This window comes from Mytilus edulis, chromosome 9 (genome assembly GCF_963676685.1).
Source record: "Mytilus edulis chromosome 9, xbMytEdul2.2, whole genome shotgun sequence".
Classification (NCBI taxonomy): domain Eukaryota; kingdom Metazoa; phylum Mollusca; class Bivalvia; order Mytilida; family Mytilidae; genus Mytilus; species Mytilus edulis.
In genome coordinates, this window is record NC_092352.1 from 52810464 (window position 1) to 52954642 (window position 144179).

Below are 144179 nucleotides of genomic sequence, written 5' to 3' on the forward strand. Positions count from 1 at the left end.
AATAGCTAAACAAAATGCAGAGACTTTGAAGAATATTAATGAACGACATGAAAGCAACCAAGAGAGACATACAAGAATAACAATAAACTACACGAATACCACCAGGACCTCAAACTTCGGTCGATGTTAACCTAACGCTGGCGGGAATTTCTATGACAGCAGAAATTAAGAAACAGCTACCCCGAAAGGACAGAGAAATAGTACGAAAATCTGCAACTAATCTTAAGGAAACTTAATATGGTGTTTAAGAACGATTTACGAAAGATGTCAATAATATAAGATGTCATAACACAAAAGCCTTTTTTTTCAAACGGGGAATGATTTTCGGGTTGCTGTCACGGATGCACTTGGTATACAGTGAACAAGAAGTCATATACTAAAACATTATTGTGAAACTATTATTTCATTCGACATTTAGATAGTTAATAAATAAATGTGATATATTTGTTAACAAGAAATATAACTTGATAATATAAACAGTGTTGCTTGTGAAAACTTTATTTTCAAGTGCAGAAATAGAAATAAAACTTAGAACTAAAAATCTGGTAGTATTGCTATAGTTTGCAAAATTATACAGAACGTTGCATATCTGTAATAGAACCAGACAGTCTATTAAGGTTTGAACATTTTTTTCGGAAAGGAAATATAAGAAAGAACATATTTTAATCAAAATAGTTCCTTCGCATAGCTTTATCTTTGACAATAGGTGAAAAATTTGGGTAGTTTTTTGTATCAAATGAAAGCATGGGGACTTGGGATCACTGTTCAACTCTTTTTTAGAGTTTCTCTTGAATAATATAATAAAAGGTGGGCATAGTTACCCTGTTGTTCAGAAAACAATTACCTCTCTTTGTAGTATAAACCTGCAGGGAACCAGTAAGCACAAATATGCAATCAAATATATGTTGAATTTCAGCATAAATCATGATAAGGAAAATTTTTGCATGACTACCTCAATATTTTGTGCTTTTTTTTTTTTTTTTTTTTCATTTTCTAGAATATAACATTTGCCATAATTTAAATACCCTTTGAAATAACAACGCAATCATTGTTGACGCCTTTCCCGATATTTTCGTACAATTGTTAATCTAACTAATGAAATTTCCGATATAAATGTAATTCTATTTCCAGATCAAATGTGTACGTGTTCTTGATAATGAACATTTAAAGGTCTGTTAAAAAATCCTGACACTATTGTTAATAAGTAAAATTGGTTGACTTTTGTAGAAAAAGTAATATGTTTATCTCAATAAATGGTATTTTTGGGAAAGATAGTATTTGTAGAATGACTTATAAAAAGTTAAGTTGATTATATGATATGGACTTGTTATATCATTGAGAGTATGCTCAATTTTTCATTTACAAAAGTTTGAAATGTTCCCATTTCTATTTCCCTTACCTCAACCTGTTTAAACGTGGAGTCAAATTTTATACAAAAATATGGTAAATAGAACTATCGGATTTTAGTAATCTTTTAGATGGAAAATGATTAAGAAATAATACAGTCTAGATATAATGCCAAACAAAACGCATTACAATGGGAATTCGATAAGGTAGTGTTTGATCTATGAAATTTTGATTGAAATCTGCAGAAACTTTTTCGGAATCGTCAGCAATATATCCCTTGAAAGACATTTAAAAAGCAGCGGTTTGAATGCGATTGATTAAAGTAAAATGAAAATATTTAGAAAAGAGAAAATACTTTGAAAAAAAATAGTTCAAATATATTTAAAGAAACATTAACTGTCAGTGAACTTTTTGCAATGAAACAATGGATAATGGTATTGTAAAGTTCAAAACATTTGATTTCTATACAATTGAAACTGACAATAAATGTGCTAAAAAAAATGATATTTTCAAAAGGTTGACTGCTAAAAAGTTTTAATTTAATATTGATAATCATGATTTAAAGAAAGTAAATGAATATGACTATCTTTAAATTGTATATTTCGAAAAGTTTTCTAATTTTAAAGGCAAAACAATATTTTCAAGAAAAAGCTACAAAAGCAATATATAGGTTATTACCAAATGATGAAAATAAAACCTAATCTTTTTCCTGAATGTCAATGATAAATTATCGGCATTCATTTGGGAACGAGCTGTGCACCTCTCCTGGTCAACCTCTTCTTAATTTCGTATGAGTACGAGGTCCTTCAGAAGCCAGATTATTTAATTTCTAGTTAAGATATATTGACAATCCTTACATTTCTGATTGGGCTAAATTAATATATCCTTCCGAACTAGATATAAAATCAAAACTATTTCTTCTCATTTTTATAAATTTCCTGTTTACAAAACTTTGAATTTATTGAAAAACTAAGGATTTTCTTATCCCAGGAATAGATTACCTTAGCCGTATTTGGCACAACTTTTTGGAATTTTGGACCCTCAATGCTCTTCAACTTCGTACTTATTTGGCTTTATAAATATTTGATATGAGCGTCACTGATGAGTCTTATGTAGACGAAACGCGCGTCTGGCGTACTAAATTATAATCCTGGTACATTTGATAACTATTTACACCACTGGGTCGATGCCACTGCTGGTGGACGTTTCGTCCCCGAGGGTATCACCAACCCAGTAGTCAGCACTTCGGTGTTGACATGAATATCAATTATGTGGTCATTTTTATAAATTTCCTGTTTACAAAACTTTGAATTTTGTTGAAAAACTAAGGATTTTCTTATCCCAGGAATAGATTACCTTAGCCGTATTTGGCACAACTTTTTGGAATTTTGAACCCTCAATGCTCTTCAACTTCGTACTTATTTGGCTTTATAAATATTTGATATGAGCGTCACTGATGAGTCTTATATAGACGAAACGCGCGTCTGGCGTACTAAATTATAATCCTGGTACATTTGATAACTATCATGTTTAGACTAAAAATCTTGAATTTGACATAAGCGGTCACCTCAATTCAAGAATCGACGACAATCAAGTAGCAATATACCAACTTAACCTACACATAGAACATGTTGGATAGATATTTCCCAACTCATGTTGTATTGGAGACACGGGGGGGTCTCAACATGGGATTTTGGGTACAGGTGTGCAGCTGGGATTTTAAAAACACCCCCCATTCATATATTGAATAATTGTGAAATCCCAACCTATACATATATTTCACAGCGAAATCATAACCCATTCATATATTTATCACCCATTGATATATCACAATCGGTCCATTACTACCTATTGATATATTTCCTCGGTAAAATTGCACCCCATTGATATATTTGACGGATCAAAAAAGGGACCCATTCCAGCGGCACATATGTATATACCTTTATATAGGAAGAGACCCCCCCCCCCCCCCCCCCGTGATTGGAGAGTTTTCAGCTGATACTCAGACTATGTAAAATGTCTTCAGTGTCTGACCATGATTATGTCAAATAACGTCTCGTCCTTTTTGTAAAAACGTTCATCAGAAGATACCAAGCTTAAGACCTTGTTGATAAATATTCCGTATCAACTTCACAAATAATACATGATGGTCTTGATATATAGATTCTTAGTAATTACGTTGTTTATCATCGTAAACCCGTGTTATATTGTTCTTTTATTTGTCTTTATAAACTATTACTTTTACTGTTTTTGTTATAACCATTTGATGTGACTCGTCATGGTATTATTGTGCCATGGTAAAATTTGTGTATTAATTCATTGTTTTTCGATTTTGCTAATCTGTATTGTCTTATAAACCTTTTTGCTTTTCCACTTTTACATATTTGTTTGTTTTAATGTGATTAAGATTATAACACAATATGTTGATTGCTTTACCCCTATTATGGACATTTTAACCGGTTATGTCTATTCGCATTGTTCAAACATTGTTATCAATATCATGGAATTTCATGTGACTTTTATTCAAGTGAGAGGTTTAATCTACTATTTACTACAGAAGAAATTGTTAGTACAAAGTCAGGAATATGACAGTTGTTATCCTCTCCTTTGATGTGTTTGAGCTTTTGATTTTGCCATTCTATTCGGAATTTTTGTTTTGAATCTTCCACGGAGTTCAGTTATTTTGCTATTTTACTTTAAACCTATACTATTGTATGGATCTGAAATTTGGTGTCTTAAACTTGGAATTAGTTGAAAGATTGCATTTGCGATTTTTCAAATGTTATGCTTTATTTTAAACAGTCGATATATGGAGAGCTGAAATGAGATAACCCATTTCAGGCTCGAGTTCGTATGGTAAAATTTAGTTTTTCAAGGAAAAAATCGTCTTTTACAAGGAAGAAATCTGTAATCTTCGAAACCCTTTTAAATATTCGATTTATCATAAATTTGAGAGAAATAGTTTATGTTTCATTTAAACAAATGTCAAATATTTGAAATATAGAGATTCATTTTGTCTTTTGCAAACCTTATGTGTAAAACAATTTTATACAAGAATTGGATGAAAAAGATCTTGTCTACCCCTAAATAGGGAACCGAAAGATACCAAAAAGAACATTTAAACTCATTAATCGAAAAAAAGTAAGCTGACAACGTAAGGCTGAAAAAGAAAAACCAACAGTCAAACAATAACACACACAACTAAAGACTAAGCAACATCACCCCCCCCACACACACACACACACACACACACACACACACACACACAACCTAGGTCGATCTCGGGTGCACCGGAAACGGAAGTAGATCCTGCTCTACATGTGGCACCCGTTGTGTTGCTCATGTTATTACAAACCCGATAGCAAGTCTAATTCGGTAGTTCCCATTCGTGGAAAAGGGGACGGGATTGTTGATTGATACATTGGTACATACAATCTATCATCGTGAAACGGATAATCCATAAAGGCAAACCAACTTGTTATGGCGTCCGTTAGATTTACAAAGGAATTATTGTAACTTCATTACATGGAACTTTTTGTGAACAGCAAGCCTTTCACAAGTAAATCTTCTAATGGTAAATTCAAGTCCTGGAATATCGTAACAACTGGGAGTTATATACTCTGTATCGTGCGCTGATGGCATACTGCTACATAGAAATGGAAAGTTCACAATTGGGAAGCTGGAATCATCTCTTTCGTCGTTTAGTTTTGTATGCAACCGACCCTAATTGTCAATTCCGAGATGTAAAACAAGACATGAGGCACACTGTGTCTGTTATATACTTTATCTCAAGGTCGATCGGATATATGATGCGTTCCAAGTTTTGGATTTATTTAACGTGAGAACATCATCTATATAGCAGAAAGTAAAGTTAAAAGAAACTGCTTACTTTTCTTTCTGCCTAAGCAGTTCCAGTATGAAGTCAGCCACATGTGAATAAATTAATAAGCGGCAAAAAGAGGGGCATATTTGGTTCCCATGGGAAATCATATTGCATGTCCTCTAAACATAACAAATCTTGTCAATTAAGAAATCAAGCAACTTGATAATATCTTTTGCAGATAATTGAATGTGGGACTCATCTCATCCTGAGACATGCTACTCTAGGTTGGTCATTGTTGTTTATGAAACAAAGCAGGACCAGCTCTTTTAATTTTCTTTTAGCATGGAATATGGAATACTTGTGTTATTGGACGTTACATACTACTATTGCTTTTATCATGTGTGTCTAACTGAAGAAAATGTATATGTTAAAGAATATTTAAAACAAATTTTCAATTTGAAGAATATATTTTTTTACCATTTAATTCAGTAAGCAAGTTTGGAAAAATTAAATGTGTGGACAGGGAGTTGGCATATATGTAGGACTCAAATCTATGGCGGGTTCTAAATGTATGGCAGATTCCTAATCTATGGAAAATGTGACGTTATAAACGCTAAACAATTCAAATCTATAGCAGATTTTAACAAAATCTATAGCAGATTTTAACAAAATCTATGGCATATTTAGGAATTAGTAATCGTCTGGGAAAAGAGGAAAATATAACCTCACAATAAAATAACGCCATATATGTCTTTGCCAATTTCCGCCCATATTTTGGCTTTCCAAATTTTCATGAACTCCTGTGTTTAAAATACTCAGGAAAACACTTTCTGCTTTCCCTCTATAACAATTTGCCTATGATTTAAAGGAAGATTTGATCTTTTATCCATAGGAGGGACAATAATTTGATGTAACTTTCGAATCCCGCAATCAAGAAAGGCACAGCTGTTTTAGTAGTGGATATTTCGGAAATGTTATTTTTAAAATGTTTTAGTTAGTGCGACTGGCAAAGTATATAATGTGAGAAAAATGAAATTACAGGTTACCATTTTGACTTAAATCGTCACCAATTAAAAAAAATATTAACGCTGAAATACATATTCTGTGAAAAGTCAAACTGTTTTGTTTTCTTTTTTTTAAATGCTTTCTTGTTTGTTAAGTGTTTGTCTAGTTATTTTAATTAATGGATTAAACAGGTACCAAGCACAGATTAGGGAATGCTTTTTTCCGGAAGAGATTATTAAAATCCTGATATCTGTATTATAATATCACTTTAAAGTCATATGAAACGAGTGAGTGGTGAAAAAAATGTTTATCCAATTCTTTTACCAATGCATGTATTATATCATAAACTTAGTCCTCTGTGTGCGATTTTCCCATTTTTTACGCAAATATAACGTATAATCATCATTTTTTTTCTCTCTGTCTGTTATGATTTAACAAATATGGCTGCTCATTAAATGTCGTTTTTGAAGCCGAAGTTTACCGATTGTCACCTTATAGTAAACAAATAACAAAAATCATGGGTATTGAGCGCGTGTTTAACATGTACAATCAGAAAATTGTTTATTTTAATGACAGATCCATGCATATTACGACCACCTGATTTTTACGAGGAGGGTTACGCTCAGGTCACTATGCATACGGAAAATATGTCGGCGAATTGTTTCCTGGAAGGAAGCAATTAAAAATAAGTAAATTTCTTCTAAATGGGGACAAATTAAAGAATTTTCCTCAGAAAAAAGTATATGTACATAAGTTGTATAATGAAAACTATCTATATAATAGTTATTTAAAAAACATCTGCATACTTTTTTTTTTCATTTAAGGTTTCTTATGACTTTAAATTTATACTTTTTTATGGTTGACATCACGATTCGGTTGATTTTTTTTTTTATTTCACAAATGTTTATAGACATGCTCCTGTTATCGTACACTTCAACTTCAAGTCAGTGATTGTATAAATACTCCCTGGTTTGCACAACATCTGCAATAGATTTTGAAACAACAAACATCCACCATAGATTATGAAATTACAAAACTTGCCGTAGATTAGTATTTTAAAAAATCTGCCATAGATTTTGGATGGCATGACGTCATATTTGACATATATTAGGCATCTGCCATAGATTTGGAACCCACAATAGATTTAAGTCCTACATATATGTCACTGGTGCAGACGTACTAACAAATTTTTTTTTTGTGACTGTATCTTACGTTTTTTTGTTAGATCCTTTACTTTAGATTATTCAGCTGATCTGTAACAATAGAATCTGCATGCCTTATATATCATGTACTGTATTACGACGCTAGATTAAAACTGACGAGGAAATGTAACACCCGGCCACCGAAAGCTTTATTATTGTAAAGCCAAGGTGGTCGAATGGTCTAGCGTGTCAAATATAGTGCAGGCTATATGGTGTCACGATATCTCAGTAGCATGAGTTCAAATCCCGGCAAGGGAAGAACACAAAATTTGCGAAAACAAATTTACAGATCTAACATTGTTTAGACGAGTTGTATGTATATATGAGTTTATCTTACCGACTATCTTCACATGTGGTATTTTGACTAGTGGCCTATCAAAGTGATCAATTCTTCAAAATACTTAGTATTAAGATCCTACTTTCACATTTGTCTATTATACACAAAACAAATGCCAACAATAACAACTGTTTAGTTTCAAATTTCTTTTATGAATTTATTTTAATCGTTCATTACATGTATCAATTTCTTCATCTGTTGAAAACTTCCAGATTTCTATTTTTAAAGGAAAGTGACTCGTTAAAGCCAACAGTAACAACTTGTTAGCTTTAATTATGTTTTATGAATTTATTTCAACCTTTCGTCATCAATTTCTTCGTCTGCCGAACCCTTTCAGATTTTTCCTCAACAGCGTGTTGTTTTTATAAAGGGTTGAGCCATCTTTTTTGTTTTGAAAGGGAAGTAACTCCTTACTAAGCCATATGGTAACTTAACATGTATGGTTGCTAACCCTATATTTTTTAGGACACCCTATATCAAATATACATAATCACCACGTATAGTCCTTTAACCAATCATATATCAAGCTAGATTGTATTATCCCCGTGGCTCAGCTGAAGCGGAGATGAGTATCATTGTATATATTATGTTTTGCAAATCTTAAGACAATGAACTTAATACATGTTAACTGGAATTTTGATGTAAAAATGCAAACACCTTAATATTAAGTAACTAAACTGTTTTGCTCAATGTATATATATATATATATACAACTTGTCTAAACATAAACCCAACAATGTTAGATCTGTAAATTTGCTTTCGCAAATTTTTGGTTCTTCCCTCGCTGGGATTCGAACCCATGCTACTGTGATATCGTGACACCAAATCGCCTGCACTGCAGCCGTCCCGCTAGACCACACGACCACCTGGGCTCTCAAAAAAGAGCTTTCGGTGGGCATGTGTTACCTTTCCACGTCAGTTTTAATCTAGCGGCGTACTACAGTACATGATATATAAGGCATGAAGATGTTATTGTTACAGATCAGCTAAATTATCTATAGTAAAGGATCCTACAAATTAATGTAAGATACAGTCACAGAAAATAATTATATTCATAAGTACGTCTGAGTCAGTGACAACCCTACAACAGATGTATCCATCGGATCGCCATCAATGATGGTGATACATGGCTGTGTACATAATGTATATACAACTCGTCTAAACATCAACCCAACAATGTTAGATCTGTAAATTTGCTTTCGCAAATTTTTGGTTCTTCCCTCGCTGGGATTCGAACCCATGCTACTGTGATATCGTGACACCAAATCGCCTGCACTGCAGCCGTCCCGCTAGACCACACGACCACCTGGGCTCTCAAAAAATATATATATAGAGTCTATAAGAATCTACCAAAACTGTTAATGGGAAAGTCACCCTCCTTAAGCTTGATAATGTACCATAGATCATTCTTTCGGAAATGTTCTTAATTTGTACATTATATCTTTGTGTTAGTTTCCATAACTATGTCATTAGTTTGTGAGAATAAAATCTTTCAGAAATCAATTGGTTATCGTTGTCGTTATGTTGCTGTTTCATTGGACTTTATTCAATTTCTTTCTTATTCGAAAGTGCAATGGCTGGTTCTTTGAAATGAACCGTGTAACATTATAATTATAGTGATGATGGATCAGGTCCAAACACTGTTAAATTAGATTTATAAGATACCGTGTTTCCTAAATAACTTTCGTCCGCTAGACTTGAAACCAATGGTTTTCTACATGTAGGTCACACATGTGTTAAAACATCCGAGAACATGTCGTTCCCAACATATCATAACAAACCAATGCAGTCAAATGTACTTCAACTTTGCCAGAGTTATTTTCAATCATAACATTTTATGTTTTTCAATTGATGCAACTTAAATTTGCAAGAGTCGTTGGCGAGCTAACCTTTACGACTAATGATTAGATTTCAATTTTCCTAGTTAAAACTTTACATTTCTAGGTAACTTAGATACCTGCATAAAACATGTTTCTCCCAGTTGATGCGATTGATGTCAATTTCAAAAGCTGGCATTTTCTATCATGATTTCCTTGACAAATGGTAACTTACTACAAATGATTTTTTTTGCATCAAGGTTATCCAAGTGGTAAAGTTAAATTCATTCCTTCGAAAGTTTAACTTGCGTCTTTCAGGTGACCACTAGTATGCTCAAATGGTAGTAACCTCAATCTTGTTTCTCTTTTCCTCATTCCGGACGTTAGAGAACGTAACTTTTCATTTGACTTTTACTTTGTATCAGTATCATTCTGGCTTATAACTGCTTGCAGGCAGCAGCAGAAGAAGTTAATACTGTACCGTGATTCTTTGTAAGTAATGGTATATTTTAAGGATAGAATATAACATGTAAACTTTTATATCAATATTCATATTCATGTTCATGAAAATATTAAAGTCCACATAAGAAGACTAATTATGGGAAATATCTCTTACCAGAAAGATCAAAATCTGACATCTTTGCAATATCCGGTCAATATTCTGTCAACATCCGGATTTGGTACCAAGATGACATTAAGAGAAAGTATGATAAGGTCCTTGTTACATCTAAACCTTTTACACCTTTAATTTTCCTTTTCAAATTGAAAAATAAAAATACTAGTAGTTCAAATAACATCCTACAGATGTTCACAAGACATTAGTCATCAGTACCTTTTATTTGTCTCACATATTTGCTTCAAGGCTTCATATTTTGTGTATTAAATGCAAATTTGCTCAAATCCCTCATTTTTTTTTTAATTTTTAATGATGTTAAGTGTTGCTCAATCTCTAGTTTTCTATATTTTGTTTTGTCTACTGCTGTTTGTCATAGTTTTTTTTAATTTTAAATATTCAGCTACAATGCAAACATAACAAATATTTTGTAACTTGTCTTTAAAAAGATAAGAATGTGGTAAAAATATCTTTTACAAAGACGTAGTTGGGAGTTAAATGCGCGAGTGACCCATGACTGTTGTACTACAGTCGTACGAAAGTGGCCCCACAGTGACACGACAGTAACTCGCGCATCCAATGACATGAAAACCTGAAAAATAGGCCTAAACAACTCACAATTGTCGCACGACCGACTTGCGACAAACCCACGACCGTGCATTTACAATTATGCATTATCGCTGAACAAGTACAAATTTTTGTTTAGGGGTCAGCTGAAGTACACCTCACAGTGCAGGATTTTTCTTGCTGTGTTGAAGACCAATTGGTGGCTTTAAGCTGTTTTCTGCTCTTTTGTAGGATTGTTGTCTCTTTGACACATTCCCGATTTCCATTAGGGTTGTTGTCTCTTTGACACTCCCCACTTCCATATAGAGATATGTCTCCTGTTTTGTAATTTTGATGGTATATTTATTATGTTGAAATTAAAATGTCAATACTAACATGTAAACTATGTCACTCATTCAAAGTCAATCAACTAAAATATGCTTATAAAACTGCATAGCAAATACCACATTGTACCAGTGACTTATCATAAAGTAACCTAAAAACAAACTCCCACTTAGTATGAATTATGTAAAAGTTTTAATGTAAAAAACCTATGATGAGGGGGTATGGACATATCAACAAGGAGATATGACTTACAAATGTTAATATACAACTGCATACCAAATATCATTGACTTACCATTAGAAGTTCATTTTAAACTTATGTTACCTTCAATATGTAAATAATACAAAACATTCAATGTCAATAAACCTTGACTGATGAGGGAGCAAAACAATCAACATTGGCTAAGGAGGGAGCCAAACAATGAACAGTGACTTAGGAGGGAGCCAAACAATCTCCATGGAAATGCAGTGTGCCAATGCTAATTCAACTGTGTACCTAATATAATTGACCTACCACTAGTTGTTTCCCAAAAAATTAATCTTATCACCAAAAAATATATTGTTGACAATGCAGTAAGCCTGAATCTCTCTTTTCTTCTACATTGAGACCGTGCATTTACAATTATTTTTTTCTGTCGTGTACCCATCGTGGAACCATTGAGGACATGTCATGGCTGATGTGACCACTCGAATTTTTTTTTTTGACATTTGCACGACAGTGTCATGATAACTATTTTAAAGATCCTCCACAACAAAATATCGTACGATCTGTTGTGACCGGGGCTTAAGGATACACAAGACAGAAGGACTTAACTATGGCATTTTTTTTAATTTTTGAGGATAGATTGTGACACATATTTTTTTTTCTGTTTACACACATGGTGTCTTAGCAAATCTTTCAATCAGTTTAATTGAGGTATGGGGCTGGCATGTCAGTAACTGATAGTAGTCCTTTGTTCATTCATGTATCATTGTCATTTTGTTTAATTTCTTTTGTCACCTATTTTAACATCGGACTCGGACTTCTTTTAAACTGAGTTTTACTGTTCCTATTGATGTGTCTGTAGAGGTAAAAGGGAAGGGTGGTGAACTCACAAAACATGTTTAATCCCACAGCATTTTTGAGCCTGCAGTTCATTTATATTTTTCAGAGTTTAGTATGACACCCATTATCTCTGAACAAGTACATTTTTTGTTTAGGGGTCAGCTGAAGCACACCTCACAGTGCAGGATTTTTCTTGCTGTGTTGAAGACCCATTGGTGGCTTTAAACTGTTTTCTGCTCTTTTGTATGATTGTTGTCTCTTTGACACATTCCCGATTTCCATTAGGGTTGTTGTCTCTTTGACACATTCCCCATTTCCATTCTCAATATTATTTGTTATGAACGTAAAATAAGACACATTTCAAGCATGATATTTATTCTACAGATCAACAATGCATATGTAAAAGTAAAAAAACAAAATCCTTTTAACAGGATTCTTATAAAATATAAAGCATGATAGAATTTAAAATAAAAACAATCACAGCACCAGTCTGGAAAATTGCTACATTTCCCTAAAAATATGACAATAAAATCAATGGTCCCCTTCCTGACTGAAAAAGCAACAGTAAATTTTAAAATTTCCTTTTCAGAAGAATAGAATTTTGCAAGACCTTGACAAAATAAGAATTAACTTTACAAAATAGCTAGATATATATAGCTTAAATAAATTACTTTATTTGATATGCAAATGGATATGGTACAGGCAAAGTATTTTGATCCACAGCACTCATCTGGATAATTGCAAACTTTTCCGTACCAATATAACAAATGGTCCCCATTGTATAAGTGTTCTCCTTTTTTTCATTGACTTATTTCTTGGAAGAGAAAAAAAATAGAGCTTAAAATTCATTTCTCTGAAGACATTTATAATATACCATTACACAGCTTCCAAGCACTAGTTTATGGGGATTAAATACATAAACATTATTTTTTAAGTAAAGCACTAATTCATGTTCAGTTAAATGTGAACTTAACCCTTTTTTGAAATCAAAAACATATGTTTATAAGGAGTTTAAAATTTTTAAAAAATTGAACAAGAACTACAAAATATAATTTTGTTTTTAAAAACCTCATTTGAGCCTATAATGAATCTTTCTTTTTTTTTTACAAAAAAAATGTTTTTAGAATCATGCCAAGAATTAATAATTTGCATTTGCTAGTAAAATGTATCTTCCTTTTTCCATTGTCTATGGTTTTTCCTTTTTTCATTGTCCATTGTTTATGGTTTTACAGCAATTTTCCTTTTTTCTTGTTCTTTTTCTTTTTCTTGGAATTAGAAGCTTCTGTAGACTGGATTGTCACATGACCACTTTCTTGTGAGAGAGCTATAAAGAAAAATAAACATATATGACTAAATATGTAGAATGACATACAATCTCCAGTTTTAAGATATGATAATAAAGTAAAATCTCAACAACAAAAAACAGAACTCCGAGGAAAATTCAAAAAGGAAATCCTTAAATAGTTATCAAATAGTCATCCTTAAACAAATGGCAAATCAAAAGCTCAAACACATCAAACAAATGAGTAACAACTGTCATATTCCTGACTTGGTACAGGCATTTTCTTATGTAGAAAATGGTGGATTGAACCTAGTTTTATAGCTAGCTAAACCTCTCAGACCTAATGGGCAATTAATCAAATTCAATTTTGACCACTGAACCATAAAAATGCTTTTTTTATTCATTAGTTGTTTTTTGGCTTCAACTAGGATACAGTAGCTGTTAGTACTCTAAGATCTGTCCTTTGTACCTTTTGTGATTTTGTAAGTTTTTGGCAGAGGATTAATTAGAAGCCTGCAAATATGTTTAACCACTCACATTCACTATGTGCCTGTTCCAAGTCAGTGGCCTGTAATTCAGTTATTGTGGCTTGTTGGTGTATATAATTTTATTTTTTATTTTATTAAAATGTTTTGTCCACAAATTCTAATTTGAATTGATTTATACATTTATAATTTTAATGTCTTTAAAAGCAGGTTGTGTTGTTGGAAGTCAAGTTTTCACCTATAGTTGCTTAGGTCTATGTCATTTTGTCCCTAATAAAGAGCCTTTATTGGCAATCAAACCATCCTAAATTTTCATTCGATCTACTTATAATGTTAAAAAAAAAACTGTGTTTTTTATTAAAAAATCAACACACAGATTTATGTCTCCTGTTTTGTAATTTTGATGGTATCTTTAGTAAAGTTGCCATGGTTTCATACTTATAAATACAAATATTACATTTAAAAAACTCTCACATAAAAATGTCAAGGTTTTAATAGAAAAAACAACATTATAAACATGCAAGAATCAAAGTGACAAAACAAACTGTTATGGTTTTTTTTTATTGGAAAAGGTCCTTGTAACAATCTTATGTTGAATTAGGGAGAGAACATATTTGTTTTTAGTAAATTGGAGAAAATAGAAAAGTTTAGTTTAAAAACAAATACTGAATTAGATAATCAGAATTAATCAAATACTGTAACTGTTTTTAATAAACTGCAGACACAGAGATGTGTCTCAACTGTATATCATTTTGAAGGTATAATGCAAATGATGAGCTTTCCTGGTGAATGTAAATGAACAAGAGCTTTAATAATAATGATTTTTCAAGCATTTTTTCTAGCACAGAGTCAAGACATCTGCTAGCGGTCACTGACTTTCATTGAAGACCAACAAGAGGAAGCAATTCAAAGGGCAAAACCTCTTTTTTCTTTTTTCATTTTTCTTAATAAACAAGTCCAGTGATCCATTTTGTTAAAGAAGTTGCCATGGTTATATTAAAGCCATTCCTTAGCTTCTGATCATTTTGGATATTCATGATTCCTACAAATCCTAAATTGTTTTGGTAAAGAAAGTTCACCATTTTCAAATGTATAAGATAAAATGAGAGATTTTCAAAAGGAACTACTTTTTAATATCAAAGTTTTGATAAAAAAAAAAATGGGGGAATATTTCAATACAAAAACAATTCAACGAGTAGAAAGCTGTGAAATTGATTCCAAAGGTGACAAATTTGACAAACAATTAGCAATACAAAGATAGTTTGGTAGGATAAAACAAATCAACATCATCAACCCGCAGAGACCCTGGAGGTGTGTTTTATATGTCACAGATTGTGTGGCAATCTCTTGACATGTGTTGCTAATTTGATACTTCCACACAAACTTACAAGCTCCCATGCAGGGATGTGCTTTGGTAATAAGTTCCTCAATTAGATGAACAGGGTCCATTATTTTATGTCCAATTATCTCTTAAACAAAGCAAAACCTAAAATTTACTTTGGTACTGAAAAGAAGGTATTCATACAAGAATATGTATAAAAAAAACACCATTCATGATCTCTCTTCCTCTTGTCCTTTTTTATGTTCAGTGAATCATGAAAACTAGGTCAAAGACCTACTTTGGCATAGAGTAAGTTTCAAGGTAATGTGACAACAAACTACCCAAAACCAACACTTTAAACTTAATCAAACCCAAACATTAACTTGGTCCTACACAAATGTACTGACAGTCTCAGAAAAATACTCCATTACTATCATACATTGGACATAAAAATATTCTGATGGAACAGTTAGTTGGTGATAATCATGCAAATGTTGGTGAAATTTTCAACTTGTTAGCTGGAGGAAAAGGGGATTAAAATTTACCTGTTTAAATGCCATTTACTTTGCCATGAATTGAATCAAAATTCTTAAAACTTTTAAACAACACACATTCCTCCTTTTGCATGCATTTGTTTTATCTTAAATTGAAGAGTGAGATGAATTGAGCTGTGGACATACATTCATAACAATCAATCAAATATAGCAATGTGAGTTAATCATCAAACTACCCAACAAAATAATAAATCCAATAAAGATAGCAGAAGGGTTTTTTTAAATTTTTATTTCATAACATGTGCCTATATCAAGCTAATACAATTGTGACTTCAACTAAATACTAAATAAATCTTTAACCAGCACACACAAATTAACCATAAACATAATTTCTTTATAAACAAAAAAATGACACAGAGATATGTCTCCTGTTTTGTAATTTTAATGGTATATTTATTATGTTGAAATTAAAATGTCAATACTAACATGTAAACTATGTCACTCATTCAAAGTCAATCAACTTAAATATGCTTATAAAACTGCATATCAAATACCAGTGACTTATCATAAAGTAACCTAAAAACAAACTCCCACTTAGTATGAATTATGTAAAAGTTTTAATGTCAAAAACCTATGATGAGGGGGTATGGACATATCAACAAGGAGATATGACTTACAAATGTTAATATACAACTGCATACCAAATATCATTGACTTACCATTAGAAGTTCATTTTAAACTTATGTTACCTTTGATATGTAAATAATACAAAACATTAAATGTCAATAAACCATGACTGATGAGGGAGCAAAACAATCGACATTGGCTAAGGAGGGAGCCAAACAATGAACAGGGACTTAGGAGGGAGCCAAACAATGAACAGTGACTTAGGAGGGAGCCAAACAATCTCCATGGAAATGCAGTGTGCCAATGCTAATTCAACTGTGTACCTAATATAATTGACCTACCAATAGTTGTTTCCCCAAAAATAATTCCCCAGCAATTACATAATAAATTGGTTCATCAAATTTCATTGTTCTAAAATATATTTAATTTAATGAAAATGATAATGATAATGAAATCAAAAAGTGTATTTATTGTCCCTATATTGTTAATAATTCCATGAATTTCTTGAATGTTATGAATCATTCGTATATCTATGCGATGACAGAATGTTAATAAGTTGTATGAGGCACTAATACACATACTCTTAAAGGCTTCAACAGTAAACATAAAAAAAAGCTGCAAAGTTTTAGCAACAAACTTAACAAACGTAGAGCCCATTTTTTAAACAATTTAGTGATATAGCATAATCCTTCCAAGAAGACTTGTCTAAAACCCAGAATCTTATTCCAGTATCAAATATCCTTTCATATCTCAAATTGTAAATTCTAAACAACTGCCATTGTTTTGTTACCATATGTAGGTCACTTTTCAAATACTTTTTCAGCTCTCTACTCAAAACAAACACAGTGAAATGTGAGTGACACAGTTATTTACTGTGTTTTACCATATATAGGTCAATTAACAAATAGTTGTTCATACCTTACCTCAAAACACAATAAAATGTGACTGACCTAGTCATTGCAAATTTTTAAATATATGTAGGTCACATAATAAATATTTTTTTCATATCTGACCTCAATTTATCTCACAACAAAACATCATGATATGTGATCAGTGAGTTACCTTTTTTTTCACAATATGTAGGTCACTTAATCCTTTATTTTAAAATGATATTTTATTTAAGAATTGAATGCTTCTTTTTGTAACTTCATTGGGGTGTAAAAGCGTTGACCTAAGTACATTTTGTATGAAGCATGGAAGCGCTTCATACTAAAAATTTGCGCACAGTCAACGCTTTAACAACCCTATGAAGTTACAAAAAGAAGCATTCAATACACATTTTTTTAGCAATGATTATAAAAAAACGAATTGTATTATTGTTTTATTTAATTCACCTGTGCACTTTATTGTGGGACCACGTGTTATCATGAATGAAAAGTTTTATTGAGCAATGCAATTGCTTACGGAATAACACGTGATGTGCAGTTAGCCAGTCAGAATAAAGTATCATGATAATGAAACATACATCTAATGTAATTATTGAAAAGTGAAATATATTAATGAAACACTGAACTTCGATTTCATTAATGTAAGTACCAAGTAATTTATTTAGGTTAACTAAAAGTTCAATGATAGCCGCATGATTTAGTTTCTTTTTTTACTATTTGAAGGTAATTTGACAATACTGAGTTATCAAAATATCTAGTCCAAATAATTATGACGTCTTGAAAGGCTATTATAATTTTTTTCGTCGAAAAGGCGTCAAAGAAAAAAATTATAATAGCCTTTCAAGACGTCATAATTATTTGGACTACAAAATATCCAGCTTTTGATTTTGTTTGAGATATAAACACAATAAATGTTGAGTGACACGTACAGTTATTGCCATTTTTTTACCATATGTAATTTACTAAGAAAATTGTTTTTTTATATCTCAGCTCAAGTAAGCGACAGTTTTTGTTCACTATTGATAACAACCGTTTTGAGTAGACTCTTTGAAAAAAGAGACAAAAATGATTAGTTCGATGGCAAAAAGGATAAACCAACTGTGTTTGAAATAGACAAAGCATTATACCCCTCTTTAAAAGAAGGCATATAAGATCATATAACAAAACTCTTAAATTTATTCTAAAAAGGGTACCATGACCCTTATAAAATTGACACAGGGGTCATAAAGCACTAATAAAGAAATCTACATGGCTGAAATTTTAATTGTGCTCTTACATAAGTATTCTAGCAATCTAACAGGTCAAAGCTTTGTTTATGGTGTACAATATTGTTCATTGGTAGTTCAAGAAGGCATGCAAAATTATTTCAAAGATATAAGAATAAACAGTGGAAGCAAGATTGTAATTTACAATTACTTTTCATATTAAATCTACTAGGCCATGTATAATGCACTATAATGTCATTTAATTTTGGGAAAAGCATAATCATTCTATTGATAAATATAATCTTACCCTTTACTTTCATAAAATCTAGGAAATAAGATTTCAATTTGATATATATGTCATTGAGTAATACATTTAGAAACAATTCAATGGAGATCAGTAATTTTTATCATTTCAAGAAAGTATGCCATTTGATCAGCGTGAAATATGATAAAGGATCTTTTTTGTAATAACTACTTCTATGAAATTCAAATTGATTTAGTCATTTAATTTCAGAGAACATGAAATTTGAACTTAAAAATTATGTGATAAAATAGGAATTTTTTTCTCGAAAATTATTAGAAAAAAGATTTAAATGTGGTCTCTGAAAAACAATAAATGAGATTGATAATTCATTCTGATTGACCATAAGTTTTGCAGGAAAAGAACACTTAAATTTGCATAGGATATGTGATTGAAAATCATCCCCATATAGTCCCAGCCCTCATACATATAAAATGCATTTAAATGCAGAGGATTTCCTTGTCATCATTCCATAAAGTTTGCAATGGTAGAATGAAATTCAAAACAGTGTGGCTGTGGCCATTGATTGACTGGGACAATTTAGGTGAACGTTTGTATGTAACGACCATTGCTCACTGTGTACTTTTTAAAGACACTTAAACTATGGGGTCACCAAAGGTTCTCAACACCTTAATAAAGTAATTCGAAAAAAATAATCAGAAATAACACGATGTTTTGATTTATAATCAATTATATAAATCAAACCATCAAGGTTAGGCCAATTAAAATTAATTGATAGATTTTCATCCCCGCACGCCCCTCTGAAATCGTCCCGCCCCGATGTTTTTTATTTTGAAAAAAATACGATTTCCGGATTTGTTCATCTCCGTTTCCGGTAACCGTCAAAAATTTTGTTTCCTTCCATACTTCCTGTGTCAAATTTCGGTTTTCGTATTACTTCGAGCAAGGACGTATATTAGATATACGTCCTAGCTTCGAGTAATTAAAAAAGATTCTACAGCTCTATGATGACAAAGTCGTCTACCGAGAATAGAGATAAAAATTTGATTTCAAGAAGGGCATGAAATAATCGGGTTACGAGTAATACGCTGTGTCCAAGATGTCATATCGCGGCATGACACAAATTTCTGTGATGTAGAAAACCGTTGATTCTTTTATTGATAAAATGACTTTGTGGCAGGAATTTTAAATTGTGAATTAAACCCAAAGAGCACGAATCGTGGACCACATTCGTACACAACCATAACTGTATAAATAAAATGACGCAAGGACGAACTTGTTAGATTTATGACAGTATAATTGAGTTCAAGAAGTCGGCAAACATACACTTCGATTTACCCATGGCTTTTTTTGTTGACAAACAGCACAAACACCTTCTATCCCAATACCCTCAATAGAGCCATTAAACATCTTCTCCTCTTTGGTTAAGTTCACGTTTTACATATTAATTATATTTGCATCTATAAGAAGAATCATAAAAGCACCAACCTTTTTGTTTTCAAAACAGTTTCATTTTATTCTGAACTCGTAATTCTTTAGTTGCATATTTGTTTCATTTTATGGAGACAAAAAAATGGTCGTTTAAAAAGACAATAAATTTGGTGAAGGTAGTCCAACTGAAGAGAGCATTCTTCTTTTATGTTTTTGCTGATTAGGTTTCTAAAGCAGCAATTACATGCAGAACAGTGGTTGCCAATTAGAGATTTTCATTCATGTTAAGATTTGAAATATTAAGTACGATCGGGATTCCTTATATATGAATATACCAGCATAATATAAGCTTATTATTACACTTGCATATTTGAAGAACACGTCACAAGAGGGTTTCATAAGAAATAAAAATTAAAAAATAAAATCCTCCCACCCGCCCCATTTTTTTCAAAAATTTGGATGAAAATCTACTAATTAATTTTAGTTGGCCTTATTCCTGATTATTTTTTCGAATTACATGTATTTTATAATTAAACTTTGGTGACCCCACAGTTTAAATGTCTATCGTAGGTACGTCGTGAACAGTGGTCGTTACAGACAAACGTTCACGTAAATTGTCCCAGTCAATGGATGAATTTAATGTGTCAATCAATGGCCACAGCCACACTGTTTTGAATTTCATTCTATATATGACTGTAGGTTCAGAGAAAAAACTTTTATAATGAGCATTCAGCATATATATTTTTATGAAGCATAGAAGGATCAGGTCTCAGATATATGTGGGGTTTTGTTTAAGTGGACAACATTTTCCCATGGAGATGTTATAAATCAAACACTCCTTGCAAAGAAATTAAGACCTTTTTATTTGCCATTTTACACATTTTTTCTTTTTTTACACATTTGTTGTACAGCATTAAAACAATATGAAACGTTTAGCACTCAAAGGTGTGAGCTTCCATTTGTCACATTTTTAACATTTGGTCCATTCCCTCTTAAGACCGGATAGGAGAGTCTTACACATTCAACATGTCTTTATCTATATCACAGTTATCACCTCACTATAAGCAACGTACTATCTGTCTTGTGAAAAATGACATCATAAACAACTTTTAAATTTACCCTATTTTCTTTCTGCATATTTAGTATGTTTAGTAAAAGCTGACAGTAAGACCATGGACCAAGAACTTAATCTTATATGACATCACTGACAAATCCAATGTGTGTCAATTAATTTAAAAAACTAAGAAGAAGAATACAACATTTAAGGTAGCACAATACAAAGATTTTTTCACTCCCAATCAGTCAACTTTAAACTGATGTAATTCATTTCATCCTTCTTTATATTTTATAAATGAGGTACCAAAAGAAAGAAGAAAGATTTATCTTTAAAATTGTGATAATGTCATTATGACATTATTATTATATAATTAATTATTATGTAATTAGTTGCTATATTGTGATGTCCACACTTGAATGAATTTAGCGTCTTTGTTCTTAATAGCATCCCAAAATATTTTATAAATTCTTGTACAACACAGCTTGACCTCCAAAACAGTGTCTCAGATTTCCAAAAACATCAATAGAACAAATTTTACACCCAATTGAATTTAGTGGTCTCTTATGAATTGATGTTGCAAACTTCATTGAAGATTTATGAGAGAATGAAATGCAATAGGAAAAATCTGAGACACTGTTTTGGAGGTCAAACTGTGTTGTGCAAGAATCTATAAAATATTTTGGGATGCTATGAATAACAAAGAAGCTAAATTCATTCAAGTATGGACATCACAATATGGCAACTTATTACATAACAATTTAATTATGTAATAATTATGTCATAATGAAATTATCACAATTTGAAAGATTAATCCTTCTTCTTTCTTTTGGTACCTCATTTATAAGATTTAAAGAAAGATGAGTGGAATTGCATCAGTTTACAGGTGTCTGATTGGGGATGAAAAATCTTTGTATTGTGCTACCTTAATCAGTGTCATTGCATAGTAAAAGATTCCAACCAAGTGTAAAGTAATTTAAAAACTAAAAGGTAAAGTACAACATATAATTGAGGTTATTGTTCAGCAGCAGTTTTCATATAAGAGGGTAGGCGTGAAATGGTGGTTTTTTTATGACATTAATGTCAAATTAGTCAAAATTTTATAGTGATTCATCAGAATATCCTTATCAAGATTTGTCTGAGGTCCTAAATAATTATCAGTTATTGCCATTCATGGAAAAAACTTAAAGTGATTAGTCAAAATCAGTCAATTTTTGTTTTCGTCAAAAAGGAAAATGTGCACTTGATCATCAAAACAGTCTGTACCACAATCTTTTCCAATTAGTAGTCCGAATAGCAATATTCCAGCATTTTTCTTACTGGTATAAACAAAGTTTTGCAAAAACTGACTAGGTTCCATAAAACTTTACTTGTCTGGGGCATTGGACTAGTTGCTGTGTAGACTGCATACAAAATTTCTGTCAACACTTAGAAAGATTTTTTTACTATTATTTGTCATGAAGGACACCCCAAATTTACCCTAAAATAAGTGTCAAATAATTCAAAAACTGATAAGGGGAGGGTTAATTTGCAATATATATTTATTTGGTGCAGCTGTTTTATGTGTGTCAATCAATTAAAAAAAAATAACAGTCAGTATAAGATTTAAATGAGGTCACTTTGCAGTAACAACTATTTTTTCATACATTTAGGTGTAAATTAATGTCATAACTGCATGGGAGGGTTATACATTTATTTGATGTCACTGTTCTACAGCTGTTTTATGTGTGTCAATAAATTAAAAACTAAAAAGGTGTAAATATTTCATAACTGCATGGGAGGGTAATATATTTTTTTATGTCACTGTACTACAGCTGTTTTATGTGTGTCAATCAATTAAAAACTTAGAAGGTGTACATTTCTTTCATAACTGCATGGGAGGGTAATATATTTTTTTATGTCACTGTACAACAGCTGTTTTATGTGTGTCAATCAATTAAAAACTAGAAAGGTCAGTACATCATTTAAATAAGGTCACTGTGCTGTACATGAGTCAAATAAGGATGTCGGCTGATGCTAGCCAAGTCTTAGGAATACTCTGGTTTTATCCATGTAATTATGAGCGCCTTTAAAAATGTTGCATACTAACCAAATCTTTTCTTAATAATATTATATAAGAGATTAATACATGGCCTTTTCCATATCAGCCTGGGTATCATCCCGAGACCCCCATATCAGCCCGAGACGGAGTCGAGGTGCTGATATGGGTCGAGGGATGATACCCAGGCTGATATGGAAAAGGCCATGTATTAATCGCTTTTTCATATACTTCCGACAATAGTTTTATGTATGGCAAATAAACTAATGCAATAACTAAAACAGTCAAACATTTTATAAAGAAAATTAAAATTATGAATCAAATATACTATAGTTGTCCAAGAACAGCATCATTAACTCCTTATATATTTATGGTAACATTTCCTATAGAGGCATTTTGAAACATTGAAAATTTGGAAGAGTTTTACGATCATTACTACTCTATGTTTGTTGTACTATAAAATGATTCATAATTGTCAATGGCATTTGTTAGCAAGTATTAAACTATCCCCACAAAAGTTCCCGTAAATTTTGACGTCGTCATAAAAAAACATCTGACGTCACAATGGAAAAGTAAACAACCGATACCGGAAACACCGGAAGTAACTTGCACGAGAGGCACTATTATGGGTTTTGTGAACGAGATGCACCTGATATGGGTTATCAGCCCGGGTGGGAAATTATGGCTTGTGTACTTCCGCTCATTACACATATTTATTAACCAGTTAGTATAATTATAAGCTTAACTGTCCTATCATTATAATAGGTGTCAATACATTATTTTACCCAAAATAGTCACCCCGGTCCATTATGACTTTTACCCGGTCCATTATGACTCATATCCGGTCCATTATTGATTTGTTGCCAGTCCTTTATGAGCACGTGCAATAACGTGTCAGATTACCCTGATAGCCAGAGGCCAGATGGTGATCTAACACTGACACAACAAAGTCCGAATTGAATAACTATTTTACATCCCAGCTGTTTTAAATTAGACGAATAAACATTTACAATTCATAAAATGTCGTTTAGAACGCCACACAACCATTATAATAAATTATACTTTATATATTACTATATAATGTATACCTTTAATGAGCCGCGAACCGATATGAGTAGATATTAAACAAATGTCAACTTGTCCCACTGGCCAATCGGCTCACACTAGATCGTCACTTTATAAAAAAACCGGCCCACTCTTGTTTACCGACACGCTCTATTAAAAAAAATGTAAAATCAAATTGAACAATCAGTCTGACAACTTACTTACTAAAGAAAAGGGTTTGAACCTCACCGAATAAAGGTCTACAAACTCGCCCCACTTATAAAAACATCTCGCTTCCTTTAAGTATTTTTAATTACTGATAGTTGTTATCCAGTAGTCCTGGTGTGTGGTATGTGTCGTGGGTTGATATGTTAAAGGTCTTTTTTTCAATCTGTATTTGTTGTCCTTGTTGAAAAATTTTGTTATCAGTAAATAATTAAGAAAATATACAATTCCATTTTTATTGCCTCAGAACTGGTTAATAAAAGTATTAAGAAATGGGTAATTTAATAATGGACTGGTTATATATCCTCGGTCCGTAATAACGGCCCGCGGATTACTGTAATGGCCCTCGGCGTTGCCTCGGGCCATTACAGCAATCCTTGGGCCGTTATTACAGACCTTGGATATATAACCAGTCCATTATAAAATTACCCATTCATTAATACTATAGCAAAAGCTATCATATCAATGCTAAGTATATGATAAATCAATTTAAATTGAGGATGGAAATGGGGAATGTGTCAGAGAGACAACAACCCAAACAAAGAGCAAACAACAGCCGAAGGCCACCAATGGGTCTTTAAACAAATCATTTTTTTATATCTTCAAAAATTCTTGTTATTTTTCAAAGTTTTGGGAAATAAAGGTTCCAATATTTTATGTATAATAAATCTAGAGAGAATCATATCCCATCAATGTTTTCATAGCTTGATTTATTACAAGCTGTCAACAAATTTTCATTGAAAAGGCCACACAAATGTGGCAAACAAAAAATGCTATATTATGAATCTTAAATGTTTGTAAAACCAATTCTGCAATAATTAAAATAAAAGCAAAATATGTTATGAATTTTTTTTATGCCCTCATTGACAGTATCCATTTTAATATAGATACCGTACTGCGGGTTATTTTTGTGCGGTGTAAATTTTCGCTTATTTTTGCAGATAGAACAAAATCACCAAAATAAATTCCCCCAAATTTTAAAGTGTACATGCAAAGGTATTGATAAAAGTTTTGAATCTGCCAAAACAATAACCGCCAAAATATTTCGTATATTTCTTGAATGAAAATCGTGAAATTTTACACCCACGAAAATAACCGGCTATATGGTACCATTTAGAGCCATTATAAAACTAAAATGATTGTAAGTCAAAATACCTTGTAAGGCCAAAGCAATATCTTTATAAAATAATTGTATATCAAAATACCTTGTAAGGCCAAAGCAATATCTTTATAAAATAATTGTATATCAAAATACCTTGTAAGGCCAAAGCAATGTCTTTATCTTCTTCTTCATATCTGAAAATAGAAATAAGATTGAAATAAAATCATGTTTTTTAACAGCTGTTTTCAAAGGCAAATTGTAAGTTTTAAATATAATCTGTATCAATTACAGAACGAAGTGATGATAACAAGTCTGAAACTGTAAACCTGCGTTATGTGATCCATGATGTTACTGGCACAAGTGATTCATAGAACTTGGATGAGCTTGTTAAATCCAAAGTCAAACCTACAATAACCAGGTCAAGCATGAATCCTCCCTTTCCCCCATACACACAGTCACAGTACAAATTTTTTGGATGAAGTCTACAAAATGGTTTCAACAATTCAGAGTCTTTAGCACAATTAATTGTTGTTCTTGGGATAACAAATCTGTGAATGATATGGAAATTTTTCCTAAAACTTTGAGGTCAAAGATCAAATAACTTCGTGTCCCAATATCCAATGATGTGTTTTGGGACAAATGACCCCTAGTCCCAAGTTTACAAATAGAAACGAAACTGGAATCCTATCTATTGTATCTAAATCTATCTAAAAAAATTAATACATTTTTTTTTTATTTTACAGGGTTTCACCTACACCTTGTGTTTCGCCTGCAATTGCTACTGTAAGGGTAAAATTGCAATGCTGATTATATTTCTTGTGTTGAAGATAAGCTTTCGTCCAATCTTTTTTTAAAACAATAATCAACAGTTTACTAATTGATCATTTCAAAAAAAAAGGAATCCAAGGCTGTCTGTAAATGTTAATTGCAAAAAAAGTCTGTATATCAGTTCATTTGAAAAAATAAAAATTATAAATTTTGCTTCATCTCTTAATCATAAAAAAATCTTGTGCAAAGTAAATAAGTTCTATGAAGGTTAGTCAAGTAATTGATGTCTAACTAACACCAGATCGTATCCATAAAAAGCTAAGTACTTTTATCATAGTTTTTACTAAAAAGATATTTATTTAATCACATGTTATATAAGTAGACTAACACTCTCTAATTTAACACATGTCCTGCAGAATAAAAATTGGCTGTTAAAAGGGTAGCCGATGATATTTAGCACTGTAATAACAATTCAATATTAGGAAAATGACATTATGAAGACAAATTAACACCTTCTCTAAGTTAATATTTTGCATTGTTGAATTTTTTTTCAGTATACAGTTTGGTCTTTTTAACTGATTTTTTTTTTATATTCAAATGCAAAAATAATTAAAAATCCTCAATAGAGGGCAATAACTCTGTTTACTGAATATTTTCAGCTAAAATGTTGACTTATTTTATATGTCTTGTTTTTCTTATCATTTTTGCTAGTAACAGTTGTTCAACAACTTCTATTCTTTCCCCCAAAAATGCAAACATGGAAGAGGACAACAATGAATTAAAACAGACAACAGAAGATGGTCACCAAGAGCCAGCAAAAGTTTATTCTGGCTCTTTGGAACTGATGAGCTCAAAAAGTGTTTTCCTTTCAGAACCTTGTCATTATAATGCTCTCTCCAACTTAGAACGTATGTAAAATAAGACCTACTCTACACAAAATTGCGCTTTTGATGTCATTATTTACTTAAACTAACCCAAAAATTTGTAGAAATGAAACTTCTGGTGAAAGAGAAATATATTTAGACCAATATGAGCCAAAATTCACTTGTCTATGAGTTTGCATTAAAAATTAAGGATTAATGTGCTTCATATAGTATATGAATTTAAGATTCCCAGAAAACCAGGGGTTATTTTGCATTTGTTTTGGTAGTACCCATGTGTTCCGAAGGTCAAATTTTTACTATTAGATTTAAAAGGTAGGTTGAAAATTGGCATGTAGACAGGCGAGATATGCATGATTCAGGATATACCTGGTTTCTATGAAGTTAAACTTAATGTAAAATATTTAGATAGCTGTGAAAATTGCAATATTTGGTTGAACAGATAGGGATTTTTAATTGGTGGTGAAACAAATAATATTCATGTTTGGTGTTTAACACCCCTTTCAGTCCTATTGGCTATTTTGTAGCAGCAGGCTTTAATTGCTTGAGAAAGTGCCTGGAGAGAATCAACTACCTTCAGCAGGAAATCTGGCAATCCTAAGTCAATTAACAGAACTAGAGTACCCCTGCTATGTGTGAAATATTGTAGTGCATTCCTTTTAACGATAAATCCCACCTGTGTTTTCCAGACAAGATTTTTTATAGTAAGGTGTATTACTTTTATGACAAAAATGATAGAAACTTCATATTAAGCTCTTACTCAAAATATTCCATGTAAGTCAAGGGGTTTTGAATTCATTTTGTCAGCTTTGGACTTAACTAATTTTTTACCTTTTTCAACTTGATAAAATCACTACTTTACCTTAAAATTATTTACCTATTATTGTTTTCAGTGTAATTTCACATCCCTTTTTGCTTAAAGATGCATAAATAATGAAAAAAAATAATTTGACAAGTGTATGGAAGAAATATTTGCCAGTAATAATACTGTCCTATTACAGGCTATATTTGTAGACAACAAAAATCAAAGGAGGATAAATGTGTTGGAGCCGTTGTCTTTCAATGCATCATTCTTTCACCTTGTAAATGTAAACATGACATTTCAATCCTTCTGACTCAGATTTAAGCAGTGAGCCAGGGTCTAGGCCTATAAATACTGTAGATTCAATCATTTTCATGGGTTTAAATTTTTGTGGTTCAGGAAAAAATGTGTTCTCCTTAAAACTTAATTTTGGGGATTTAGAAAATTCTCCATATAAACCTATTAAAAAGTTTTTAACATTTGGACTTGTGGTTAATGTGTAATCACAAATTCCACAAATAAGTTTCCCCAGGAACAATAACAAACGAATGGTACATTGAATACAAATATTCTATTTCTTACCTTATTCGATCTTCATCTATACTGTCAACAATTATATTTCTTTGGTTAACAACATCTAGTAACTTCTGTATTAATTGCTCTTCTTCAACTTTATCTTTTTCAGTTTTGTATTTTTCTAGAAAAAAAATAAATAAAATAAACAGATGCTTTCCAAACAGCTTAATTAAAAAAAACAAAACCAATCTTGTACTGCATTGCATATAGAAAGTAAACAAGACCAATATTGTGTCAAGACCTGTGTCGCTGTGTTTAACTGATTGAAATTTCAAACTAAATACAAACAGGAATAGCTGGATGACAGATCTTAAAATTGCTTACTCGACATTATCAACCCACAAATCAATATGATACAAATTTATTTTATGTCTCTGATCAAGGATGTACATATTACTACATAAGTATTGTTTCTAAATTTCATTAACTAATAGAACACACCCGCAAAATCGCAGGCATTTAGAGCTTGTGAGATTTTGTGTCTGGAGAATTTCAGCAAAAGATTTCATATCTGGAGAATTTCAGAAAAGGTATCAAAATTCATAGGTACTTGGAAACAGTTTAAGCCCTCTCACTTGTTTCCAAAGTCCGTTATTGTTTTTCTGTTAAATTCCATTATTTTCGTGTTTCTGTATACTATGAACATACTTATACTATAAGTAAAGTGTATTTGCTGTTAACTATCAATTTCTTCTCCTAGACGATCACTGCTATATTATTTGGAGAGTCTCTATCAACGCAATAATTATTGTCCTGTCCCCCGAATACTCTAATGAAATTTATGTGCAAGTTTAAAACCAGAAGTCCTATTTGACTTAAAAACGAAATAGCGGGCATTTTAAGCTTGGTTGAAAGTATGTTAACTATTTTAGGATGAATTTTTGTAAAAGATTTTATGTCTAGAGAATTTAAGAAATGATATCAAAAGTCATATAGGTACACGGAGAGGGGACAATATTTTTAAGCCCTCTTTTTTTTCAAAGTCGGTTATTAATTTTTTTTCCGTTATATTCCATTATTTTTGAATGTCTGTATACTTTGAACATATGTATCTATATTATAAATATTAAAGAGTATTTAATTTTCTATTAACTATTAGTTCATAGTTTCTTCTCCTTGGCCATCACTGCTATATTATATAGAGAGTCTCTATATGTTATAGTAGTATTTATCATAGTATACATGCAGATAAACGTAAAAATAGTTGTCCTGTCCCCTTCGGACCACATGAAAATTATGTGTAAGTTAAAACCAAGATACAATAATAGAGGTTCTTAGGATCTAATAACCATGATATGGACAACGCCCTGATTGGCTTTTTTATTTATCATTTTTGTTATCTATCATACGATTGGTTCTCAATGTTAAATCTGAAAGTCATGTCTGACATAGAAGTCGGTTTGATAACAGAAACAATATTGAGACACCTTTATTTTCCTTTTTCTCCCAAAATAACCCAAACTGAATAGTCATAAGAATGTGACTATCAATGTTACCTATAGGACACAGATGCATGATGATTAATTTATTTTGGAAGGAAAAGAAGCGACACACAAAATGAGGTCTTCTCGTTTGATAGTATAGAAATGCATAAAATAATTAAAATGGATCAGTATTTATCATTTCACTCATCAGACATTACTTTGGATTCGATTATTTTTGTGGGTTATTATTTTTCGTGAATTGAGGAAAACTAGAATCTTTGTGGATATCTGATTGGTGGTTTTGCCAATCTTTGCATACAAGCCTATAGAAAATTTGTAATTTGTTGAACATGTAAATTTGATTTTCACCCGTACCCACAAAACCCACGAAAATTGGTATCCAACAAATAATAATAAATTCACAGTATAGAATTCATCATTTACATTTAATTTGGAACCTACATTCTTTTGCAATATAAATTTAACCAATTATCACTAGAGGCATGTATTCATACATTTACAATTAACACAGAACATCTTTTGTAGAAAAAATTTAATTTGTATCACTGCATCTGTTAATTTTGAGCGGTAACATCTGTTGTATTGAATAATTTCAATAATTTTAATTAACACATCAGCCAACATTTAAATTTGGCAGATAACATTTGTTGTATCAAATACATACCTGCCAACTGTCACTATGTGCAGGGGATTTCCCCCATGGAGGCTCCCAAATTAAAATTTTTAAAGAGCAATTATGTCCACAATTTTAACAAAACAATTAATTTTACAATGAATTGAGGCATATAAAATTATGAAAAAGCCAAGAAACAAAATCACACTGAATTTGAAGGCTCCCTTGAAGTTTTTTTAGGAGTATGGCAGCCATCTTACACGCAAAACCCCCATGGGCATTTTGAAAACTTGGCAGGTATGCAAATAATTTTGATTTACACCTCAGCATTTGTTTACGGTACATCAATAGCATGTATATTTGGGACATAACAAATGAATTCATTTGATTTATATCTTAGCCTTTGGATCTGTTTTTATATAAAATTTATTAGAAATGCACTAGAAATGAGAATCAATTCTGAAAATTATGGGTACAATTCAGGGCTTCCAAAAAATAGTTCAAATAATTTGAGCCAGCCGGACATTTTATATCTGATCCCAATTTTAATACCTTAAGACTAAGTCACAAAAGGCAATTATGGTAATCAGATGGCCATCCCAATGATTGACATTAGATTAAAAACTAGATGTGTCAAAGCGACACGAATGGCCCTTTTCCAAAAAGTTGAAAAATCTGCAATTTCAATGTAAACACATGTGGACACAAACATGATGGTAGTATCACATATCAAACATCAGCTCAAAATCTGGAGGCGTATAGATTTTTTTTTTCTGTATAACTGTGATTTCAATAATTTATCAAAGTCCAAAGCCCGTAATTTCTGCAAAAAATAGTAGAGCGGAACTAAACTTAAACTTGATCTGTAACTCATCATGGTTAACTCACATACCAAAAATCAGCCCAATATCTGAAGGCGTTTAGAAAAAAACTCTGTATAATGGTTTGTTGCGGAATGACGGAATGACGGAATTACGGAATTTCAGAATTATAGAATTAAGGAATATTGGAATTTCGGACAAGAGTAAAACTATATGGCACCGACAACTTTGTTGCGGGGCCATAAAAAACAGATATTAAACTTTACTTTGATATGAATTTGATGTTCTGACGTAAACTGTTAAATTGGCAGTGCATCATTTGAAGTGTGCACATCAGCTTGCTCATATCTGCCTTAGACTCTTTATTTGTGCAAAAAGACATTGTCAAAAACTTTACATTCGTATATAAAATCACATTTTCCTAATACCAGATGTTGACTTGACAATGGTAAAACATGGACTAGAAACGGACACGAAAAATCTATGTACGTTTACAAAGCACGACTGAGTGAAGAAGCTCCCAATTCACTTTATTTCTTCAACAATACTTGAAATGAACGTTAGATACAGGTTTCAATGATAATTTTAGCATTTTTGAAGAAATGTAGAATGCATAATTAAATTTCCCACGAGCACACATGCACACATGTGTTCTAGTTCATACAATGCAGTTCTGACGATTTTTCATTTAAAACCTTTTTAAATTTTTCATCAAATCATTTTTATAAACGTATTTCTTATAATTTTAATCTTGCCCAGCCTGACTTTTACCAGACATTATACAATTGTCCAGAATATATGACAGTTTTGGACGCCTTGGTACAATTGTATTATTATATATATAAAGTAAAGTATAAAGAGCTGCTGAACTAACGCCTCCTATGTTTTGTGCTGGCAGAGTTCCCTAAGTTCCCCTAGATGGTATTTAGGGTTGTCTGATAAAAATTCAAATACCACTACATTGTCTGACAATAAAAGATGCAGTTTACTTAAAAGTGTTCTTGTCATAGTGATATATACAAATGTAAAACTTGAAATGTTTTGTAATTATCATATGTTTTGTAATGGAGAACCCGTATGTACTTTTAGTTATCTTAATAAAGAATCTAAATCAGTAGCAAGTAAATTTTGGACCTAAAATCTGTTGTATTAAATATGTTGAGATTTAGACCTTAGAACCTGTTTACATCAGTAGTAAGAATAGTTATCATATATCAGTTACAAATATATTTGGGAACAAACACCTACTGTATTAAACACATTTATACCTAGACCGGACATTTGTTAACATCAATAACAAGTATATTTGGGACCTTAAATATCCTATAGTTTGTACTTAATACACTAATATCTACCTTAAGCATCTGTTCACATCAGTACAAATGTAGCATATACTTTTGGGACCTTATATCTTTGTATTAAACACATCTATAACTAGAACAAAGCAACTGTTAACAACAGCAGTGTGTATTTTGGAACCTTACATTGTTGTGTTAAATGAATTTATTCCTAAACCTGAATATCTGTTAATAATAAACACAGTATTATCTTAATTTGGAACCTAGGTTCCTTTTGTTTCATACAATTTAACATCTTCTCTAGCCAAAGGTTACTATCCAGTCCTCTCGTCCCCACCCTCTGCAGATTGAGCCAACATTTGAGATTATAATGCTGCTCCATCACTTTTTAGTACCAGCCTGACATTTTGTATCATTGTCATCTATAAAAAAGAACCTACCATTCTTTAGTAATAATGCCCTCAGCTGTCTGTCGATTTCATTCTGTTCACCTTCCAATTCTTGTGCCCTGGATCTGTAATCAAATATGTAAATTTGATTACAAATTTCAGTGAAAGTTTTCACGCTTTTATTGCGTACAGTGGTATGAAGGTTGTTGTTTGTTGATGTTGTTCATAATTGTTTCTCGTTTCTCAAATAAGACCAATGGTTTTCCTATACGAATGGTTTTACCATTGTCATTTTTTAAGCCCTTTATAGCTTGCTGATGGCCTTACTTTGACCTATAATGGTTTACTTTTTACTACCATAATTATGGCTAAAGGATGGCGATTTGTCTCATCAGCACTCATACCATCTTTTTATATCTATTTAAATCTAATTCAAAGTCATGCATTTAAATGTGGTTAGTAATAATATATATCTTGTTCAAGTATAAAACCTAATGGGAATTTATTTGCATCTTAAAAAGTCTAATTGATTTTACATTTAAATTATCTTAAATGAACCATGGCTTCCTATATTCAATTACGTCTATGTCATTGAAGAGACATAATTATATTGTCGATATGTGCATCTGGTGTAGTGAAATTGTTACAATGTATTGTGTTGTTGCTCTACTAAAAAAAATGAATGACTGACTTTTCATAAAGGTAGTAACTATTCTTCTATGTACAAAGATTACTGTCAAGAGTTAATTCTCTTACTTACAGATATGTCAAGAGTTATTCCCCTTACTTACAAAAAGATCAGATCAGCCTCCTTTCTGACAAGCTCATTTTTATTGTTAACCAATTCAAGAGTTATTTCCCCTACTTACAATAGATCAGATCAGCCTCCTTTCTGACAAGCTCATTCTTATTGTTAACCAATTCAAGAGTTATTTCACTTACTTACAATAGATCAGACCAGCCTCCTTTCTGACAAGCTCATTCTTATTGTTAACCAATTCAAGAGTTATTTCCCCTACATATAATAGATCAGATCAGCCTCCTTTCTGACAAGCTCATTCTTATTGTTAACCAATTCAAGAGTTATTTCCCCTACTTATAATAGATCAGATCAGTCTCCTTTCTGACAAGCTCATTCTTATTGTTAACCAATTCAAGAGTTATTTCCCTTAATTACAAATAGATCAGATCAGCCTCCTTTCTGACAAGCTCATTCTTATTGTTAACCAATTCAAGAGTTATTCCCCTTACTTACAAATAGATCAGATCAGTCTCCTTTCTGACAAGCTCATTCTTATTGTTAACCAATTCTAGAGTTATTTCCCCTACTTATAATAGATCAGATCAGCCTCCTTTCTGACAAGCTCATTCTTATTGTTAACCAATTCAAGAGTTATTTCCCCTTACTTACCAATAGATCAGATCAGCCTCCTTTCTGACAAGCTCATTCTTATTGTTAACCAATTCAAGAGTTATTTACCCTACTTACAAATAGATCAGATCAGCCTCCTTTCTGACAAGCTCATTCTTATTGTTAACCAATTCAAGAGTTATTTCCCCTACTTATAATAGATCAGATCAGCCTCCTTTCTGACAAGCTCATTCTTATTGTTAACCAATTCAAGAGTTATTTCCCCTACTTATAATAGATCAGATCAGCCTCCTTTCTGACAAGCTCATTCTTATTGTTAACCAATTCAAGAGTTATTTCCCCTACTTATAATAGATCAGATCAGTCTCCTTTCTGACAAGCTCATTCTTATTGTTAACCAATTCAAGAGTTATTTCCCCTACTTATAATAGATCAGATCAGCCTATTTTCTGACAAGCTCATTCTTATTGTTAACCAATTCAAGAGTTATTTCCCTTAATTACAAATAGATCAGATCAGCCTCCTTTCTGACAAGCTCATTCTTATTGTTAACCAATTCAAGAGTTATTCCCCTTACTTACAAATAGATCAGATCAGTCTCCTTTCTGACAAGCTCATTCTTATTGTTAACCAATTCTAGAGTTATTTCCCCTACTTATAATAGATCAGATCAGCCTCCTTTCTGACAAGCTCATTCTTATTGTTAACCAATTCAAGAGTTATTTCCCCTTACTTACCAATAGATCAGATCAGCCTCCTTTCTGACAAGCTCATTCTTATTGTTAACCAATTCAAGAGTTATTTACCCTACTTACAAATAGATCAGATCAGCCTCCTTTCTGACAAGCTCATTCTTATTGTTAACCAATTCAAGAGTTATTTCCCCTACTTATAATAGATCAGATCAGCCTCCTTTCTGACAAGCTCATTCTTATTGTTAACCAATTCAAGAGTTATTTCCCCTACTTATAATAGATCAGATCAGCCTCCTTTCTGACAAGCTCATTCTTATTGTTAACCAATTCAAGAGTTATTTCCCCTACTTATAATAGATCAGATCAGTCTCCTTTCTGACAAGCTCATTCTTATTGTTAACCAATTCAAGAGTTATTTCCCCTACTTATAATAGATCAGATCAGCCTCCTTTCTGACAAGCTCATTCTTATTGTTAACCAATTCAAGAGTTATTTCCCCTTACTTACAGATAGATCAGATCAGCCTCCTTTCTGACAAGCTCATTCTTATTGTTAACCAATTCAAGAGTTATTTCACTTACTTACAAATAGATCAGATCAGCCTCCTTTCTGACAAGCTCATTCTTATTGTTAACCAATTCAAGAGTTATTTCCCCTACTTATAATAGATCAGATCAGCCTCCTTTCTGACAAGCTCATTCTTATTGTTAACCAATTCAAGAGTTATTTCCCTTTCTTACAAATAGATCAGATCAGCCTCCTTTCTGACAAGCTCATTCTTATTGTTAACCAATTCTAGAGTTATTTCCCCTACATATAATAGATCAGATCAGCCTCCTTTCTGACAAGCTCATTCTTATTGTTAACCAATTCAAGAGTTATTTCCCCTACTTACAATAGATCAGATCAGCCTCCTTTCTGACAAGCTCATTCTTATTGTTAACCAATTCAAGAGTTATTTCCCCTTACTTACAGATAGATCAGATCAGCCTCCTTTCTGACAAGCTCATTCTTATTGTTAACCAATTCAAAAGTTATTTCCCCTACTTACAAATAGATCAGATCAGCCTCCTTTCTGACAAGCTCATTCTTATTGTTAACCAATTCAAGAGTTATTTCCCCTACTTACAAATAGATCAGACCAGCCTCCTTTCTGACAAGCTCATTCTTATTGTTAACCAATTCAAGAGTTATTTCCCCTTACTTACAGATAGATCAGATCAGCCTCCTTTCTGACAAGCTCATTCTTATTGTTAACCAATTCAAGAGTTATTTCCCCTTACTTACAGATAGATCAGATCAGCCTCCTTTCTGACAAGCTCATTCTTATTGTTAACCAATTCAAGAGTTATTTCACTTACTTACAAATAGATCAGATCAGCCTCCTTTCTGACAAGCTCATTCTTATTGTTAACCAATTCAAGAGTTATTTCCCCTTACTTACAGATAGATCAGATCAGCCTCCTTTCTGACAAGCTCATTCTTATTGTTAACCAATTCAAGAGTTATTTCCCCTACTTACAAATAGATCAGATCAGCCTCCTTTCTGACAAGCTCATTCTTATTGTTAACCAATTCAAGAGTTATTTCCCCTACTTACAAATAGATCAGATCAGCCTCCTTTCTGACAAGCTCATTCTTATTGTTAACCAATTCAAGAGTTATTTCCCCTTACTTACAGATAGATCAGATCAGCCTCCTTTCTGACAAGCTCATTCTTATTGTTAACCAATTCAAGAGTTATTTCACTTACTTACAAATAGATCAGATCAGCCTCCTTTCTGACAAGCTCATTCTTATTGTTAACCAATTCAAGAGTTATTTCCCCTTACTTACAGATAGATCAGATCAGCCTCCTTTCTGACAAGCTCATTCTTATTGTTAACCAATTCAAGAGTTATTTCACTTACTTACAAATAGATCAGATCAGTCTCCCTTCTGACAAGCTCATTCTTATTGTTAACCAATTCAAGAGTTATTTCCCCTACTTACAATAGATCAGATCAGCCTCCTTTCTGACAAGCTCATTCTTATTGTTAACCAATTCAAGAGTTATTTCCCCTACTTATAATAGATCAGATCAGCCTCCTTTCTGACAAGCTCATTCTTATTGTTAACCAATTCAAGAGTTATTTCCCCTTACTTACAGATAGATCAGATCAGCCTCCTTTCTGACAAGCTCATTCCTATTGTTAACCAATTCAAGAGTTATTTCCCCTACTTATAATAGATCAGATCAGCCTCCTTTCTGACAAGCTCATTCTTATTGTTAACCAATTCAAGAGTTATTTCCCCTACTTACAATAGATCAGATCAGCCTCCTTTCTGACAAGCTCATTCTTATTGTTAACCAATTCAAGAGTTATTTCCCCTTACTTACAGATAGATCAGATCAGCCTCCTTTCTGACAAGCTCATTCTTATTGTTAACCAATTCAAGAGTTATTTCACTTACTTACAAATAGATCAGATCAGCCTCCTTTCTGACAAGCTCATTCTTATTGTTAACCAATTCAAGAGTTATTTCCCCTTACTTATAATAGATCAGATCAGCCTCCTTTCTGACAAGCTCATTCTTATTATTAACCAATTCAAGAGTTATTTCCCCTACTTACAATAGATCAGATCAGCCTCCTTTCTGACAAGCTCATTCTTATTGTTAACCAATTCAAGAGTTATTTCCCCTTACTTACAAATAGATCAGATCAGCCTCCTTTCTGACAAGCTCATTCTTATTGTTAACCAATTCAAGAGTTATTTCCCCTACTTACAATAGATCAGATCAGCCTCCTTTCTGACAAGCTCATTTTTATTGTTAACCAATTCAAGAGTTATTTCCCCTACTTATAATAGATCAGATCAGCCTCCTTTCTGACAAGCTCATTCTTATTGTTAACCAATTCAAGAGTTATTTCCCCTACTTACAAATAGATCAGATCAGCCTCCTTTCTGACAAGCTCATTCTTATTGTTAACCAATTCAAGAGTTATTTCACTTACTTACAAATAGATCAGATCAGCCTCCTTTCTGACAAGCTCATTCTTATTGTTAACCAATTCAAGAGTTATTCCCCTTACTTACAGATAGATCAGATCAGCCTCCTTTCTGACAAGCTCATTCTTATTGTTAACCAATTCAAGAGTTATTTCCCTTACTTAAAAATAGATCAGATCAGCCTCCTTTCTGACAAGCTCACTCTTATTGTTAACCAATTCTAGAGTTATTTCCCCTACATATAATAGATCAGATCAGCCTCCTTTCTGACAAGCTCATTCTTATTGTTAAGCAATTCAAGAGTTATTTCCCCTACTTACAATAGATCAGATCAGCCTCCTTTCTGACAAGCTCATTCTTATTGTTAACCAATTCAAGAGTTATTTCCCCTTACTTACAGATAGATCAGATCAGCCTCCTTTCTGACAAGCTCATTCTTATTGTTAACCAATTCAAGAGTTATTTCCCCTTACTTACAGATAGATCAGATCAGCCTCCTTTCTGACAAGCTCATTCTTATTGTTAACCAATTCAAGAGTTATTTCCCTTACTTACAAATAGATCAGATCAGCCTCCTTTCTGACAAGCTCATTCTTATTGTTAACCAATTCAAGAGTTATTTCCCCTACTTACAAATAGATCAGATCAGCCTCCTTTCTGACAAGCTCATTCTTATTGTTAACCAATTCAAGAGTTATTTCCCCTTACTTACAGATAGATCAGATCAGCCTCCTTTCTGACAAGCTCATTCTTATTGTTAACCAATTCAAGAGTTATTTCACTTACTTACAAATAGATCAGATCAGCCTCCTTTCTGACAAGCTCATTCTTATTGTTAACCAATTCAAGAGTTATTTCCCCTTACTTACAGATAGATCAGATCAGCCTCCTTTCTGACAAGCTCATTCTTATTGTTAACCAATTCAAGAGTTATTTCACTTACTTACAAATAGATCAGATCAGCCTCCTTTCTGACAAGCTCATTCTTATTGTTAACCAATTCAAGAGTTATTTCCCCTTACTTACAGATAGATCAGATCAGCCTCCTTTCTGACAAGCTCATTCTTATTGTTAACCAATTCAAGAGTTATTTCCCCTACTTACAAATAGATCAGATCAGCCTCCTTTCTGACAAGCTCATTCTTATTGTTAACCAATTCAAGAGTTATTTCCCCTACTTACAAATAGATCAGATCAGCCTCCTTTCTGACAAGCTCATTCTTATTGTTAACCAATTCAAGAGTTATTTCCCCTTACTTACAGATAGATCAGATCAGCCTCCTTTCTGACAAGCTCATTCTTATTGTTAACCAATTCAAGAGTTATTTCACTTACTTACAAATAGATCAGATCAGCCTCCTTTCTGACAAGCTCATTCTTATTGTTAACCAATTCAAGAGTTATTTCCCCTTACTTACAGATAGATCAGATCAGCCTCCTTTCTGACAAGCTCATTCTTATTGTTAACCAATTCAAAAGTTATTTCACTTACTTACAAATAGATCAGATCAGTCTCCCTTCTGACAAGCTCATTCTTATTGTTAACCAATTCAAGAGTTATTTCCCCTACTTACAATAGATCAGATCAGCCTCCTTTCTGACAAGCTCATTCTTATTGTTAACCAATTCAAGAGTTATTTCCCCTACTTATAATAGATCAGATCAGCCTCCTTTCTGACAAGCTCATTCTTATTGTTAACCAATTCAAGAGTTATTTCCCCTACTTACAATAGATCAGATCAGCCTCCTTTCTGACAAGCTCATTCCTATTGTTAACCAATTCAAGAGTTATTTCCCCTACTTATAATAGATCAGATCAGCCTCCTTTCTGACAAGCTCATTCTTATTGTTAACCAATTCAAGAGTAATTTCCCCTACTTACAATAGATCAGATCAGCCTCCTTTCTGACAAGCTCATTCTTATTGTTAACCAATTCAAGAGTTATTTCCCCTTACTTACAAATAGATCAGATCAGCCTCCTTTCTGACAAGCTCATTCTTATTGTTAACCAATTCAAGAGTTATTTCCCCTACTTACAATAGATCAGATCAGCCTCCTTTCTGACAAGCTCATTCCTATTGTTAACCAATTCAAGAGTTATTTCCCCTACTTATAATAGATCAGATCAGCCTCCTTTCTGACAAGCTCATTCTTATTGTTAACCAATTCAAGAGTTATTTCCCCTACTTACAATAGATCAGATCAGCCTCCTTTCTGACAAGCTCATTCTTATTGTTAACCAATTCAAGAGTTATTTCCCCTTACTTACAAATAGATCAGATCAGCCTCCTTTCTGACAAGCTCATTCTTATTGTTAACCAATTCAAGAGTTATTTCACTTACTTACAAATAGATCAGATCAGCCTCCTTTCTGACAAGCTCATTCTTATTGTTAACCAATTCAAGAGTTATTTCCCCTTACTTACAGATAGATCAGATCAGCCTCCTTTCTGACAAGCTCATTCTTATTGTTAACCAATTCAAGAGTTATTTCACTTACTTACAAATAGATCAGATCAGCCTCCTTTCTGACAAGCTCATTCTTATTGTTAACCAATTCAAGAGTTATTTCCCCTTACTTACAGATAGATCAGATCAGCCTCCTTTCTGACAAGCTCATTCTTATTGTTAACCAATTCAAGAGTTATTTCCCCTACTTACAAATAGATCAGATCAGCCTCCTTTCTGACAAGCTCATTCTTATTGTTAACCAATTCAAGAGTTATTTCCCCTACTTACAAATAGATCAGATCAGCCTCCTTTCTGACAAGCTCATTCTTATTGTTAACCAATTCAAGAGTTATTTCCCCTTACTTACAGATAGATCAGATCAGCCTCCTTTCTGACAAGCTCATTATTATTGTTAACCAATTCAAGAGTTATTTCACTTACTTACAAATAGATCAGATCAGCCTCCTTTCTGACAAGCTCATTCTTATTGTTAACCAATTCAAGAGTTATTTCCCCTTACTTACAGATAGATCAGATCAGCCTCCTTTCTGACAAGCTCATTCTTATTGTTAACCAATTCAAGAGTTATTTCCCCTACTTATAATAGATCAGATCAGCCTCCTTTCTGACAAGCTCATTCTTATTGTTAACCAATTCAAGAGTTATTTCCCCTACTTACAATAGATCAGATCAGCCTCCTTTCTGACAAGCTCATTCCTATTGTTAACCAATTCAAGAGTTATTTCCCCTACTTATAATAGATCAGATCAGCCTCCTTTCTGACAAGTTCATTCTTATTGTTAACCAATTCAAGAGTTATTTCCCCTACTTACAATAGATCAGATCAGCCTCCTTTCTGACAAGCTCATTCTTATTGTTAACCAATTCAAGAGTTATTTCCCCTTACTTACAAATAGATCAGATCAGCCTCCTTTCTGACAAGCTCATTCTTATTGTTAACCAATTCAAAAGTTATTTCCCCTACTTACAATAGATCAGATCAGCCTCCTTTCTGACAAGCTCATTCCTATTGTTAACCAATTCAAGAGTTATTTCCCCTACTTATAATAGATCAGATCAGCCTCCTTTCTGACAAGCTCATTCTTATTGTTAACCAATTCAAGAGTTATTTCCCCTACTTACAATAGATCAGATCAGCCTCCTTTCTGACAAGCTCATTCTTATTGTTAACCAATTCAAGAGTTATTTCCCCTTACTTACAAATAGATCAGATCAGCCTCCTTTCTGACAAGCTCATTCTTATTGTTAACCAATTCAAGAGTTATTTCCCCTACTTACAATAGATCAGATCAGCCTCCTTTCTGACAAGCTCATTTTTATTGTTAACCAATTCAAGAGTTATTTCCCCTACTTATAATAGATCAGATCAGCCTCCTTTCTGACAAGCTCATTCTTATTGTTAACCAATTCAAGAGTTATTTCCCCTACTTACAAATAGATCAGATCAGCCTCCTTTCTGACAAGCTCATTCTTATTGTTAACCAATTCAAGAGTTATTTCACTTACTTACAAATAGATCAGATCAGCCTCCTTTCTGACAAGCTCATTCTTATTGTTAACCAATTCAAGAGTTATTCCCCTTACTTACAGATAGATCAGATCGGCCTCCTTTCTGACAAGCTCATTTTTATTGTTAACCAATTCAAACCATTCTACCATCATCTTGTCATCTTCTTCTTCTTGAACTGAAAAACAAAAAATATTATAATGACTCCAAGAATTATAAAAAATATTTCTTTTATCTCCCCTTAATTGGTCTGTATACTTCAGGATATTATTACTGTCAATGATTTGGCCTATGAAATATATACTGCATTCTGAATAACAATGTTTAAATCATCCAAAAATTATGTAGTATCAACACACTAGATATTAACTTAGATTAAGGTTTTATAAATAAATTTGTCTTTTCAAAGGGAGGTAACTGGATAATTAATTATAATCAAAGATTTCTAAGGTATAAATTCTTTTTTTTTTATGACAAATTTTAAGACTTCATTATTTTATTTTAACCAAAATATTTTGGAGGGGTTGAAAACCATACACTAGAATAGGCAAGAAATATTGGGGTTGTATAACCAGTCACCACAAATACTGATGATTGTGCACACCGATTAATTCACCAACTACCCTTCACCATATGTTTAATAGTACAACGCAATTCAGAATTAATGTTATAAGCTCTGTTTTTATAAGTTAGAATTCATTAGTTTTATTTATTTAATATCAATTATTTTAAAAATTTGAAGGTTTAAAAAAAAGATTTTATATACTGCTATAAGTGTCAATTATTAAAACAAAAGTTCAAGTTTAAAAAATATGAAGTTACATAAAAACTACAATAAAAGAAAATCTATTTAATAAATGACTTCTTGTTATCATCAATAATTGTAAATAAATCTGAACTGCTACAAAAATAAGAAATTAAGTTTAAAACTGTTTACAGGAGTCTTATAAACATAAAAAAAATATAAAATAGTGAAAAATTAAATGATAATATAGATGCAAATATGTATTTTTTCATAAATACATTACTAAACCAAATATAATGTCTATAAATCAATTCCTACATTTTATGAATTTAATCTCTAAACCAAACTAAAATTTCTCTTTTTGCCCATTCCATGCAATAATTTAAAATGTAAAATTTACTGTTAGTGGTTTTCACTGCATACCCACACTGTGAAAGGCTTTTATCTCTTACCCCTGGGAGTAATGTCTAACTCATCTAAGTCTGCAAGGAACATAATAAAGTCAGCATGGTTTGGGTATTGGTGACCTACCAGGAGTTAAGTTCTTCACAAGAAAACATTTATGTCATTATAACCATTAATTGTTGTAGAAATATTGTCCCCTTTTTTAATATTTAAATTCTACTTTTTTAATATCCAAATTCTACAAGTTTTTAGCGAGATCATGGCAATATCATGGCAATATCATGACAATGTCATGGCAATGTCATGGCAATATCATGGCAATGTCATGGCAATGTCATGGCAAAAGGACAAAAATCTCTTCTTGGTAAGAACTTTTCCCTCACATATAGGATTTTTCTTGTTTTGATGCATGGGTATTTAACAATGTATATTTACTAGCAAAAAGCTATATGACTAGAATAGCCAACGGAAATGACTAGCAACAAGCAATAATGAAAACATGAAGTACATAATTAGCTACAATCTAGCTTAAAATTTTCAAATAATTATAATGATCTATTTTAATTCCCTATATTATAACCTTTAAATATAAATCTGTTGAATGAACTTAAACAAGTTCTATAATCACCATTTACAGTATTAATCATGAAAAAATAAGGAAATTTCATCAAATTAATATCAAGGTTTTTCAACGACCCTTTAATTCAATTGTTCAGATGAGAAGTATGGTCCTTAAACAATTCAATGGGAGACTAACTCTGACGGTATCATTGGTTACATTGAACAACACTCATTGTTTAATCAGAAAAAGAGACATACAAAAATATTAGAAAATAAAGTCATGACAGTGAAAAAAGTGACTTGTGAGTCGTGACCCTTCAGCACCTTTCTGGACAACTAGAGCCTCTTAAGATCCTGTGTCGCTCACTTTGGTCTATGTGCATATTAAACAAATTACACAGATGGATTCATGACAAAATTGTGTTTCGGTGATGGTGATGTGTTTGAAGATCTTACTTTACTGAACATTCTTGTTACTTACAATTTTCTCTATCTATAATAAACTTGGCCCTTTCGTTACAGAGGAAAATATTTTCAGAGTTATAAGCCAAAATCTACATTTTACCCCTATGTTCTATTTTTAGTCATGGCAGCCATCTTGGTTGGTTGGCCGGGTCACCGGACACATTTTTAAAACTAGATACTCTAATGATGATTGTGGCCAAGTTTGGGTAAATTTGGCCCAGTAGTTTTAGAGGAGAAGATTTTTGTAAAAGTTAACGACGATGGACAACGACGGATGCAAGTGATGAGAACAGCTCACTTGGCCCTTCGGGCCAGGTGAGCTAAAAAAGTGAAATATCGATATTTCTTTATTTCTTATCAAGACCAGGGATTAACATGAATATTTGTTTTTACCATTTATGTACCCCTACTCAAATTTTCATTTCAAGGTTAAATAAGTATCACATAAAATCAAATCAATTTTATTCAACAACCATTCCATGAGCAAATGATGAGAGCTACCAAAATTCAAAAAAATATATAAATCAGAATTTTTTTTTGAAATGTTTACCAATCGCTCACTGGTATAACTCAATAAGAAATTTACATGGGAAATATGCAGAGCATTCCTTTGCTGTAATGTTGTTCTATTACATAGTTTTGTTCATCCAAATGAAATGTATAAACTTAATTATATTAAAAAGCATAATATGACTGATCTGCTTGTTAAGCTGAATGGCTTTGCATTAAATAAGCTGCAGCTTGGTGATGACCTATTACTTAATTTCTATAAGAACTAGAGATGCTTAATGCTCAAGGCACACAAAGTGCAAGAGTTACAACATTTAAAAAATATCATTGAGTAAATCTTAAAAGTTCTTCCGGATCCATAAATGTCAAAGATCACACAATTTTTACCTTTTGATTCTTGTCAGAAAATTTGTACAATAATAGAACGTTATGAATATTATCAACATTTTAAATATTTATTTTGAATAAACACTGTCTAAATACCACAAACATCTTGAGAATGTATGCTTTTTTAAATTATTCACCTTCTTATTGAAAGTCTAAAGTCAATTCCAAATCAATATCAATAGAAATAAGAACACACCATTTTCTCTTCAATTATAAATACTTCTTAATAAAGAACTTCTGAATTTATTCCTGTTATTTTTACGTGAAATACACTGCTAAGATTTCCAAGAATATGTGGCAATTTCCCCAAGAAAGTTATTCCTAGACATTAACATTAAAATATGAACATTTCTGAACCTTCTGACAAGAAATCTAATCAATTTTGCAGTAATCTCTGATTTTCATTTCTACAAATTATGGGGCTAACGTTACTGTCTAAACTTGCTTTTCATATTGCCCAGAAACTGGACTGATTAAAACCCTTTGTTAGTGAAAGTGACTACATATGTTAGTGAACATCTACTCAAGGTCATTACCATAGCAACCGACATTAAATGAAATGATTGGCTTAAGCCGTGTATTACCCTACTGAATCCCAACAATTCCATGGCATGGTTGACTGTGATCTGTTTCAGCGAAAAAAAGCATAATACACATTTATTAATTTGCATGATATAATGATATAATGATTGTTAATTCATATTCATGTTCTATCTTAGTTCTTCAAAAAATCCAAAGTTATATATAAATGACACATTTTGTAAATTCTAGACCAACTTGCATTTTTTGCAAATGGCAAGAATGAACTGTGAATGTGAGTGGCTAAGTTTTCTGTACAGAAAGTTCCTAATCAGCTACAGAAACAGTGCTCTGTACAGGAAGTTACTTGTTATCTGTACAGGGATTTGCTGTTCATCTGTACAGGTAGTTACTGATTAGCTACAAGAACAATGCTCTGTTCAGGGAGTTACTTGTCGCATGTACAGGGAATTGCTGGTCATCTGTACAGGTAGTTACTGATCATAGGAACAGTGCTCTGTACAGGGAGTTACTTGTCACCTGTACAGGGAATTACTGGTCAGCTGTACAGGTAGTTACTGATCTGCTTCAGGAAAAATTCTACAAGGTATCAGTAAAGTTTTATACAGTATAACTTTGAATTTACATAGAACATGAACATGAATGAACAATATTTTGACTTTTGACTGCTGAAATCTTAAGTATTTCTGAAAATAGATAATTATTAGAAATGCTTCTAAAAATATTTTCTCATTAATGATTTCTTGAAAAACTCAACAATCAAAATGATGAAATACAGCATTAGTTAATACTTCCATCTAATTTCCATGGCAACCAATATTTCATGTAATGTCAGAAATTGGCATTTCCAAAGGGTATCTTTAAATGACACTATTGCAACTTGATGTTCTCAAAAAAAGTATTTATGTAGTATTAAAGTTTTGCTTCAAAATATGAAAGGTTTTGGTCTGACTACTAATGCTGTATTTTGTAACGTGAATTTTGTTAGTTATGATAATGATCTATATACCTTACCTATGTACCACTACAGAGAAAAAAGTTTACTAATAATCTCATGTACTAATCTACAGGTGATAGGACTATTCCAGAAATTTAATATCAACAAGTGATTGTGTTTTTAACATTTTTGTAACGTTTTGTCTGTAAGACAATATATTTAATTCAGTATATTTATTATTATCAAGGATTCCATCCATCTTTTCATATTTCAAATTTCAAAATATTTGTTAAATTTTTCTTATTTGTTGTGACTCTTAAATAACAAATTTCCATATTGAAAATGTGAAAAAAGTCAAACTGTAGAATATTAGTGAGGGAGGTTTTTCTTTATGGCCATCCAGATATTTTAAGATGTCTTAAGGATAAGACAGGAAGAAACTTATATTATGCAGTATCTATAACAAAAATCTTTTTAATCATTTATATTTTTTTGGGGAAAAAGAAGAGATTCTTTTCTACTGCTTTTCAGTTGTATGATTCTAATCATCTACCATGTTTACATATTTTTAGAATAGTCCCAAACAGATATGTGCCTACGTACTGGGAAACAATGTGTATTTCAAGAAGAAAAATTATAACAAACATCCCCTTCAGTCAAATCACAAGATTTTTTCAAGTTCTTTTTCTTAAAGTGATCGACAGTGATTTTAAAACAACTGACTTAAAAAAAATATCATTTCATATAATAATACAAATTATAGTTCTTTTTTTTCTATCAAATTGTATCATATCTTTCAAATGATCTAGTAAAGATCAATGTTTTTAAATGAATTGAAGTATTAAGCATCAAATAGCTCACACATGAAGAAAATCTTGGCTACATGTATATAAAAGCTCTTGCCAAACTGACTATAGCCTATGTTAAATAAATATGTGCAATGATAAAGAGCATTAGTAAATTTACAGAAGATCAAATTTTAAATATTCACTCCTAGTAAAATAGAAACACATTTAGAGACATAGTCTTATATTGACAAATAACAAGTACTTCTAGATAAGTAGGGTTATGTCCCTTTTAACTATTACTTGGGTATTTTCAGAATGAAAAGTTTTTCTATAAACTGCTGTCATTATCTTTTCTATTTAATTTAAATTGTTGCTTAATGAATTTGTTTCATAAAAAAGGTCCTTAAACCACTACATAATAAAATTAGTATGCTGCAATGCATTAAACACTGAAAATCCTCTATGTATCTAATCACATCAAAAAAAACATATAAAAATATCTCAACTAAAAAAATAATTTTGGTCAATCGCTGCAAAACTATATAATCAGAATAAACAACTAGTGTGTTCCCATTCAGTTTTGAATTGTAATCATATCTTGATTTATATGTAAATAATGTAGAAATTTAGTGACACAATTTTCCATGTTATATATATTCCAATATAAATATATTTAGTATTATTGTATAATATCCCAAACATACAATAAAGATGCATATATTAAAGTACAGTACACCACAAAAGTATTAAATTTGTACAAAATGTATATTTTGAGGGTGTTAAAGGTTCTAAAGAGTGACGAAGGCTTCCATAAAAAAATATATTTCAGAAAATTCTAACATTCTTATTGATTATCAATAACTACAATTAATAATCGCCCAAATTTCTTTTTCTTCTATAAATAATCAATTAAATGAAAATCACTAAAAAAATTAACCTTTTCTGATTGAATCTTCAAGTTGACGTCCTCTGATCTCCAGTTCTGTAAGTCGAGAATCTATCTGTGTTAACTGTTTCTGTATCTCAGATGGTGATAATCTTCTCTGGTCTCCCTATCATTAAAATATTATAACTTACATGACATAAGAATTAACAATTTTACTTTAGTACACCCATCTAAGTTTTATAATAGAATCTCCAGACATGCTTAATTAGGTCATTAGTTTTCTCGTTTGAATTGTTTTACGTTTGTCATTTTATGGCTTTTTTAAGCTGACTATGCGGTATGTGCTTTAAACATTGTTGAAGGCTGTACAATGACCTATAGTTGTTAATTTCTGTGTCATTTGGTCTGTTGTGAAGAGTTGTCTTGTGGTATAGCAGGAGCCAGTAGTTCAGTGGTTGTCGTTGGTTCTTATCTGTCATATTTGTTTTCTGTAAATTGTATTGTTAAAAGTTGGGCGGTTAGTTATTGAATTGTTTCTCCTTAATTTCATAACTAAATAAACTTACATCTTTTAAGGGTGGAGGAGGTCTGCTTGGTTTGTGTGGTGAACCTGCTTTGGGACTACCATGGATATATGTTGGTGGTCTAGGTGGTTTTAACTTTTCATCTTTTTCTTCCTCCTTTTTGCCTTGTGAGAAATTAAATTTAACATTCACGGAAATTTTCTTTTTATCTTGTAAATTATCTTCTCCCTTTTCCGTATGACTTGGAACTGCTGGTAAAATCCTTTTCTGAACATTTGCACTTTCCCGTTTATCGTCTGTAATTTTGATATCAACCCTACTTGGTTTTAAAGGAACACTACTTCTATCATTAGGAAGTTTTGTCTCTTCTTTTGGCCTCAGTTGATCTTTGCTAACATCTATTTGTGGCTTTACTTTTTCAGGATCGACATATCCCCCTTTTCTTGCCTCCATTCGTTTTTCAGCTTCTATTTGCCACTGTGGCTTCTGTTCTAATTTAAACTTATCAGATAGTACGTCCACAGTTTTCGGTCTAGGAGACACCTTAGACGTTTCTGTTTTAGGTCTTAAATGTGGATCCTTCTCAAATTGTGTCTTTGAAGTTTCAGAAGTCTTTTTATCAGATAATAAATCTGCTGATTTTGGTCGTACATTTTTATTCTTTTCTAGCTGACGTTTCCATTCAGGAATATCATCATCAGCTTTTGAAACAGTTTTAAGATGAGATTCTTTGTTTCCAGAGTGTTTATTTTGATCACTATCACTGAGAGGCTTTGTCAATATTGCACTTTTCACACGGCCTTTTTGGTCTTTACTGTGATTATCCAGAACCCCAGTTGTGTTTCGTTGATTAAACAAATCTTCACTCGGACTAGTATCACTTGATTTCTGTTTCCTGCGAATATTGGCAAGGTTTGACAACAATCCACCAAGAACTTGTTTGTCATCTTCTTTAGGACTAGGTGTAAACACAACTGCTACCGTTTCATTTCTATTTGTGTCATTTTTAGTTAAATCAATGGCTTCCTCCACACTCATTTGTCGTTTGTCACCGTATTTAGGTTTGGATAAAGGTGGAGAAAAGTTTGATGATCTTTGATGTGTAGTTTTGGGAGAAGTTTTATTCTCCTTAGAACTAGAACTAAATTTTGAACTGTCTGACGATGCACTGGAATCAGAGAATGTGGGGGAGAACTGTTTTGCCCGTGGAGAAATAAACACATTACTTCCTCTATCAGGAGAATTAGAATTTCTTGCAGAGCTTACTTCATTTTTAGCACTAGTCTGCGGAGATTTTCTCCCATGAGATGTCAACAGTTCTGATTTTTCTCCCAAATTAACAGTCACTTTAGAACTTGTACCTACAGCATCTGATTCAGGTGATAATAAATTAGATTTGGTTAGTTGTGGAGGGGGTGGTTGTGATGGTAATGGGGGTGGGGATAAAGGGGATATGTCACTACTTGAAGATAATTTCTGTCCATGATTAGAGGACAAAAAGGAACTTTTGCCAGGAGACTTTTCTCTCTTTTTAGATAAAATTCCATTTAATGGTGATTTCTCTTTTTCCTCTCGCCCAGTTCTAGGAGTTGGCACTGGTTTTAACTTGACCTCACTTATTTCACTGGTGTCCATAGGTTCAACATGGTTAGTTTTTGGTTTCCTTGGTGACGGAATAGGGCTTGATTTTTTAGTATCTACTTTCGTTTCTAGATTCAATTCTGATGGTCTTTCTTTCTTACTTTTAGCAGCATCCTTTGAAATAGATTTATCACTGATTACTGTGATATCTGGTTTATCAATATCCCTACTTGTCGACTTAGAACTGATTTTATCATGATTAGCTGTCCCCTTAGATGGGACTGACTCTTCAGTGTCCATTTTCACAATTTTTCTAGCTTCATTTCTCCGTTGCCAAAAATCAGGTTGTTTGTTGTCAGATTTTGCAGCTTTATTTGTGTCATTTTCACTTTTAACTTTATCACTCTGTTTCTTTGCTTCGTTTTCACTTTTCACTTTGTCGCTTATTTTTTTCAGTTCAGACTTATTGAATACTTTGCTGGTAGGTGAAAGTTCACTATGTCTAAAACAATGGCGATGGAAAAGTTTATTTTTGTCCACATGGCGTTCCATTAAATAAACTTTATCTCCACAGATGTGGCACTTATCTCCCATTGATTGTCGGTCTTTTGACTGAAATTAAATAATTTAATTACAAAACATTAATAATACCTTTTATAACAATTTCAGTTTACAAACAAAAAATACTTCAATGCTGTTTTAACCGTTTCTCAAACACTGATACAACAAAAGTTTTGTTTGTGATTTGCTTAAGAAAAACAAGTTATGAAACTGTTATTTTTCACATTTTTGTCCTTATGATGTTTTTCTAAAACCACACTTTTTACTTGGTATCAATCAGTTGGGTTTTTTTCAGTTCATAATGTGCAAACTTTCAGCTTTCAGTTTATATAGGTTGGCCATTTCTCTCTTTATGGTGTTACATATTATCTTTTATTTGATTATTCTCATTCTTTTGTAAAGCTTATATAACATATAAAATTGAGAAAGGAAATGGGGAATGTGTCAAAGCGACAACAACCCGACCATAGAGCAGAGTTTGTTTTAATCCCAATTTCTTTCAGTTTGGTGTTTTTATTTTGTTTGATAACTCTGTTGTTTATTCTTAAACTTTATTTTGCCCGTCTTATGTTATCATGGGTAAATATATACACATCCTGGTTTGTGGTTTGGTTGTTTGTAAACATTTTTTTGCAACAGTAATAACTTTTCAATTTGAAAGTTGACTTTTATAATTTAAAACAGTTGATCTTAGAAATTATTTGTGTTGATGTTTCATTGATCTGGCAGCTCAGTTTGTTCAAATAAATCTAGAAAAAGAATACTTCTCAAACTTTTATTTCGGTGTAAAAGGGTATATTTTGTAACATATCTCCCACCACCAAGGAAATCTTACAGGTGTTCTAGCATTTTGATGACTGGGTGTTAGTCTCTTGGCCTCAGGTCCACCAGGCTCTACATCAGGTTGGTGTCGTTTTGTAGCAACAGCTTTCTTAATACCAGGACCTCCTACTGCAAAATATTAAAGGGAAATTTATCTCTCCAGAAGAAATATCTGTTTTACAGTAGCCATCTCTACGTTTTTTATGACATGAGTATCAACATACATAGGTCAAAAGTGCTTCACAACTTGTAAATTTCATATATCATATAAAAACAGGTTTTTTTAAAAGCAGTGTTATAAACTTACTTCAGACTAGATTTTTATGGTTATAAGGAAATGTTTATTTATGCAATGTCAGTACTGAAGACTCATTCTTTCTATTCAAATATTGATATTAAGTGTCATTTTCCCCAATATACTTTTAAAAAATTTCAGCTAATGGCATTACATTTGTAATTGCAGACCAGATAGATCACCTTCAGGATCATACATTGACTAGTGGCAAATCATGTTGATTAAATACAAGCTAATATAATCCTACCAAGTTGTTGTTTAATAAAAAGTTTTATTTCAATTAGGAGTCCATGATAAATAAAAGTTATAATTTGATCATTACTTGATTCCCAATTTTTTAAATCAGATATAAAATCAAATATCTTTAAGTGACACAAGCCTATCTTATCAATGATTAATAACAAATAATCATTCAGTTTTTCATGTCTGGTTTGTTTTGTTTTTTTTTTGTTAAAAGACATCATTTGTGGTTTTAATATTCATGTCTTTGACATTTTTCACATTGAGATTGAATAATAATTGACATATTTCATCTAGTAACCAGTAACAACCAGTAAAGACTACGGTATGTATCCACCAGAAGGACAGAAGATACATAAATTAAAAGCTTACATTGGTTGAGAGTTTTTACACCATGTGATATAGATTCTGACATGTAAAATCATATCATATATAAGTACAAAAAAATAGGTTATATAAAAGGAATGTGAAAAAGGGTTTCATTAATTGACCTACCAGATATTCAAAACTCAGTAAACAAAACAAAAAAATTTGAGTTTTTTCAGCAACTAACAAATATATATTAGCATGTTCAGTGGTTGTCTTTTGTTGATGTGGTTCATAAATGTTTTTTTTGTTTCTTGTTTTTCATATAGATTAGACCGTTGTTTTCTAAGTTTGAAAGGTTTTCCTTTTGTATAGCTTGCTGTTCGGTGTGAGCCAAGACTCCGTATTGAAGACCTTTCTTTGACCTATAATCATGATAATGGTTTACTTGTACAAATTTGACTTGAATGGAGAGTTGTCTCATTGGCACTCATACCACATCTTCTTATATATCTATATTCCTTGACAAAGAATTTGCCTCCTTCACATTTACATTATTTTTTACCACACCATGTGACTTATAACAGTATGACCTCTGAACTTACACTGAGGTTTATCATGTAGGTTGTTATAATACTGAGATACATAGGTGACCACACTGAGTCTGTCAGGAACTTTAATGGCCACCATGTCTGGGGCATCAAGGAATGCTGGTATATTTAACTCTCTTTCAGCAACTTCAAAAGCCTGAAAAAATAAATTATTCATTCTTTCAATCAGTGTTTTACAGCTAATTTCCTAATTTTGTGAAGTACAACTTTGGTAGGCTTGCTTGCTCTGTTTGTATAAATGTTTACTCAAGCTTTGTTATAAAGATTGACATCTTTAAACAATACATATTGCGATATTTTAACCTGTATATATTAAATTTAAATTTGTTTGGACCTTATCTTGATTACAATTGTACAATATCCAAACAAAGCAACCAAGCTAACTGAAAGTCTTGCACTACATGCATTAGGAAATTAGCTCTAAAATGAAATATGCTGCACTTTTTGCTGTTTCATGTTTTATTAATAATATCAAAGTAAAAAAATACCTGAGTTTTGCTTTACTTAAGAAACTTTATGTGTAATCTCCATACAATCATTTCATTCATTAAAATCACTGCAAATTAACATATAGATCTAATCATGTTAAATATGCACTTTTTTTTACAAGTAATCAATCTCATTTCAAGCAAAAGGAAAACTTGAACTAATTAAGAAATAAATGATTCAACAATCATTTTTTTCGTTCACATATTTCATGTCTATGTGTCCTGTGGTTATATGAAATGTATAAGGAAATCGACTTTTTTACCATTGAGCCACATTATGTGAATAAACAGCTGCGCCATGAGCGCATGATACGCCCGACGTCTTGTGTGGAAGTTTTATGCAATAATCATAAATAGTTTGTGAGAAAGTTTAAAGCAATAACCATATATTGTTTTTGAGACAAGGAGGGACATGTGAAATCCCCCACCCTATTTTTTTTTAAATAAAATTTTAAATCAAACCAAAAAGTATACAGATCTTTAGATTAATATAACAAAGACTTGTGTAAAGTTTTAAGCAATAATCATAAATTGTTTTTGAGATACGGCACGACATGTAAAAAATCCTCCCCCTTTTTTACAAAATACTCAATATCTCAAAAATGAAATTTTGAATCATCACCAAAAAGTATACAGATCTTTACATTAATATAACAAAGATATGTGTAAATTTTTAAGCAATAATCATAAATGGTTTTTGAGATATGGTGCGACATGTAAAAACCCCCTCCCCCTTTTTTACAAAATACTCAATAACTCAAAAATGAAATTTTGAATCATCACCAAAAAGTATACAGATATTAAGATAAATATAACTAAGAAGTGTTTAAAGTTTTAAGCCATAATCAAGAATCGTTTTTGAGATAGGGTGCGACAAGTGAAAAAAACCACACCCCTGTTTTAGTTACAAAGTGCTGTAACTCAAAAAGTTTAAATCTTAATTTTCACCAAAAAGTATACAGATCATTTGACCATCATAAGAAACAACTATATTAAGTTTCATGAAATTTGGATAAGTCATTCTCAAGTTATGGTGCGACATGTTTACGCCAGACAGACAGACGGACAGACAGACGAACGGACACCGGTCATTTGTATACTATAATACGTCCTGTCAAAATTTTGACGAACGTATAAAAATGTGATGAAACAGATTCATCAACATTGCTTTATATTTCTTGAATACAATTGCAGTGGTGGATCCAGCAGAAGGGTTCTGGAACCCCCTCTTTTTTTTGGTTTTATGATCAATGCATTTGATTGAGGACAGATGGTACCCCTCCCTAATCCGCGGTTGGGACCCCTTCCCCCCCCCCCTTTTTAGAAAATATGGCTATGATCCACCCCTGAATTGTATCTGAAACCAAGAAATTGAACAAGTTTACTTGATGAACATGATTTCATACATTTCAATATAAATGGCATTCTCAATAAATAATGGAGGAAGCCAAGGTGTTTATTAGGAACAACTAATTTTTGGCAACTGAGCTATTACATGTATTAGTCATACCAGGAAAACGTTAGTACCTGACATTTTTCACATGATTTGATGAAATTGTGAACCAATGGACACCTTGTGGTGACATTTCACTGGTGACATTTTCAAAGACCTGTCAGGTTTAAAATGTTGTCCATGCAACTACCATGGCCATTGCATTATCATGTAAATATATTTTCTATTGTTATTACATTCTTTTATGCATTGTACTGTACATAAGGTAATTTTGTATTTTTTGAACATCAAACTCTTGTTGAAATAAATTAAATATATTTTAAAAGAACATGTAAATATGTTAATGAATTAACTCCAGAGAAGCAAAGTGTTTGTAGATATAAGAAGATATGGTTTTAGTGCCAAATAAGGCCCAATGAGACAACTCTCCATCCAAGTCACAATTTATAAACTGTTATCATATTTGTTTGCAAGGTAGAGATAATTTTACACAATGTATCTATAACACTGTTGATAACCATGTTTCAATAAGAGATTAATAAAAAAAACTTCACTAGTTTGGATTTCCTTTCGTTTATCCTACATGTTATATAATATTATAAAAAAAAAATTAATAAACTATCTGGAATACCAAAATATTTTCACAGATATTTTTTTTGTTCTCTTTCTATGTCTATGTCTCGTTTCTTGTTTTTTATATAGATAATAAACTGTTCGTTTTCCTGTTTAAATGGTTTTAAACTAGTAATTTTTTAGTGTCCTTTTTAGCTTGCTGTTTGGTGTGAGCCAAGGCTCTGTGTTGAAGACCGTACTTTGACCTATAATGGTTTACTTTTATATATTGTGACTTGGATGGAGCTCATTGGCACTCATACAACATTTTCTTATATCTATCTACAGCTAGGTGACTTTGTGGTGATTTGTTTTTCATTACTTTTTACATCATTGATGTAATCTAGGGCTCTAGTAGATTATCCCTTAGGTCACAAGGCTGTGTTTAAAAATTGCCTCAAATTGTTGATCATCCCTTAACTTTAACCTAAGAAATATTTAGATCATTCTAAAAGATAACAGGTGCTTTTAAATTAGACATCAGATCACAATGTCCCCAATCAAACCCCTCTTGGGTTGCAGGTCTGATTGAACCATGCTAGTGATACTGCTCTTATGACAGAAGATCAAAACTTGATGTTTTTATATGATACCTATTTGCAAGTAAAGTAAATTGCTCATGTACCAATAAAACGACCATACTTGTCCGTATTTCCATAACTTACCAATTGATTGTTTTCAAATACATTTTCCTTTGACAATGAGTCATAATCTCTGCAATAAAAATTAAAAAAATATTAAAATTATTATAAGGTAACACTTCAACAGGTTTTACTGAAGAAAACAATAACAAGGTTAAGAAAAAGCAAACAATTTGAATTAGGTTTAAACTATCCATTGTTTAATCTCGTATGTCTATAAGAGACACATCAAAGAACCTTATGAAAGTAAGCCTTCACCTTCCATAAAAGAGAAAAGTTTACAGTGAGGGCATAGTTTATTTCAGTTTACTTAAGGAATTATTCATTTCAACTTTTTTTTAGTATTTATGTCCTTGACCTTAAAGTCTTAGACCAAGTGCATACTGAGTCAACAGGGATTTTCCTTTTATTATATAAATATATTTGATCACAATACATCCATAAAAGGTTGACATCCCATATGTTTTATTTGGTTCAGCATCCTTAATTATCTTTTCAACAAATATTTATATATCTAGTTTAAACCTTGACCTTCATAATATGTCACCATATATAAAAGGTTGCAATACGAAACAAAGTATTTGAAAAAGAATCTGAAAAAGAAATTAAGCGACGACCTTGGTCTTTACGTCAAAAACTTTAAAGAGTAAGAGATTAACCTTGACAATGGTAGCGAAACTTTCTTACTTTGCTGCCTATATCAAACACATTCTCTTTCAATCAAAAAGAGCAAAACAAAAAAATGTAATTTTCAGTTCATAAGAAATTTATCGCTTGGTTGATACATTATTTTTTCAAAAACTTATACAAACAAAATAACTTAAATATTTTTGTTTAAATTTCCTTGTGCATAAACTTGTCATTTTGGAGTACTTATATTAAGAGGAACAAGATTATATGCTGCTGTTTACATATGATACCAAGTAGATATATCTAGTCTTTGTCAACAAATAGGCAAAATGTCAACAAGTCATATGACAAAATGTTAACTACTAAATGTCAAAGTTGTCAAAATTATCTAACAGATTGAAAATTAAAGTTTATATTAAAGATTGATGGATGGTAGACATTTATAACAGACAGCTGAGCTTATTTTATTTTATCATAAAGTGCTTCCTGCAGATAATGTCAATCTGTCCCGTACGAAATTATAAGGCGTATTACGCCTGGAAATAAGGCGTAAACCAGGCGTAAGTGGTAGTTACGTGTCTAGATCCAAGCGTAAGGGAGCAGGAAACGTAAATTTGTAGTCCTTACGGGCGTAGAAAAAAACAGTACACCTGGCGTAAATTGAAATAAGCAAGGCGTAAGTTTTCTTACAGGCGTAAATTGAAATAAGCAAGGCGTAAATTTTCTTACGGGCGTAAATAAAAATACCCATAATGCTTTGTTTAGAGGATCATGGGATTTTTTTTCAAAATTTGGCTCTTTGGTTTAAGTTTGCAAGAGTTGGACACATGGCAGCTTCATATATTCAGGGATAATTTGCTTGTTATGTGCTTTTTGGAAGAATCTGAAATTGGAAATACTGAATCAAATAAATAAATGAAAATTGTGAAATAAAAGGAAAGAAGTAATACAGGGTTTAATAATAATACTGTGAGTATAACTTAGTTATTAAGTATTATGTTCTATCAGAATTTTTGAAATCCCAAAACCTTTATCCTTGGATAATAACATTAAAATCTTTTACTTAAAGGTATATTGCAGTATTATCATTTATATTTTAGATCAAATGACAATAATTTTTAAAAACAACTTAGTTAAAATGCTAATTTTATTTCAAGCAAAAAATATTGTCATAATTCTTATTTAAACTTGAGCTTATTTGAGCCATTGTCTGCATAAAATATATCTATTTCTATATTAGCTTCTTCAATGGTTAATATTTCAAGTTTTTTGTCAAACAATAAGAAATAAAAGCAACAGCATAGAAGTATGTATCAAATACACAAAAGTACACAGTAAGGTTAATACACTGAACTAAAATAAGTGTAGTATTATGTAAAGATATGACGTACTCATTTGCATATTACGCCTATTTTTTTGTGAACCAGGCGTACTCATTTAAATATTACGCCTAATTTTACGCCTGGTTTACGCCTTAGTTACGCCTAGTTTACGCCTGGTTGACGCCTGGTTGACGCCTGGACATGCATTTTGAAGACACTGCAATGCCGCCAGGATAAAGTATGATTTTTACGCCTGGTTTCCGTGTCCTATACGGGCGTCACAGTTCGTACAGGGTACTACTATATTATTCAAGATAGGCCATTCTAAGTTTGGAACAACTTAAAAGGATCAATTTTGCACCGCAGGTTACCTAAAGACACTAAATAAAACAACTAAACATGCATGCTAAATGTGATCTGTAAAGACAAATGATTTGTGTTGAAATGATTTGTGTTGAAATGATTTGTGTTGCAGTACTGCTAAAATCTTCAACACTGTTAACTGGAAAACACTTAATTTTCTTTCTAAATACTCAAATTGAAGTATTTTTGAAACATTTGTTGTTTTTTTTTCAATAATTTCTCTAACTATTATTGAAGGGCCTTTCGTGAAAATATTGAGTGGTTTTTGCAGACATTTTTTATCTGAATCACAAGATTCAACAATCACTTTAAATTTAGAAACCTTATAAATGTGCAATTTTATTTACCTTTTCCTAAAACCAAGGATTTGTATATATAGTTTACAAATCCTTGCTAAAACATTTTATAAATTAAGCAAACAAAAATACTCTTTCGGAAATAACCCATTTATCATTTTTATCTCTAAAATATTTACAGTACTTAATTCAAAGTGCATTTACAGGGAAAATAAAAATTCAACTGCATTTTATGGTTTAAAAAGTTTTTAGTCAAAAAATATCTCTAATATACCACCATTAAGAGAAAATCATTGTTGACATTAAATTTGAATGAAAAAAACAAAGTCTAAACATCTCTAAAAAAAAAGTTTGGACCAAATTACGGTAAAAAATTTAATTTTTTTTTTCTATCAAACAAACAACTTAAGACCAAGGTTACCTGTAGTGTTATCTTAAACAAAGCTACTTTTTAAAATCATGCCTAAGTAATTCCCAAGGAGGCAACAGATGGTATCAGGTTCGGTTGTTAATTAATTTATGGTGAATAATTTATAAAGTAAGAAACCTGACAACAGAGGGATTATATACCATTATCTAATGCAGACTGTTCAATTGAGTTACCAGTATCCTGATTATAGGTAACTGTATCTTACTGGGTGGAGCACCTCAGTAAGGTACACATTGGGTAGAGCACCTCAGTAAGGTACACATTGGGTAGAGCACCTCACTAAGGTACACATTGGTTGGAGCACCTCAGTAAGGTACACATTGGGTGGAGCACCTCAGTAAGGTATACATTGGTTTGAGCACCTCAGTAAGGTACACATTGGGTGGAGCACCTCAGTAAGGTACACATTGGGTGGAGCACCTCAGAAAGGTACACATTGGGTGGAGCACCTCAGTAAGGTACACATTGGGTGGAGCACCTCAGTAAGGCACACATTGGGTGGAGCACCTTAGTAAAGTACACACAGGTCGAATAAAACTAGAATTAGGTGAACTAATGTGATCATGTATGGACTCTTTGAAAACAAGAATGTGTCCATAGTACACGGATGCCCCACTCGCACTATCATTTTACATGTTCACTGGACCGTGAAATTGGGGTCAATACTTTAATTTGGCATTAAAATTAGAAAGATCATATCATAGTTAACATGTGTACTAAGTTTCAAGTTGATTGGACTTCAACTTCATCAAAAACTACCTTGACCAAAAACTTTAACCTGAGCTTCACACTATCTTCTTCTTTGTTCAGTGGACCATGAAATTGGGGTCAATACTTTAATTTGACATTAAAATTAGAAAGATCATATCATAGGGAACATGTGTACTAAGTTTCAAATTGATTGGACTTCAACTTCATCAAAAACTACCTCGACCAAAAACTTTAACCTGAAGCGGGACGACAAACGAACGAACGGAGGAACGGAGGCACAGACCAGAAAACATAATGCCCCTCTACTATCGTAGGTGGGGCATAAAAATTTAAACACAATATGCCAAAAAAGAACAATTTTAATCGAGTCTGACATGCCTTTGAAGTAAATGGTAGATTTTGCTCTTATTTGTCTACTATATAAAAAAGAAGATGTGGTATGATTGCCAATGAGACAACTATCCACAAAAGACCAAAATGACACACACATTAACAACTATAGGTCACCATACGGCCTTCAACAATGAGCAAAGCCCATACCGAATAGTCAGCTATAAAAGGCCCTGATAAGATAATGTAAAACAATTCAAACAAGAAAACTAGTTGACTCAATTACAACTTACTCTACCTGTACATGTGTCCTTATATTTTTGTGATCACTATTTGCAACAAAAAATATGCCTTTATCTGATGTAGACTTAACAATTGAACAGTTGTTTATATATTTCGTGTCCTTGATATAAGAAACCAAGAAACCGAATTGTGATATTTTTTATTTTTTCAAAAGGAGTTATATAAACATAAAGCATTTTTTTTTAATATACATATTTTTTTTATCAAATTTAATTAACAATGAGTAAATTTTGTATTGTACATAACTACGTATTTAAAACCTCTGGCGGACCTCAAATCTTTGTTTATCACTTCAAAGCAGGAAACTAGTTGTTATATCTTTACAAGACAGGTGAAACAATAGACTAACTGTACTTCCTTTGAAGACTTTTAAACTTGTCTAAATATTCACCTAACATTTGTTGCACTTTGTACTGCATACCAAATGCATAGACAGTGAAGTGAGAAAAATTTAACAATTTATATGTATATATGCCTCACTTAAGAACATGTAGTCGTCCGACAATCTTACTTTGTAAAAAAAAAATCTAGTCTTTTTAATTTGTTTGTTTATCTTCAAATGTTCCCATTTTTCTTCTTAAAATTAACTTCTTTGTATCTACTGGTATTCTAGATAGTATCAGAATGCAATATATTTAGTAAACATAAAATATACCTGTGCATGTCACAGAAATTGTAGGGTTAACATAAAATGTCCCAGACTTCACTTCACAAGTTATAATTCTTGTTTTTATGTATTTATCATGTTAGACAAATCTGTTGAGACTTTAGTGTTAACCATAAATAAAAAAATTCAGATGAAAAAGTGTGGAGATAAGAGCTCACACATACCCATTTTCAGCTATAAATTTTTTGTCAAATAATAGTATGAAAATCTTTGGCATTTTTTATATTCAAGAAGTTATTTTAAGTGTAACACAATCTACACAAATTATATTCTGACTTCTTTTTCCCTAAATTAGCATAATGTGGATTAATTTATTTTCGTGGGTACCAATTTTTTGTGGATTACAGTAAACTTGCAATATTTGTGGATACATGTATTTAATTTCATGGTTTTGGCAAAGTTTGCATATATTTTTTTTTAAATTGTATATTTGTTGAATATCTAAATTCGTGGTTCCTCTGTACCCACAAAATCCACGAAAATTGGTACCCAATGAATGTAATGAATTCACAGTATTTCAAAATAAGAGTAGCTCTGAACTTATGCTTACATCAAATCTGGTCTGAATTTATGTATAAGAGCACAGAATGCCAGGCCATTCTTCCAAGAAGTTGTCATATCTTTAACTTCCACATCTCTGTAGCCATCAGTCATCTTCTTACACCATAGTTGTAAACTCTTTACTTTCGTCATTGCCATGGCGATTGTCAACTATTAGAGCAAGATGTCACCAAATAGTTCCTGTTAAAATAACAATAGAAACTTGGCCTAAAGCAAAATAAACAATATTTATAAGTTTTCTAGTCAACATGGCTTTCATATACATATTTTAAGTTCGTAAAATTAATTCATGTATATGCAATAATCATAATAATTGCAAATTCAGGACAACAAAAAAAGATGTTGGAATAAATAAAAGTCAGTATATGATCATTTAACATGTGACTAAACCCTAGTTTAGAAATGATATATATGATAAATATAAAATCTGCCTTTCAAAATCAAATTCCCTGAAGGACATATAACATTACAATATTACATAACTATTCATGCAAAATATTTGAATTCAAAAATTTGAAAAATGAAGTTGCTGTACTTCTCTTGATAAGGTATTATTTAAATACTTTACCTATTACATTAAGTTTCATATAAACACCAAGAAATAATAATCCATCATTATTTAGTCCAAATTCATTTGTGCACAAACTATCTTATTAAAATTTCTATAAAAAAATCTTCTAAAAACTATAATGTCTCATAAATTCAGCTCAACTGCATTCCACGTGAATCGTGTCAGTATCAAATTAGGAAACAAGCCCTTTATCTGACCAAATATTTCCTGTTCCACAATGTTTACAAACATACACGAGACTTTGTTATCAAACAAATGATATCATAGTTATCTAACTTTTATTTATAAAGATAAAGTAAATACTCTTGCGTTGGTGTTCAAAAGTGGTAGAAAATATATTAAGTCACACTGACCAAAACTTAAGGACTTCCTAATTCAATGAAATAAAAATTTGTATGAGTCAGGGTACAGTCAGGTCCTTTCACGAAATTATCACAACCAACTTAAAAATAGCCATATAAGCAACAACTTCTACTGAAGTTCATGTCTAAATTAATTAATTTACTTATTATTAATTTAAATACGATGATTATATATATTGTTGTTTTCTATGAAAATCTAATACTTCATTTCCCTAGGACTTTACTTAAGGATGTTTGCTGCTCAGTTTCCAAATAAATAACTTTCCATAAAACAAGTATATATTGATAGGGGATCAATTGAGGAATAAAAAATCAAAAAAAATATAGGGGTCAATGTGCTTGTTTTGAAAATATTAGCCATTGGAATTTTGGCGGGAAGATGTTTCCTCTTGATTTTTCATAGCTTTATCATTGACCACTTAGAGTTCTCAAAAACTACTAAAAAATAAATAAAATTTTATAAAACTTTTACAAATGGCTTATAATTGAACATGTAAAAGATTTTTAAAGAGAAAAATTGGGGTTCATGGGCAAAATTTTTTTAAGGCATTCAAATGGATAAAACCAGAGGATTTCGAAAATCTGACAAAAAATCCAAAACATGACAAGCAAACATCCGTATAAACACGTTGGATAAAGTTTAAGATTATGCTTCTGATTATTTTGTGTGCGATTAAGATTAATCATGAAGACATATATATACAATTGATATTTAAATTGACTATCAGACTGATTCCCTAAGCTTTTGGTCTGAGCAGTAATTCTTAGGTTTCTTTCTAACCAGCATTACTTTTCTTATACAATGTACCTTTTACTAAATATAAGATATGGTGTTGGCCATAATGAGACAACTGTCCATCGATCTAGACAATTAAATGACATAGAAGTTTCTGGGACGTAACTAGGGTTCGAATTCAGGGGAGGCAGGGGTTAGGGGCCGCCGATTGAGGCCCTTTTAGAGAGAGGGGTTAGGGGCGCAGCCCCCCGCTGATTTTTTTCTCGCAGTAAAATGGCTACAAATGACCCTTTTTCCTTCGATTTACTTACTTTAAGAAACATCAGTATTGCTTGAACCTGGAAGCAATTTTTATGCAAAAACAAAGCAAGATCATAGCAAGCAAGATATTTTTTTTGTCGAGGACCTTGAATTTTAATATTGTTGAAAGCTGAACAGACGGTCATGCATATAACTACAACCAGGGACTTTCTAAACTAGTATATATACTTAGTTTAGAAAGTCTGTCTGCTTCAACAAATGGGAGTGTTTTTAACTACTAAGGCATTGACCATAATGTTCTTGTACGATTGGCCAGGAGACGTTAAAAAAATGACACAACAGCTGATTCAGCCGGTAACGAATTTCCAATATAATAAAGGATTCACAATCCAAAAGGAACTTCCTCTGCTTAATGGAGCCCCTAAATAAATGTGAATAGTTAAGTTTTATTCAAAATTGTCAAAAGCAAAGTTTCATATGTGTTTGTACAAATACTGAATAACAGGCGGACGGCCACACGAAAAATAAAATACTGAAACGGTACACTTTCGGTAAAGAATCCAGAAAATGACAGATATATTATGTATCATGATACCACTGTTAAAACTGTAAACTTGTGTTGTTTATTATATAAATTCAAGTTCTTTGTGTACATATTGTCAATATTTCATTTTATTACTTCAAAAAATTTTTGGTATCGAAAATTCAGGAGAGGCAGTTGCCTCCCCTGCCTCATAGGCAGTTATGGCCCTGAGTTTAAAACCAAAGTCACATTACGGTCTTCAACATTGAGCAAATCCCATACCGCATAGTCAGCTATAAATGACCCAAGCATGACAAATGCAAAATAATTCAAAAAGAAAACTAACAGTCTGTCTATAAATAGTTCAACACTGTGTTGCCATATTACTGATTCATAATAAAAAGTAGCACTCTCTCTATTTTTTCTAGAATAAACATTTAAAGGACCTTATTTTTTTTATTTTTATGCCCCACCTACGATAGTAGAGGGGCATTATGTTTTCTGGTCTGTGCGTCCGTCCGTCTGTCCGTTCGTTCGTCTGTCCGTCCGTCTGTCCGTTCGTTCGTCCGTCCGTCTGTCCCGCTTCTGGTTAAAGTTTTTGGTCAAGGTAGTTTTTGATGAAGTTCAAGTCCAATCCACTTCAAACTTAGTACACATGTCCCCTATGATATGATCTTTCTAATTTTAATGCCAAATTAAAGTTTTTACCCCAATTTCACGGTCCACTGAACATGGAAAATGATAGTGCGAGTGGGGCATTCGTGTACTGAGGACACATTCTTGTTTTTATTTTATTTTTAATTTCTTAGTTTCAATCAAAACCTTTGTTACTCAGGCTGCGAAAATGTATGTTATAAAGTATAGACCAAAATTAGTTTAAAAATCAAATTAATTTGTCTAAAAAGTAAAAGTTTGTCTCAACCACTTCCTTATATTTGAAACTGCTGACTAAAGAATTTGATAAATATTAAACATACATGCCAAATTCAACACCAATCATTCAAAATTTTAATCTGTTAAAGATATCGACATAAAAACTTCAAATAGTACCTATACATCTAACAGTATAAGGACTAGTTCTTTATGATAAAAATTGCAGATCAAAAGGTCAAACCTACATAAAGGTGAAATTGACATCGATCTTTGATAATGAGTGAAATTGATTAGAAAATAATCTATTTGACACCAGGTGTTACAAGAGGCCAGCAAATTGTAAATAAAATACAGTAGCTCAAATTTATGTTCTATTTCAAATAGATTCACCCTTACATTGTTAAACGTTTTTTTAAGTAATTAGAATACTTGTGATCTATTACAGTTTTTTAAGTAATTAGAATACTTGAACTATTACAGTTTTTTAAGTAATTAGAATACTTGAGAACTTTTACAGTTTTTTAAACTTAAGAATTATTAAGGCTAAATTTCATACATATTTCGAATAACTTCCATTCATATGAAACTGTCTGAATTATGAAAAGGAATGATAAATGCATATATGTGGGGTCCTGATTATTGTAACATTAACCTATTATGTCTGTTTAGGTAAATGCTCACCCAGTTTTGTCTATATAACTGACCTATAAACAATTGTCACATAAGTGGGAGGTTTTAGCTTGCTGCCTTCAAACAAGTTCTTTATGTTCGTGTCCAGTGGCGGATCCAGAACTTTTCCTAAGGCGGGTGGGGGCACTGACTGACCTAAGGGGAGGCTGCTACAGTCATGCTTCAATGATTCCCTATATAATCAACCAAATTTTCCACAAAAGTGGGGGGGGGGGGGGCCTGACTCCCCTGGATCCGTCTATGTTGTCCCAAATAAGCAGAAACTGCAGTTTAATGTTTAAGTCATTGGTTTATGTTTGTCATATTTGTTTTTGGGAAAGTGTTTATTATAAATTAGGCCATTAGTTGGAATAGAATTCTTTCATAATTTTCCTGTCGGGACCAACTAAATTATAGAGTTTTTTCATTGTTGAAGGCAGCATGATTGCCTTTAAAAAGAACGTCATTTGAACTTTGGTTGATAGTTGTATATTTAGTCCATCATGACAGTTGTTTTTCACTCATTCAATTGGTTTATAACATATGATTCTTTCATTTTGAAAGGACTTAATTCCCCTTTTGAATTTTCCTTCAAGGTTGATATTTCTGATCATGATACTTTATTTCTGTCATCATTCAACCAACAAATAAAGTTAGTACTGCAGGGACTTGTAAAAATATAAAAGGTATATGCATTTACCCCCCCCCCCCCCCCCCCCTCAGATGCTGATCCTTTGCTATAGTTCTTTGCAAAAGAGATTTCCCCAAGCTAAGTATTAAGTGAAAATAATCACTGCATATCATAGATCATCATAAAAAAAGAAAGGTACATTTGTAGTGCTTATAATGACTTCTAACAGTCTTTTAAGGAGAAATGCTGGGTCGTAACATGCAAGTAATCAGTCCCAACAAAGAAATCTTGGACTAAAGAAAAGGTGCCAAAAAATTAAGTTACCAACTTAAAAATTTAACTTTCATTCCTACCTTTATTAACCATGCACCAAACACTTATAATACATTCCAAATGATTCAAACCCAACTATATAATCCTATAACATCCCTAATATGATCACTGAACAAATACAGTACACAATCCAACATCACAACAAGGCCAATAAATCAATAAAACCTTATATCGCATCTTTGATCTTTCTTAAAACCAACCCCCTCAAAAGGTGATAACAAAATGAAACAATTTATATTTAATGAGGTAATTCCTTACTAAAATCAGTGATTTCCCATAGGTAACAAATGAAGATGTTTATTACATACATCTATATACAGGTGTGAATCAGCTGATTTTTTACCTATTTTACTTACATGTAATAAGCTTTGTATTGCAACACCTACACTTCACACGGATTAAAAAAGGTTCTTTTGAATTAAAATCCATTCATTTCTTTATGAAGTTTTGTTTTATGTTTTTTTTGTGTTGGGGGTATATATTATTTTACATATTTATATCTATATTTTGGTTTAACAATCCCATCCAAATTCCTAAGGTAACTGTAGATCTGTATAGACAAAAATAGCATTGGTCTATATAAGTATATGTATATAATCCTACTATTTTTCAATTTTTTAGCTTATTTTGGCTTATATTTTATGTGGATCTAATAGCTTATATAATTTAATACTTTAAATATGTGTCTAGAAGCCAGACAGGAATTTAAATATCAATAAAGTATACTGCATTTTTTTTATAATCTGCATTCCTTTTGCACAAATTGTTGAGTCTTCACATAACTTCAAAAGCCTAATTAATGTTACATAATAACAATTTAGTTCAATTACACCAATTATAAGTAGTCCCACCACAAAAAAAGACTAATTTCTTAATACACTATAAGCGAGTTCTTTTTTTTTAGGAGACAATTTGATCTAAAGTTTAGGGTATTGTTTGTGCAATCCATCCCTCATTAATGATAAGAGACTGGAGAATTTTTTCCAAACACCATTATTTACCCTTAACTTTGAATAATGCATAAAAATTTTTAAAAAAAAATTCCAATAATTTGTATCTATTAGTTTAATATGTAACATGTTATATACATGCCAACATTGCTATTTGATACCATGTAATGTACATTATCTGCACATTTTCACATGAAACAACCATGTGACCATTTAAATTTGTTGCTACATGAAGTAACCCCTTAATTTATTTGTTTTTGTTACAAAAAGACCAATCAATATCCCACATCATGTTGTAGACTTGGTATCCAATATAAAATGGATTAATATATCTACATCATAATTATTTACCTATGTGAGCACTGATTCACAATTGCATTATTGTGAAAAAATCCTATGAATTAATTTTGTTCATATAAAGGGCATGTAACTTTTGTAAACTATATAGCACATTTCACTCCTCACAGAGATCTAGAACCTACTTATAATTAATGCATTGTGTACCAAATTTTTCATTTACACCCTGCTCAAAAAGAATTTCAGAATACTACAATTTGATTTTCTCCAAACTATTTTTAATTGGCCATTTCTATCTGTTATGTTCATACTGTACATCCTTTTCATGAAAAACTGGATAGAAAATTATTATGAAACAGCTTGGCTCCTATAGGACAACAATCCTCCTTATAAAATAATGCAACTGTTAAAAATACCATTGGTCAGACAATAAAGTTGGACTTCCACGTCAAAAGTAACAGTTTGTTTTAAATTGGATAGTAAGCTCTCAGAAAGGACAAAATCTTCTTTAGAAATTAAATTAACTTTTTTTTTCATTTTGAAAATATAAATCATAAATAAGCTTAAAATTACTTACTGTTTGTTGTGTGTACTCTTTGTCTCATTTAGTTACACAAGTATCAATAACACACTTAACATACATGACATATATGCGATTTAAATATTGAACAGGTATTTGGGAACTTTACTGTCTATTATTAACTCGAAGTTTAAATATTGTTGTGTACTTATGAACTATATTGTTTGTTATTTACTTCAATACGTGTAAACAATCACGATTAGATGATGGTCAGATGATCATGAATAAAAACCGTAATATAAATACAAATCTGACAAATTCATATACTTCTTCACGTAATAAAGACACTTTATATTATTAATCATTTAAATTTTAAAACGGTTATAAAAATATTTACTTTGTTCCTAAGAAAAAAATCTTGTTGGCTTTTTGAATAAGAAGTTTTTTTAAAGTCGTATTATGCAGGATTAAAATAAGCTGATTAGACAAATTTCATGCTAATTTTAATTATTATAGCAAAATTTATTGTTTTAATTACTCAGTGAGCCAAAAAATTTGAACACTTTCTGTTTTTAGTCAAAACACCATTATAGTTTTCATGATAATGGGCAAAAATATCAATAATATTGGTACAATTTACCATTTAAGAGCAATAAATCCTATAAGGAGTCATCCGTCAGTTTTAAAGTAACTTAATAACAGTATGTAGATCGCAACATTCTGAACATTTCTGCTGTTAGCCATCAGATTTTCTCTGTTTCAGTGGCAGATCAAGAAGTTTCATAAGGGAGAGGGAGAGGCACTGACTGCCCTAAGAGGGGGCCGCTCCAGTCACGCTTCAGCGATTCTTTATATAAAAGCAACCAAATTTTACCCACAAATGTCACGGAGCCACATTCCCTGGATCTGCTTATGTGTTACATCAGACACATTTTCTATACTACATGTACTATAAGATATCCAAATGATAATTGTGGTCAAAATCTTCCAGAGAAAGAGTGAATCTTACAGTGCATAAAAAATTTAAAATACATGCACATAATAAAACAATAACCTGATCCATAAGCACATTAAAAGTTCCTTCTCATCAAGCCTTCCTATTTTATTACAACTTTCATTCTTCTTTTCCTTATTAGAGTAATAGTTATGTGTTTAATTGACCTTCAGAGGCTTTTTTTAGCAAATTACAAAAAAATATTTGCAATGACAATGCAGTACTAGCCAATTTTTCGGTTATCTATTATTAAGAAACAATAAAACATGGGTGTAACATTACTTTTATTGATTAGGTAATTTTTGTGTTTAATTATTTAAGACAATCAAATCAGTTGGAAAGTAAGTTCAGAAATTGGGATCTAAAGAAATCTAGTATATATATATACATATTCATATATAAACAAGTCTAAATTGAAAACTACGTTCAAACCTATGATAGCATTGGATAAAAACCGCAATTTTTATACATGTGCATGGAAAACAAATTTCTTTGTAGGGGGGTCTCAATACAGCACGAACAACATTTTCTAAAAGACCAAAACAGTGATCAAGTAATTATTTTAACAAAACACTTTTGACTAACAGGTTGAACACTGATGTATATAGAACTATATGTATAAAATAATGCTCACTATCCTAATATGATACCACATCTGATTATTATTATAAAAGATGCAGGGGTGGATCCAGCCATTTTTAAAGGGGGGTTCTCAATCCAGGATAAGGAGGGGATTTCAGCATAATGTCCCAAATTAATGCATTGGTCGTCCAAAAAGAGGGGGGTTCCAACCACTGGAACCCTGACCCTGGATCTGCATTGTGGATAGGAAGAGGTTACCTTTTAGACCACTCTGCCATCAAGGCCCTTCCCAACAAGTTTCAATGACAAATTGCATGACATACAAACACCAATAAAGTTTTTCAATGACATTCTATTATCATGATTATTATCTATTTTAGTGAAAATGATAGCTGTAAATACCACATATTTTCATAATTCTTTCTTTTAAATTTAAGTGCCAATTAATGATAAGGCCTTGCAATAGCTGTTATCTTTTTCAAATTTAGATTCTAAAACTAAAAAGTGGTAAATATAAAACTTCTTTTATCTTGAAAAGTTTAAGGTAAAAGTAACCATAACAGTTTGCAATCAGACAAACCTCAGAAATGTATGAAGTAAAAATGACATGACAAGTTTGGTGAACCTACATGAGGTATTTTAATGTGACACCGGCAGCAACTGCCAATCATATCTGATACATGTACGATGATCTCACTATGTACCTAAATATCCCTTCATAATTTTTTTAAATGATGTTTTTTTTTTATAATTACCTATCTTATCTTTCTTTCATTTGCTACAATTTCTGTTAATCCAGGTGTGTACAAAGACCACAAAACCTAAAGGTGTTCACCATGCACTTTTTTTTAACATGTAAATATTTGAATGGATGTGTCTGTAACACAATCCTCACAATATTACATGTTGACAGGGAACACAGGTCAATTACATCAATTGTGTAAATAATGTATTTTGTTTACTGTATTTTACATGTTTTAGGACTGGAGGCACACATTTGGTTGATTTATTTATAATCAGATCTAGACTTGTAATTTGATTGACACATGGTCTTTTCGCCCAGATTACAAGTTTCACAAGATTTTTAGTATTTGATTAACAAATCATTAAATTGTTATCAACATATTATTTGATCATTATTTTACCCTTTTTAAATTCTCATACCTGCTTCTCTTGAATGAAATGACAATTTTTTTTCCTTAAAAATATGATAAATTGAATATATAAATCCTAACTAAATCCCTCCTAAATCTGTATAACATGAAGCAACTACAGAAAAGTTTGGATAAAAACTTTGGAGAAATCGTAATTCTAAAGCATATATTATGAATAAAAGGGAATATGGGATATGAACCTCAATGAAAAGACATGAATTTCCTTTAATTAATATACATGATTTAAACTCTAGGAAGTAATACAAAGCAGAGGGATATATTGGCTATTGAAATTACATATTAAGTATTTTCTTATCTACCAGCACATTTATAAAAAAAAACATACTAATGATACATGTATATCTAGTAGCGGAAGTTTTTCTTCAGTATACATTTTTACAAGGACACACTCGTGTCTCAGAATTGTTTGGAGTGCAAGTTTAAGATTTCATCTTCACAAATAGTATCAAGAAGAACCTTTGCCACTAAAAGGGGTTGACATCTCTCAACTATTTGTATGCAAGCCAAGATTTTCCAAATCGCTGTTGTTAATCTGAAACTTTTGGCAGTATATTGCATTGGTAGTGAAGGTGTTATTTCATTTTTTAGTTCCTCAAATGTCGGTGTCTTGAGAGAAAAAAATAAGTGAATATTGTGAACCTGTGATAATCATTTTGCTCAAGTAAGATGGATCGACATCATGGCCAAATTAATTTTATTTTTTCAATATTTTCATTTCATTTCATTTTTTCTTCTTCATTTTTACTATTTAGTGATATGTGTCTGACCAAAATGGTATTTTTTTTCTTCTAACTTTGAAAGATAGCTGGATCATATGGATAAATTGGTCTTCATTTACTAAAAAGTCCCCAAAAGTAAATAAACATGATATTTACCCAGATGAATCATTTTCAGTTCAATTTTTCTTTGAATTCAAATGTCAATCAGTGCAATACATATTATCCACAACAGGATAAAACTGAAGTTTAATACCTCTACATACATTGTGAATTATTGAACACCCATTAAAATTCTATTAGGAAGCAATTGACAATGTCAATGGATAAACAGCCTTAGGAACTTGTGACAATTTTCACATCATAAAAATCTATTGTGTATTGAAATGTTAAGTGATTTTATGTACCCACACATATTTGTGACTTTTCCAATATAAGAGGTAAAGGAAATAAATCTGTAAGTATACTTGAGTAGTTTCAAAATTTTTCACTCGTTTTGAGTCATTTCTTTTTTGTGAAAGATAGTTTCAAAACATTTAAGACTGCAAGTCCTTCAAACAAATGTGTAAAATTTCACAAAAGTATACTTAGATTTTTAAGACCCCCCCAAAAAAAAAAAAAAAATTTAGGCAGAAAAGAAAAAAAAAATTCACCAAAACCCCACATTTCAAACCAGCATCACAATTCTTTATCTGCCCCCATTTTACTCTATTAAATAAAGGCCTTCTGCCTGTAAGGTTGTATAGGGAGAATTTCTTATTTTTATAAACAAAAACTTTGTATCTATACAAAGAAAACAAAGACTTCCTATTTCATTGTTAGACATTTAAAAAAAAACCTGTCACCAGCAAAGCATGACAATCTGTATAATGTTTATAGAAAGTAAAGGTTATAAACCTTTATAATGTACAGTTATTAAGTCCCAATATGTTTTTTTTGGCTAACGGAATTCAAATCCTATTTTACTTCCCCATTCCAATGTTCATTGTCTCAGTCCAAATATTTTACATTTATAATATCATATATGTGCCGACATTTTCAACTTTCTAATCCAATTATAGTTTAATTCATTCCTTATAGATCAAGAGATTAATTAACTACATGTACATGCATAATCTACTTAATATGTACTTACGACTTCACTAGAATGTTAATCCTATTGAAGATCATAAATATTCCATTTTCATCTGTTTCATTTCAATATTTCAGCTCCATATATAATCCTTAACTGCACACATACATGTAATCTATTTTCTAAAATAAACAACAAGGGAGATAATCCCAAATAATTAATTTGTCAAATCCTTCCAGACAATTATACTTGGCTAGTTCAAAGAGCCACACGCACCTAGTGTAAATTACAACCTCTCGAAATGAACGCTACCTTAAATAACTTCAGGTAATTCCCTTGACACGACTTACCTGAAATATACCTTCAGGTAAAAAAACTTTTAATTTGTCATTTGTAGTTTCATTTAAATTTCCCCTATCTACTTTCTTTTTGATTTCTGAACTGTATCTAAATATAAATGTCTAGCAAATTCATCATTTAGGAATTTCAAAAATAGGCACTTGAAAATGTTAAATGTATGTGAAATGTACCTTTCTTCAATGGTATATGATAATAAAGTAATGTAATTAATAGTCTCAATTTAAAATGGTATTTAGAGTTCAAGTTTGTTTGTACTGATAAAAAATGTTAATCAGCCAAATATTCATCTCAAAAATATGCAAGGTTAGCTTATTTCATGTGATTGTAAGTCCAACTTTAGTAATTAGATATATTGTCTTTGGGATCTTGTTTACAGAATTAATGAGGCAAAGAGTCATTTAAATAAATTTGTAAATTGTAATAAACAATGCCTTTCAAGCATCATTTCTTTCAGCTACATTGGCAAGAATAATCATGTAAATATGAATAATAAGGTATAATTATTATTGAACATGCCTTCGAAATTACAATAATTTCTTTGTAACTTCATCTATCAATACTAAAATTGCCTACCAAGCATATAAACGAAACTTGTTTAGAATTCACAGTTAATTCATTGTCACATTTTTGGGGTTTCAGAATTTCTTTTCCTATATATACCATAACATAACTGTTATCATGGTTATAATAAGGTATATACATATAGGACATTATTTTCTGAGACAAGTGCCTGTGGTTAATTATGAATGCTTGTGTGTCTTTGAATTTTTGGTACTTTTTTAATTACTTAAAAGACTTTGAAACATTCTTAATCAAGATATCCAGATTTTGTAACTGCACAAATACGAAAAAATTTCAAACATAAATTGTACGTTTTTACATACATTGTAGACTCACAAAACATGTGATATTGTCAATGTCTTAATTATGCTAATACAGCACCAAAAACTTGCAAACGGCGTTTTGCATTTGCGCCGATTTTTTCTTTCATTTGCGCCAATTTTTTTTTTCATTTGCGCCAATTTTTTTACAGGTAAATTACAGGTAATTACAGGTGAATAGATATAATAAGATGTGTTATGAGTGTCAATGCGATAACTTTTCATCCCAGTCTTTAAAGGCGCACTAGATACATCTTCAGACTTTTTCCTTGGCCGTACCCGTAGTTCTTAAGCCTCGGTCTTTCGGTCAACAGCACATGAGTATGTTCTTTCTGTGTTTTGACAATAGTCTTCCCATCAGAATCCGTTGTGTTTCTGGCTTTACACGATTTGGTGGTACATCGGTAAGGTATGTATGGCCGTCGATGATAAAAAAAAAAAGAATTGACCCCTCGGCCCGTTTAAGTGAACAATATGTCCATCGTGTTACAACGAAGTTCCAGAACAATATGAATCAAAATAAACTTTAAAATGGTTTACTTTTATTAATAGTTACTTAAATGGAGAATTAACTCATTGGCACTCCTACCACATCTTCCTATATCTATTTAACATAAGTGAACAACGTTGATAACCAGATTTACCAATAAACCATCAAATTATAGTTCATTTAAAAGTATTAAAACTTACCTGTAAATCCAATTAGGAGAAATTATAAAATCGGCGCAAATGAAAAAATGAAATCGGCGCAAATGAAAGAATGAAAATTTTCAAAATCGGCGCAAATGTCATACGCCCCTTGCAAAATACTAAAATGACCCTATCAACTCTTAAACAAAATCAATCTTAGTACAAGTACATTTTACTTAACAGGCATACCTCCTAGAGCAATGTTTATATTTCAAATGTTGTTGGGTTGCTGTGTCTTTCAATATAATTGATATATAATCCATGCATCTTTTTACTCACAATTATATTTAACAAGGTTGAAGTGCAGCTTGAAAAGAGACACCTAATTGTTCAATTGTCTCCTAGTTTAACCACATAACGTTGATTAAAGATGTAACCATCCCTTTCGACCACAAACATGACACAATAAATAAATAACCTTAGCTAATACTTACATGTACATGTACTTGTAAAAAGCTCCATAGACCAAAATTAAACAAATTCAGATCAAATATTTAATCCAATTTATCCCAAAAAAAATCATAAACTTTTGTGTTTTCAAATCATCACTTCAAGTCCAGGTTGTTTTGCAATAATCACTACAAGTACAAAATTGGGAAATGATTAATAGCTGGTCAAGTAAAACTGGGGTCAAGTAAATCTCTGGTCTTGATGGATGTATGTTACATCATATTGAATGGTCAAATAATATTTGTTTATCATTACAGAGATTGTCACTCATCTTCAGAAATCATACTTCACGTTGACACCTTTTAAACACCTGGAAGGAGTAATATTTTTTTTTATAAATACACATTAAAAGTTAAGAGGATTAATGGTATTAATGACCTGAGATAATCCTAGATTAGTTTGACTAAGTATACAATTGATACATAACTCTGTAGTTAGTTATGATTTAAGATTATTTTTAATAGGATTATTTGATTTGAAAATACATGTATATGCTTTCCTAATTTTTTTTAATGAAGGTTTATTACCAATAAATGAACAAACTCTGCTTTTAACTACTGTGGATCCATTATTATTCGTTGGATACCAATTTTCGTGGGTTTCGTGGATACAGGTGAACCACAAATTCAAATGTTCAATGAATAACATATTTTCAAAAGGCTCTGTATACAAAGATTTACAAAACCATGAAATCAAATACCCAGGAATATGCAAGTTTTCAGCAATCCACAAATATTGATACCCACGAAATAAATGAATCCACAGTATATATATGCACTCCAGCTTCCCCAATATATAAAACTGACTGCCACTAGATAGCCAACAGTACTGAAAGTGGCGGTATTCAACTTCATTGCATTGAATATTAAATTATGGTCATAATATGAACCTTGAAAAAAGATATAACATTTTCACAATGAAAAATAGTCTCTCACCCTTAAAATTAGTCTTTTTACAGGACTCTCTCTTAAAATAGTCTATTTACAGGACAATACATAAATTTCACTTAAAACAGAACTTTAAATGTTTTGCTTAGGTTTATAAAGTCAAAGGTATTATAGTTTTATCTTTATCACTGATCTCTCCATGGTCAATTAAAACAAAGCTTTGTTATCCTTTTGATCTGGTTTTACATTGCTGTAAGTTGTAACTGACTATTCATACTTCACATGCTTTCTGGTATCTTTATAATTGGACAAGGACACAGTTATGGTCCTTTGGTTTTTGTTGTCTGTGAACAGTGTATAACTTACATTTTTATTCATACACCTTCCCAATTTATTTCTTAATATTTTATGCATGAAATATAGCATGAGGGGATGAAATTACATGTTAAAAAAAAATCTGTGTTTAATCTATATGTTCATGCAGTAGTGATTGAAAAAAAATAAAAATCAAAGAGCTGATAGCTCTGAAGTGGAAGAAGGTGAATAAAAGGTAACTTGAATTACCATAAAAGCAGCCCCACTTACCCAGGCTGCTTTGTTCCATTATCTTTAAAATGTATTTTTTTTTCTTCAAACAAGAAAAGGTCATAAGTACATGGATTTCCCATCCGTACAATCATTTTCTATGTTCAGTTGACTATGAAAATTAGGTAAAATCTTTAATTTGGCAGTAATTAAGAAGATCATATCAAGAGGAACACATGTGTACTAAGTTTCAAGTTGATTGGATTTCAACTTCATCAAAAACTACCTCGACCATAAACTTTATAACCAGAAGCAGGACGGACGGACAGACTAGAAAACATAATGCCCATAAATGGAGCATTAAAATAGCAAGACTTGTTACATACCTGCCAACTTTTGAAAGTTCCCATATGGGTTTTTACTGCACAACAACAATTTTAAAGGTTACAATTTTTAGCGACGTATTTTGCAAGATCTGGATTGTCTGGAAAAAGTGTCATATTTGTATGATGAACTTACATGCCTTTTCCTTAAGTCTGGTTGCATGATTCTAGTTATATATTAAATCGGAAGAAAAAATATACATAAAGCTAGCAGACAAGGGTTTATTTTCCAAATTAAGAATATTAGATGCTTGTTGAAATTTCCAATTTTGAATTATGCAGATGGACCTTTAACAGGTTGGGAACAACACTCCAAATGAGGGTAACCTAACTGGAAGATCATCACAACCCACTGTAAAAAATGAGCACAAAAAAAGTCATTTATATTCATATTATTTGATGAAACTTTTCCCCAAGAACTATGCATCTATTAAGTACTGAATGGTCAAAACATCATGTTTTTTTATTGACATAAATTTTGTCGTAAATGTAACCAAATGATGTAGAAATTGTGTTTTTTCTTCAAATTTCCATCAAATTGTAATGTTTATAGTTCCCTTATTGCCTCTCTATAAAATAATAAGAAGAATCTGTTTCTTGTTTTGTTTTGTTTTGTTTTTGACAAATGATTGTTCACTGCTTGCAAATGAATCATTATATTTATATATCTTATCTGTATATATTTTTGTTCATGTCTCCATCTCCTTATCATTTGTAAATGTATAGATAAATAAGAAAGAAATAAGCTCCACATGTATATTTGCAACATCGTAAATTAATTAAAAAAATAGCATACACTAACACTAGTACTGCATGGATTTTAAGCATTATGAAAGTCATATTTGTAGAAAGCTTATTAAAAAAGACTTAAAAACAGTGTAAAATGTCTTGCTATTTCTTAGCTTACACAATAAAATCTAATATGTACTAACATTTACAAATTTATAAATTTCAAGATTTTACTAGGAATTAATCTAACTACTAGACCTTTTATTAGTCTAGTTGCACATATTGTGTGTTAACTTCTATTCTGTTGTCAACAAATTTATGATATAAACTTCAATTTAATCCTTAAAAGGAGGTCTAGATTGCTAAAATAATTTATAAATTTTAATTTTTTTATTTGTCCAAAATCATTTAAATTCATTTAATCAACATCCTTTTATGATTATTTGATTAAAATGTTAATCATTTATAGTCTTTTTACAATTTACATTTTTAAAAGCAAAATAACTGAAAACAGGATAAAACAAAGGGAAGTAACAAAAAAGTATTTCAATATTCCCAATACACATCGTTTTGATAACACAACGGCAGTTAGCCGGAGGTAAACATCGTTGATTACCAGTATGTTTGACACCCAAGCTGTCAAGTGAAGCCATATAATTATACATCTTCTTTGATGTTCAGGTAAAATTTAACACAGGTGTCAATTACACCCGTACAGTAGTAAGAAATTATCAAATATGGCGTCTGAAAAATTTCATACACGGGAGTTTTTTCTCCTTAACGGAAGGTTCACATGTATGTTACGAAGGGCATCTAATTCACATGACAAAGGAAAACCATGAATAAAGACAACACTTTATATATCCTTTTATTTATATAAAAACAAAATCTTCTTGTATGCAGGATTGCAAATTCGTAACTTCAAGGGCGAACTTCTAAACAGGGCGAGTTGTCCCGATACCAAATTCACGCATGCGTAATACAAATATCTACAGTTAAAACATCCTGTTACAAGTAAACAAATAACGTTCATGTGGATGAGATGAAATCTAATAATTTACATAAATAAAAGGGTCATATTTACGATAGTGATTGTTTTACAATCATAATTTACAAATTAAATGATTCAGATGCCTAATCATGTGTAAAAATCGGAGTCAGGAATCTAAGTTGTTTTGAAATTGTAATACACGAAATGAATGCGGCATACGGAGACTCAATGCAAATGGTCGGCCCCTTAAGTCTTCAGAAGACTTGACGTCTTCTTCCACTAAAAATAGTATGTCTGAAGCTGTCAAGCTGAATTTTAAACCCCCTTAACACAGAATTGGCAATATTTTGAGTTAAAAAGAGGTCAAAATATAGTCTTGAACCTATTGTCATGCAACTATGGCATCTCAACTAATTATACAACGTCTGGAACATGTTGAAAGGCTTTAAAAAAAAATTATTTTTTGATGTTGACGCCATCAATGAAGGCGTAAAAGGAATACAAAATTAAAATATCATTTCAAGAGAGGGAGAAGGACCTGTATTGGGACTCGGGGATCTGCTGTTTTTAAGCTTGGGATTTCAGGTCGATTGATCATTTCAGGATCAGGGAATTCCCTAGTCCAAATAATTATGACTAGGCTATTTTAATTTTTTTCTGGGACGCCTTCCTATGACGTCTGGGAAGGCTATTTTATCATTTTTCTGGGACACCTTCCTACGCTATTTTAATTTTTTTCTGGGAGCTATTTTAATTTTTTTCTGGGACGCATTCCTACGCTATTTTAATTTTTTTCCAGATGCTTTCCTACGAGCCCAGAAAAAAAATTAAGACATCATGGGAAAGCATCCCAGAAAAAAATTAAAATAGCCTTGCCAAACGTCATAATTATTTGGACTAGGAATACACCTTATCCCTATTTGTCCGCCATTAATACTGGATATCATACAGGTTCCTGTAAAATTTTGACGTCATAAAACAAAATATCTGACGCCACAATGGAAAAGTGATTATTGTATGAGTCAAAAGTTCAAGCGGCTGGGTCAGCCAGGATTAGCCATATTAGGGCCTTTTTCAAAAAATGTGGATTTTCTTGTACAATCAATATTTCTAAAAAAGTGTAAATATTTTTATCCAATTTTTAGATACACCATTTAGTTTTTGGTGTGTGTAACAATTTCCAGCAAATTCAATATGAAATTTAGCTACAGAAATTGCTTCCAGTGGGTTTCAAAGGGTCCAAAAACCCCAAAATTGCTTGTACGAAATTGAAAAACTAGTCTTTTTTAAATGCTGGTTTTAATACCCAGCGGAAATTATTATTTTTCTTTTGTTATTATAAATATATAGGTATCACTGCAGGTATGTATACACAAATACAGGGAATTATTAGATTTTATTAGCATTTCTTTTTACTTTTCATTTCGTACTTAAAAAAATGTCAACTACATAACACAAATGAAATAATGTTGCCAATAAACAACTGATTATATCCCATGTAACTAAGGAAGTGTTCTCTACTTACTCTTCATCCTCTGATGACGTGCTTAAAGTTACAGGATGACATCATTGATTCATTTCATTATAGATTAGTTTTGGTGAGTACAAATTACTCCGTAATTTTATTCTATGTCAACTTTGTAACGGCAAAAACATTGATAAATTTTGGCATAAATTTTTTTTTTTTACATAAATCGTTCAAAGTCTATAATACTGACTCTAATTCAATAAAAACCATTTATCTGGTAGTATTAGGGTCAAGAAAAACATCCAAAAACCACAAATAGGTCAACTACATAACGGTCAACTACATAACGCAGTGAATCGTTATGTAGTTGACAAAAAGCGTTATGTAGTTGACAATGCTGAATTAAATTCACCTTAAAATATGTTTCTAAAAAGTGTTATTTTAACCATGTTAACTGTTTTGAAAAAAGTGTGATGATTTTTATGGAAATATATATCAAGCAAAATGTAAATATTATTAAAAAAAAATTAGGGACCGAAACTAAATCCGTTATGTAGTTGACATATGTCCCATACTTGTTTCTATGTTATTTTTTAAAATATTTTTGTAGTAGCATTTAAGATTGCATATTTTTATTTCAGGTTGTATTGTTGTTAAACTATTCAATTTCATATATTAAAGTTGAAAATTGAATATTTTTTTGTATTGTTATTTCACAACTGAAATATCCACATTTTTTGAAAATGAATGAGGCCCCTCATGGGGGGGTCCTAGTAATCACATAATCACCATTTTTTTGCCAATATAATCACATAATCATTAAATATTTGCTTATCTTTAGTAATCAAATAATCATAAACTAAAAATACAGTCCTAGGTAATCAAATAATCATGAAATATTTGGCTTAATAATCAAATAATCATTAAAAAAACGGCCAAGTAATCACATAATCAAAAACCCCATGAGGGCCCTCATGAATTAAAGGTTTAACCCCCACTTTTCAAGACCTCATAATTTTTTGGACAAGGGCTACTCTCTGTCTGCAGCATTTTTACTGATTTGGCCGCAAACAATTGATCCAACACAGGATTTTAAAAGGGATATGATCTGCACTAAAATGTGGATTATTAACGTCCAGTGGAGAATATTTCAGATGTATTTTGAACTGAACAAACTGTGAGCCGTGTAATGCTGTGAATGTGATATTCATGATTCTTGTATGTTATCTTAATTGTTTTAATTTCCTATACATTTACATGATACTCTTAAATGTTAGGTAATTATTCGATTAATTACCTGACAACACCTGCAAATTGATTTCCGAGTCAAATGTCAACGTGCTGCTTTTCGATTGTTCTCTAGATTTATTTCCGAACGTACTTGATTTGGCGGGATAAAATTTTGTTTCCTTTTTTCTTTTGAGTTACTTCCCTTTTAATATGATGTTTTATTTGATACCGACGGTCTTCTCTGCCTTCTCAGGGGCGGATCCAGCCATTTTAAAAAGGGGGGTTCCTAACCCAGGACAAAAGGGGGGGGGGTCCAATTACATGTCCCCATTCAAATGCATTGATCGTCCAAAAAAGGGGGGTTCCAACCCCCGGAACCCCCCCTCTTGATCCGCGCCTGCTTCTCTTGCTTTCCATGGCTTCCATGTAAAAAAAGGCGAAAGCAATTGTTTTTGTAATTTTCAATGTTTCCGTAAATCTTTAAATGATATTTTTAATTCAATTTATTCAATTCCAACCCCCCTTCTTATATTCACGGTACACGTATATATATCCTGATTCTTATCTTATCTTATATAGAAGATCTACTCTGTATATATATAAAGAATATACAAAATATTACCCATTCTCCCCTAAGGAAACTTATTTTATAAAATCTGGTATACAAATTTTGACCAGTATGTTGCAAAATGACTAGGTATGATCAGGTATATATATCCAAGGTATAGACAAGGCAAATTGCATGATATCAAATTGAATACAGTACAAAAGAGATGATTTCAGACCGTGTCCCGATTGTTAACTTACCATCTCTAATTATATCATGTATATTATTTAGCAACATTCAAGCACCGCAAGCATACGCAGTATACTCTCCCAGTTTCAATGATATTCCACGCGGCTTGTATTTTCTACCATAGTTTCCTTGATACCAGTAAGGGCTGCTGCTCACAAGGAAGCTAATAAACCAAGAGTTCCAAGTGGCGAAGTTCAAATCATATCTTCGAAAATTTTAAAATACGGACGTCATTACGAGTTGGCTGACTGTTATAAGAGCACCTGAGATCACCCCTAGTTTTTGGTGGGGTTCGTCTTGTTGTTTATTCTTTAGTTTTCTATGTTGTGTCATGTGTACTATTGTTCGGTCCTACTAAAAAGCGCCCGGGAGCGCCCGGGAAAAGAAAAAGCGCCCGGAGAAGGAAAATTAGCGCCCGGAGAAGAAAATTAGCGCCCGGGAGAAGAAAATAATAATATTTTATAACAAATTTTTTTTCCCATAAAAAATAACTAATCATTGCTTGTTTTGTCCTTAATATAAATGGGGATATGTACGATGCTACATCTAAAGTGTTGTTTTACTTTTACATTTTAGATTTCAAAATTGTATATAAGTAAGTAAAAATATATATAAATAAGAGTAATAGAAGAATCATGAAAGACATTGTCCTCGATCAAAATGAATATTTTGTTACTAAAAATAATCGGTGCTTGAGGTCTTATATTTTTGCAACTGCATGGTGAACACTTTTTTATACAGATGCTGAGATAGATTTATTATATCTTTTTATAAAACTAAAACTGTTTCAATGGCTATGTAATAAATTTTCCGCATAAACTGTGATCCATTATTATCAGTCTTTCGAAATAGTATTCATAATAATTATTGTTAAAATTTAAAAATACTCATACTTGTTTTTGTGCTTTATTACAAATGTCTATTATCTGAATTTGCAAATTACTTGTCTAAAAAAAAAAATCAATGTCCATAACTTAACCAATTTGTCTCATGCCAATAAAATATCTATATATTTTCCCGGGCGCTTTTTCTTTTCCCCGGGCGCTTTTTCTTCACCCGGGCGCTCCCGGGCGCATTTTAGTAGGACCCCTATTGTTTGTCTGTTTGTCCTTTTCATTTTTAGCCATGGCGTTTAGTGTCAGTTTATTTTCGATTTATGAGTTTGACTGTCCCTCTGGTATATTTCGTCCCTCTTTTATAAAACATCTGTATCGTAGATAATAGCGGAAATGTTCAAAATTGTCGTAACTACACCCCGTCTCATTCTGATACACTGGTGACGTTTTGCCAAGTCTGAGTAGCAGCTGCAAGCTCTTAAACCCCGAATCCGATAAGAAATGTATACCTCATATGCAAGCGAGGTTGGTATATTGCTACTAACGACTAAGTTTGGGGGAGGGGGGATTGAAAATTGTTCCTATGGAATAACCTTTAAATACAAATTTCTTTGTATGTAAATCGTACTACTACGAGTGTCTTGTAAAAGAATTATGAATAAATGAGCACTTAGGTTATCCCAATTATAGAAACATATCAATTGACAAGGATGGTATTTTGGCGAATCATAAGACCTTTATGACTTCAATGAACATTACATTGAACAGCAAATCGGAGGACTTCCCTTGTTTGTTTGGGGAATCTAACCTTCACAAAATTCCGTAAAACATATACGTTGATCGGCTTGTTCGACGAAATAATTGTCCATTAGAATGACACAAAATCTTTCAGCGTGAAACAGCTTCTTCACAAATACTGTGAAACTGTGCACAAGGCTGCCTTTCAACATTGAAATGGAAGCAAACGCTATAAATTCATTATTTTGGAATACCAAATTGCATGTTTTGTTAATAGTGAGGGAAAAAAAGAGTAAAACATGCTACATAGAGGAACAAGTGATCAGTATACTGGAGTTTCTAATTGATAACATATTTTATCAATTTGGAGGTAGACTTTTTCAACAAATTGTCGTCATTTGACATTTCTATGGGAACGAACTGTGCATCCCTCCTTGCCGATATTTTCTTATTTTCATATGAGTTAATTCACATGTCAAAAACAAAAAGATTAAGGAAGCCAGATCATTTTATATCACATTCAGATAACATTTCCTTTCCATTAAAAATACAAACGTATCTGAATTCGTTCCATTAATATATCCTCCAGAACTAGAAATAAAAGAAACAACATACATGGCTTCCTCTGTCGTATGTTTAGACTTATACAACGAATTTAACATTAGCGGTCATCTCAGTGCCAGAATCTATGACAAACGAGACGATTTTAATTTTGAAATTATCATTTTTCCCACTTTAGTAGCAATATAACAACTCCACCTGCATATAGGATATACATTTCCCAACTCATTCGGTATTCAAAAGGTCTCAACTGCTACTCAACAAGAAGGGATACAGAGAGATGCTGGTAAACAAGTTAAACGTGAACTTCTTAGCTGTTCTGAAGATATGTTTGTTGTAACATGATATATACAGTAGAGACACTTCACTGAAACATTGTATGTTTATGTCATTTATTGATAGTACGTGTACTAGACTTGAGGATCAGTTTTCAAATTTGAAAGCAAGGACAACACTGAAAAAATATCACGATTACACACGGCAAAAGAAAGTACAACCAAGGAGGACATTACATGATAAAAATCGACAAAGTTTTCATAAAATTGTCATAATAATGCCAATATGGGCTCAAGTTGTATCATACATATTTATTTTCGAAGTAAGATAATATGTATATGTTCCAGACCGTATGAGTATTTGGACCGTACGTGTACGGTCTGGACCGTATGCGTACTTTTTCAAAATACTCATACGGTCGAACCGTACGCGTACGGTCTGACTGATATTAGGAAGTTGGTCAAGTTTATTAGATACAAATGCATATAACAGATCAACATAACTTAACTCTAAATTTAATTGAAAAAAGTTCAACGCTAACTGAAATAAAAACTTTATATTTTAACTATTTCAAAAATTCACGCTAATTAATTCTGTTAATCTATTGTATTTAGCATGTCGATCAGTAAAACATTAATTGAATTATGATCACTGAAATCGAAGATATCGTAAGTAAACATAATGTGGAAGGACAATTGTTTTAGAATATTTAGCAACTTAACAAAAAATGCAAATGCAATGGAACATACATGAACTGCAAACATGTAAACGTAAAAAATATATTGTTTCTTGTGGTAGCAAGTGTCACCTTGGGCGAGAGTACCGAAAAAAGATTCAGATATACAATTAAACAAATATTTAATTTGAATTGTTCGTTTGTTCATTTTATCCATCTACTAGTAATTGTAATAATAACAACTTGTAAAACTAAAAGTAAAGATTGTGATAAATGTTTGTTTAAATCAAACCCATATGATCCAATAACATGTATGGTCAGCTCGTACTGGACCATACGCGTATACTCATACGGTCCGACCGTACGCGTATGGTCGGACCGTACGAGTATACGTATACGGTCCGGACCGTACGCGTACGGTCCAAATACTCATATGGTCTGGAACATATATATTGGTACTGCAAGAGAGTCATTTAGAGTTCAATGTTTGTGAATATTTTATTTAAATATATTATTAATCATGGTTGAAATCGCAGGGCAGAGATTGCATTGCAATCTTATCTGGTAACTAGGTACATTGTTTATATCTCCTGCGCCTCTATATCATAACGTTATTCATATTGACCAATCTGGATGCAGCATAGGTACCCTTGATATGTCTGGCATTTCATATCAACCAATCAAGAGCTAGTATTCATATTTCCCGCCTCATTAATTAGCCAATCAAATTTAAGTAAATTATCATCGTCTGGCATCATCGGCAGTTTCAGCATTCAAAATAATAACTTGCAGCAGCGAACACCTTGTTTAAACTAAGGCTAAAGATTTTTATTCTCATACTTATTAATTATAAGTTTAACAATCGAAAGTGGACGTTCTATACAGTACGATGGAAATCTTACATTTACAGTACTATGAGATGAATTTACGATACTAACGAAAGTTTGATTTCATCTGTGAAAAACTTCAGGAATTCGGTGATAAATCCATGGAATTCAAGATATAAACTCGCGTGGTACAGCGTAATTAATACCGATGAAACGGTGATTTATTCGCAGAATCGTATTGCATGTGCAAACCAGAACTTTTAAAGTTGAAGAGCACTAAGCTGGAACGTTCTAGACATCACAAGTTATACCATATTAGCGTAACTTCGGAAGCAGACCGGGAAATCATGTTTTGGTGCAGTAACCAATGATTGAAAATATTAACTTTGCTGTGATATCGTGCAATCAGTTAGCAAGATGACTTTGGAAGGTTCAAGCTCCAAGACCATGACAGACGTGGAACGGGTTCTAACTTGGGCAGATGCAAAAAAGCTTAGCGAGGCCACGGCAAATGCAGTAATAAGCCTAGGATTTGACTCAATGGAAGCTTTGGCGCTTTTAGAAGGCGAAGATCTTCAGAAGACCAAAATACCGATTGGACAACAGAAACTACCCCTGAAGAGCATAAGGCAGTCATTTAAAGCAGAAACTGAAAACGCGCCAAAAAGCAGTAATGGTGGACTTCCGGCATGTCCGACTACAGAAGATGCGTGCGCACCGGAAGTGACAGACATTCAAGATGGCGGCAACAATAACAAAAACAATCCAACATCCGGATTGACAGACACGTGTGTTGGCAATGTGTTGAATCAATTACAACAGCAGCAATCAGCATCAGGTGTCATAAATCAAGGTAGTGCTTGTTTTAATAACATCCAGTCCTGGCAGGACCCACAAATATTTATTAAATCATTAGGAAATAACAAAACTAACTCTAATTATTTAGACATTGTAGATTTTGTCATGTTATCAGGGGTTAACATTGGGGATAACGATGAAAGGATTGTATCAGAATCGGGTTCAGGTCAGTTAATTTTAAAATCTGGACCTACTAAACCTAAGCTAGAGTCTTTAAATGTAAGCCAATGGTCAATGGCAAACTTGGCAATTTTATATAAGTTATTAGAAGAGGGTCATCTAGTCCAGAATAACATTCTGGACTACTTATCATATGCCACTCGTACATACCAATTGTTTCTTTCGCATGATGTAACATCAGTTTTCTTTTATGATAGAGAGTATCGCAGGTTGCCGAATTTACATAAGTTTAGATGGGGAACTGATGTACCACATATTCAAACTGTGTTTTTAAAATCAAAGGGTAGTAACTCAAACAAGTTTTCTAAACCTCCAGTTTCTACATCTAAGGGTTTCAAACCATTTTCCTCTCACACAGCTGGTGGGAAAGAAATATGTAAAAAATTCAACTCCAGGCTAGGTTGTTCACTAAGTGGGTGCAAATTTGAACATGTGTGTAATGTCCCAGGCTGTGGACAAAGACACTCTGGCTCTGGGCATCAGTCTAGCTTTCCAAAAAACGGATAGGCCCAGTAAAACCTCTGCGTGACCTTCACCTTGATGCTTGGGTTACTGAACTAAAGTATGACTTTGACAAAGAATACTTACTTCATGGTATAGAATTTGGGTTTGACATTGTGACCTCAGCAGCTAATGAGTTACCATCAGGAATAGTTGGTAAAAACCACCCATCCGCTTCACCTAACAACCCCCTGTACGAAAAGCTCATTTGCAAATTCTAAATGAAATAGAACGTGGCAACTATGTTTTTGCTGAAAAAACTCCCCGCATTATAAGTCCATTAGCAGTTATACCTAAACCAGATGGGGGCGTCCGTATTATTCATGACTGTAGTAGACCAGAGGGGTCTGCAGTAAACTCCTTTGTTGGTGAAATAGAAAAACAAAGATTTCAAACTTTAGATGAAGCATCAAAATCAGTTACTCCAAACTGTTATATGGCTAAAGTAGATTTGAAAACCGCTTATAGATCTGTGAACCTTAGCTCACAAAGTCAAGAAGTAACTGGTTTAAAATGGACCTTCCCTGATGGAACAGAATATACTTTTTATGATACAAAGCTCCCATTTGGATCAAAATTGGCACCCCATATCTTTCATAGGCTATCCCAAGCTGTCCGTCGTATGATGTCACGCAGAGGTTTTACTATCATCGCATACTTAGATGATTTTCTTATTTGTGAAACAACAAAGCAGCGTTGCATCCAAGCATTAAACATTTTACTCGCCCTTCTTCGCAAGTTGGGATTTATGATAAATTGGTCAAAAGTGGTTGACCCCACCACTAAATTGACTTTCTTAGGCATAGAAATTGACTCTACTGCAATGGAGTTAAGGCTTCCAGGGGAAAAGCTTTTCCTACTTAAGCATGAATTGGCAGAATTTAGTAAGCGTAAAAGAGCATCAAAAAAGCAATTGCAATCTATAGCAGGCAAATTTAATTGGGCATCAGCAGTGGTTCATGGCGGGAGAGTATTCCTTCGCAGAATTATTGACGCGATTACCCCTTTAAAGCATGATTGGCATAAGGCAATCCTCCATGGCGAAATATGGCATGATATTGAATGGTGGAAAAAATTCTTAGAGACTTTTAATGGAAAGTCCCTCATTTTAGGAAAGATCCCCTTGTCATCAGTATACACAGATGCATGTAAGCAGGGGGGAGGGGGTTTTTCTTTGGATGTGACTGGTTTTATACGAATTGGGAAAATGATTTCCCTGTAGGGAAAAATCTCCATATCAATGAGCTTGAGGCTCTTGCAGTAGTCTTGGCAGCGCAAAGATGGGGGAAAGATTGGGAAAATAAAAGAGTCGTTATATTCTCAGACAATATGACCACTGTTGCATGCTTGAATAAGTGCACTTCACGCAGCAAAATTTTGATGTCTTACCTTAGGGACTTGTTTTGGCTCTCTGCAACATATAATTTTCACATAACAGCTGTCCATGTTCCAGGGAAAGTAAATATTATAGCAGACTTCATATCTAGGTTATATGAGCCAAATGCGTTTTACCAATTTATGAATTTTTATCTTCCCAAACCACTGTTTTTAAGGCATTTGGAATCCCATAAGTCTAACCAAGCCGTATCCTATCTTTTATGTAGGCATTCCAAGTGCAGGGAAGGTGCAGGAGTTGGATAGCCTAGTTTTGTTTTTCCAAAGCAGGATGTTTGCAGACTCAACGAAAAAGACATATATGTTGTATTTTAGAAGTTATGAATCCTTTTGCAGAGGTTTATTAATTCCTATGGTCCCAATTAGCAGAGATAATTTGGCCAGATATATTGTTTTTCTTACACAAAGGCTTTGTTATAGCTCAGTTGTCAATTTTTTAAATATTGTGCGCCTCCTGCATGAAGAGGCTGAGTTGCCTTACCCTATTGATACACATTTTGTCAAAGGTGTCTTAAAAGGGGTTAAAAGAGTTCTAGGGGCTGAAAAACGCCCAAAATTACCAATAACTCCTAAAATACTGTCTGGCATTTTTACAACTATAGACTTAAATGAAAGTTTGGATATAACTTTTTGGGCAGCTTGCTTAGTAGCATTTTTTCCTTTTTTAGGAAATCAAACCTTTTTACACCATCTTTACAGGAATTTAATCCTGATCGGCATTTAAACAGGGCATCGGTTAAATTTTCGAAGGAGGGGGCCACTTTAACACTCAGGAAAACAAAAACCATACAAAATAGGGAAAGAGCTCTAGAAGTACCTTTACCTATAATTCCAGGTTCCCCCTTCTGTCCCTGTCAAGCTTTGAAACTATCATTTGATATATGCCCTTCCTCTCATAATTTGGTGTCAGCTTTTATGTTTTCCAAGTTAATGCCCCTTACATATAATGGGTTTTTAGCCAGATTAAAACAGTCTTTAAAATCTCTAGGATATGATAGTTTTAAGTACTCTGGGCACAGTTTTCGTAGAGGCGGGGCAACATTTGCATTAGAATGTGGCGTTCCTTCTGAAATTATTCAGACACAGGGGGATTGGAAGAGTGATGCATACAAAAATTATTTATATCCTTCTTTCACTCATCGACAGACTGTCATGAATGTCTTTGCAAAAGCACTTCCAAAAATGGTATAAAATGGTTTTCTAATCATAAAATTTTCAATATCATTGTAATCTTAGTTTTATTTTTCTGAGTACAGATATTTATACACTATTCCCCTACCTCTAAATACAGGTTTGGATTTCTTTTTGGAGAACCACAGTTTTTATTACACATCATTTATCTTTTGTATTCATGCATTACTTACATTTTGTATTTGCCTTAATTCATTTAGCATTATGTTCAATTATTGTATAATTGAAATAATTACATGCATACTTAATAAACTGTGGTTAGTTTTCCCAAACCTGTCTTTGTTTAAATATATAACCAACACTGCCTTATGTTCTATTCGGCCGCTGAATCCTTCGGGTGTATCCAAACTTGATTTGGGACGTTATATAAGTCATACCATATCAAGCGTTGGCAGGGAGGCTGAAAAGAGGCAGTGTTTATCACCATTGGCAAAGGGGGGAAGGGTGGGTCTCTATTTTCATAACATAAGATTAATATTCACAATAATTATACTTTATAAAAATCTAACATGAACAAAAAAAAATAAAAACTGACTATTTATTCTGATAAAAAGAAATGTATACCTAATAGCAAAGGTATATAGTGAGTTTTGTCAAATAAAATAAACATAAAGTGTAATCCGATCAGTTACCCATTACACCTGAACATTATAAATACAAGAAGCCAAATGTCCCCTACGATAATATTGCGTCAAGTCGAGTACGTACTGAGAATAACATCCTTTGTACAACATGAAGCATATCTTTGAGATAAATAACTACCAATTACTAGTTTAAAAGTATTGACTGACTATTAATCCCAAATTAAATTCTGGTTTTCTTTCATCCGAGAGGTAGACTGCATGAAAAAGTCATATGCGAAGGATTTAAACTGCTGTCATGTCTTGGCGTTAGGGCATATTAAAGTAAAACATATCTAACGAAAAAAATGATACATAATACGTAATGAACATTCAATAAAAGTCACAGGTTTAATGAATTTAACAATCCATTAAAAGCTAATTAAATTATAAAAAGCTAATTAAATTGAGACATGATCCATTATGTCAATTGGTGACCCGTTGTATAATACGAAGTTTCACAAAACCGAACAAGGTTGAGCCCTTGTTTTGAAGTTACACTTAAACTACAACCATAGAAGACCCTTTATTTTTATAGTGGTTTAAAGATGATAACACAATGTTGACTGCTGTATCCAAAATTTTTTGCCATTTTGCCTTGATGTCTGTTTGTTTTGCTTACATATTGTTGTCAAAATTATACAATAAAACGTAAAACTTTTACCTTGGCTGTATTTGGCAAAACCTTTAGGAATTTTGGTCCTCAACGCTCTTCAACTTCGTACTTTATTTGGCCTTTTTAACTTTTGTGTATTCGAGCGTCACTGATGAGTTTTTTGTAGACGAAACGCGCGTCTGGCATATGTAAAAAATATAATCCTGGTATCTATGATAAGTTTATTTATACACCACTGTCATACGTATTAGAGGTTTAGCTAGTTACAAAACCAGGTTTATTCATAGGTCAGGAAAAGGACAGTTGTTATCCATTCGTTTGATTTGCTTGAACTTTTGATTCTGCCATATGATAAGGGACTTTCTGTTTTGAATTTACCATGCATGGAGTTCGCACTTTTTGTAATTAATCCTATATTACTGATTTGTAAAAAAAAAATGGTACTGTTAATGTTATTATTTAAGATTTACCTAATCAGTTTTATGCCAGACAGATATATGCAATCGTCATGTGTTTATAACTACAACTGTATCGTTTCCTTTGTTGAATATAACTATCGTGGTGTTTTTCTCTCGAGCAAATGAACCGCTTAGTAGGCATTTCTTGGGTCTACATGTACTAATAAAATTTACAAATGTATTTTGAATTTAGAATTCTAGAAGGTAAATCAACTTCGTACTTTATTTGGCCTTTTTAACTTTTTTGGATTCGAGCGTCACTGATGAGTCTTTTGTAGAAGAAACGCGCGTCTGGCGTATATACAAAATTTAGTCCTGGTATCTATGATGAGTTTATTTATTTATGTTATTATACCAAAGACTCCATGAAGGGTTTTCACGTTCTTTGGCGATTATACGATCTCCTTAATGAAGGTACGTCGTACGTATACTATATAATTAAATGTTTAATCGGTCTTCCAAGTAAACAATTTACTATTTTTTTTTTAAATCTCAATTAAACAGTAATCACACTTCTTTATCCTGGTAGCTTTGATAACTATTCTTATGTTTTTTGTTCCGAAAAGAGAGGCGAAAGATAGCAAAGGGACATTTAAACTCATAAATTGAAAGTAAACTGACAACGGCATTGCTAAAATAGAAAAACGACCAACAAAAGAAAAACAGCAAACAAAACACAACTTAGAAAATTAAAGACTGATCAACACGAACCCAACCAAAACCTGGGACTGAACTCATGTGCTCCACGGGATAAACATAGCCTGATCCACATGCAGCACCCGTCGTGTTGATCATGTTAATACAAATCAGGTCATAAGTCTAAATCGGTAGGTCACATTTAGGGAAAATTAAATGATACTGAAATTAAGTTACGACATTTGGAACATATCCGTTATCATCTTTTAAACGGATATTCCGTAACGATTAACCAACATGTGATGGCTTCCGTTAATAAAGGAAGCAGTAGTATACTGCTGTTCGAAAGTCATAAATCGATTGAGAGGAAACAAATCCGCATAACATATGAAGGAATTATGTCAACTTCACCACTTGGAACTCTTGGTTTAATAGCTTTGTGAGCAGCAACCCTCTATTGAAAAGATAATGATAGGAAATACAAGCCCTGCATTATCGTATCAACTTCGAGATATATAGTCCGTATGCAGGCATTATCGGAATGTTGTTACACAGAAATGGTGAGTTCACAAATGTCGTAATGTCTTGTTTTCTACCGATCATTGTTAATTTCTTGGTGTAAGTCAAAAATATGAAAGACTTGACTGTATCTGCTGTACACTTTATCTCAAGATCGATGAAATAGATGCATTTAACATGACCACCAAATTTTGAAGTATTTGGTGAAAGAACATCATCTTGATAGCGGAAAGTAAAGTTAATGGATACTGCTAACTTCTTTTCTTTCTTCCAAAGAAGTTTCTGTATGAAGTCAGCCTTATATAAATAAATATACAAACATGTAAGAGGGCACAGTTGGTTCTCATTGGAATGCATATTGTTTGTTGAAAAATACGTCCTCCAAACGTAATAGATAGCAGCTTGATAAAATCAGTTTCAGAAAATACTTTGTTTGAATCAGGGGGATGTTACGATGTACAATTTGTCCCTCTCTCAGACCATATGCTTGTATCTAGGTAGCACTCCACAGTTAGAAATAAAATTAAAAATGAGCCACAAATAGATATCAAAGGTACCAGGATTATAATTTAGTTCGCCGTGTTTTATCATCTTCTATTCCTGGATTTCTAATACATTAACCTAACTGTTTGTGTTGTACATGTGCATATGTATGTACTAGTAATCAATAACTTCCATAGATTTGATTTTCAAAAGTTAAAAGGGTGGAAAATAATTCCTTTTATGTGTATCCATGGCAACATTCTGCATTTATTTACCATAAAATATTGCAAAAGGGGGGTGGGAACATATCACATATCCCCCCAAAATTTGGATCAAACGAGAATTGCAATGCCTTTGAGTGATACCTTTTTAGAAACTGTTGACAAATATTCTTCCTAATGATCAAATAAAAAATGGGTGTCTTTCGCCTCATTTTTTCGTAAAATCTAATCACAAAGTTCGTGCGACAAAAATTTGGAAAAAAACATTACAATAATTGCCGGACCAATGTATGATATGGACATGCAAATACGGACTGTCATACAGAAAATAGCCTATATTACATACATTACATAATCGGGATGTTCATATAAACCCAAGACGAAGGCTATTTTAGTACTCAGCTATCCAAAAATGAATTCAATTGCACACTAGCTCTCATATTTCAAAAATCCACAGGGGCAAAAATGCGAAACTGCATACCTAACTGTGGAGTGCTACCCTATGTTGACTACTAATTTTTTTATGAAACAAAGCAGGACCAACTCTTTCAATTTGTCTTTTCTTTAGTTCGGATTGGGGAATACTTGTAATGTGTAGAAAAGTAAAATGATTTTATACTATTGCAAGATGACAAAATCTTAAATTGTATACACATTTTATATATAAGTGCTTTATAAATCTTTTGTCTCTTTTTATTGTTTTTATTGGAGACTCACTGGTTATGCTGATAAAGCAAAAGTTACAAGCACTCATACTTCAGCAGACTATAGGTTTTTGTCAAATTTGTAACGTCTAACGTATAATTGAAGTTTCAAACAAACGTCTAATTTGGTCGTCGAAGTAAACAATTTACTATTCATTGATATGAATTCTACAGTTTAATACACTATTTATGAAGTTTAAAGTTGTATTCTGTTCCAAAACATAAGTGCTTTATAAATATTTTAACTCGTATATAGAAACTGTAATGAATGTTATTGAATAAACTTTCTTTTCGTTGAAAATATCACCATATATTTATGTTTCCCTTGAATATCAGTACGATATTTTCTTTTATTTAGTGAAATCTGTGGATGTTTTAAAAGAACCAGACCAAAGTGCGAACAGCCTACGGGCCATCAAGGGGTCTTCAACATAGCGAGAAGATATCGCACCTGGAAGCGGGTTTCATCTGGCCCCAAACAGAAATGCGAAAATGAACGTCATGCTTTATGAGATCTCGACCCTCCCTCTAAACCATTAGACATGTAAAATAGTACAACTCAGTAAATATTAATATTGATATATAAACTACATCAAGGTAGATAACTATTGTTGTTTTTACTCTCTTCTAATATTAATTCAGGATAGTGCATCCAATAGTCTGTTACATGTGCAACTATTTCAACTAGAACAAATAAAATTGCGAAAAAATTATCTTGATATCTTTGACAACTTTCTCCCTGATTTGACACGTTTGTTAACAAAGTAGTTTTTTTATATTAGATTCAAACACGATTTTAAATAGAAACGTGGACGAATATTGAAGTTCCAATAATAGTTTCTTTTCAAATTGATATGAAAGAGAAAAAAAAAAGAAATAATGTACGTAATCACTTTTATCCGTTTGACATCTTTCGGTCCAATAGTTGTTTTTAATAAGTAATGCAAAAAAAAATTACAGAAATTATGTACGACCATCGCCTTGGTCTGACGAATTAGAAAATTTCTTGCCAATTTGATAAATTTTATGTTTCCACATTACATATGGCAATAATATATACCAAGTTTATTATCTGTAACTTCAGTTCAAGATATTCGACAATCTTGAGAATGGTCATTCACAAACTATTAAGAATTTTAACAGAGTAACATTAAATACATATTCACGGTACACATTTGCCTGAAGATGATGAATGCATATTTTGACAATTTATGCATCTTCATTGATGCTCGAGATCAAAATAATTGAATTTCAAAAGCTTAATCAAACGTCCGAAGGCTGATTAAACTAAAAAGTACTGAAAATATACCATAATCCAGACAAGCAATTCAATAAGAAAAAATAAAGACGGTTTTCATAAAGGCAACTAGGATATGCAGACAGAGATAGCGATGGTTTACTTTTGGTATATTGACATAAAATAGATACTAAAGGAAAAAACATTTCTTGCGGTTATTTGCCCCTTTTCCTAAAAAAACCAAAACAAGTATCTAAATTTCATATACGATGCAAGACGCCCTAGTATCGATAAAACACTATACAGGCTATCTTTGTTAACCATGACGCAAACAACTACTATTAGTTTAAAAGAATGTGGGTGATTATTTATCTCTTAACTATTTCTGAATTTCTTCCATCCAAATTAAAGATTGATTAAAAAAATACTGGCAGCATGACTTATGCCGAATGCATAACACGTCGCCATGTCCAGTTTATTTGGGAAGACGTTATTTAGGCGCATGTTTAACGAATAATTGGATATATCTATTAGTCCGAACTTTCAGAATCTTAAGAAAGATTGAGCTCTTGTTATCTTGATCTTTTATTACTTGTGTATGTTTATGTTATTATTGAAGATTTACCAAATACAGAAACATATGCAATAGTCATGTGATTATCACTACATCAATATGTTTCCCTTTGTTAGTTGACTCTTACATGTACTATCGTGTTTTTATCCGTAAGCATTAACCGCGAAGTAGTCAGTGATTGGGTATACCAATATGATACAAATATGCAAGGATATTTTAAAAAAGTAAATAAATTCTGTTATGGTACTTAAACTGAGCATTCCAATACTCCATGAAGGGTTTTTATGTGGTATACGCTTTCCTCATGGATGCGATTGATTATTTCGTTTGAACCATTATTTTCCAGGTAATAATAAATGCGAAAACAAATTATAATAAAAAATTTGCAGTTTTCGTAAAATATATTCTTAGTTCTTTAAAGAAACGTGCATGAGATTGCCTTGGTTTGATTCCTTTTCATTCCATAATATTTTTAAGTTAAATATTTAAAACAATTTTACAGACCAGATTTACGAATATCACCTTGGCTTGACACGTTTAGTTCCAACAGAAGTTATCAAATAAATATAAAACAAAACAAAACACAATTTATTGACGTAATCACGTTTATTAGTTTGACACCTGTAAGTCAAATAGTTGTTTTTAATAAGTTAAGCAATACAATTCTTAACAAAAATCATGTGCAGTCATCGCCTTGGTTGAACACTTTTAATCTAAATTTAGTCCCTAAATTATTTTTAAATAGATATACAAGACAGCCTTTATAAAAAAAAAACATTTACTAGTACGACTTTCGTCTTGGGTAGCACCCTTGGTTTTTTTACGGATTTTATTATATGAAAATTGTTATATGTTGTTAACCAAATGAGTAGGACTACTATTTGGTAAGACGTCATGCATAAATACTATCGAAATACGCCTCCGGGTACGGGAATTTCTTGCTACATTGAAGACCTGTTGGTGACCTTCTGCTGTTGTTTTTTTTTTTCTATGGTCGGGTTGTTGTCTCTTTGGCACATTCCCCATTTCCATTCTCAATTTTATCTAAGTCAAACTGTGAATGTTGGACCCCTGATGATGTCATATATGCTATATTGTTAGTATTTAGATATGAAAGAGAGTGTTAACAATTAGGGTTGCATCACAGATGCATACTACGAAGAATTTAATTTAAATTAAGAAGAACGGTTAACGTATATTCATTTTAACAGCATTATTTAATCTTTATCTATTTGTTTGTTAACATAATTATCATCTTTAGATGTTCTTTATATATCTTAATACAATTCTGAGTATGGATCGATTGTACATTATATTTCTATTTATAATAAGGGTCGAGAACAGTTGTAATAAACGTTCGACAACGTCAATTCGTACGTCCATTCACCCAAAAAAAATTCAATGTGTCAACTGTAAAAATGACGCGAAGTATACCAAAGTCACATTCAAACTCTTTAAGTGAAAACAAATTAACAACGCTTTGGAAAAAAACTAATTAACCAATAGACAAATACAATATGGCAAAAAACACCAGCTTCCTTTAACATCAATTACACTGTGCACGATCGCAAAGATTGGAGATTTTTTTAACTCTAGGTTGTTAAACGGTTTAAAATTTGTCAAACATTTCTCATGAATGTAATGCTATTGTATGCTAGAGAGTTGCTGTAAGTGTCGTTAAAATCTCTTGTAGCTATCCATAAGTAACGGTTTGCTTGATGAAATAAAAAAATATAATATGTTCTTGTTTACTATTCGAGAAAATGAAATAAATAAAAATTTTGAATATGCCTGATGTAGATCAGTATTTTTAAAACAATCTTTTACACCGGAATGTAAACATTATCAAGTGTATTTGTTTATAATTTAGATAAATATTAAATGTGTTTCATTGGTTAAGTTTGAACTATAGAAGAATAACATGACGTGGTTTGATTGGCAATGATACATCTGTCCATCTAATTAGTTGAAATAACGTTAATATACGTAATTTTATGTCACCGTTCGGCCTTCAACATTGAGAAACCAAACACCGTATAGTCGCATAAAATATTTCCGTCATAAACAAACGTGACACATTGTTAAAAAATAACAAACAGTATTTCTGGCTGCGTTAGAGACCCATAGGCGGCCTTCAGCTGTTATCTTCTCTTTATTCCCCATTTCCATTCTCATTTTGTTAATTTATGTGACCGTCACAATACAATTCAGGGAAAACAAATATGACACACCATAACCAACGACAACCACTAAATTACAGGTCCCTAGCATGATATGGCGGGGTAAGCATATTTCTGATTGCTGAATCCTCCACTAATATGAGACAGTGATGTAATTTCACCTCATAATTATACCAACTGTAAGATTCAGTTTCAATTTGCTTAGCCCACAATATATGTACATAGCACTCACCAAGCAACAACAAACACAACACATGTATATATGAGCACTCGCAGTTGCTAAATGCAAAAGGTGAAAATAGCATAACGGGTACCAATGTTTTTAAATCTTGTGCATTACAATAATTAAACAAAAGATATACAATTTTCAAAACAGGATAAAGTTATTCCACTCCTAATTTCGGTCAAGACATTAATCAATTTGACAAAAAGCAAGGCCCACAAATCCTTCTTATACTATATTATTTTTGTGTAAAACTTAAGTTTATTCTTTGACGAACAGCAATCCTGAAGTCAATTTTACAAAACAAAATTACGACTAAGACTGATCGTAAGTCATGAACAATACAAAATACTTGCGATCAATCTTAGTCGTAAGTTTCTTTGTGAAACCTACTATAGGACTTAACGGTCAATGACAGACCCTTTAGAATATTTTTAGCAATTCGGCTGTCATGTCCTTTTATAGGGCAATTCCTTTTTTTAATAACTATAATCTGTATTATTTTTTTTATCTGTTTTCGCATAGTAATAAAATGTTTTTTGACCAAATGGACTTATTTTAGGAGCCACAAATACATATTTGAATAGCAAGAATAAAATATTGTATTTACTAGTTATATTAATCGCTGAATGCCAATACATGTTTAAAATACCTTCCGATAGAGAGCTGGTATTAAGGTAATTGTATACATATATATATATATATATATCTCATGCATAAATCTAATATTAACATTATTCTATTGGTATAAAAAATAATTTTTTCAGTATCCTTGTCTATGCCATGTTTTGTCTACGTTATCAGTTATTCTAAATAAAAAAAAACAGGTATCTTTGAAACAAATTGAGGCCTTTGATTTGGTTTCTTTTTTCATTCTCTAGTTTACCACGAATACACTTGAAACAGACCGATTCGGTACCAGTTGTCTTTCAAATAAATTGTAAATAACTATTTCTATAACGTGATGTATTTTTCTTCCACCAGCAAATGACCAATGTAAGAATGTATTCAGTAGTTTGCACCCCAAATATAGATAAATTCAATTCGCCATATCAACTCATGTTACGGATAAAACTGTTCCATTTTACTATGAAGTTTCGTAAAAAATAAAATTTTTGTTTGACGATTTTTTTCACAGACCCTTATTCGTGGACCTCCTACGGAGCCTTTTCTCTAACAGACGCTGTTTTTACCATATTTATAATTATATTGATATACTTATTTACTACCTGAATCAAATGAAATCTTTGTCCTTTTCTAAATATCATAAAATTACAAGAGCTGATGTTAATTTATGATACTGCGAAGCACTGAATACTTGTTTTGGAAAGGTTGAATTTGTTAGTGCTCATACACATCGGTTTCAAAGAAACGTAAGTTACAGATACAAGACGGGAAAACTTTATTATGAGCAAAATTTGATATCAACCCACAACAAATAAAATAATTAATTGAAAGGATAAGGTCAACTGATAAAAATCAAACGAAAATAAAGTACTTTTTGTAAAATGAAATAAGATATATTCTTATGCTTATGTGTTAAAAGGAATTATTTGATGCGGAGAATACATACTGTAAACCAACTTATTTTCGCGAGCGATTTATTTTCGCGACTTGCGCCATTAGAAAAATAACGCGAATGTATATCGTAGCGAATATGTAAATATTGGATCTTTCCTTATTAAACTTCATCAAGTAAATCAGAAAATCGCGAAATTAGATAGCCGCGAAGTGGTCAAGAAAGGGTAAAACGCGAAATAAAGTATTCGTGAAAATAAGTTGGTTTACAGTATATCAAAAGAGAGGCGACTGTCGCGATCGTATATAAAAAAATTTGGAAGAACAATAAACCTTTCATCCATTTGTCGTTCTTTGGCAATGGCGTTGCGTACTATATGGCATAAATTAACCAAAATTGCAAATTAACATACTTTCTTGAAGATGCTAGACTGTGGTAATAGTTATCGGTGCATTTAATGTTGATAAATGCCTTATATGACCTAACTTAAACCTAAAGATAAATTTATGGTCAGGTTTAACCAGTTTCTATCTGCTGCGGAAATGCATCATTCTGTTTTAAAATTTTTGGTAATTCTATAAAATAACTTAGATTTTTTTGTCATTTTATATAACGCCTGTCAAGGTTGAGCATTTTATAAATTGCATGAAAATGTCTCCGACATATAAAGATGAAATTTAACTCATCATAGATATACCAGGATTAAAATTTTGTATTTGCGCCAGACGCGCGTTTCGTCTACAAAAGACTTACCAGTGACACTTGAAGCAATCAAAGTTAAAAAAAAAAAAAACGCCAAATAAAGACACGTACCTGCATTATACTGCAGATGAAACGTTGGAGACAAACAACTCAGTTGATATACCCAAGGAGGTTATATGAGGAGAGTGAACACTCTGCTTGATACAAAATTAGCATCCCTAGGATAGCAGTTCGATCAGAGAAATATGATAAAATTATAAAGAAACCGACATGTTTATCACCCACTTGACATGGCCCTCTGATGTACCGGGCTGTTACCGCGAGCAGTTCTGGCTATTAGATAAATCGCATATATCACGTGATTGTTATCAGTGACTGGTAACTCGAATAATTCAAGCCCTTTCCGTGTCCGATTTTCTCCCACACGAGGGCTTGAACTCCTTGTGATCATTGGCCGCGTCGCCTGCTCTCTATGAGAGAGAGCCAATCAGCGGCGATCAGGATATGAGTCTGCGCAACTCTCTTGAAATTGTCTTACCAAACACGTGTGTTCAATTAACACAAATCTGATAATAATTAATTAACATCAATTAACATCAGTTTACATCATTTATCATCAATTAACATCCGGAACTCCTCCTTCTTTAGCTGCCAATTTAAATCAAAATTCCCATATTGCAAAGCGGTGTGAATTTTCCGGTTGACGGTCTTGATCGAGGAAGACGTTCAGGCGTTAATGTAGCCTTCGTAGATCAGCGGAATATAACGACTGAATTATTCGGGTTAAGTGACTGGGTGATTAAAGTTCAGGTGCATTGTTGGTAATAATGCAGTGTATATGTGTTTATGATATGGAAATAGAGATGACGCGCAATTTCAAAATCAATCGTCTGTCTACGGTGAAAAAAAAATAAAGAAAAAAAATAAATGTTTTAAGGGTTTAAAGGAAAGTTAGTGTGCGAACTTTATTCAACACTACATTGCTTTAAACAAAGATTTTCGCTTCACCTTTCAATTTCTGTTTAAGAGAATTGGCAGGTAATAATCATAGAAAATATACGAATATGCAAAGTACTTTAGTTACGATGTCCGGTAACGACCGGAAGGAATATTTGCAATTGAAACATAGAGAAATTTATCGGGAACAACGTAAAAGTGACTTTCTGTTGATATTAACATTGACGGCAATGAGACGGATATCCGTTTCATTTCTATTGGTAATAAGTTTACTTTTTATATAAAATTTTAATTTTGAATTACTTAGTAAACATATTAAACAAATCTTTTTAACATGTTAATAATTTTATATCCGGTCAGTTTATTTTACCTCGGGTGTTTCCGTTCTTACTCGGGTATGTCATTAGGACAAAATCTCCCTCTGTGACAGAGTCGATCTCAACTAGTTAACACCTACTTACAGAAAAGTAGGTAACATTTTATTATCGTCTTTCGTCTCTCTCCTTCTCATATAACCTTCTTGGTATACCGTATAACATCAATAAATCAAGTTTAAGGAAGACTACTTAATCTGATTAAAAATTTGTCAATTCATTAGTATTGATATGTTTATAATGTGGATTTTCTTTGAATAAACTCTTCATTTTATTTCAACGTCATTGAACATACACATAAGCGATAATTTTTCAATTATCCATTTAACAAACAATTAACTAATATTTATGGCAATATTCCTGAAACAAATAATATTCTAGACCAAAACGGTCACAGATGTGCGTGTATATACTTTCAAAAACACCACAAATATTGTCCATATTTTGTTCGCAGTTGAATAACACCATGTTGCTTCTAATATAGTTTTCAGTCTGTACTCAGTTTCTGTTACGAAAATCTAAAAAAAAAAACAAAGTAGTTGAATTATTATATTTAAATTATTGAATTAAGATGATATGGTATTTAAAGGCAACAGTAGTATACCGCTTTTAAAAAAGTCATTAATCGATTAAAAAAACAAATCCGAGAACAAACTAAAACAGAAGGAAACACATCAATTATAAGAAGAAAACGACGGAACAACAGAAACACTGCAACAAAAACAAACGTCAACATAACTTTGTCAACAATAAGTCCCCGAAAGGACAAATATTAAAAAAAACTAACGTCCTGATTTATGTAAAAGAACTATGAATGAAATATGAATATGATATTCAGCAACATACGACAACCAATAAATTACAGGCTCAGGACTTGAGACAGGCTTATACAGAATATTTTAAGAATTGAACATGTGAGCAGGCGCACAACTCTCTACCTAACCTAGAACAGTGGCGTACACGAACCAGTACAACATATGAACACACTATAAAACTTAGTACAAAATGCTTAACTCATTAAAAAAAAAGCAATTTACAAAATTGCAGAGCAGGTGTGGCAGGGTAATTATACATCACGATAACACAAAACGTCTGAATTACAGGTGTGATAGTATTCGTTCGCAATTACTGACAGCTAGTTCAAACAACTAATAAAAAAATCTGTGACTAAAGTTTCAAATTGAATTTGCTCACATCCAACATCCAATGGATTTAGTAGAAAACCTTATTAGCATTCAGATTACATTCTTTGAAATCTAAACGTCACTTCAGACACGAACGAGTTATACTATATAAACACCGTATGATGGTGCCAAAGAAATATCATTATCAAAAAAAGGAAATTTACAATAGGGAAAGAACAATTTTCCCTTTTGTCGTAAGTTTTAAAGGTTTAGATTTCCGTGTAAAACTGGGATACCTAAATTTTAAAAGGACAGTTATAACAGTTTATACTGATTTATTAAAAGCAAGTTCCTTTTGGGTAAATTACGACAGTATATTATTAAGAACATTCTGATTATTCGGGTCTATAGTAAGTTTGTTCATAATCTGTGATTCATAACAGTACAAGAACAAGTCTGATATTAAAAGGGTGGAAATGATGCAGTATAGAAATACATAAACCTTGTCGATACACTGTATTGCCGAAACGTACATAAACGTTATCTATGAGAAAATTAACGGCTTCAAAAATCACATCATACCGCCAGTAAGTATATCTAGCATATTTTCAGTTTGAATTACATAAGAAGGCTTTGAATGAGTTGCAGTAAATCATGCAAATAAATTTTTATTAAATTTTTCAAACGACCATTCAATCAAAAAGGAAGTTATGTCTAATAAGATTGTGTGGGAGTGTAGTATTTTTTAGACGAAACGTCAAAACTGTCAGCAGAATCACAGTGACAATTTAAAGTACGCATTTATAAAAAGTATACAAAGAATTTTTCACAGTCCAAAACAATGGTTTATTCCACTTTTTTCATATATTTTTATTTCGATAGTTAATGATAATTCCTTTGGTAGTAGTTAAAGTACTAGCTGGTTAAAAACACTAGAAGATTAGTTTTAGAACACTTACAATAGACCGAGATGAAACGATTTTCGAGAGTTTTTTTTGTGTACTTAAGGAAGCCAATACATAGTAGGAATCTTCATATGTTCAACAGAGACCTTAAGCTGTGGTGTGGTTATTATATGACTGTTTACTTTTTGACTCTCAGTGGAGCACACTGACCTGAATGCTAATTCATTTATAATAATATTCTTAAGAATTTTCATGTAGTGATTAAGTCATACCACCACCACATTGGTGTTTGGTCGACTGGTATATCAAAACTGCTTTGAAAGTTCTTGAAGTAAGTTTTTTATTCTACAAATCGGTATTTTAATTTGTTTTGAATATTTTTTTTAAGTTGTATTTCAATATCTACACAAGTCAAACATTTATTTTGATAGGAAGAAAATAGATCCTTAATAAGATTTAACCGTTTACATTAAGTTTTAGAAAGTGACGAAAAAGCGTTTTGTATGATCCTGATGGTACTGTTTCCCATCTTTTAAGATAGAGGACGACATGTTGGTCCTTTTCACAAAAAGGTTTTAAACTCTCAGTATTAACATAGCCATAGTGATTATCTCTAAAATTCAAAGATTTACAGACTCCAGATAGAGGCGTATTTTTCTACACTGACGTCTGCTGTTACTGACATATAATTAAAAGTTATGCTGGGGTTTTTTTTGTATGTAGCATTTATTCGATTTACAATCATTCAATTACTGTATTAACTATATATAAACTTTTTCTTGATACAAATGTTTTGATTTAATTAACATAAGCATCCGTTATACGAGAGGAACTGCACGGCCGACACTCGGCTAACCGAGAGATTGGTCGGTTAATCTATATTGAGTATGCGGCTATATGGGCGATTGGTCTGTTAATCGGGTTGGTTATACGTCTGTTAAGAGTAAAACGCTTAATTTAATGTTAAACTCTATTAAATATACAGATTTTTGGCATGTTATAAGAACCAAATCAAAAAAAGAAAAGTGTCTGACAAGATGATATCTATCATACAACATTTTGCATTTGTAAAAACATTTCTTAGTCTGCGCAGTTTTCAGTAAAACTAAAAGGCGTCGCGCAAGTATGTAGTATTTATGCTTATACGCATAGCAATTTTTTGAATAAAAGGCGAAGCAAACAAATTTAGATATCATTTAAAGGACAAAAAATAGTACTGTGGTTCTAAAAAATAAATTGACATTAGTAAATATTTCAAAATTGTAAAATAACGTGAATAATACCACGTTTTAGTGAAAATTATGGGAATAAAGTCTGTTAATGGGTTGGACAATTGAAATTGTGTCAGTTAAGAGTTATTTAGCCACGACAAATTTAAGAATGAGATGTTCCTGAGTAAACACAAATGACAATACGGTGCCACAGTATCCTAGAAAGAGCATTTTTATTTTGACTTTCTTTGCATTTTATTGAAGGGTGTGTCACTTCAATATAGCGTGATATGTATTGGCCTCTGGAATATGCATGAATTTTTTATTGACGTTTTCAATCAGCCTTAATTTTTGTGTCTGTTTGAAGTAGCACGTTCTCAATTCCGACTGAAAGTGTCTTTCTAATACAACACAGGGTATATATAACGTGTTCTCGTTCACATATGAACATGATATTTGTCACTGGACGTTAAACCCTAATTCGTCAGCATCATCTAATTGGTTCTTTTCTTCTATTACTTAATCATATGTTGTTTACAAATCACTCTAAAGAAGTAAACGGAGAGGAGCGAATGCAGCTACATTTGGTTATTTTAAGTTTCAATTAATTTTATTCCGTTTAGTTCCTTTCTACATAAGTGCAGAGGAGAACTACAGTTGTCTATGGTGGCCGGTGAAGTCCATTTCGCGTTTTCGCGATTTCGCCTTTCATATTCTATAGGGCGAAAACGCGAAATAGCGAAAAGGCGAAATCGCAAAGTCGAAAACGCGAAGTCGCGAAGTCGAAAACGAGAAATCGGTTTCGCATTTTCGCGTTTTCGACTTCGCAATTTCGCGTTTCCGCCATATAGAATATGTAAGGCGAAAACGCTAAAGCGCTAAAACGCAAAATGGCATTAACCTGCCACCATAGTTGTCCGCATGTAACTTTCTTCTAGAATTTGTCACCAATATAAGTACATCGCAATCCGTTACTGTTTCAACAGCCATCGGTGTTTCATGTGTGTATTCTTAAACAAGTATTATTTTTCTCTCGTTTTTAGCAATGTATCACTCTCTACTGTCCTTATATATTATTCTATATTCTGCGTTTCCATCCAGATTCTCGTGTATACCATGAGGGTCCGGATTGTGGGTTTTGTTGATTTCTGTACTCTTTAAATTGTTATGTCATTTTTTTCTACATTTTGTTTATCTAACTCATTATTCTTTCTTTCTTTTCATATTTTGTCATCCCAATATATTTTACTTACTGATGTTTAGTTACATTACGACGTTTATCTCTAATTTATATATATATATTGGTTACCAATGTAGATGACAAATTTGTGTCATGCATGATGACAATTAAGCAGAATCAACATGATATATGCGATCATTCTTGGATGAAATTAATATTACTTTAATATTACACTTTTGAAACCATTTTTATCAATTTTCAATTTCATGTGTTGTTTCCCTATATGCTATGTTTCATTGCTCATGTGGTGTTTTCGTATATTTTAGCCGCTCGTCTTGAGCCTACTCATTTGATCCGATAACACTCCATATAGCAATACAATTATACTTTTGTTGCCATTCATAACTCTTAACAGACCAATTAACAGACCGAGTTTTATACATCCGACCCATTAACAGACCAGGTTTTAAATAAAGATTGATTTATGTCACAAAAATACAGATTTTCGTGTAGATTTTTCACACAATGATATCAATATGGTTAACAAACATAATGCCTTTCTTTTTTCGATGTTCAAAATATTGAATGCAAGTAAATTTAACCAATGTGTCATTTTGTGTACATTTTATGTGTGTAAAATGTGTATAAATTTATTGATGAGTAACCCGCCTTTTCATTTTATAGATCGTACATCGAAGCTAGAAAAATAATAATTACACCACTGAATTCAGTACATTGAATTGTTTTGTTAGACATGAATACTTTTTATGATGAAAATATATTTAGAAAGTTATACTATGAAACATGCTGAACTTTCAATGATTTTCTCGATAACACCTGATTAACAGACTTTAGCCAACCCGATTAACAGACCAACCGCCGATATAGCCGCATACTCAATATAGATTAACCGACCAATCTCTCGGTTAGCCGAGTGTCGGCCGTGAACTGTAGTAGATAGATGATTGACATACCGTACATTGGGTTATGTACACAGCTTGACCAGCAGTATTGCAATGTTCCCAAGCAGTCCAACTATCAACACAGCGGATACAACGAGGAGAGTGTTTGTCCTTCCAGGCAACATGGAAACATCTGAAATTAACATTAGTCATCTGAGACTTATTTAGCAATTTGCGGTCGACTAACGGCCTTCGCCAATGAATGAGCATAACCAAAACATCAGCTTTAATTTAGAGTGCATTTCTTTCTAACCAAAGTTTTGTGAATTTTGTGCGACGTTTGTTATAGATTATTTAAACGTTACAAAAGTAGAAACAAATACATCGTTTAATCAGTCATTACTGACCCTGTTTGAACTATCAAAATGTAAACAAACTTATTATTAGCTAAAGAAGATGTTTTAGACATACAGGACTTATCTGCATATATAATTTTAGTTTCAGTTCGTCATCTTTATCATATAAAATAGCAGCACTGAAAGAAAGGAGAACATATACCTAATATACATAAATTTGAGTAATTGTTGACATTGTTTTGAGTTATGACAATCAGGATTATACCTCTTTTTCTTTCGTTAAAATCAATTTTTTGTTTAGTGGGACAATTATGAATAGATAATTGATTCATTGTTAAAGTTAGAAAGAAATGCAGCGTTTGTACTAACAAACGACGAAGAACAAAATATAGACGCATTTTTAGCGAGTGTATAGTTTGTCGAAGTTTATGCAAACTTTGCAAACGTATATTTAATAGGAAAATATGATCTAAACGTGTGCTCGATGAACCGTTTGTACTGTTTGTGTTAGAAAGAAATACACTCTTATAGTTTCAGTTGGGTAGAATGATGCTAATAGATAATGATTGTAATGAAAAACTATTTAGTTTATAATAAGTTTAGGGGTCATTTCGTTTTTTTAAATGTTAGGTCCGAACGATTAAGACATTAGTAATCTATAAATATATACCCCAGACTGATAAATTAAAAAATCGTCATTATAAAACTTTCAAGTTCTTATCAGTTCTGTGTTAATCTGAATTTTGAATCACACATATTTATCTCCCGGAGTTTACAACGTTCAACCTGGTGGATCCAGAAATACCGAAATCAACGTTATTTAATCTCAGAAATCCTTGTTTAAATCAGTCTAATGATGTAATAATAGGTTTGATTGAGATCTGTAAAGGTTTACATCCTCGCCTATATTTTTTTCCTAGGAAATTCTGATTTTCAAAACGAAATTATTAGTAAGAGTAAACCAGTACAAAATCTGTACAGTGTATAAATTTTACGAAGTCAATACAAAGGTTAACAAAAAATAGTTTTTTAAACAATATAAGCCTTTAAACAAAAGATGAAATAAATTCTCGCCTGTGGTGATCCACAATAACTTTTGATATTTTCAAATCATAAAACGTTTAAATTACCAGCTGCATTGCAGTCGTCAACGGCTTCTTCGGCAAGAACAATTTCCTCCAAAATAGAGCACTTTACATTTAATCTGTTCACACACGAACTGTCGATATTTAAACTGATTCCAAAAGTTGCCATATACAATGGACCGACCATCGTAAAGTTCCTTTCAAATGGTTTGTCGATACTTACATTCTATAACAGAAAAAAATATTGCATTACTATTTATACTAAAAATTGAATACGTTTGAAAAGGTTTATTGTTTACACTAGGTGTTATTGTGTGTTTTTACTTGTCTGTCTTTTCCTTGTTTTCGTGTGTTGCCATTGTTTTTTCCAGTTTCTCTCGATTTTGACATGCAATCTTGTCATCTTATGGCTCTTTATACGCTGTTTGATATAATATATTTCATGTCCAGTAATTTGTTTGGCAAACTATATTAACGATTTTAAAAGATTTGTTTTTTTTAAAGAAGTAATGTGAAGCATGGACGTGACATAAGAGAAAATGTTCTGCAAAAATTCATAGTTAATTAAAAATGTATTTTAACCTTTTACAATTACACTATGGAGTGCTATTTTGTCCTTTTGTATTAACGTTTTATACGTTTCCCTTATACTCGCAATACGTTGTGCATTTGCATTCTTTATCAAAATAAATTATCAAACATACTTATATTATCTTTTAGAATAAGTACCCTTTTACGTCAAATAAAGAAATATATTTCAGTCAGAGCGGTCGAGCATGACAACAAACATTCAAAACATTATTTCTACTGTCTTTTCTATAATCTGTTATATAGAACCTTTATCTTAGATCATAATTCTTCAATGTAAAACTTGTCAAAAATTAAGATTTACAATAATGTAATACATATTATATATTATAACTCATGTATCTTGTACTTACATTTAAAGTGAAAGTACAGTTTGGCACTGGCAAAACCCCATGGAACCTCAAATATATGTCCACCTTGTTTTTAAAAAAGGTGATATCCTTATCCACTTTTCTAGGTAGAGCTACAAAAGAATAGGAAGGAATAACATCCGGTGGCAACGAAAAAAGAATTGAATTGGGGCTACTACAATTGGATGATGAGTACTTACTATTTTACTCTGAAAGAAAACGCAAAGAAGTTTCAAGCAGTCAATTTCCATAAAAATAACACAACTTGGTTCTCATTTTTCCAATTAGAATTCATTCCAATTATTTAAACTACTCTTACCTAGCTTTATTAGCTACATTTACAACAATCAGAACACATAATGTTTACAAAATTATGAAAATATCTAGCCCCATGTCTACATCACATAAGTCCGGTGAATATACTACGTCTCAGGCTGATATGGGGGTCTCGGGATGATACCCGGGCCGATATGGAAAAGGCCATGTATTAATCTCTTAATCATATACTTCCGACAATTGTTTATGTATAGCAAATTAACAAACAGAATAACTAAAACAGTCAAAAACTTTATAAAAAAGTTAAATTATGAATCAACAAATACACTATAAATGCACAACAATAACAATACTACCTCCATATTTTTTTTATGTTACTATTTTCTATAGAAGCATTTTGAAACATTGAAAATTTGGAAGAGTTTTCTGATCATTATTAATCCAAGTTTGTTGTACTATAAAATGATTCATAATTGACAATGGCATTTGTTAGAAAGTACTAAACTATCCCCACAGAAGTTCACGTAAATTTGACGTCGTCATAAAAAATATCTGACGTCACAATGGAAAAGTAAACAAATGTTTCAGAAAGTACCGGAAGTAACTTGCACGAGATGCACTATTATGGGTTTTGTGCACGAGATGCCCCTCAAATGGGCTATCAGCCCGGGCGGGAAATTATGGCTTGTGTACTTCCGTTCATTACACATATGCAAAAGCTATCATATCAATGCTAAGTATATATAATAAATATAACGTTTGTTTACTCTTCTATCGTAGCGTCAGATTTTTTTGTTCGTTATGACGTCAACGTAGTACGGGAACTCCATTCATGTCGGACAAATAGCGATAAGGTGCATTGGATTCAGTGGTAAATCTGTTTGTACAGAACCAGCTGTTATTGAAAAAACAGATGTAAACATGGCTAATTCAATGAAATAGATTTTCAAAATGATGATAGTGTATGATGGATTTACAGGATCTATGTTACCATAAATTTGTCGGAAGTAAATGATAAAGCGATAAATACATGGCCTTTTCCATATCGGCCCGGGTATTATCCCTCGACTCATAACAGCACCTCGACTTCGTCTCGGGCTGATATGGGATTCTCGGGATGGTACCCGTGCCGATATGGAAAAGGTCATGTATTAATCTCTATATAAAGTTTAAACATCTAAATACATGGTGTATTAAATTGAAGTTTAAGAGAGAGGACAAACTTACTTTTACACAGGCGAATTCGTCATAAAAATAATCAGACTAAACATATAAATGCACGCCAAACATTATGATCGATTTCAATATGTGGTTGAATGTTGCTATCGAGGTTGCTGTGTCAGTTTCTTCACTAATCAGTGGCATAACAACTCTTTCATAAGTCCACCATGTTGATTCAATGATGACAATATGACATAACCATTTGTTGTAAAATTTACTATTGAATGTACATTTAAAAACAACGTAACAAAATTAAGCACTGATAGGTTTCCGGATGATGCTTGCTTAGAATGTATTGGCGCAAATGGATTATAGAATTAAATAATACTTACGACAGGGAGAGAAAAGTCCTTAACGCAGACATGTAACATTATGGGTATTCGAGACATTTAACAAGCGGATACCCAGTTAAAATTAAACAAAAGAAATGGAACTCTTTGTCATAGAAAGTAAAAAAAGGGGAAATTGATAAATTTGAATTGTTTACATGCATTTGTTTCTGTGGGCTTTAAAAGTTTAATGAATATGCCTAGTTTAGGTTTTTATGTATCTAATGTATGTATTTAAGGAGGCTCGCGGGTACAAAAATTTCAGCAAAAAATCAAACATTTGTTTTTTCAAAACAAAATTTTATTTATTACACAATTAGTTATTACTTTATGATATGGTACAATAATCACCCAAAAAAATCGATTCGGTTTTGCCCCAAATGACTTTTTAAATGGTTATATCATTGAAAAAGCTCCAAATTATCTCCCTTTGCTGCGAAAATGCCATATTTTGGCTTTAAAATTGAAATATATTTTTTAACTCATCGGTGACCTATATATTTTATTATTGTTTTCAGATAAGCTGTACATAAACTAAATAATTGTAAAATTTAAGCGATTTCTTTAATTTAGTTCTTTTTTATTTCGATATTATCTCTATTTCTCATATTAGTTCAAAGGAAAAAAAGGACATCAACAAAAATGTATGCTTTTTTTCGGAGGCAGATTGTGAGCTTAAGTGAACGGTGACCCCCGAAATCCTATATTAGAAAAAAAAATTGATTTATACCCGCGAGCCCCCTTAAATGTATTATTTGCGATTGGAAATATTTGTACACTTTTAAAAAATAACAGACAAGACGTCACAAATCAGTCGATTGTGGTAAGTGCAAATTTGCGTGAATCTTTTTTTTATGAATAAGCATAAACGCCTAAAAGAATTCCAAAAAATTATTAAAATTTTGTTAAAGCATCAACTTGCATCTCTGTCCCCTCGTTTTTTTGGAGGAGGGATGGAAGCCCCAAAATAGGCAATCATTTCATCGAAAAAAAGAGAAAGTCGAGTAATCCTTTATATGTTCAATTGTGTTTGAGTTGACTATTTGACTATTTATAAACGTATAAAAGAGAAACATTTGATACATCATATCGCTTCAGATTCTATTATTATATTTTTATATATTTAGGCTGTAGGTTGACATATTAACATTACAAAACTTTATGTTATAAATTATTTCATTTTTCGTGTGTTTTATCTAGAATAATTAGTCTTCAACCTTTTGAAGTCTGCCTTTCCACGAATTGATTAGAATTTTTTAAGAATATATTTTGAACTGAAAATCCCACCTGACATTCCCTGACTTTCAGACAAATGTATAAAAGTACACGAAACGATGCTCAATAGCTAGTAGAATGATTTTCTTCTAAAATACAACAGGAATATAAGGATCATTATGATACTATGTACTTGTAATTATAGAATATCTAATCGAGGAATTCAAATAGAGGGAAATATTCAACGAGTGACCGAACAACACATTAATTCACGAATGCGCGCAGCACATGAGTCAATTATCAGTGTTGTTTGGTCACAAGTTGAATATTTTTTTATATTTGAAGTCTTTGATTAGTTATTCTTTTTATAACATTGGCAAATGGCTTTTTTTTTATGAAATTAAAGTAGAAAATGTAAAGAACTATATCTTTTTCTACGCATTCACAATTTGTTTTGATCCGACGTTATCGACGTCTTGACAACGCCTATTGTTGTATGACGTCAGAGAAGTAAAATAACCACGTTTATTTCACTTGTGAAATTATCGGTTTTTATTTCACTGGGAAATCAATGTAATTCATTGCCACCAATGTAGTAAATAGATTTATAAGTTTTCAAGAGTTAAATTGGCAGCCTGTCATTACTACAATATTAGGTAGCGTAATGATGAGGTAAGTGCTATGAAGTAGATTCCTGACTGTAAAGAATTAAAGAACCCTTTGTTTAGTCTTTGCCTTGTCTGAATAAAATTCTGGCAGGAAATATTAAATACAAATACAGCATATGTATATTAGTATACAGTTAGATCAATGTGAATTTAACCATATTTAAGAATCATGTATGTAGATTAGTTTATAAATTGGAGATATGATATTCTGAGACTTACATATAAGCAAATCATCACGGAATGATAATTTGGTAGAGTTTTGTAAGAATCCGTATATACATTTGTAAGTCTTTTCGAGGTCAGTTTCTGTGAAATGGTGGACAACGAGTCCGAATCCATTTGAGTACACTTCTTCGGTATATTTGGAATCATTAATTGAATATCCATTATATAATGATAAATTGTCATTCACATCCCACTTTCTTGTTACACTCCTATTAAAGTTGACACCGTTCAGTTGGCACTGTAATACAGCTCTTCCATATAACACAATAGGTGTGATGATCCCAACAACCACAAATGCTAAAAATTACAAAAACAACATTTTGAAAATTTAAGGAAAGATATATGATTAAAAAAGGTAACAAAAATCTAAATTGGATCTCGTCAAGACAACCAAACAAGCTTGAATCTTACATTCAGCTGAATATATTATTAGTAATATCTTCAAATATTGAATACAAATGTAGATGCAAATTCTGACGAACCAACTCTATTTCAAATCTTTTTGTAGCATACTAATGAAGGCTATAAATTTCGAATATTTGTAAATATAATTCACTTTCCGCACTACAATGCCTCTATGTCTTATAATTTGGTAGACTACATCATAGCTCCAATTTGTCAAACCATTAATTGTAAAAATCAACAATGACGAAATAGTGAAAGATGGGAATGGTTCTTAATCGCATGCAGTTATTAAACTCTTAATTCAATAAAATTGAGAATGGAAATGGGGAATGTGCCAAAGAGACAACAGCCCGACCATAGAAAAAAACCACAGCAGAAGGTCACCAACAGGTCTTCAATTTAGCGAGAAATTCTCGCACCCGGAGGCGTCCTTCAGCTGGCCCCTAAACAAATATATACTAGTTCAGTGATAATGAACGCCATACTAATTTCCAAATTGTACAAAAGAAACTAAAATTAAAATAATATAAGACTAACAAAGGCCAGAGGCTAATGCACCCTTTATCGCTCAACTGTTATCTAAAAATTACCATACAGCAATATACATTGTGTTGAATGTATATGTGTAGTTTAATAATAAGCTTTATACGGAGTCTGTGGAAAAAATAGAGAAAGTCGACTTATTTGTTTATAAGCATCGACTCAGTGGTTGTAAATAAACTCATCATAGATACTAGGATAACATTTTATATTAACGCCAGACGCGCGTTTCGTCTACAAAAGACTCATCAGTGACGCTCGAATCCACAAAAGTTAAAAAGGCCAAATAAAGTACGAAGTTGAAGAGCATTGAAGACCAAAATTCCTAAAGGTTTTGCCTCATACAGCTAAGGTAATTTATGCCTGAGGTAGAAAAGCCTTTGTTATTCAAATATTCAAAAGTTTTGAAAACAGTAAATTTATAAATATGACCATATCAATGATAATTCATGTAAGCACCGAAGTGCTGACTGCTGGGCTGGTGATAACCTCGGCGAATTTAAACTCCAAAAGCAGTGGCATCGACCAAGTGGTTGTAAATAAACTCATCAAAGATTCCAGGATAAAATTTTGTATTTACGCCAGTCGCGCGTTTCGTGTACAAAGAACTCACCAGGGACGCTCGAATCAAAAAAGTTTAAAAGGCCAAATAAAGTACGACGTTAAAAAGCATTGAGGACCAAAATTCCTAAAAGTTTTGCCAAATACAGCTAAGGTAATCTATTCCTGATGTAGGAAAGCCTGAGTATTTCAAACATTCAAAAGTTTTGAAAACAGTAAATTTATCAATATGACCATATCAATTCATGTCAGCACAGAAGGATTTGATGGATGAATTTGTCAATGTAAGCTTTATGTAAATCTTACTTTGCTGATATTATTTGTTAATAATATTTGCAGTTGATATCTATCTTCTGTTGTTTCAGCAATCACAAGGAGTCGAATGACAATTTGACTGTCCCTTTGGTATTTTTCTATCGCCCCTCCTTTCAACCAAATGAATTACTTAGTATTTGTTTATCTTGATTTTCTGATAACTTTTGTTTTTTACTTAGATAAACTGTTTTATCACTATATCTTGTAGTAAAAATTGGTTGATAATTACTATATTTAAAAGATTTATTATGTTATGTAGAGGCATTTACCAAAAATACAAAGCAATGGACTATTGTCCAAGACTGGTATTTTTTGTAAATACCCCTCCATAACATGATAAATCGGTTAAATTACGCCGAATAGATTTGATTAAAATGATATGTACTGGTGAAAGGAAATCTGGGGTGTTTTTTTTACTAGTAACCTTATCTGTTCATTCTGTTGTTTGCAAAATATTTTGGAAATTTAGTTCCTCAATGCTCTTCAACTTCGTAACTTATTTGGGTTCTTTAACTTTTTCTTTTTCGAGAGTCACTGGTGAGTCTATTGTAGAAATGAGCGTCTATTAAAAATAATAATAATAAAACTAAGTATCAAAATAATTATAATAACTATAAATATAATAATTATTATGATGATGATAATAATAATAATGCCAACAATTCATAAAGTTACATATTCTAACTATAAAGAAAAAAATATTTAACCTGCAAAGAATTTAAAAAAAAATGATTGTACAATGTTTCTGGAATAATTCTACATTACGACAAATTTGTTCAGTATGAATAGTAAATCATTCCATCCTTTGGTTTCAGAATAATAAAAGATATTTATAGATAAAAAAAGTATTTGGTTTTCGAAAACAAATTGTTATTACAGACAGATCATACGATGAAACTACTGATCAGGGGTCAGTCCATTACCAATGTTATTAATCAAAATTGAGTTTTAGTATTTAACTCTTTTGGTAAAGGATCACTATTTTAAACAAAAGTAGAAACCATAAAAATTGATGGAATAGGAATCTCACATTCTAGTATAAATCTTGCTACGTACATCTACTCTTTTGCCAAGATAGTCTGGTATCTTTGACCCTCTTTTTTTAACATATTCAACATCATTTTCTATATTAAGAAAAACAATCCTGAATCATATTAAAAATAAATGTACTTTGAAATTAACTAGCACTCAGAAACTTACACAATGTGCAATAAGAGTTATTTTCATACAAATGTTATGTCCAGACCATTCCCTTTTGAAAACATACTGCCCTATATAGTAAAAGGTATATAGGAAATTTAACAAAAATACAGAAGGCCCTCTTAGCTGAGTACCAAAGGGAATAATACATTTACTGTTTCAAGAAAACAACAATTCTTTATTATCCAGTATGTCCCTCTTAATTGTTGATCTCATTCATACAATTTCATTTCTTAGGTTTGATAGCAACACACCTGTACACTGAGATACAGTTTCAGTTCTAGATTAACCGGAAGTCACTGTATCAACTGATAATAAGAAAAAAAACTCATTCCTTATTCCCTCACATTGTTTAATAATTTGATTCAATTCAAAATTAAACCACGAAAAACACCCCTTCAAAACTGTGGTGCTATAAGAGGTGTTTATATATGTGTTTTCAAAAATACAAAACGAATTTAAACAGCACACTACTGGTCTGTTTGAGTCAACACTATTTAACTGAAACAGTTATGGCATCAACAACCATTACATTTGGGACATGCACATAAAAGTGAGACAAGGTTAGGCATATTTCAGAAAGCTGTATATAAACTCATCAAACATTCGTAGATTGTAAATGTGTATACGCCATTATTTTAATTGTGTAAGCATGCAAGCTTCCGTGATGCTCGAAAATAAACATCAATAAAAAGCCCACATGAAGTACGAAGTTGAACAGCATTACGGACCCTCATGATCATTACATGCACAAAAAGTAATAGTAATGTAAATCTTTTACTAGTATGCAAACGGAAGATTGTAAGTAAGAATGAGCATTTTTGTTCTTTAACCTACCCATTTGTGCAAATATACGCAAACTAATTAATTCTTAACGGCGCCCAAAATCCATGTGCTTCGTTTTCAATAATGTATTGACTTATTATCTCCTCTTCCTGCCTGCTTGTATATATGACTGATCATTAGTGTATACAGGTGTATAATTTTTTTCGGTGGTGTCTTTAAAAAATCATTGTATGAAATTTTAAATCCCAAAATGTCCACATTTGCCGAATAAAGAATTTCTAATCCTGTATTTCAATTTTTTTAAGTCGTTATAGACAGTATTTTTATTTTCGATAAAAAAAAAAGTTTTGAGAGAGTAAAAATATGAATTACTAAATCTGCATATTTCTGTGAAACGGGAAATAAGTCTGACAATTTTTCACATATTTACCTATTCTAATTATTTGTTGATAACTTTATTCTGTATCACCAAATTAACATTATATTTAAATTATATGAATTTAAAAATTCCGTTCCTCAATTCACATTAAAAAGCAACGATATTATCCAAAATGTATTTTGAAGTTGGTTTCTGCTTGAATCTCAAAGCATATTCAAACCTACCAGAGTGTTTGTTAATGGTATCCACGAATGAAAATTCTCCATTACCTGTCTCTGGTTTTCCGACCAAAAAAATATCCCTCAAAAGCACTACATAATACTCACTATTTCATGAGAGGTTTTAGATTTTCAAACATTTTTCTGATACCAACGTGTACCCGTATGTCTTGATTAAATAACGTAAAAAAATATTATAAAGGTAGTTCCATTGATTGATTTAATTTAAAGCCAAAATTGGTCCGATATTACAGGTTTTGAAATTCAATGTATCTTACCTTTAATATATATGTATCAAATTTAAAAGATAAAACAGGTAATTTGGGTTTTTGAGTACTTTGAGTCATGGGGATAGCTAATATAAATATACCTATGCAAAGACAATTATGGATTTACATTTAAATATATATACTTTGTGTGACTTTTATTACATTTTATATTCCCTTTGCCGACATATTTCTTTTCTTTTTTGATAACGGTACATTCCTTCCAGGTAACCAGTAAAAAGAACCAATACATAATATCATATAATAATATCATTTTTATTTTAAACGAGGAAACTATATGTTGATAATTAATTCTAAAATAATTTCGATTTTGTTGGAGAAGTAAAAGAGGGACGAAAGATACCAAAGGGACAGTCAAACTCATAAATCTAAAACAAACTGACAACGCCATGGCTAAAAATGAAAAAAACAAACAAACAACAGCACACACGACATAACATAGAAAACTAAAGAATAAATAACACGAACCCAAACAAAAAACTAGGGGTGATCTCAGGTGCTCCGGAAGGATAAGCAGATCCTGCTCCACATGCGGCACACGTCGTGTTGCTTATGTGATAACAAATCCGGTAAATAGTCTAATTCGGTAGGTCACATTCATGAAAGGTAAGGGGATTGTAGTTACGACGTAAGGAACATATCCGATATCATTTGTGAAACGGTTATTCCATAACGGTCAACCAACTCGTGATAGCGTCCGTAAAATTTACGAAGGGATGATTTCAACTTCACCATTTGGAACTCTTGGTTTAATAGCTTCCTTGTGAGCAGCAACCCTCTATCAAGAAAATCATGATAGGAAATGCAAGCACGGGAATATCGTATCAATTGGGAGATATATACCCCGTATGCAGATGCTGCTGGAATGTTGCTACTTAGAAATGGAAAGTTCACAATTGGAAAGCTGAAATCATCTCTTTTGTCGTAAAGTTTTGTTATTCAACCGACTCTCATTGTCAATTTCTAGATGTAAGTCAAGATATGAGGCCGACTTAACTGTATCTGTAGTATCCTTTATCTCTAGCTCGATTGGATAGATGCGTTCCACATAGTCACCAAATTTTGAAATATTTAGTGAAAGAACATCATCTATATAGCGAAAAGTAGAGTTAAAGGATATTACTAACTTCTTATCTTTCTTCCTAAGAAGTTCCTGCATGACGTCAGCCTCATAATAATATAGAAACAAATCGGCAAGTAGAGGGGCACAGTTTGTTCCCATTGGAATGCCGACAGTCTGTTGAAAAACACGTCCTCCGAACGTAAAAAATATGTTGTCAATCAAGAAATCAAGCATCTTGATAATATCAGTTTCAGAGAATTGTTTGTTCGAATCAGAGTGATCCTTTACAAAGTAGGATTTATCCCTCCCTAAGACAAGATACTTGTATCTACGTTGGCCATTCTTTTTTTACGAAGCAAAGCAGTACCAACTCTTTCAATTTGTATTTTAGTTTGGAATGTGAAATACTAGTGTACAGAGTAGAAAAGTCAAATGTTTTAATACTGTTACAAGATGAAAGAGAGTTAGATTATATGTACTCTAAAAGATCTTTGGAATTTTTAAGTATCCACATCTGATTCACGCATCCTCTAGAATGGGCAGTTTCACAATAACTTTGAAGCCCGTCTTTGATTGCTGATAAAACAGATGTTAATAATTTAGAAAGAGGTTTCGTGGAGCACTTGGAAGACCCAGCAATATACCGTTGTCTGTAAGGACACTTGTGTAGTTTAGGTATCCAATACAGTGATGGCAGATCCAGTTAAGCTATTCATTTAAAATCTTACTTTGAGTCTTTTGGACAGATCTAATTAATTTAATCAGCCCAAATCAAATTTGATTGTCATTAAACATATAAAGTACGTTTATGGCCGCTACTTTAAACAAATAATAACTAAAAATCAAAAACAAAACAGTATACAAAAACATAAGTGATAAATACAATATTAAATATTAAAAAGCCATGTTACCACGAAACCTCTGTCCTCAGTTCCAATGACCAACGGAAGCAACAATTCGAACATGTCTAACGGGAGCGGGTTTTCATATTATATAACTTTTGTAAATCAAGGGATTTAAAATGTTCTTTCAATAAAGGGTTTAAATAGTCAATGTGTAGTCTAACAAGATAAAAATTACATTGGGTTGTGATACAATATTTCAACCGGAAGTCGACTTGGTTCTAATCTCACACCTATATTTTATAAGGTCTTCTTTGATAAAAGAAGAAGGCATTTACAACATGAAAGATTCGTTTTTCAAAAGGTAATTCATCAATAAAGTTGTGATGGCAATGTTTCTATGCCTTTTTGCAGCTCTATGTTCATTCGTTTGATGTGTTTACTATTTGAATTTGCCGTTCTATTAGGGACTTTCCGTTTGGAATTTTCCTCAGAGTTCAGAACTTTTGTGATTTTATTTTTTTACGCTTAGTCCTATGATTTACAAGAAAATAATGCAAAAATTAAAATTCAGAGTTGTAAGTAAAAACAGGTTTGAATAATTTATCAAAAGTTTGATTGACACCGAAATAGATAAAATGCATAGATACGCTGTCTTTGCTTTCAAGGAAAATGATACTTTCATGGCCTTGTTGCCAGCTCTTTGCGACTATGTTTGGGTTACCATAACACTTTGATAAGTAATCTAGAAATTTATATTCAACTTCATTTTGTATAATATTATCTTTAAATTCTAGTGAGGACTATACTTGTATGTTGTTGGATAATCATAGTTTTTGTCTTTTTTATATTAAAGGTTATTTGTGAATCATCACAAACATTTCAAAAAAAAAGAAGTTTATTTTGTGGTTTCCATTGAATCAAAATTGTGATTTAGAGTATTTATCTCTCGTCAACAAATTTAATCTTTTTTAAGCATCTTCGCCGTACAGTATATTAATGAATTTGACGGGTCAAGTTTGTTACCAGACTTACGAACTAATAAGATAAAATAGGATTTGTCCCACTTCTTTTGAAAATAGCCTGTTTTTTTAAATTGAATTACACAGTTTAGTTAAATGCATTTATTGTCACATTACAGTTATACTTTGATATCTCATGTATTCCATCAGAAATACTCGACTTGCCTGTCTAGCTTTTTGAGAATCCAGTTAGTTTCACGGCTTATTATTGGTATGCCTGTTTTTGATGGTAGCAATCCGTTGTTTAATTTTATCCTTAAAATCTATGTTTGGATTTTTTTCACTCTTCTTGTGCTTGAACTTGCTTTACAATATTTTCTATATCTGAAATAAATGCGTTTACTTCACTGCACCTCCACCTCCTTTTTTTGCAATCAAAATTTATAATTAAGAAAAAAATTCACGCCATATATTTGTTAGAAATTTACACATGGTCTTGGCCAAGATACTCGAATTTCATCCTGTGCGTTAACGAGGGATAAAATTAAGGAATATTACGACTCAGGTCATTTGTAGATTTCCACAAAATCAATTGCATCCATGAACTATTTCGATTCTTATAAGACAAATATTGGCATTTAAAGAACTGAAGCGATGGCTGGTGTGTGTGGCTGTTATTATATTTACCCTTATAGATAAAGACGGCAAAAAAATCTAATAAGTCAAAAGCTTGCATGAATTATTTTTTGAATGACCCCTATCCAAATGTGTTTTCTTCTTTCAATTCTCAACCCCAATATTTACAATTTTTATTAACATTTTTTTCTCGGAAGCTCTCGACAAATCCACAGTTGTCAAATCGTAATTAAGTAACCGCAATATTGACTTGCTAAAATAAGGAATTGTAAGAATAATGCAAGAGATTAAAAAATTAAAAACAGCACCTACCTCAAAAACTCATTTATTTATGTTTAATTATCCGTGTTTTGAGGATTCACGCAACGAGAAACCTTCAATTTGTGTGTTTCTATTCGTAGGACGTCATGATTTAAATGCGCCAAAAACATTATTGGAATTTCGTAGAATTTTGACATATACTTAACTGGCAAATAAAACAAACGTTACGTTACAAACACACTTTTAAATAGCAAATTGATACATATCCAAAATATTAGATATGCACGTAAGTATGTAACCTTCATCGGTACCAGAGACTCCATGCTTGGAGAAAGATTAATTGGAATCAAAATCAAGAATATTACCATAAAAAACAAAAGGATGCCAAATACAATTTTTTTTTTTTGGAATCCTGAACGTGGAATCGAATTTCCAAAATAAATCTCTATATATGTGATAAGATGTAGTACTTGTTTAAGCAAATTAATGATATTTACATGTATATAGGAATATCCTTGCTATTTAGTGTTTCTTATATTCTGGGCCATATTATGCTTTATCAAATCAGATATGCATCAAGACTATTGCCTCGAAGAAAAACTAATACTTGCAGTGTATGTAACATGACTTTGTTAATTCGTTGTATGGTGATCTAATAAATTGGGTGGTAATTAGTTAGTTCTCCTGCCTTTTTCTTAAAATAAAAAGAAACACACATTATAAGTGGCATGCATACAAAGCTCTTTTCTGAACTTACCTTTAGCAGGTACACTCAAGTATTTTTTTTTATAGAGCCAAGGTGTCTAAGACCCGAAACTATTGAAGAGCTGTTTGACCAAACAGAACTTAAAAACATTGATAAGACTTACATCCTAAATTTCCCTCACACCAGTTTATCGAATCAGCATAGTTAATTATGACCTAAATGTCTTATTGTTATCAGAGATACTTACTTGAATATAAATACAGTGGTCCAAATATAAAATATAATTGATAATTTTGTCCCCCCTTTTTTCTACATGTGAAAAAAGCAGAGTGATTTGATAAAACCATACTTTTGTGTATAAACATGGATCAGCAAGATTAATTTATATATCTCCAAGCTAGACAACTTGCTTAAATGGTTATGAAATGCATTTCCAGTGAGATTTTGGAATTCCTATATAAGTATACACCAATTTTCCTTGAAATAAATAATTCACTAAGAAACCCAATAAAACATGAACACTCACTAGATAATTGAACCAAAAGCAATATTTATCTGTAAACTAGTCATAATATACAAGTTTCATTGCTTTAAGTGTTATAAAATGCAAAAATTAAAATTCCAGGTAAACTCTTAACTGCGAGCATGCTGAATGTCCAAACAAAGGTAAACTACCTTAGTGTAACAATTTGAAGGCTGTAATTTGACACTATCATATTTGTTACATAAAATAAATAATGTTACGTGATTTCTGACATCCCTCATTATCCCTCTCTCCCTCTCTCTTGCTCACTCTATCTCTATTTAGCTCACTCAATGCTCTTCATCTTCGTAATGTATTTGGCCTTTTAAACATTTTTTGATTCGAGCGTCACTGATTAGTCTTTTGTATACGAAACGCGCGTCTTGCGTAGATATGAATTGTAATCCTTTTCTTTCACTTTCTTTCTCTCCAGCTCGCTCACTCACCCTCTCCAACTTGCTCGCTCACTCTCTCCAGCTTATTCACTCACTCTGTCCAGCACTCTCTTCAGCTCATTCACTCACTCTTTCCAGGTCACTCTCCCTCTCACTCTCTCTCTCCAGATCACTTTTTCACTTCTCTCACCAGCTCACTCACTCACTCTCACCAGCTCACTCACTCTCACTCACTCACTCTCACCAGCTCACTCACTCTCACCAGCTCGCTCACTCACTCTCTCCAGCTCGCTCACTCACCCTCTCCAACTTGCTCGCTCACTCTCTCCAGCTTATTCACTCACTCTGTCCAGCACTCTCTTCAGCTCATTCACTCACTCTTTCCAGGTCACTCTCTCTCCCTCTCACTCTCTCTCTCCAGCTCACTCTCTCCAGATCACTTTTTCACTTACTCTCACCAGCTCACTTACTCTCACCAGCTCACTCACTCTCACCAGCTCACTCACTCACTCTCACCAGCTCGCTCACTCACTCTCACCACACTCACACTCACTCTCACCAGTTCACTCACTCACTCTCACCAGCTCGCTCACTCACTCTCACCAGCTCACTCACTCACTCTCACTCGCTCACTCACTCTCACCAGCTCACTCACTCACTCTCACCAGCTCACTCACTCTCTCTCACTCACTCACTCTCACCGGCTCACTCACTCACTCTCACCAGCTCACTCACTCTCACTCTCACCAGCTCACTCACTCACTCTCACCAGCTCACTCCACTCACTCTCTCCAGCTCATTCACTCACTCTCTCCAGCTCATTCACTCAGCTCATTCACTCACTCTCTCCAGCTCATTCACTCACACTCTCTCTCCAGCTCATTCACTCACTCTCTCCAGCTCATTCACTCAGCTCATTCACTCACTCTCTCCAGCTCATTCACTCACTCTCTCCACTCTCTCCAGCTCATTCACTCACTCTCTGCAGCTCATTCACTCACTCTCTGCAACTCATTCACTCACTCACTCTCTCTAGCGCATTCACTCAGCTCATTCATTCACTCGTTCGTTCTTCCTTACCATTAAATATTACCTTTCCTTAGACATTCTCCTAGGCAGTTTACAACCCAATAAGACTTAGTCCACTTCTATGATGACTGGCAGAAACAATGCTTATGTTCTACTCCGCTGTGAAAAATCACAGTATATCCAGGAGAACACCATTGTCTACCAGTATCAGGGATAGGGTGACACCATCACCTTCAGTTAAACTTCATTAGGTGAGGAGCAAGTTGATTAGATTTTTGACATAAAACTTTAAATCTCAAACAAAATGTTGTATGCTTTGGTATTTTTACAAATGGCTTCTTGCAGTTTTATCTTACAGAAGGATGTTTATGATATTTTGCTATCATTTGCATGATGATTTTTCATCATTCTATGTATTTTTCAAATATAATTGTCGAAACATGTTTTATTTAATAAATTATTGAGAAAATTGCAAATATCCATATTAAAGGACGATAACTGCAATTGATATTTTATTCAGATTGCTACCATGTGTCGGTACATGTTTTGTAGAAAAAGTTTTCAACGTACATGTTTTGTAGAAACAGTTTTCAACAAGGTTTGTCTCAGAAAGCTAGCACACACTAAGTTTGTCAGACTTGGAAACATGGTAATATATCACCAAAATTTCGACAAAAAAGTACCAAAGTTGTGTAATCAACTTAAGTTATCGTTCAAAATCCATGGATCACAATTATAACGACTAGATTTTGACTGACTGCAATAATTGATTCTAAAAACACAAAACTGGGTAGAAATTATCATTAATAGGTGTAAAACAACTAATTCATAGCCCCATTGTTTTCAATGTTAAATTCTGCAATTTCAAGCATTAATGGCTTCTTTGTCTTAAGTTCAAATGAAGTGGCAGTTATTTCATGTCAAAACTGTACCTTATCCAGACTTGTGCTGCAAAAATCAACATACCTTAAATTGCATATTAGAGCGTACTGGTTCCCTGAAGTTTGATAGCACAAAAACAGGAACTTCTGATCTGAACAACAGGTCAAATGTGCCCTTCTATCAAAATTTCATATACTTCTTTATAATTTAAATAAATCTCTCAACAAGGGTTCTACCGTGAGTGATCCCAAGTCCCAAAGCTTTCATTTGATACCACAAATAACCAAATATACCCGCAATTGGCAAAGATACAGCTATGCGTATGAACTATTTTGTTAAAAATATGTACACCTGTTTCTTATATGTTCTTTCCGACCGGGCCTGAATTAGTGGTTCTATACCTTATAAGAGCTTTATTTAAGAAACGTTCTGTTCGTAGAAATTTGCACTGTACACTTGATATTTCCATTTTTATTTTTTTTACATTTGTCATACCATGATATGGATATATAATCTGCACAAAGGGAGATAACTTTTGTTGTGATAGCTCTCTTCTGGGATTGATTTATAGAAAACCTTCAAATTATCAGTCCTGTATTGAACGATTTTAGCTAAAAATATGTATTATAGTTTGACAGAACGAATCATTGGCTTGATTTGACACCTATATATTCAATAGTAGTTTTTAAATAGATATTAAAAAAGAATACAGAATAAATGTGCAAATATCGCCTTGGTTCGACACCTAAGTTCCAATTATTTTTTTTAAATAGACATTTACGTTATCGCTTTTACTAGTTTAACATCTTAAAGTCCAAAAGATTTTCTGTAATGCTAATACATTATTTGTTATAGAATCATGAACGACCAAAGCCTTGGTTTGACACTCTGAATTTAAATTTAGTTCCAAAATTTATTTTAATTAACAATCCAAGAAAGTCTTATCAGAGAACATTATGGATAACGCCCTGGTTTGACACCTTTAGAACCCATAGTTTCCCCATTTATTATATCATAAATGAAAATGTTAGTTGCTGTGAACAAACTAGGTAAGAAAACTCCAGTTTTTCAAGAGTAAGTAAAAATATATAAATATTGTATTGGTCAAACTGTGAAAGACACTGATGGTGTTATACATCGTTATACATCGTTTGCTTTTTGGACATTCGTGACGCTTGTTAAATTTCAGAACAGAAATCATTGAGACCATCGCCTAAACGTTGTAGTTCTTGATTTGATATGAAAGAAAGTTTTTAAAACAGAAAAAATGTAAGAATATCTGCTTTGTAAAACAATTAAATGTTTGTTAACTTTGGATATGAAAAAAAATCTTAGCATTAAGGTATTCATTACAGATGTGTGCTACGAAGATTGTGATCTGATTTAAATTAAAAAAAAATAAACGGTTAACGTATATTAATTTTTACAGCATTCTTTAATTTTTTCATCTATTTGTATAATAGCGAATACAATTATCGTCTGTATGTAACGAAAGAAAAGGATTATCAATCTATGATCCCAATATTAAAGTGATGTACATATAGTTTTCAGTGGTTAACGTTTGTTGGAGGGTTGTCTCATTGGCATTCATACCTTCTTACATCTATGTGTGGATACATTTCTCAGTGTTGTTTGCTATTTGTTTCTAATCCATAACAACAGCCGAGAAAAGGTGTTGTAATCCCTTGACTTCGTCAACCTGAATACGTCCGTCATCCGAAATACATTGAGGGGGCCTATTGTGTCCTTGAACATCATTCGAGCTTTGCACGATCGCTTAAATTGAAGATAATGTTCTAAATTTGTGTTTAGATTTTGCCATATATTTTCAATAATAGATGTAATTAGTACTAATTACGTCGTATTTATGTCAATGTATTTTAGAGATTAGCTAGTTTGTGTTGGTTGTTACTGTTGTAGTAATTTTTAAAGTACTAAAGTACCAGACTGCTAAACATTTATTTCAGGTTTACGGAAAAGTGGAAATAATTTATAGGGAATATATCAACGGTTGCTTTGTACACTGCTATATGCTATAGATATAGAACATAGACTAAACGAAAGTTTACCTTGAACAGTTTATGTTCTTTTGTTTAAGCCCTTTTAGATTGTCTTTTTCTGGTTTCGGCTTTTCATTCTTTCAATATTGAACGACAGAAATTAAAAATATTTAATACAAAATAATTATTTTCTGAACGTTTAGTAATGTACAAAATGAAGAGTGAAAACACATTGCCAACTGGTAAGATTTGAACATATTTGATGAGTAACCTAAATCAAAGAAGAAATAAAGCAAACACATGAATGGAATAAAAAACATCCAGGTTTAGTTTTGCCTCTATGTCGATTATCATTATTCACCTTTATGTGCCATAGAATGTTTTCTTTCAAATGTTATTCCTATTATACGTATTTTTTTGGTTCCTCAATGCTCTTCAACTTTGTACTTGTTTGGCTGTATAAATATTTTGATATGAGCGTCACTGATGAGTCTTGTGTAGACGAAACGCGCGTCTGGCGTACTAAATTATAATCATGGTACTTTTGATAAATATATATAGACAACTAGTAGAGGCGAAAGTTACCAAAGGAAAAATTCAACTTATTAGACGAAAACAAACTGACAATGTCATAGCAAAACATGAAAAACAACCAGAGGACAATCACTAAACATAACACAACAAAGACTGAACAAAAAAAACCGTACCGAAAACCGGAGATATATAAGTTGATACGGACGGGTACGGTTATCCTGTTCCACATATTGTACCTGTCGTAGTGCTCATGTACACACATTTTTGTAAGTACAAAACCCCTGATAAGTCTAATTCAGGAGGTCTAATTTGAGGAAAAAGAATTATGGTTATGACAAGTGGAACATACATTGTATATGTCGTCATCTGTTAAACAGATATTCAACCAACTGGGTTTTGGGTCCGTGAAATCTTCGAAGGCATTATTTCAACTTCACCACGTTTAATACTTTGTGATCAATGTTTTTGGACTTTGAATTACGTTAAACAATTATATAGTCTTAAGCTTATCACACTTGTTCTTCATTCATGGTGTAAAATATTTTATTTTAAGTTTACTGAACAGCATAACGAATTGGTTAGGACATATATTTACAATAAGTTTGAGTCAATATTCATTAGAATAAATTATTCATTTTGTTTTCTGTAGAAAAATAATAGTTTGTTTACATCATTGGAGTGTTATATATCTGTATGTTGAATCCGTACTTTCCGGAACTGTTGTATTGTCTTAACCATGATTGTTTTGATGATTACATGTATCAGCCTCTTTTGGCGTTTGAATCCAAAGTAAAAGGATCACAAATTGAAAGCTCTTCGTTTTATTTACAATATAGATCAATATATATACTTGTCTTTAGTCCCTCAAACCTAAGTCAGGTATATTACATGGTGGAGGAACCTTAAATCGAACAATTGGTACCTAATATATACAAAATGAACATATGAAACATTAAAATGAAGATAATTGTCAACAGTGCAAAACACGTGGTATGATGACTCGCAACGTTACATAATGGCAGAAAATGGTTGTATATTTGAATAAAACTGTTTATTTATGTATGTGAGATTTATCTCATTACATTTTAATTTTCTATAACAAAAAAAAACATTACTCATGAACCGATATGATAGTGAAGACGATCTAGCTCTTTTTCATGACACTCAGTTATATGCCACAAAATTACGAATCTGAGGATGCCGAATTCAACGAATTACTTTCTTTAATTCCTAAAATTAACACTCCCAATACTTCTGTGTCATTGGCAAATCAACCTGGTAGTTTCATTCGAGATTCAGATGCAATAATGGAAACATTGGCTGCGTGCCCCACGAAAATGCGTCGGTGTTTATGAAAGAATTTACTTCATTTGCAACTCTTCACAAAATTGACCATATCGATGATCAGAGAATGATTGCTGCTTTTCACCTTAATTTAACAGGGCCTGCATTAACATGGTTTAAGGGCATACGATACAGTTACAGGGGGAGGTTATGACGTTGCTAACGTAAAATGTTATTTTCGCGACGTCAAACTGTGACATATCGGGAAAAGATGCATTTTTCGACTGATTTTTATCATTCAAACTGATTTAATTTGTAAACGAGTTCATGGACCCCTATTTTTCAAAACAGCAATTTGTTTCATTTTGCAGGGAGATTATGTGACCCAAATTTTATAAAACTGTAAATAGAGGATTTTTTTAAATTTTGATAAACATGAGGTTTTTTTTTCAATTCATGAACATTTGATAAATATGAGTTATTTCTGAATAAAAAATGCACAATGTTTTAGAATACTTATAAAATACAGAAATTACTGATTATTTAACAAAAAACAATTTGTGTTTATCTTTTATAACAAAAAAGTTATGTCTTTCTTTCGAAAAAGAAATTACGGCCACAAATCTGAATTTTGAGCAAATATACAAAATTTCGACCTCATTTTACTCAAAAAGTAGCACATGAAGGTATATTTTTTATTACATATTTGATTTAATCAGGTAAAAAATAGCCTATATCCAAATTTTCACGAACTTGTAAATACAGTATCAAAACTGTATCGTATGCCCTTAATTCACTAGATTCGGGAAGCAAACGTACATGGAGACATTTTCTTGCAATTTTTGAAGAAAAATATATTGAGTTAGATTGGCAAAGTCCGACTGTGTTCATTAAGGGCGAAAAATTTCAAAATATGAAATTAAGTAGGGGTCAAATTTTGGTAGATTTTTATGGACAGATAGTTGAGAAAGCTCAGATTTTGAAAAAGAAGGACCATGAAATTCTCTCTCAGTTTATCAAGGGTTTACCAGAACAGCTTGCGTTTTTTGTTAGGGCTGGTACACATAAAGACAGTGTTAGTGCGTTGTCCGCAGCTAAAATGAGCGAAGCCTATGGGTATAGGAAGAATGATGAAGTTTGTGTTGCAGCTGCTAAGCCAATGGTTGCTAATGATAATAATCCGGTTCAAGAGTTACAAAAGCATTATCAGAATTAAAATCACAAAGTACCGATAGCAAACAAAAAATGTCTCCAAAATATCAAAAACCTCGTTACAACAACCGTCGTTACAACAATAACGTTTCAAGTCAGGTAGGAAATAACCGACCAAAAACATGCTTTAATTGTCAGGCTCCAGGTCATTATCGAGCAAATTACAACTGGAATAGTCACGGTGAAATAAGTCAAACTATGCAGTGTCAACTTTGTCAGCAATTCGGTCATGGTGCTTTTCAGTGTTACCATCATTGTAATCCGGGAAACCAGTCGAACCCGGGGGTCATAGGGCACGCTCCCCTGGGCGTTCATCCATAGGTGCCAGAAAAAGGAGTCCGCCTCAAAGTCGTCAACATGATGAAATAAACTATGCTAATTATTGCACTGATACTGAAGACTGCGAATTTACTGATGAAAATTTTACTATTTTCAAATCATTTTATTCATATGCCCGTCAAGGTCAATCACATATCTGTCGCTGCACTTGTAGACTCTGGAAGTTCAATAAACATTATTTCTAAAAGTTTTTATGATTCTTTGCCTGACACTTGTAAAACGTCAATATGTTTAGTATTAGAGAAAATAGTTTTGGCGAATAACCAGTCAGTTAATATTGTTGGCAAATGTACCGTAAAAATACAAGTGCCACAGGGTAAGCATTGGATACATACATATATTCTAACTCAATCTTCACATCCATTGATTCTTGGTACGAGTTACTTAATTTCAAAAAAAATTCTATTGGGTTTTAGTAGTTTATCTGTCTCAAATAAAACAGCGAAAGTAAAATTACAAAAGCATGTTACTGTAGATCCAAATTCTGAACTTTTGATATGGGTTAAAGTGGTAAACTTTATTCAAACAGGAATGTGTCAGAATAGTTCTCATTTGTTGAAAAGCGGACTTCTAATTTCGAAAGCCGTATTTACTGTAAATAGTCATAAAACTGTTCCGATCAAGTTATTAAATCCTGCTAATGACCAAATATTTATCTCACGTGGAGACATTATTGCTAGTTTTGAACCGTTCACGGAAGATTACATGTTAATCAATGCAGATGAAAAAGGCAACCACTTTGTTCAAAATGTACAATTAGATAAAAGAAGTCATACTTCAGGTGAAGAAACTGAGTCCAAGTTTTTGTCAAACTTTGAATTGCCGAAACATTTATCAACCAATGAGCAGCAGAAAATATCACAATTTTTAATTCAATATAAAGATTTGTTTGTTACCGATGAAAATCCAAGGTTAGGATATACAGAACTTGTTAAACATAACATTTGTTTAAAACCAGACTTTAAACCAAAGCATCAGCAACCTTATAGATTGTCACCGGACAAGAAAAATGTACTACGTGATCACTTGGATGAATTACTAAAACACGGCATTATTTCACCGGTTCAAGAAACGGAAGATATACCGATTACTAGTCCGATTGTTCTTGTATCTAAAAGAACGAGACCTCAAACCAAAATCACTTCAATGAATAAATCTACAAGTTTGTCTCAGTTCAGATTTTGTTGTGACTTTAGGTACTTACATAGTCACTTTAATTGAAGTCTGGAGCTGGCATGTCAGTTAACTGCTAGTAATCTGTTGTTATTTATGTATTATTGTCATTTTGTTTATTTTCTTTAGTTACATCTTCTGACATCAGACTCGGACTTCTCTTGAATTGAATTTTAAATGTGCGTGTTGTTATGCATTTACTTTTCTACATTGGCTAGAGGTATAGGGGGAGGGTTGAGATCTCATAAACATGTTTAACCCCGCCGCATTTTTGCGTCTGTCCCAAGTCAGGAGCCTCTGGCCTTTGTAAGTCTTGTATTTTTTTAATTTTAGTTTCTTGTGTACAATTCGGAAATTAGTATGGCGTTCATTATCACTGAACTAGTATATATTTGTTTAGGGGCCAGCTGAAGGACGCCTCCAGGTGTGGGAATGTCTCGCTACATTGAAGACCTGTTAGTGACCTTCTGCTGTTGTTTTTTCTATGGTCGGGTTGTTGTCTCTTTGACACATTTCCCATTTCCATTCTCAATTTTAATGTCAAAATTTCCGGTATTCAATTCCAGATTTACAAGACTTAACCGAATCTTTTTCTGACCGAAAACCAGTTTTTCTAACATCAATAGATTTGAGCTCTGGATTTTTCCAATTACCTATTTCAATGGAAAGTCAACGATATACTGCGTTTAACACTTGTTTTGGATCATATAAATTTCTCCGTTTACCACTGGGTTTAAGTTCCGCTCCAGCGTCCATGCAGCTATTAATGGACAAAGTTTTGAAGGGTTTGACATTTCGATCTTGTTTATGTTACATGGACGATATACAGTACTGATAGTTTCTGAAACATTTGAGGATCATATTGTGATTTAAATGAAGTTTTCAATCGTCTTGTCACTGCCAGATTAAAGCTCGGACCGAAGAAATGTTCATTCGCACAAAGTTCTTGCGTTTTTCTCGGACATCTGATATCAAAAGACTTTACGGCGAGCCATTGGACTTTTTAACTGGTTTCGTAAGTACATACAAAACTTTAGTGTGGAAATTGACCCAATGACCAAGTTACTGAAAAATCTGTAAAATTTAAATGGGGAATCGAACAGGAGCAGGCTTTGAAGAAAGTTAAAACGTTACTAGCGAACTCACAAGTTCTTGCGTTTCCGAAGTACGACCTGTCGTTCTACCTTGTAGTTGACACATCGTGTAAAGGAATAGGATATATGTTATATCAACAACACCCAATGGATGATTCTTGTGAAGAATTGCGTGTTATTCGTTTTGGATCAAAGTCTCTAAGTTAATGGCAGAGGTCTTATGGTCCCACAAAATTGGAGCTTCTTGGTATGGTAATAGCAATATTAGACTGTTCAATGTATTTAAGGGGACAAAAATTCGTAGTTGAATGCGATCATCAAGCACTTAAGCCACTTTTTAAAAAACAGTTAAAAGGAGCAATCTATGAAAGATGGATCGCCATATTACAGCAGTTTAATTTTGAATTGAGATATAAACCGGGTAAAGACATGCAAGTCGCCGACGCTATGTCCCGTGCGCCTGACAAATCGTCAACAACAGGTTTTGAAAGTCCGGACCAGCTTGATCCATATTTTCCGTATCACACCAAAAATGTCGGAAATATTATCACTCCGAATGGCATGCCTTTTACCAACTTATTGTGTAGTGACAAATCAAGTGACACCGACGAGCTACAGCTTAATAATATTGATATTTTGCAAAAAAAATTTAGTAGGCCATTCAGTGAATCTTTCAAACAAACAGACTTTGAATATGATGGCGATACCGAGGAAAATGATGATTGTGTTATTTGCAAATTTACAAAGAAACGAGTTCGCACGAATCAACCCATATCGATAGTCGAGAAACCAGTGGCGTCTGACATGTCCGACTCAACTGCAAAAGTTTCCGGAAAAGAAAATTCTGTACAATCTTTTGATAGAGGTGAAACAAGTGATGAAAACCTTATGATGAACAATTCAAGCGAAACAAGTCAATTTAGTATTAGATAAAATACAAAGGTAATAAAGAAACAGGCCGGTAACAACCGTTGCCGGGTAGTTTTTCTGCACGAGTAGTCAGGTCAAGGTCCGAGGCGATAGCCGAGGACCTTGACCTGACTACAAGTGCAGAAAAACTATTCGGCTGGTTGTAACCGGCCTGTTTCTTTTGTTACTTTTGTTTTTTATCTGACTTGTACGACGTTTTAAGAAATTTATTATAATACTTTAAGCAAGACTAAACATTTGATAAACTTAGATAGCCATAAAGCAGTAAATGTAAGTAAATGTAAGTAGTAAGTAGTATAAACACTTTTTTTTCATTACCCTTCAACCGAGATTTTTTTCAAGTGGTAAGTAAAAAAACTCATCATAGAAACCAGGACTAAATTTAGTATATACGCCAGACGCGCGTTTCGTCTACAAAAGACTCATCAGTGACGCTCGATTCCAAAAAAGTTAAAAAGGCCAAATAAAATACGAAGTTGAAGAGCATTGAGAACCAAAAATCCTAAAAGTTTTGCCAAATACAGCTAAGGTAATCAATGCCTGAGGTAGGATAACGTTTGATTTTTATGAATGAAACGGAAAGCGGGGAGGGGGAGGGGGCTAATTCATTTTAAAATAAACAGGCTGTGATCTTTATTTTTGATGAAAAAATGCAGGATGTGCCATTCCATCCCCCATTCCCCCTTTAAAAAAATCGTAAAAATCGCGCGTTTGTTGCCAAATACATGAATTTAATATTCAGTGGTGGGGGTCCCGTTGGTTGGAACAACCCTTTTTGACGATCAATGAATTTAAATGGGGACATAAAGTTGGACCCCCCCCCCCTCTGTTTTGTCCTGAATTTGGACCTGGATCCGCCACTGATATAAATTAGATAAAAATATAAAGGTATCAAAAGAATGAATTTCCTACTTCATTAGTGAATGAAATGTTTATGAACAAAATGGATTTTGTCTTAATAGTATATATATAGGCATATACTTTGATTTTTTTTTTAAATTCATGCTCGTCACTAGATATGCAAATGTTGACCGGGATTAAACACGTGTTACTATATGATACAATCGCAGCATACCACCCAAAATGTATGACATAAGTTGAATGCTTATTTGGACGTGTATTACATGAACACTTTTTGTTTATAGGATCAATCGTGCATTGGTGAGTTGATAGGAATTTTATCTTTTGATATTAGATTTGATTTTCATTTACTTATTTCCTGTCTTATTTTTATAGAAATATACGTCAGTATCATCCTTTCTTTAATTTCAGCATTGTCCAAATTACTATTCATATCCATATATTGAAGAAAACATTTATTGAACGAATATTATGCTTCATAAAGGGGGCGGTATGTTCTTTTTTTAGTATTTTAACTATTTACTTTTCAACGCTATCATCCAAATGTTTTTGTTTAAATTAGCACTATTAATTGTATTCGGGAATCATGCAAAAAAATAATTTGTCAACTGCTTGACCATAATAGATTTTTTCTCATAAAATTTTGGATCAAAATATCTATTTAAGGAGAAAACCATACCCCCTTTTGAAGTTAAATGTCTAATCCCTTAGTGTGCTGATATGAATAGTATTTAAATGGAAATGTTTGAAAAAAAGATATTGATGCTAACGTAAATATTTTGTTCAATAAAAAGACAGGAAATAAGTCGGGGAACCAAAAAGTTCAAATCTAATTGAAAGTTTAAGTGCCCATGAACTCACTGATCATGCACGAGTGATTCTATTCATAAAAAGTGTCCATGTAACAACTAAAAAGAGTCCGTGTATCGTCTCAAAAGAGTCCGTGTATCGTCTCAAAAGAGTCCGTGTATCGTCTCAAAAGAGTCCGTGTAACACCCGGTAATGTACTGTTTTTCTATAGCTCTACGGGGGGCAAAGTCGTACAACTACAAATAACGTTGAAGCGAGCCAATCTGCATTAAGCTCAACAAATATACCGTGGAAGTCGGCGCAATAGTAGATTTTTTTTTTCTCATAGTGTTCCCTATAAATTTTATTCATTATAAGATTAGCAGGAGTAGGAACTCCACTGAATCTAATCTCGTACTGTATATCGATCACTCTTTAGCAAGCACACTAAATTCAGTAAATGATAAAAAGAGATTAATATATATGGCCTTTTCCATATCAGCCTGGGTATCATCTCGAGACCCCCATATCAGCCCGAGACGGAGTACTTCCGCTCATTACACATATGCAAAAGCTATCATATCAATGCTAAGTATATGATAATATGCCTTGAGTACTTCCGCTCATTACACATATGCAAAAGCTATCATGTCAATGCTAAGTTCAAACCTATGATTGCGTTGGATAAAAACCGCAATTTTTATACGTGTGCATGTAAAACAAATTTCGTTGAAGAAGGGTCTAAATACTGCACAAACAACATTTTCAAAAAGACCAAAAAAGTGAAAAAGTATATTTAAACAAAACGCATTTGACTAACAGGTCGAACAACTGATGTTCTTTAACCCTGCTGACTGCCATTGGCGATTGCCAATTAAAATTGATCACGAGATGTCACAAAATAGATCTTAATATAAATTTAATACTAAACAGAAAACAATGAACTTGTGACCAAGATGTTATGCCACAAACACAAGGTGTCAATATTTTTTTGTACACCAGATCTAGATTTCGACAATATATGTCTCTTCAGTGATGTTAGCTTGGATCGAAACGGTATTTGGAAGGCCATATAATTTACACTCAATTTAAGATTGACTCTTGAATTTTAAGAGTCAATATAGGATGAACGGATCATATAAACCGGAGGGAAAATATGATACAAGCCCAAACGATAAAATATAAACAAGTCTAAATTGAAACCTATGATTGCGTTGGATAAAAACCGCAAATTTTATACGTGTGCATGTAAAACAAATTTCGTTGTAGAAGGGTCTAAATACTGCACAAACAACATTTTCAAAAAGACCAAAAAAGTGAAAAAGTATATTTAAACAAAACGCATTTGACTAACAGGTCGAACAACTGATGTTCTTTAACCCTGCTGACTGCCATTGGCGATTGCCAATTAAAATTGATCACGAGATGTCACAAAATAGATCTTAATATAAATTTAATACTAAACAGAAAACAATGAACTTGTGACCAAGATGTTATGCCACAAACACAAGGTGTCAATATTTTTTTGTACACCAGATCTAGATTTCGACAATATATGTCTCTTCAGTGATGTTAGCTGGGATCGAAACGGTATTTGGAAGGCCATATAATTTACACTCAATTTAAGATTGACTCTTGAATTTTAAACGGTTACTTAAGGTCTGAAATAACAGTAATAAATTCCCATGGGGTTATAGGATAAACATCTGCAGTTGGGACCAAGCATCGAAGCGATCCATATAAAAAACAGAAATGGCTTCAGCCATAATGAACATTTTTTACCAGGTCAGTGATAATGTCATACTAAACTCTGACATATATGAACTAGAATAAAAGTTCATTCAAATCTAACATAGGCCAGAGGCTCCAGTCTTGGAACAGGTACTAAAATGCTGAGGGGTTAAACAAGTTTAAAAATCTCAACCAAATGAAGAAGAAACAAACGCACAGCAATACGCACAGATAAATCACACAGTTTAAAGAAGTATGAGTACAATATCAGAATAGGTAACAAAACAAACCAAACAATAATTGAAAATTACGATATAACATAAATCAACAACTGACTATTAACAGTGAGTTACAGACATGCCAGCTCCAGACATCAATTTAACTGTTCCAAAGACTATGTCTTCATTATATGAAATATCTAGCACCATCCCTTCATAGGGGGTTTAGTATCATATCATCATCAAATATATGAGAGGAACAACCCGTATCATAGATATAGGAAGATGTGGTGGGAGGGCCAATGAGACCAAACCTGCAACTGGTTTTAAAATAAAGGAGTTTAGTCCGATGCAAAGACTGTGCAAGTGAATCAATATTGAAGCCAAATTATGTAATTTTCTATGCAGGTAACAGTATCTCTTCTTTATATAATATATAAAAAAAGAAAATAGCCAATGAGACAACTGTCCACAAGAGACCAAAATGACATGACACAGATATTAACAACTATAGGTCACCGTACGGCCTTCCACAATGAGCTAAGCCCATACCGCATAGTCAGCTACAAAAGGCCCTGATACGACAATGTTAAACAATTCAAACGAGAAACCTTTCGGCCCTATTTATATAAAAGAATGAACGAAAAACAAATAAGTAACACAAAACAAACGACAACCACTGAATTACAGCCAGGCTCCTGATAAGTTTCCTTTAATGTTAGCTAGCTTTTGAGGTAAAAGCTGACATTTGTACGTTGTCAAGTATATTACCATAAAAGATTGAATGGGAAATACCTGAATGTGTAAGATGTCTATGTAGAAGGAAATTCTTATAATGTAAACCATCCATAAATACAAGTCAATAATAATTGGATCATTTCAGGCAAATGCACATTACAAGAATGACTCTGAGAACCTGTATACTAGAGTCTATATAATCCATGTAAGAAGAAGCAAACATTTAGTATAACAGCAGCAACCGCTCTCTCCGTCTTGGGTTTTAACCAGGTTGCCCAAATGAAAACATATTATCATTAGAGGTCTACATGTACGGAATGTAGGTGACTTGAAACTTGGATTATCACAAGAAGGCCTATATTATGCAAAGTAAACATGGTTCAAGTCTCCTGTTAGGACATCCAACAAGTTATAAAGATTGACCTGGTTTCCTGTGGACATCCAACCAGTTATTAAGATTGACCTCTGAAGCACACAAAAAAAACACAAACAAGCTGCTTAACAACATCTAGGTACCCTCATAATTAAAAGCATAACATTTCAAATTAGTCCCAGCGTTCATGCTAACGAAATCCAACCTGTACTATAATTTTCATTAATAAATATCAACCATAATTTGGAATCAACTGTAGCCCAGCAACCAGCAGGGCCAACGGTTTTATGCAAAGTAAGAGTTCCTCATAATGCTACCAGCCTAAATTAACAAACTTGGCACTTAAACGTACAGTGTACGATACTAATATATTGAGCAACTCCTAGAATCTCCCAGGATGAAGATTACAATAAATACTAGTATATATATAAATTAAAGCGTTGTCGACACCTAAACACTAAAGATTTTTAACTGGTTTTGAGCAGACTGCAAGGCAAGCTGTAAAATTTTTCGTAATTTTTCCGCTTACGAAATTTAAACAGCTTTCTTGCTGCGATGAAATTCTAAAAAGGACTAAATTACGTCACAGAATATGACGTCACTCAGTTAGGTCAATCTAAAACATGAAACACAATCCGTCAGTGGCCCCAGCGATAACTGAATTGAAGTCTATTTACTTAAATTCCATTATCAACTCGTTTTATGTGTTTGAGCTTTGGATTTTGCCGTTTCATTTAAGGACTTTCTTTGTTTAATTTTCCTCATCGGAGTTCAGTAATTTTGTGATTTTACTTTTTCCTGCAACAAAATTATGAAAATTGATTTAAAGAAAGAAATATATCTTAGTTTGATTGAAAAGTGTATAAAAAAACTTCCTGATGTAAGTCAGATATAAGAAATATATTCCTTATTTTGTTCAAGTTGAAACAAATATAGAATGTACCGATAACACGTGTGATATATATCCTTAAAGTAAATCGTATAACCATCTGGTGTGAGGAACCTTTACCCTCACCTGAGTCAGAAGTGTAACATAACAACATAAAAAGACCCACTCTTAAATATTATTTGAAATAGTTTAATTCGACGAAAACATTTAACCAAAAACAAGTATATACACTGAACGAATAAGTTTGCACTATAAAGATGGTGTACTTTCACAAAAAAAATCCAGAGTTTGGTGTCTATGTTGAACGCGTCTATCACATCGAACTTGATAAACAAGAATATAACAGGTACAGTTGAGTAGTCCTTAAATCTTAAACTACATCAAGGAAGTGAAAATGAAGGTCGGTTGACATATTTGGAGTCACAATCCAAAATATTTCCATACATAACAAAATAGAAATGTTTTAAATTAAATTCTCAAACATGGAATAGTAATCTTATTCTCTCAATAAATCTCTATATTTTTTTCAAATTTTAGTATACGAGGGTTGTCCGTAAAGTTTGAGGACAATCTCAATACAATATTATTTATCCGTCCGAAATGAATAACATTTACATCTTTTCAACCAGTTATCAAATATTTTCTCAACCGGCCTGTTCTGTTTTCATTTTAAATATATTGTTTATTACTTTCTTAGTTCAGGTGAATCGTCGACCCTTTGTCCACGGAAAAAATATTTGATATGCGGGAATACTGTAAAAGTCATTGGCGCTAAGTCAGTGCTGTACGGAGGATGTTTCAGACATTCGAATCCAAGTAAATCAATTTGTAGATGGGATTTTAGAGAGGTGTGGGCCAGTGGGTGCAATCAACAGTTTTTTTCTATGACGTCACATTTTGAGGGACCATGCATAAGTGACCCTTAGTGGTGGACTGATTAATAAAGATACTTGTATAAAACTAGTTATCCCCGGCTTAGTATATATCTAGGATTTTGATTGGTTAACGCACGTCGTTACAAAACCCATAGCCCCTGGGTGTTGCTAACCCATATCCCCGGACGGCGTTGCTAACCATTGTCCCGGGGAACTTCACGCCAGTTTTACTTCGTTCCATGATTGCTCCTTGTGAAATATTGAATTCTGTAGATTATCCATGATGTTTGTAATGAAATATTTAATTCAATTTTGTCCTATTATGTCGATCATTTACACTCATTTCATTTAATGCATCACTTGACTACCACATTTTCAAGGAATGGGACTACTGACCTAGCAATGCAAATGACCCACGTTGACGTCACACTATCTATGACGTAACTCTCACAACATTGAGCGCCAAATTTGACTCAATCAAGTTTCTCTGTCTCCGTATTAAAAACGTCTTATATTTGACTACCTGTAGGGTTCTACCAAAGGTAGTACCCTACACCCCGTAGAAACTATGTAAAATTTCCAAATTTCAATAAAACTTTTTTAGATAATGAGAAAAACGTTGTTTTCACGTTACACTTTGTACCCGAATTTCCATAAAACTCGTCCGATTCGGACTAAGACCGGGGATAAATTCGTTATCTACGTTCATATCCGTAGATATGGATATTTTAACACCCTTCAGTACCCTGTACACCCTTCGGCTACGCCTCATGGTGTACTTGGGTACTCCAGGGTGTTAAAATATCCATATCTACGGATATGAACGTAGATAACTTATAATATCACTGGAATCAGAATGTTCTCTAGTTTATAATGAAATAAAAATAATGTGTACTTTTAATATATTAAAAATATTCCATCCAATGAACATAAAAAACTTGAAACCTGGTCATGTGCACACCCATGAAGACATGATCCATGCACATTTTACATAATCAAAACTGTATGAAATTTGTAGGTTTTTACCTGGCCTTTCAAAAAAATCTTGTTTCAGGGTACGGTTTCCTGCTCCGAAAAGAGCTACAGTGGCTGCAAATAAGTTTTCAATTTTCACTGCCAAAAAAACAGGTTGTTTACAGTGTTGTCTCCCCTCAAAACATGTAAAGTTAATATAATTTTAAAAATTATTTCAATCATTCAACCTGTTTTAATTCAAAGCTAATTAACTAATTTTTACAATCAAATACAAAAAACATGATACTTTTTCACCAATTGAGTAAATTAACAGGGGTTTCCCTCCATGGTTATTTTTAGTCGGGGAATAACCCCTAGTTTTTTATACGAAACTGTTTATAGCACCCAGTGCATTGTCTTGGGGACTGTTGTTTAGTTTCAGGATCGTAGTTATGAAACCAGTTTTCGTCGGTTGTAATTGTTTTGTCTAGAAATCGTATGACACCACGAGCAACTTTTAAATTGATTTGACAATTCCTTTCTTTTTGTTAAATGTTCTGCAGTAAGAAGTCGCTGTACCCATCTAGAAAATACTCATTCATATTTAAATCATTGGCTAAAATTGTGTGCGCTGTAGTCTTAGAAATGTCACATTTGTCTGCAACCTCACAAACTGTTAGTCGCAGGTCACTGTTGATAACGTTCAGAACTCATCTTTTATCGCATCCGATTTCATGAAAGATGGCCTACCTTCCAGCTCATCGTCTTCCAAATTGTCTCTTCTGTCCCAAAACCTTTTGTTCCACATGAAAACCAATGAACGCCAACTTTTCTATGTTTCTTAGACTGTTTTAATAATTTGTGTGATTCTTTTTGGCGTTTTTCCGATGTCTACACAAAACTTTATAACCGCCTGCTGCTCAATTTTTTCCGCAAATTTCTTTTCTTCCGTGATGCCGATGCTGGATTCAATGCTTCAAATCGAGATTTCTCCAGCATTATGAAATTTTGACAATTCAATAATAGCAGGTTTAACGTCAAGACTATTGTCGACGTCACAATGTAAGTCTCGTGTATTTTTTGGCGGATTTTGAAACTTAAATAACAAAAATATAAAAACACTAGCTAGCATGTTTTGTGATATTTTCGAAAAGCTCTGGGTGCCTATTCCTTATATTTATATGAATTATTAAGTGTTATTATTCTGCATTTGAATTTGGACGAATATAGATATAATCGAACTAGGATATAGTTCAGGATTACAAATATGCAAAAAGAATATACCTTAAATTCTATTTTTACGCAGACTTCAGCTTGTCTACGAACAACCGTCGTAAGTTGTATCAATTTTTTTATATATCTACATGATAACCCCTGCTTTTTCGGACCAGTAAACTTGCGACTATCATATCAAACAGAAAGGGAATTTTCATTTTTTCATTGTTCCTTGGTTCTATTATGAAATCAATATATACAAACAAAGTATCTTAAAAACAGATTTTCGATAGTTGCTTAGGTATACATAATTTAGTTGGATTGTTGTCTTTTTGGTAATTACACTACATGACATATCCTAAATGTCTTGTTCCTTAAATAAGGGCATAAATTAACATGATTTATATCCTATAACTTGAGAGAGGAGCACCCGCTCATAGACAAAACACTTTAAACATGAGACAAAGACTTAAATCGGCTGCCTAATT

At 32.4% G+C, this 144179-nt stretch overlaps 2 protein-coding genes and 1 pseudogene across 27 annotated transcripts; 1 reads left to right on the top strand and 2 right to left on the bottom strand.

Moving 5' to 3' along the window:
• Positions 1-12437: 12437 nt before the first annotated feature.
• LOC139489757 (MICAL-like protein 2) lies at positions 12438-82160 on the bottom strand. 26 transcript variants are annotated; one of them, XM_071276531.1, is made up of 17 exons: positions 82067-82160; positions 75771-75914; positions 73469-73587; positions 62130-62320; positions 56552-56600; positions 53328-53469; positions 51895-52010; positions 48960-51110; positions 48445-48559; positions 43367-43396; positions 42268-42347; positions 41553-41569; positions 33181-33254; positions 28570-28684; positions 25690-25730; positions 18688-18705; positions 12438-13403 (listed from the first exon to the last, which is right to left on the bottom strand). In XM_071276531.1, the coding sequence occupies exons 4-17, from the start codon at positions 62276-62278 to the stop codon at positions 13306-13308; spliced, it is 3195 nt and encodes a 1064-aa protein (XP_071132632.1). In that variant the 5' UTR covers positions 62279-62320; positions 73469-73587; positions 75771-75914; positions 82067-82160; the 3' UTR covers positions 12438-13305. The 26 variants fall into 26 exon arrangements, 21 of the variants coding, with proteins under 21 accessions (XP_071132632.1, XP_071132641.1, XP_071132627.1 ...); XM_071276540.1 differs by lacking the exons at positions 18688-18705; positions 41553-41569 and adding an exon at positions 15713-15807 and having other exon boundaries at positions 42251-42347; XM_071276526.1 differs by lacking the exon at positions 41553-41569 and having other exon boundaries at positions 42251-42347.
• A 6523-nt stretch (positions 82161-88683) lies between these two features.
• LOC139488578 (uncharacterized) lies at positions 88684-91305 on the top strand (annotated as a pseudogene).
• Positions 91306-103311: 12006 nt separating this feature from the next.
• Positions 103312-118354, bottom strand: LOC139490046 (uncharacterized). The gene is made up of 6 exons (XM_071276897.1): positions 118351-118354; positions 114487-114789; positions 110562-110671; positions 109666-109846; positions 108252-108372; positions 103312-103375 (listed from the first exon to the last, which is right to left on the bottom strand). Exons 1-5 carry the CDS (start codon positions 118352-118354, stop codon positions 108263-108265), a joined length of 708 nt encoding a protein of 235 aa, XP_071132998.1. The 3' UTR covers positions 103312-103375; positions 108252-108262.
• Positions 118355-144179: the final 25825 nt, after the last annotated feature.

Bases quoted from the DNA above. Each gene is read 5' to 3' on its own strand.
- LOC139490046 (XM_071276897.1), bottom strand. The intron at 109,847-110,561 runs GTAAGTACAAGA...TTTCTGTTATAG, and splicing joins ACTGTACTTTCACTTTAAAT to AATGTAAGTATCGACAAACC. The intron at 108,373-109,665 runs GTAATTTAAACG...TGTTAATTTCAG, and splicing joins TGACGACTGCAATGCAGCTG to ATGTTTCCATGTTGCCTGGA.
- LOC139489757 (XM_071276531.1), bottom strand. From the start codon at position 62,278: ATGGCAATGACGAAAGTAAAGAGTTTACAACTATGGTGTAAGAAGATG. The intron at 48,560-48,959 runs GTAAGTTTATTT...TTTTAATGATAG, and splicing joins CTCCTCCACCCTTAAAAGAT to GGAGACCAGAGAAGATTATC. The intron at 25,731-28,569 runs GTAAGAAATAGA...TTCTATTTTCAG, and splicing joins ATAGATGAAGATCGAATAAG to ATATGAAGAAGAAGATAAAG.